The 144179-nt window shown below is 44.6% G+C and overlaps 4 protein-coding genes and 3 pseudogenes across 7 annotated transcripts; 5 read left to right on the top strand and 2 right to left on the bottom strand.

The window, feature by feature from the left end:
* The first annotated feature begins 39779 nt into the window (after positions 1–39779).
* LOC310780558 (beta-1,4-galactosyltransferase 1 pseudogene) lies at positions 39780–40730 on the top strand (annotated as a pseudogene). The gene has a single exon. The product of its transcript is annotated as a beta-1,4-galactosyltransferase 1 pseudogene (transcript).
* A 3374-nt stretch (positions 40731–44104) lies between these two features.
* Positions 44105–50959, top strand: LOC310780559 (beta-1,4-galactosyltransferase 1 pseudogene; annotated as a pseudogene). The gene is made up of 2 exons: positions 44105–44476; positions 50039–50959. The product of its transcript is annotated as a beta-1,4-galactosyltransferase 1 pseudogene (transcript).
* Positions 50960–54333: 3374 nt separating this feature from the next.
* LOC310780560 (beta-1,4-galactosyltransferase 1 pseudogene) lies at positions 54334–61261 on the top strand (annotated as a pseudogene). Its single transcript has 2 exons — positions 54334–54705; positions 60341–61261. The product of its transcript is annotated as a beta-1,4-galactosyltransferase 1 pseudogene (transcript).
* Positions 61262–70269: 9008 nt separating this feature from the next.
* LOC310780561 (dead end protein 1-like) lies at positions 70270–80757 on the bottom strand (the record flags this gene model as incomplete). Its single annotated transcript, XM_083641111.1, has 7 exons — positions 70270–70353; positions 73110–73177; positions 73717–74277; positions 74943–75075; positions 76147–76472; positions 78005–78110; positions 80731–80757. 7 exons carry the CDS (start codon positions 80755–80757, stop codon positions 70270–70272), a joined length of 1305 nt encoding a protein of 434 aa, XP_083497237.1.
* A 1494-nt stretch (positions 80758–82251) lies between these two features.
* On the top strand, positions 82252–108345 carry map1b (microtubule-associated protein 1B; the record flags this gene model as incomplete). Its single annotated transcript, XM_083642432.1, has 8 exons — positions 82252–82435; positions 84565–84666; positions 99189–99271; positions 100348–100488; positions 100923–105123; positions 105337–106332; positions 106472–106710; positions 108190–108345. 8 exons carry the CDS (start codon positions 82252–82254, stop codon positions 108343–108345), a joined length of 6102 nt encoding a protein of 2033 aa, XP_083498558.1.
* A 3309-nt stretch (positions 108346–111654) lies between these two features.
* Positions 111655–113283, bottom strand: LOC310780989 (E3 ubiquitin-protein ligase TRIM21-like; the record flags this gene model as incomplete). The annotated part of the gene is made up of 1 exon (XM_083641522.1): positions 111655–113283. The coding sequence occupies one exon, from the start codon at positions 113281–113283 to the stop codon at positions 111655–111657; it is 1629 nt and encodes a 542-aa protein (XP_083497648.1).
* An 11061-nt stretch (positions 113284–124344) lies between these two features.
* ptcd2 (pentatricopeptide repeat domain 2) lies at positions 124345–130682 on the top strand (the record flags this gene model as incomplete). The annotated part of the gene is made up of 10 exons (XM_083640972.1): positions 124345–124474; positions 125447–125536; positions 125663–125792; positions 126206–126323; positions 126434–126512; positions 126620–126711; positions 128442–128555; positions 128651–128725; positions 128837–128950; positions 129787–130682. 10 exons carry the CDS (start codon positions 124345–124347, stop codon positions 130006–130008), a joined length of 1164 nt encoding a protein of 387 aa, XP_083497098.1. The 3' UTR covers positions 130009–130682.
* Positions 130683–144179: the final 13497 nt, after the last annotated feature.

A 144179-nucleotide genomic window follows, 5' to 3' on the forward strand; every position in this document is an offset into this window, starting at 1 on the left:
CAAGTCAGTTTTGGTAGAGCACGAAGTCCTTCATCAGTTGTGTTAGTGGTAGGGAGTGGACTTGGTTCAGGTGATGTGTGCCCAGTGCTTGACGGATCCGGATCCGACACACATGGGCCAGAGGACATCTCTTGGCCTCCAGAAAGACCCTGAGAGCCTCCGTATCCGCACTCTCCTCCAGCTGTGGCTGCTCCCTCACCAGGGCCGGGTCGGCACCGTGGTCCAGGAGCAGCTGGACGAAGGCCGCCTGGCACCTGTTATGCAGCACCACATCCAGCAGGCGAGAAGCCACGTTACGGGCCAGAACGCTGGCCTGGAGCAGCAGGCGGAAGCAGTCCAGGTGGTTAAGTATAGCACTGATGTAGAGAGGAGACCTCTCAGGGGTGTGAACGCTGACGATATCAACAGGAGCACGGAACCTGATGAGTTCCTGCAGTATGTCCACTCTTCCTATCCGGGCAGCCCAGTGGACCATGGTGTATCCGTATGGGCCCCTACTGATGGGGTCGGCCCCGGTTCCCAGGAGGATGCGGACGCAGTCCAGGTGACTGTAGAACACGGCGAGCAAAATAGGCCTGTATCCTTTGTGCACAGCTGGGTCTACCTGGGCTCCCTGGGTGATCAGGTAGTCCACACAGGCAGCATGACCCTGCATGGCTGCGATCCCCAAAGGGGTGCACCTCCCACGATTGATCCTCCTTCTGAAGTGCTCCTGCTGCAGGAGGCTCCTCAGCTTGTCCAGGTCTCCTGCTCTGGCAGCATAGTGGAGCAGGTGCCTGTGGTCACGCCATGCTAGAGCAGCCATTCCTTCAGGTCTGTCACTGTAACACAGACTGTCTTTGGATTGTCTTCAGGTCTGTCACTGTAACACAGACTGTCTTTGGATTGTCTTCAGGTCTGTCACTGTAACACAGACTGTCTTTGGATTGTCTTCAGGTCTGTCACTGTAACACAGACTGTCTTTGGATTGTCTTCAGGTCTGTCACTGTAACACAGACTGTCTTTGGATTGTCTTCAGGTCTGTCACTGTAACACAGACTGTCTTTGCACTGGCTGTTTGCTGGGTTATTATTCCCTTGTGTCTCTAATGCCGCTTTATCCTCCTTTATATAAAAGGGAGTTTACATTTTTGTCCCACTGATGATGTCACAATGTCTATGACATCATCAGTATGACTATGACATCATTATTGACCAAAATCATCTCATGACATCACTCATGATGTCATAGACATCAGTGGCTGGCCAGCCTCCTCTCCCTTCCGTCCGAGGAGTCTGGCGCCGCAGGTCTCCATAGTGGGATTGCGATGGGTGGCGCTTAGCGGCAGTGCCCTTGGAAAATAGTTTCCAACAATCCAATTTGCCGTTTTCAGCGTGTAGCAACGAGCTAGCGTGTAGGTTTCTGCCGTTAGCTTGCTAGCAAGTTAGCGTTGTTGTTTTCACTGAGGCGGCAGGGCACTATATACAGCGACACACAGGGAGGAGGGAGCGGAAGCCGCTCTGATTGACATGGTCGGAGCCAATGACAGAGGTTGTAATAAGCCGGGAGCGGACATCCGGCTGCCACCGAAACAGTCACTCCAATGGGAGAGCAGAGTAGAGCAGGGGAGGGTTTATCCCAGTTATGGAGACCTGCGGCGCCAGACTCCTCGGACGGAAGGGAGAGGAGGCTGGCCAGCGAGACTATAGACATTGTGACATCATCCAGTGTCTTCTTCAGAGTCAAAAGACCTTTGAAGAAGACAAACATATCTGTCCAAAACGTCAGTCAGCCGCTAATAAACGTGCAGACGGAAAAGAGTGCTCCGGTGTATTGCTCAGGCTGTGTCACACTGTTCAAACTGCAGTAGGTATCCTTAAAGGGATAGTTCGGATTTTTTGATGTGGCGTTGTATGAGGTACTTGCCGACAGTCAGTCAGTGGACTACATGGAGTAGAATGTAGCTGGGGGGGGGTGGGGGGGGGGGGGCACACAATTTGAAAATCCCAGAACAAAGTAGGCGGGGCCAAATGAGGGGAATAATAAGGTGGGACCACACTACAGTACCCACACCTCGGCAGCATAGTGCCTCGTCAGCTACATGACATAAGATAGACGTGTGTAGGTTTTTTGTGTTTTTTTTTTTACTATGGCAGCAGCGGGCTGTTGGGGCCTGCGAGCAAAGTGATGAAACATTTGCAGAGAATAACAAAGCGCTTCCTGTTGGAGCCGAGCGGCTTGCACAGGCAGCTTCCTGCGCGGCCGGGTCGGCCAGTTCAAACTGACAGGAGTGCATCATTATATTATTCACCACGCCCACTTTTTCTCTCTTCCGCGATCGACGCAACATATTTGTTCTTCCGGTTCAGCGCTAGTTGGCGGCCATTTTCAAAATAAAACATCAGTATGAATGAAGTTTGGCAACATTCAGAATTAAGCTACACTGCGGCCAACTTCAGTTACATGTTCATAACGTTACTGCTGCGAGGAGCCGATGGCTGTACCCGGTCGGCATTTAACGTTAGTTACAAAAAGCACGTCGACAGTGTTTTCTCACTGCCTGTAGCCTAACTACAGTAGGGTTTGACAGATAGCTAGGCGTTATTCTGATAAACTGGTCACATATATGTTACGTTCTCACCCGACAAATATTAAAACTTTAAAACAGTTTGGGGTTGTTGTTTTTTTGCTTGAAAACAGCTTTTTGGCAAGTCTAAATGACTGCGGTAGGCGTACTCTCCTTCCGTGTTTAAAACCGGAAAGACGATTACGAAATGACGTCATGCAGAAGCGTCCTTGTATGGGCAAAGAATAAGGTGAACAGCGTCGTTGCAGTTATCGTCGAGGGCCGAGGTAAAGAGCGCCGGCCGGGTGGAGCAGCAGAATGACGGCCATCTTCCTCGTGGATCTGTGAAGCCTCGGTGCAAAAACAAAAGTGAGCGGACGTCTCTCAGTGGCAGCAGCCATGTGTGACTGGCGCTGTGTGTCTTCACGCTCCGCCGCAAACGTATGCCACTCTGAAAACACAGCTGTTCATCTACTATTCCCTCTCGTCTTTCTCTTTCTGTGTGTCTTTCAAACAATACAGTCAATCAATAAGCAGCTGTCTTCTTTTCAATGACCCTATTGCGCAAGTAGTCCTTAATACCGGTAATCTTTTTCGACGATATATTATGAGTAAAAAAACCCTGGAGCTTGGCTGACCTCCACAGTGTTCCAGCGTTGGCACGTCGTCCCGCCCTGTTTGCCTCCCTACCCGTAACTCAGCATGGAGGAGTGAACGTGCACAATCCCCACCTGCTCGCTCTCACGCTGGAACACTCGGCAGTGCACAACTCTTACTGATTGTGGCGGGGGTAATGCAAAAAAGGTTATGGACTTACCACATGCTGACAATGAGTGCTACTTTACAGGAAGTGCATTGTGTTATTACAGAGAATTTTAAGGCAGGTTTATAAAAAGCATGGCAGGATTTGCTTGCTGAAAAATGGCCAGTAGAAATGTTAAGGTGTATGTGCAGAAATGGGCAAACACCGTTATGGCACTTTTACCCCTCTAACGGCTTTTTCTGTAAGGTGCACTGTGATCGCCTCTCACAGCAACTCACAGGCTTTTTTTTGACATAGCTTTTGAGGCTGAAATTCCGTTTCAGATCAAAGGTTTTGGCTCATTTTAAATCATCACAGCACTTGGCGAGCAGTGTTTTCTGTTCAAGGTGATGTTATAGTCATAGTGGTAAGTAGGGTTGGGGGACAGAAACCCGGTAACACTATGGTACCGCGGTAACTTTACAACCGGTACTTACCGGACCGAATTGCAATGCATTAGATGCCTCATTTCGGTGCCACGCCCGAGCTGCTGAGTGAAATACCCGCCCTCCCATGCGTTTGGAGCACGCTGCTTAATCCAGTAAAAAAAAAAAAGAAGTAACGGTTGAGGCACCGTTTAGGCACTGGTCCAGTTTTAAAAGTATGTTACAATACCCACGTTAAGATGTGACCGGATCGGCAGTTAAATCCCTCCTTGGCATGCTTCCCATGCCCTAATCATGATCGTCTCCATCACTATAGTGAATCCTAAGGGGGGTTTCCCAGTGCCGACAAGCTGGGGTGCATTCCAGGGCTATGAGGCATATTCACATATCGTCTTGGGAATAGGGTTGAAATATATGTGGGAATAGACATTTTTGATTACGTTTGTATCATTTATACCCGCAGAAGATTGTGTGGCACCGATGCAAGTATTTAGGTCTATCAATCCAACACTCTTATCTGCTGTTTGAGTTTGATGCCAAATCACACTGAGAAGTCTGCTATTCCTGTTTTTGCAGCGATGTTTCTATTGGCTGATTCCCTCTCTAAGGAGTTTGTCGACCTCTGTGTGCTCACAATAAAAAACCTTTTCCTCATGCATTGTGTCCCAGACATCCTCTGACATCCTCTGTTGCACTTACACTGCGTCCTAAAACATATATTGTATATATATATATACAGTATATATATATATATATATATATACATACATACATATATAGGCACGGCAGACTAAAGACATAACTATCTCGTTAGGTTACACCTTCTTGAACCCATCTTGAACCTGTCCTCTTACCCTTCTTAATAGATTATATATATATATATATATATATATATATATATATATATATATATATATATATATATATATATATATATATATAAATATATATATCACATCTTACTACCTGGATGAAATTAATCTACAGACTTACACTATGCATTTAGCCCACCGCATCTCATGAATTGTCAATTAGTCAATTGCCAATTCGTTTTATTCAACTTTATGTGGCCAAACATGAAACAGACAGGTTCAGGGCAGATGAATTAAATGTCTAATCCCTGTCTGCAATGTTGTCAGAAATGGTTGACATATGAATTGTATATTTCCAATTTTTACAAGGATTCCCACCGCTGGGCAACATCCTTATCATCTGCTTAGGTCATCTGCTGCTTGGACAGGTGTATGAATCCCCAGTGAAGTTCTAAAAGACCTGCAGGACAGCTGGACTGTGACGTAGGTAAGAGAGCCCGTCGTCAGTGACGTCGCCTACATCATGAGAGAGAAAAATATTGACGCAGCTGTCTGGCATAGCTGTAGATGGAAACATCTTCATGTTCTCTGCAGTGAGCCGTGGAGCATGGGTGTGCCTTTACATTTGGCTAAAGTGTGAAAGAGAAACCGACCTATTCACCGAGGCCTACAGTATGGCCTTTAGTTTGTCTTTCGTCCCTGGCATTCATTGCCACTATTATTTCTGTTTGTGTCTTATTTGTTCCGTTTGCCTCATTAGGTGGGCTACAGCATCCTTGGGTTTCTTGAAAGGCACTTTATAAATCAAATGTATTGTTAGTATTAGATGTATTATTATAGTATATATGGGGCGGCTTTAGCTCAGGAGGTAGAGCGGGTCGGCCAATGACGCAAGGGTTGGCGGTTCGATCCCCGCTCCCCCCCAGCTGCTGTCGTTGTGTCCTTGGGCAAGACACTTAACCCTCCTTGCCTCGTGTGATTGGTGGTCGGAGGGGCCGTTGAGCGCCGATGTGTGGCTGCCACGCTTTCGAACCACCGGTACGAATGGTGTGAACGAATAATGATTCTGTGAAGCGCTTTGAGCACTTGGAAAGGCGCTATATCAATCCAATCATTTATTATTATTATTGTTATTATTATTATTTTTTGTTATCAATTATTTTTTATTTTCCCATAAGAGAAGCGCAAGAATACATTCATATAATTTACAATATCAATTCATTATTATTATTATTATGATTGTTGTTGTTTTGTTCAAATCCACACTAAGCAGTCATGTTTTTTCCTGCTAGTGTGGACTCTTTTTCTGGGCTATACGGCGTGCCGTGCAGTATCACAACATACACTATACATTCTTACATTCTTGAAATGATTTACCCCTAACTTTAAGTTGATACCATATGTATAATGTTTGGAACAAAAGGTTTACAACTGCTCTCCACTTTTCTATAACTTCCACAGACCAGATGCTATGCTTACTGTAGTAGGACAGTACAAAGCATTTGATGGTACAGTAACTGTACCATCAAATGGTTTCTTCACAATGGGGCACACTGAGCACTCGCCGATGGAGGGTTCCAGGTCAATGTAAGGAAGCAGAAGTGGGTATGTCTGTTTTTCCTTGGCACATGGCTGCGTCGGTGTCTCTGATCTCTGTGTTGTTAATACACACATATGGCCACCTACTGTTACAGCCTCCTGTCCCTTTGTGTGAATTGTTTGGAGGAATGTGCATGTTTATTAGGAAGTGTGCAATGGGAAGAACAGCTCCCCCAAAGGGCCGTAAACAGATGAATTGATAATCCTGACTTTGCAAATGCAACAAATAAGATAATTTAATAATGGATGTTTACAGTATTATATATACAGTAGTTGGTTTCTGAACCAAAAATACGTTGCAAATGACATTTCTAGATATGTGCATAACATATTAACGTCATAGAGTCTGCTATTTAGAAACTTAACAGGCAGACATTTTGTTTCAAATTTACGCTGAGATTGTACGTATCCGTGGATTGCGGAAACGTATAATGCTGTCATGTTATTCTGCCGATTGAGTTGTGTATTAGTTGGGTTGTGTATTAGTTGGGTTGTGTATTAGTTGGGTTGTGTATTAGTTGGGTTGTATATTAGTTGTGTTGTGTATTGGGTTGTGTATTAGTTGGGTTGTGTATTAGTTGGGTTGTGTATTAGTTGGGTTGTATATTAGTTGTGTTGTGTATTGGGTTGTGTATTAGTTGGGTTGTGTATTAGTTGGGTTGTGTATTAGTTGGGTTGTATATTAGTTGTGTTGTGTATTGGGTTGTGTATTAGTTGGGTTGTGTATTAGTTGGGTTGTGTATTAGTTGGGTTGTATATTAGTTGTGTTGTGTATTGGGTTGTGTATTAGTTGGGTTGTGTATTAGTTGGGTTGTGTATTAGTTGGGTTGTATATTAGTTGTGTTGTGTATTGGGTTGTGTATTAGTTGGGTTGTGTATTAGTTGGGTTGTGTATTAGTTGGGTTGTATATTAGTTGTGTTGTGTATTGGGTTGTGTATTAGTTGGGTTGTGTATTAGTTGGGTTGTGTATTAGTTGGGTTGTGTATTAGTTGGGTTGTATATTAGTTGTGTTGTGTATTGGGTTGTGTATTAGTTGGGTTGTGTATTAGTTGGGTTGTGTATTAGTTGGGTTGTATATTAGTTGTGTTGTGTATTGGGTTGTGTATTAGTTGGGTTGTGTATTAGTTGGGTTGTGTATTAGTTGGGTTGTATATTAGTTGTGTTGTGTATTGGGTTGTGTATTAGTTGGGTTGTGTATTAGTTGGGTTGTATATTAGTTGTGTTGTGTATTGGGTTGTGTATTAGTTGGGTTGTGTATTAGTTGGGTTGTATATTAGTTGTGTTGTGTATTGGGTTGTGTATTAGTTGGGTTGTGTATTAGTTGGGCTGTGTATTAGTTGGGTTGTGTATTAGTTGGGTTGTGTATTAGTTGGTAATGTCTACAAATAATTGTGATACAGATTCATGCCTTAAGCAATGCAAGCTGCCGACTTTTTAGATGAACAGCACTTCAAAGTCAGTAAGTCACCATCAAAATGTTTGTTTTTAGGATAGAATGTTCTACAATTGATTGACATTCATTCAGATTCACATTCAGGGATCTGTTTTGTTTTGATGTTTGTTTTGGTGTGTTCTAAAGTGAGATGATAACAAGATTCAAGATACATATTGTCACTCTGTCGTACAACTCCTTGTGGTCTTGCACCAAAATGGATGATCAGCAGAGTTGGTTCCTAGCGTGATATTAACCCATTGATACCTGATGCAGCATTTGCGTGTATATCCCTCATTTGTGTGCGTATCCCTTTAAGACCGCGAACCGCGGTCTTAAAGGGATACACACACAAATGCTGCATCAGGTATCAATGGGTTAAAAGCAGCCAACTCGGAGTGGGTGGATTGGAAGGTCTCGACCTTTGAATAAGCAGTGATTTACTGTAGGGTGGCAAAAGGTTTCTTGAGCTAACCGAACAACTGTTAGACTTGTGATTTTACGTAAGCCAGGTCTGGGACACAAATATCTGTTCCAACTTTGCAGGGTATTTTTAAAGCAAATTGTCAGTTGAATTTTCTTCAAAAACATAAATTTTCTACATTGCCTTTTAAGTTGTACATAGCTTAATAGTATGAAAGTATTGTTTACAGTACAGTATATCAGAATGAAAACACAATAGTAATAAAATATTACAGATAAGGTTGAGGTTATTCATTTGTCTCAGTAGTGTCTGGTGTTCCATGGGTACAGCCAACAGATATAGTCATAGGCATAGTCCAGTTTTGGGGGGGGAGTTGCTTTTCTCTCTCGTATAGAATGAGACAAAACAATGAATACCTTTTTTTCTGTCTCTGTGTGCAGTTTGAAGGACTGGCAACAGTTAGCTTAGCTCAAAGGCTGGAGGTCTATGGGATCACGTAGCAGCTCACATGTTAGTAGGAATTAGTAGGAAAAATAGCCAAATTCCCTCAAAACTGAACTATCCCTATCCCTTTAACGCTACATATTTTTGCCATCAGTCTAAAGCCTATTGGAATGATGTATGTCTACCTGTTAAGGAAACAAGTATATTCTCCTATACTATATCCACAACATGTCTCTAACTTCAGTGAGATGGTAAAACATTCGTATATCTCCAGTTACTCACAGTTTACTCGCCTGTAAATTTATCCAGTTCATGTCACTAGAAAACCACTTGCTCATACCCAGACCCATGTACATGGTGTACCCAACTGTTGACCTACTTCACTCTTTGGGGTTTCTAAAAGCTGACAACCGCTCTCTTGTGGGTTTTGAGGAGGAAACTGAAAACTCTGCCACCGCCACTTCACCCTACGCTGTTTGAACGTTGCAACTCCTGTGGCCTCGATTTTGCACGTCGAGATTGGGGTGACATTACGTGGGTTATATTTGAATGATAGTGAATTACCTTTCATAGGTTTCAGTACGAACAGTGAATGAGAACAGCCTGCAGAGGAAGACTAAAACAACCAGGTTCTACATTACATTACATTACGTCATTTGGCAGACGCTTTTATCCAAAGCGACTTACAATAACACATTTTTTGTCCGCAATAGAGCAATCAACTATGGAGCACAGTCTATGACAACTACAACTTCTGAAGGAACAGTGGTACAAGTTTAGGTTAGTGGTACAAGTTTAGGTTAGTATAATTTTTTTTTTTTTTTTTTTAATAAAGAAAGAGAGAGAACGAAGTTAGATCAAGAAGGGCCCAGATGGAGCCTGAAAAGGTGAGTCTTTAGTCTTTTCCGAAAGATCGGCAGTGATTCAGCCGTCCTGACCGAAGGTGGAAGCTCGTTCCACCATTGAGGTGCAAGGGACGAGAAGAGTCGAGATCGGGATGAGCGACTTTTGAGCCCCCGTAGCGAAGGAGGGGCGAGGCGACCTGCACTGGTGGAGGAGCGAAGGGAGCGCTGGGAGGTTTGGAACCTGACCATAGATTGCAGGTACAGGGGAGCTGACTGGTGTACTGCCCTGTAGGCCAGTACCAGTGTCTTGAATTTGATGCGGGCCGAGATGGGAAGCCAGTGGAGCTCCTGGAAGAGGGGAGTGACGTGAGAGAATTTGGGTTGGTTGAATACCAGACGGGCTGCAGCGTTCTGAATGAGCTGGAGCGGTCGGATGTCGGTGGCAGGTAGGCCGGCCAGGAGCACGTTGCAGTAGTCCAGGCGGGAGGAGACAAGAGACTGGACCAGGAGTTGAGTCGCTTCTCTTGTGAGAAAGGGACGGATTTTGCGGATGTTGTAGAGAGAGAACCTACAGGAGCGTGCTGTAGCAGCTATGTTGGCTGAGCAAGACAGCTGGTTGTCAAGGAGCACCCCAAGGTTCTTAGCTGTTTGGGAGGGAAGTACAGTGGTGTTGTCAATGGAGATGGAGAGATCTGCAAGAGGGCAGTCTTTTCCTGGGAGGAAGAGTAGCTCTGTTTTACCAAGGTTGAGCTTGAGGTGGTGGGCAGACATCCAGTCGCCAATGTCTTTGAGGCATGCAGAGATGCGAGCCTCGATTTGAGTGTCGGAGGGGGGGGAAGGAAAGGAAAAGCTGGGTGTCATCAGCATAGCAGTGATAAGAAAAGCCATGAGAAGAGATCACATAGGCAAGAGATCTGATATAGAGAAGGAAAAGTAAGGGGCCCAGGACTGAGCCCTGGGGGACACCGGTGGTAAGAGGACAGGATCTGGAGAGGGACCCTCTCCATGAGACCTGGTATGAGCGGTTTGAGAGGTAGGAAGCAAACCAGGAGAGAGCAGAACCTGAAATGCCGAGGTCAGACAGAGTGGAAAGAAGGATTTGGTGGTTGACTGTATCGAAGGCAGCAGACAGGTCAAGGAGGACAAGAACAGAGGAGAGGGATGAGGCCTTAGCAGTGTGAAGGGCCTCTGTGACAGCAAGAAGAGCTGTCTCAGTGGAGTGAGAAGCCTTGAAACCGGACTGCAGAGGGTCCAGGAGGTCATTTTGGGAGAGATAGAGAGAAAGTTGTTTGGACGCTGCTCGTTCGAGGGTTTTGGAAAGGAATGAGAGAGGTTCTCTGGGTCTGCTGTCCTTTTTTGCAATAAGAGGAAAATAAGGATTGTGAATGTCTGTGCAATGATTTTGGTGATAGAATGTGAATCCTGTAGATGGAGAGGGAGGGCTGTGTGTGTGTGTGTGTGGAGGGGGGGGGGGGGGGGCGTGCGTGTGGGTTATTGAAGTGGGATTAAGCTGGATGTAGCAGGTGTTACTTGACTCAATAGTATCGCTTTTTTCTTCTTCTTCTTCTTCTTTTGTTAGTGTCTATTTCTTGCACTTTGACCAAAAGAATTTCCCCCGCTGGGATAATGAAGTGAACCTTGACCTTGAGGTATTTCAACAGTAATTGGTGGCCAGATTTGACTCATATGGGCCTCAGTTTGGGTGAACTCGATTTAGATAAGGGGTGCATCATAGAATTGTTTCTGCTGAATTTCACAATCACTAAGGGAGGTCCATACTTGAGGCACATCACTGGGAATTGCTAAAGAGATGAAATCTTTCAGATGGTTCAGATCCTCAGGGAGCCACTGATTTGACAAGACTTCCAATTTGAACAGCTGCGACTTGTATCAACAAGTACAATGGAAACTAGATGGAGAGATAGTTGGAGTTGGGGAATGGGCAGAGAGATACCCTGGCTCAGCACGACTCAGGAAACGGTAAAACAAAGCAGATATCATAAAGTACAAACAGCAACACAGGAGAGAAACTTCAAACCACAGAGATTCAGTTAGAATCTACAAAAGTAACCCGAGAGCTGAACACATGAGGCTTTTAAAAGCTAATTCTCTGGTCTCCAGCATGAGTGGAGTCTCGCAACCACTTGTTTGAGGGGGAGGAGACAGAAGAGGGGTTGTGACGACCCGGGTTGGCGAGACGTCACCGCTTCCAGCCTGCTTTGGCCCGACTCAGGTCCATCTCAGGTGCGACTTTGCGCGTTTAAACTGGTAATGTCGGAAACAGAAATCCGCTCGGCTCGGCCAAAAGTGCCAATGGAAAAGGCCTAAGAGGGGAGGGAGATATGAAGAGCCAGCAAGGCCAAGGGAAAGAGCTAAAGTGAATCGATTAACCTCGAGCAATTTGCTACTGGATTGTCTTCAGATCACCACATCCTTCCAGTTAAGCAGAAAGCAGCACTTTTCTCAGATAGCAGCTTGGGGAAATGACGAGCGCCAGCCCAAGGCATATGCCATATAGGCCTAGTTCACCTAGGGGGCGCTGGTCGCCCTGCCAGATGCGGAATGGCGCCAAAGCGGTGCCCATGTTAATGGGTCAGGTCGTTCACAGTGGGCGTGGAGCTCTGCTCGCGATCTGGAGCGCGAGGATTTTGTTCATTATATCACCACAGAAGCACCGATATAATTGATCAACTTACAGGGTCTTCACTGTTGTTGTTGTTAATTAATCTGCATTCATGCTCATTTTAAATACAGTACGTTGTAGGATGATCTATCCGGGGTTTGAACTATCACTTGCCTTTTGAAAATTGCGTCTGTTATTGAATTAGCAAAAAAGTAAACAAGGATACCTGTTTTTATTTGTTTACTTATAGGCTAGTTAATTTATTTAGGCTAGGCCTATGTCATTATTGAGAGAGAGAGAAAGAGAGAGAGAGGGGGGGGCAGTCAAATCTCACACCAAAATGACTAGAGATGGCCCTGAATGACGCACACCAATCAATCCAAAGGTTTTTCTGAGGAACTCTAAAATGCTGAACACATTGAAACAGTTAAGCACCTTATCTTGTCTGTTCACCTGAGAAATATGACTAAGTTAAGCAGCCACTTGCTGAGTTTTAGATCTGCATAGTCCAATGTTGTTGTCAGGCAGTGTTGTTGTATGATCTCCAGCCCAAAACTGGTCATCTCTTATTAAATGGGTTATTAAATCACCTTTGTAAAAACAACCCTGAATCCCTGAATTCGTGTCAGATGATTCCTGGCGGAAATATGGAAGGGAATTTATGTCAAAGATTTATGTGAGTGATTTGATGAGATTCATGTGTTAAGAGGTGGAAGTTACGTAGATAAATAGAAAATAATTAAATCAGGGGATCCACTTCTGGGAAAGTATTTATTCAGGCTAACAGCTGCACACATGTCATGTAACTATTAGCTTGAATTAGTGCTGTCTTTTTGGCATGAGGATTGGATATCCCTCCCATATGTTTTTGCATTTTGTCTTCTTGGGAATCCTTTGTTCTTCTCCACATCCTTCATTTAAATGTCATCCGTTTGTGCAAAGTGCCGTGCATGCTGGGTTTGAGGGCACAATGTAGGTAGTTAGGAATGTGTTTGTTTGAAATGACTCACAGGTTGAATAAGCCAGGTATTATGTCATGTATTGCTAGCAGTGTTGGGGGTAACTCATTACAAAAGCAACATATTACATGTAATATTACTTTTAGCAGTAACTCGGTAATATAACTTATTACTTATAGGATTTCAGTAATATTATACCAGTTACTTTGTCAAGTAACTCAAGTTACAAATTGAGTTACTTTTTTTTAAATCAAAGCACATATTTAAATCATTTCCTGATAAAATTGTGTGTTTTCATGCAAATAACCACTATAGATGGCAATAAAAAAGGAAAAGGATAACATTTAGAATCTTGGATGGTTTAGAGTCTAAACTTTAGACTGACTTCAAGATGGTTGAAATTATTTTCCGGGATGATTCCGGGGCGGCGATGTCATTCTGCTACTGCTGTTATTTTGGTGAAAGTAATGCAAAAGTAGTGTAATAAGTAATGAGTTACTCTACACAGACAGTAATATTGTAAAGTAACGTATTATTTTCAAATGAGAGTAACTAGTAATATGTAGTATATTACATTTTGAAAGTAACTTGCCCAACACTGATTGCTAGGTTCTCTCCACTCACAAGTGTAGGCTATGTGTAAAATCAGAATTGGACAAACTATTTAAAAGGTATTTAAAGGTATTCTATGCAGCATTTTCCTAACAAAACAATGTAAAAACTCATAAAGACAATCCTTCTCAATCATCACTTATGACCCACTAGAAGTGTGTGGTGGCGTATTAATCTGCATAGAAACTGCCCTCTGCCAGTATGTTCTTTTTTGGTATTGTTTTGGTGATCTAAGACAGTGGTTCCCAACCTGTCTTATGTACCCCTTGAGCTGTTTTGCCATTAGTACTGTAGCCCCTCACTCATGCTCACTGTGGCTCTGGTGGATCCGTGGACAATAGCTACAGGTAAATCCATGCATATATATTTGTCACACACACACACACATGCATGCGTGCATACACGTACACACACACACACACATATATAAAATAAATAAATTATATACACACAGGTGAAAAGAAGTGGCTGGCAATCGCATGTATCGGTGCTAGTCTAGAGTTCTCCCCAGAACAGCAGAGGGGGTGGAGCAACGACCGACACCCTAGCAGGGAATTGTATTGGGGGAGGATATGAGAAAATAAATTTATATAAATATAAATATATATATATAGTGAGATTTGAAACCAATCTTTCTTTCATATACATATATATATACACATATAGTGAGATTTGAAACCAATCTTTTTCTTTTTTTAACCTTTATTTATACAGGGGGAGTCTCACTGAGAGCAATGCTCTTTTTCAGGAGCGCCCTGTTCACATTCACACCTGGAAGCCAGTACAACCACACTGCTCCACTGGAGCAGTCGGGATTAAGGGCCTTGCTCAAGGGCACCTCAGTAGTGATAATAAGGGAGGGGCAAGCGCTGCCTTTTCCCTTTCCCCACCCACATTTATCCTGCCGGTCCCGGGGATTTAACCGATGACCTTCCGGTCACAAGCTCGCTTCTCTAACCACTGGGCCACCAACGTATTTGGTGGCTCTTGGGATCAGTCTCTGAGCTCCAAATTGTTTTATGGCTGCAGAAGAAGCAGCAGAGGAAAACTAGGTTGCTCAGATCCCCCAATGATAGCTGTGATGATGAAAGACTATTTTAAAATTGTGTCACAATTTCCTGTGTTTGAAAAATGGAAAGATGAAAAGTATGATATGACACTGACCTCTTCCATGATGCTGCTTTAATAGAGATCACAGACATGGCTTCATGATATATTGACAGTGATAAAGAACAGTGGTAAGAGATTTTTACTGTCCTTTGTTGTGGAAGCCTAGGAAATGTGTTGCTTTGGGTGCCTGTGAGTCTAGCCATAAAATACATTAATTAAAAATTCTCATTTTAATTGATAGGCCTATACATTAGATCACATATGGATAAAGTGGCACCGATTCAAAGACAAAACAGAAGGGCAGTCTTTGTCCATCATATGATGAAAGGACGTCATTGGGAAACCATGGAGCAGCTGACTGCCTTCGCTCCAGTTCCTTGTTTCCGTGGGAAATGAGTGAGAGCCACAGAGCACTTTGAATGACCCAGGCCAGACGACGTCTTTGATGGAGACACAACCTCTGGTGTTCCCCCACCCCCACGACTGTGTCCTCCAGCCAGAACCATTTGTACCAGATCTGGACTAATCCAAGACTTCCCCTGAGAAAGCTGGGCCACTTGATTCAAGTGGTGTGTGTGTGTCAAGTGTGTCAAGTCTTTGAGCTCAAGTCCAAGTCAAGTCACAAGTCTTTAGTGACAAGTCCAAGTCAAGTCTCTTATAGATGAGCGTTCTATCATCTGCTGCATGCCATCCGGTCTGCTTAGAACACTGCAGAGCTAAAACTAAGGAATTCAAAGCATGTACTGTATTATCCTCACTCCTTATCTATTAGCATACAGTATCATCGATTGGATGACATTAGTAGACATTTCCTTATTGTTAATGCACCAAATATATAGTATATATATATATATATACACACACACACACACACACACACACATAGATATATAAAAGATTGTTCACAAGTCCCAAACCTCAAGTCCAAGTCAAGTCTCAAGTCTTTGAGGACGAGTCTCAAGTCAAGTCTCAAGTCACTGTGTGACTTAAGTGGGACTCAAAGTCCAAGTCCCCATCTCTGGTGTGTGTGTGTGTGTGTGTGTTATGGGCACACGTGTGATAATAGGGTTGAATCAGCATGTGTGCAGATGTGTGGTTTTACTGTTTAAGCACCAGCACCCTCTACTAAAATGTAGGATCTCTCAGTCGGGTGAGCACTTCCCTCTCGCTCTCTCCAGCCCTCTACCTGCCACATGTGGTAATGTCACAGGGATGACTCATCAGGAAACAGCTGCATTGTCACCAGGTCTTATACACCACCTTTGTTTTGCCTTCATCCAAATAGCGCTCCTCACAATCCCAGCATGCATTGCTGGTGTTGTGTTTCGAATGACTTGACTAATGTTGCGGCTGAATGTCTTGTTTTCCTCGAACAGCCTCAAAGAATTGTGTTTATAATTGTTAAGAAAACAGCTTGCTTAGTGCAGACGCACACGCAGTTACTTCCAGGCAATGGCATTTCCAAACATCTTGTGGAGAAGACTTCCCAGTAATCTTCTCGCTCCACATTTGCATGGCTGTTCCTCAAGCACTACATGTAGGGATGAATCATTCAACTAAAAAACTGATTTTGACATAAAAAAAATGTGGGGGGGGGGATACAAAATGCAGGGCTTAACACGTCTTTAGGCCTACTCAAGAAGATCGTCAAACAACCAAACTTTCTGCATTAAGCGTCATTGTTCTTGCAGACGTGCTGTATTTCAATGAATACTGTTATCTTTTTGTAATTCTCCCACACTGGACTTTTGCCTACTTGCTTGGCTTTCTTCTTCCTCTGTAGCCGATGTAGCGGTGAAAGTTCAATTTGGCCCTTGTGGTGTTCAATTATTTCCGCAAAACATTAGAAAATCCAACACATTCTCACTCCGAACTCGTCTCACAGAACCGCTTTGTTTGGCGACCTCTGTAACGTTCTGCGGAGCCCGGAGCGCTTTATGGAGCGCAGCACTCTGCACCTGTTAAAAGAGTACTCCGCAGCTGTGGGTTCAAGCAAAGATCAAGCATGCACTCGGGGTGGGCTCATCGTCCAGAACGAGTTGGGAAGTACGGTACTATCACCCAGGGGACGGTAGTACCATCCGGGGGGACTTAGGTTTGGACATTGGGTAGGTTGTCTTTAGGTTTAGGCATTTGGTGTGTGTGGTTAGGGGTCTTCAAGCCCCAAGCCCACAACCCAAAACCAGGGTGGTACTACCGTCCCTTGATTGGTACTACCATATTTCCCAACTCCTTCTGCATGACGAGCCCACCCCGAGGGCATGCTTGAGCTTTGCCTGAACCCACAGCTCCAGAGTACTCCTTAACGGTCCGCCCGTGCTGCGTTCCATAAAACGCTCTAGGCTCCGCAGAGCGTTACGGAGGTCGCCAAAGGCACTTGACAAAGCGGTACTGTGAGAACGGGCTGGAAAATGGCACATAGCCTACACCGTTGATTAATATATGTTTGATCGAACAAATTCTTAACAGCAATTAATCGATTGGCGATTATTCATTAACATCCCTAGGTTTTTGTCAAGAGGATACAGGAAACAAACGCAGCTTTATTGATGTGGATTTTGTGTTATTTTTTCAACATCACACAAATGTGCGAGCTCAAACAAGACATTTGCTCAGACTTCTCATATCTTTGGTCTTCATCCAAACAGAAGTCTTGTTATATAATCTACATGGGATTCTCAACGTGAGAGAGATCTCCAGTCAAATTACCCAGATAAAGCGTGATCTGCCTTAATACTCTGAATTACTGATATGAATGCTCTTTGTGGCTCTTATTCAATTTGAGTGAATAATATAATAGATGAGAACATAATAAATAAGGGTATAATAGAGAATAGATGAGAAGTGAGATTAGATGCTTCAGTCTGGGGATCAGCTTGATAAACTCTGCCCACTTGCTCCCATGCTGCCCTAATGTACGTCTTCACTTTGCCCTGACGATTTTGAAAAACATTCCCAGGGATGTGTGTGTGTGTGTGTGTGTGTCCCCTGGCCTCTTAAAAGCTGGCCTTACTTGGTTTTGTAAACAGTCTGCCCCCAAAAAATGCTGTGGGCTCGGAAGGAGGATCAGTATCAGGTTGGCAACCGGTTGGCAAAGGATGGCAACATTAACCAGGCCTGACCACAGCCACCACACGGCCCAGAACACACTCAACAGACGCTCCGCGGGAAACAAACGAGATGTTAGAGATGGCGGGTCGGGCGTAAGGGATAAAGAGAGAGAGAGAGGGACGGGGGGGGAGAGAGAGAGAGAGGGAGAGAGAGAGAGAGGGATAAAGAGAGAGGGAGAGAGAGAGAGAGGGGGGGGGAGAGAGAGAGAGGGGGAGAGAGAGGGGGGGGGAGGGAGAGAGAGACATTTGACTTTTAAACTATCCTTATTGAGTCAGTTGAGGTTCGTGTGACGCAACACAGCTTCTCTCTTAAAAATAGGGTATCGAGTATTTAAAGACACCAGTCAGCAGCACCAACATACATTTACAATATCAGCTAAAAACAAAACGGTCACTTCACACGTGAAAATGGAACACAGTGTGAAGACCCACAGAACATTATACGTCATCCACACTCCACCGTTTAAATATCTCGATATACATCTCGACAGCAGGTGGCATTTTTTTCACCTTGTGAGTCTTTGTGTGTGTGTGTGTGTGTGTGTGTGCGCGTGTGATCATGGTGAAATGTGGTCCTGAAGACACCTATTGTAGCGGGAACTACCACAGAAGCTGTTTTGAGTACTTTGCCATGTGTTGACATGTCTGTCTCAAGATTCAAGATTTTTATTGTCACTCCGTGGTACAAGTATCACGTGTGAAATTCTTGTGCTGTGGACTCCGTTTACAACATAGTACAAATATAACAGGGCATAATATGCCCTGTTATATTTGTACTATGTTGTACATACATAACGTACATGAGTGCAAAAACAACAAGAGACACAACAAGCAATAAGGCAGTAGAGTGATAAGACAAGTCAGAGACAGTGGCATATTCACTGCACATAGGTGCACATGTCATGTGCATACTTTAGACGTGCTTAAACATTTTAAATTCAACGTATTTGACGTACAGGTGCAAATAGCATATACCTAATTAAACATACAATTAAACATTAGACATACATAATGGTAGCAGCTACAGTACGGTACAGTACAGCTACTACACTATTTGTGTATGTTAAGGAGTCTCGTGGCCTGCGGGAAGAAACTGTCCCTCAAGCGATTTGTGCGTGCTTTTGGGACCCTGTATCTCCTCCCTGAGGGTAACAGGGAGAACAGGCTGTTGTGGGGATGGTTTGTGTCTTTGATGATCTTCAGGGACCTCCTGAGGCACCGCTGGTTATATAGTTCCTGCAGTTCTGGCAGCTCACATCCTGTTACGTGCTGGGCCGCGCGTCTCACTCTTCGTAGCGCCCTGCGGTCCATGGTGGTACAGTTCCCGTACCAGGTGGTGAAGCAGCCAGTCAGCAGGCTTTCAACCTCTGTAGAAGTCCCTAAGGATTTCTGGCCTTAGCCCAAATTTCTTCAGGCGCCTGAGTCCGTGTAGTCGCTGTTGGGCCTTTTTGACAACAGTGGCGGTGTAGTCTCTTAGAACAGACGAGTTGGCTTCCGCAATTTTCAAATGCTCTCGCCATACCGTCTGTACGTTAGACCCCCAGAACATGCACAAGGAAGTAGTGAAAAAAACCTTCAGACCGGAAGGAAGTTCGACGGAATCTGACCAATCACGACACGCGTGTCCACGAAAAATATGTTCCCCCCGGAAACTTAAACCGATGCAGGTTGCTAATGCTAGCAGTGCTTTAGAATTACCATGGAAGCTACGCCGACGAAACCGGTGAAATAAGACCCTGATAGACGTAAACGATGTATCCGCGGCTTGGAGGAACCTCGTGCAAGACGTGCACTTATTCCAGAGTTAAACGAAAGTGATGAGGTAAGTTGCTAACGTTACTGAGCTTATCGTTCGTCTTACTAATCAGCGTTAGCTAACGATAGCTACAGCAGTATACAGCTAGTTAGCTAATGTTAAATTCTGATTGGACGAATGAGCGGAAGTCCCGCCTTTCAACTTCCTCTTCCGTTTGGTGCATGATTCTCCCCCACGAAGTACAGACTGTATATAGCTGCATCTGCCGGATGTAGATAAGACAGTCTGTTTTAAGAGACTAGTGGCGGTGTGACCGGCCCATGTCAGGTCCTGGTGGATGTTGACTCCCAGGTACTTGAAGCTGTCCACCCTTTCCACCACTGTGCCGTTGATGGTGATTGGGGGGTGTGCGCCCCCCCCGCCTCCTGTAGTCTACAATGTCTGTCTGTCTCTGCATAGATTTTGCAAGCGCGATAGCATCAAAACCGTGCAAGAATGATGCAGTCACAAAACTTGAAACTTGACATCAAAATGAAGGCAGAGTTCGAAAATAGGTGTGATCCAAGCAATGGGGCTGCTCCTAAGCAACCCCCATCCTTTTACGCCGCTGGCCCATATTCATTTGACATGTAAGTCGCGGGCGTCGTGACTGGTGTGATACCACCGCAAGATGGTCCTGAACAAAGTCAGAAGAGCATTAACATCCCCTCCTTGCTTAACTCATTCACTGCCAACAACGTATGAACACGTTTTCAGAATCCAGCTGTTCCCTGCCAACAACGTGTTTACACGTTTTTGGCATCGATTTTTTTTTTTTGACGGTGGGTTGTGCATCTAAGCCTTTTACATCTCTTATATAATTATTGGAGCCACCGAACGTTTACAACCCATTCCACCGACCCACTAAGTGGCAACAGTGCTCTCCTTGCTAGAGGAAGGAAAGCATTTTTTTAACTTGTCAAGCCATTCTCAGCCCAGCCATTCTCCTTTTCGCGCTGATTGCTGGCGATGCGGGATTGCAAATTTACATAATAGATTCAGCCGATCTACTATGATCGGGTGATAGATTACAGGTGCAGGAACACACTTTGAAACACGCAGCATAAATATGACCAGAATCGCAAAAGCTTCTCTCAACCAAAACTCCAAACGAGCGAGTCCCTCCCGACTTCCTCAAACAGCGGCCCAGACATGCAGGCACAGCAAAGCACTGACTGGTGACAAGCTTGTCCGCCCACGGAGGGCGGAGTTGAAGCAACTCGAGAGGGAGGGAGAGAGAGAGAGAGAGAGAGAGAGAGAGAGAGAGGGAGGGAGAGCGAGAGGGAGGGAGAGAGAGAGAGAGAGCGAGAGGGGGAGGGAGAGAGAGAGAGAGAGAGCCAAAAATGAATGGTTAAAGTGACCCTTCCATCCAATTTCACAAAAAGCCGTTTATCTCTGAATATTATTTTTCACGCTAAAACCATGCTGTATTCAACTGCTAATGCTTACATAACTACTAACTCTACAAACTAACTCTTTTAGACAGAGAAAGTACACATTCTATTAGTACTTTTGAGATATTGTATGTTCACAAACTCCAAGCTGAAACGAATCCTCGGCTCTTATAAAATGAGCCATAATCCTCAAAAAACGGCTTGGCAGAAGCTAACTACAGCAAAGAAAAACGTCTGGCAGTCAATGTGTTAACCTTCATGTCTGCTGTTGATAGCGGCTTTGCTCGGCCAAGGAGGACATTTACCACAGTGCTCCTTCCCTTGTTCCCCCGAGAATAAGGAAGTGAAAACGTGCAGTGAGTAAAACAACAAAGACAGAGTTGCCTATAGCAACGTGCACAATGAGTCCAATAATGAGGGTGAAGCCATGAAAAGCAGTCGGGCGCAGGGCCAAAGGGACAGGAAGGCACAACTACTGTAGGGTGTTGAAACAGGAAACTAAAGCGTTGGTGGGGATGACAGGTCATTTTCCCACAGCGCTGGGCCAGCGGCCCCACCGGGGTCAGGAGATGGAAAAGTCAGGACACTCACTCACTGATGGATGCCTGTAGCTAGGGTAGGTAGAGTGGCTAGGGGTCTGTGGGTGGTGGGGGCATGGCGCCATAAAGCTGGATAGCCACACCACTGTGCCATGGACTTAAAGGTTTGAGCTTGTTGGATAGGGGGCTAATGATATATGGTCAGAGGTGGGAAGTGGGAAACGCCTCATCTCCGACCTAAGTGCGTTCAAAGACGATGGGATTTCAAGCAAGACGACCCAACTTCAACTCACTTCCTGTCATTTTGGGACACGCGTTTTGCCCATGGCTTTTCACGGACACGCCCACTTAGGAGGTTTTCGGCCGGTCTGAGTCTATTGGAGTCAATGGGAAAAGTCAACGTGATCTCAGATTATGACAGATTCTTTCGCCCCCATATTCATTAAAGTAAATATTCGGCCCATTCTCCGAAGCCACATATCTTCAGAATATTCTGACACTAAAATGGCATTGAAACTAAACGAATTGAAGATGACATCAAAACAAAGGTGGATGGAGAAACATTTGCCAGAATCGCCAGTAAGATTTCAGCATCTCTGGCTACCTTTCAAAAGGAGATCAAAGCATACAAGGTACAGAAGTATGAAAGAGACACTAAGGACTATTCGGAGGGAACTGTCTACAAGTGGCAAGGTACGCGCCACAGATTTGCATCTAGACCCCGCCCAACCTGGTCCAGAAAAGGCAAGGAGCCGTGGATTTCCACAGCGAGTGAACAGGATTCGTCTGACGGAAATGATGAACGACAGCGTGGCTATTTTTTAGCCAATCAAATGACTCAACGCGGCGGCCGAAGAAAACGAGGCGTGGGACGCGGGGCTGCAGGAGACCTACCCCCCGAACCCCCACCACGCCGCTCCCAAAGGAAGAAGTAGTGATTAATATCTCTGGCCAGCCACTAAGTGAGTCTGAAACATCTGTTCTGCGTAAAGGACTCTCCTTTGCCCCCACTAACTCTATTGATCCATTCAAATTAAAAGTGGACACTTTCAGATTCTTTCGTCAGTTACACCTTAAACACTTTTTTGCCTCTAATGTTTTGATGAACAGTAATACTGTCTTAAGAAATGCTGATGCTACAATAGCTGACAGCCCGAGAGAAGAAACACCTTTCAAGAAAAAATCTGTGTTTATACCCTATTCCAATCTCAGTCCATCTGTCATTACGTATACTAAATTGGTTGAGCAAGATCTGTCTAAGTTAGTTCGGAAATCTAGAAGCTACAAAAGCAATCTAACAAAAGAAGAAGGATCAGCTCTGAAATTGTTACAATCTAATCCTGATATTGTGATTAAGTCTGCAGATAAAGGGGGATCTATTGTTGTTATGAATGCTCAACAATATGACAGAGGCATTAAGAGCCAACTTGATAATAATGTTTTCTACTCACCCCTACGTTGTGACCCCACTGCTGATATTAAATCCGAGATCGATGCATTTATTGACTCTTCTGTACAGAAAGGCTGGATCACTGAGCAAGAAAAAGAGTTTTTGACCACTAAACATCCCATTTGCCCAGTGTTCTATGGCCTACCTAAAATCCACAAATCAGTGATGGATCCTCCCCTTAGGCCTATTGTGTCTGGCAATGGGAGTCTCATTGAGCCCCTATCCCAATACATAGACTTTTTTATCAAGAAATTGGTACCAGACCTGCCATCCTATTTAGGAGACACAGGGGACATTTTAAATGCTGTCAACCATCTTAAAGTGAGTCCAGACAGCATTTTAGCTACTCTAGATGTTCAGAGCCTCTATACGAACATACCACATACAAGGGGTTTAGAGGCTCTAGCCCACTACCTTGAGAAGCGTCAAGTAGGTATTCTTCCACCAAATGAATTTTTACTGTCTCTTACAGAAATGGCCCTAAAAAAGAATTATTTTCAGTATACAGGTGCTTATTATATTCAATCTCAGGGCACAGCTATGGGTGCAGCCTTTGCACCGAATTATGCTAACCTGTTTATGGGCCACTGGGAAGAAAGATTTATCAACAACCCTACTAATCCATTCTTTTCCAAAATCCACCTTTACCGTAGGTATATAGACGACATTATATTAATCTGGGATGGCTCTGAAAATGAATTTGGTGATTTCATGCAGTACGTGAACGGTACAGACAGCAGTCTCACTTTCACAGAGGAACATAGCCTCACAAATATAAATTTCTTGGATTTATCCATATCCAAAAACAGTGACAACAGTCTAGAGACCACCATCTACCGCAAGCCTTTAAGCCGCAACACACTATTACATTCCAGCAGCAATCATCCAGAACAATTAAAACAGAATATCCCAGTGGGTCAATTCCTCAGACTAAGGCGCAATTGCAGCCGCCCTGAGGACTTCATCTCAAAATCTGAGGAGATGAAAACACGCTTCCTAGAAAGAGGGTACAGGACAGCTGTGATTGAACGGGCACTCAACCGATCCAAACAGACGGACCGTGTCTCTCTCCTGTCTAAAAACAGCCGAGAGAAGACCCCTCCCCGTATCTGCTTCTCAACAGAATACAATCCCTCTGCTGGCCAGGTAAAGAACATCATGCTAAAACACTGGCATGTTCTAAAAAGTGAGCCATCACTTAAAGAAATCACCTCCAACCTTCCTCTGATATCATTTAGAAGACCGCGTAATATCAGAGATAAAGTTGTGCATAGCTATATGCCCCCGGCTGCAGCCCCTAACACTTGGCTACCGGGGCCCCCTGCTGGTTTCTATTGCTGTGGTCATTGTTCACAATGCTCTAATACACACAAAGCAAAACTGTTCTTTCATCCCCTCAATGGGACCAAATATGAAATAAAAGAATTTATAAATTGCAACTCCACTCATGTCATCTACATGTTGAAATGTCCTTGTGGTCTAATATATGTAGGCCAGACAAAACGAGCACTCAAAATCAGGATAGGTGAGCATAAAACTGCCATACGTAACAAAAATATGGATTATGCGATGGCACGCCACTACTCTGAAGCCAAACATGGTTCGGTCTCCTCCCTAAAGTTCTTAGGCATCGAGAAGGTGAAGCCACCCCCTAGGGGTGGAGATATGATCAACAAACTCCTGAGAAGGGAAGCGTTCTGGATCTTCACTCTCAATGCAGCATCCACTGGAGGAGTTAATGACCAACCTAGCCTTTCATGTTTCCTCTGATGTCTCTTTTCTCTGTTCTCCTTTTGACTCTTAGTGGAAGTCTTTATTTAGAACATGTAAATACTGTAAATAGTGATGGGTATATGTTGATTTGTGGTTTTTTCCCCCTTCGATAGGTAGCCTATCGTCCTTGGGAAAACAGTGATATATGTATTATATATATATACATTTTTTCCCCCCACATTCATATCCCCATTTGTAAATTGTTTGATGTCATATTTGTGTCATTGTTTTTCCTATTATTATTATTCAAAATGGCTGCTAATGACATCACTGTGGAGGAGGGTATATAAACCTCCCATTTTTCAGTGTTCTGCTTGACTCTGAGGAAGACAGACTTGTCTGTCGAAACGTCAGTCAGCCCCTTCTATTAAAACGTGCAGACGGAAAAGAGTGCTCCGGTGTCTTTACTTCGGGTAGTCTGTGTGAAGTGCCCAGGTAAAATATTATTTTTTACTAAAATGGCATTTGTCAAACAGACAGATCAGGAGAAAAATATACTTGTTCAAGACCTGTCTCTATCTCAGCAACACACTCTCACGAGATTTGGCAACAGGAACTCATGTTAGCAGGGAGCAATTAGCTAAAGGCAAAGCTGAAGTGCTTTGATGTACAGTAGTAGCTAAATCTGTGGCTAGAAAAATTATTTTTGTAATGGAATATCTTACCTGTAATATCATACCCAAGTTAACGCACCGTTTTATTTGATTCTTCCTAGTAGGAAGTGGGAATTTCCGAACTCCGAGTTATAATCGAATACATCATTAGCTTTTAATTAACCTGGTCTTTTACCTTTTACACTGTTTTTATTCCTGTTTTATTGTTTGAAACTTCAACCATTAATCACAGATAAACCCTTATGTAAAGCACTTTGATTAGCTTTTCTTTTAGGTTTTAATATTTTCCTTCGCTATTTGATCTTTCCGTTTTTCTTCTTTAAATCGGGTCATTTTATGAGGTGATCATTGTGAAGTGTTGGCTTTATTTATTTTATTTAATCTTTATTTAACGAGGAAGTCCCTTGAGATCGAAATCTAGACAAAGACTTTTACCATGGCTTTAAACTTCCCCAAAGGGGCTAGATTAGTCAGATGAAGTGAGCTCTGCAGATTATTACAGAACCAGGGAGAAAAATATTAAGAGGTTTTAAATATGGCTAAATGCTAATTAAGCCAATTGTTAATGTTTGTTTTTTGGCCACAGTTTAGAGCAATAATTACTGAAAGGGTGGTCGTGTGTTGTTCCTGTAAATATGAGCCACTAGGGAATAGATGTTTCTTCCTAAGAAGGCAACTAATAAATCATAGAGGCATAGGTCATTTGTATGTAGAATGCAATCTATTTTATTATTAGCCTTAGATTTTTTCTTCCCGTTTTTTTTTTAATCAATTCAGTCATTTTACTGGAGACAATTAGTGTTTTCTGTCTTTTGCTTGTATTTCTTATTTTGCTTAGAGAGAGAAAAAAAAAAGTTTTGGCTTGTAATTGTTTTAATCTTCATTTGATGTGAGCTGCATTCTCTGAATGGGGCTATTAGGGGTTGTACAGTGTCTTCTTCCTCCCATCGTTGGCTCAGGGGCTGAGATCTTTGAAAAGAGAGCTGCCGTCCACCTCTCTCCCACACCTGCAGCCTCTGGAGAGACTAAAAGTACCTGGAGGTCCCCTGCACCATCTCTCTAGTCACGTAGCTCCGTGTAGCGGTGTTGAAAAGGACTAGACTCCAGGCATTGAAAACTGTCACACAACAACGGGGGTTGGGAGGTAATTAAGAGCTGTTTGCCTCATGAGGATACGGTGCTTGTCCGGACTAAAGCTCTCTTTGTCTCATGAGGATACGGTGCTTGTCCGGACTAAAGCTCTCCATGCCTTGAAGCGCAGATCGAGTGAAGGCTTAACAAGCTAATCTAACCTTTGCATGGCTGACGGCATCCAGAAATATTTTCCTCCAGTCCCTCCCTGTTGTTATTCTGTCTGTTGTTAGCCAAATACAGTATGTTTCCTCTCCAAGGAAGACGCCAATAAGTTTGAAACCATCTGCTCCTTATCTGCAGGACTCAGGCAGAACTGGGGGCTATCGTCTCCCACCTATCTCCCTCCCAATCTCCCAGGAAAAGAGGAGTATTTCCACTCCTCTCATAGTTCATCCAGGCAAAAGGTGGCTTGCTGATTTATATCAAGAACAATGAATAAGCCTTTATTTTCAGGAATCGATATGGCGAATCAAAACCAAAAGTATCTATATTTTTTCAATAGAAAGGTACCTGGTTGCATGGCAGGTACGGTAAAGTCCAGAATGACAGGATGCAAATTCTATATCTTTTTATGTTACTCTGACTGAAAATAAACTTATTTATGTGAAAGTATGAGTATGAAACAGTATGAGTATGGAAATCAAACATTTGTGAAAGTATTGACTAAGTGTAATGACTAAGTGTTTCAAGCATACCTACCTATCATTTCTCCTATTAATTCTCCACCCTACTCAAGTTCACCAAAGTTCAGTGTTTCTCAGTACTTGGCTGACTGTGTTCCCGACTTACAATTTAAGAGCAATATTTATTTCCCTGAAACTATGGATTATTTGTGCTGTATGTGGGGGGGCGGTTTGGTGTCTCGGGAGGTTAATCTGGGCGTATGCAAACCACTCATCCATTTGTTTGTGTATACATATTTGAATATATATGTCTGATTGCATGTGTTGTAAGAGTACCGCAGGGATGACCTATTTTTGTAGTCAAAAGGCGGAAGTCCCGGACTTCCTGGATCTTACGGGGGAAAAGTCAATGGGGTTTTCACAAACGAGGAGCACTTTTATAACTTTTGAAATGTAAATTATTTTTAACACGATTTTTAGAAAACGCTTCAAAAGGCATAAAAGTGATTCACGTTTCTGAAGATTATTGTGCTGACACAAAGGCCGCCGTTTCATAAACTTTTGACAGACCTTATTTTATGCATTCAAGTGAAATCCACATTCTAAATCCCCATTGACTTTTCCCTGTAAGATCCAGGAAGTGCGGGACTTCCGCCTTCCATGCTACTTCTGGACTCATTCCTGCAGTGCTCTATTGTACCTGTCATAGTAAGCCATGTCTGTGTGGGTGTAGTGTACAGTAATGCCTTTGATCAAGTCCTCTAGGAATCATTCAAGGGCAACATTTCCTGCAATGCTAATTTCCAAAGCAGCTCTACAGAAGCCTCTTAAGCTCTGGTTTACCAGTCCCAGCAATCTTCCCATCACTCACGTTTGGCTCCGCCCACAACGCTATCAGTCAAATATCCCATCAAATGTTTCCAGGCAATAGTTGGCCCAAAGTTCACCATGAATACCAATCTAAAAAAGCAATAGACTACTTGCACAACTCCACTACTTCCTGAAATGAGTAGGGCATCTGTTTCCTGTCCTACACTATTGGATGAACTGATTAATGTCAGGTGTGCCTAAAAGCATGGCAGGAGGAACTTGGTACTGATTTATCTGACATTATATGGGAAAGGAGTTTGTCGGTTGTGCAACTCTGCTCAGTTAATAGCAGACGCCAGCTGATCCAATTTAAAGTTGCTCACCGTCTCCACTACTCCAAGCAGAAATTACACAAGATTTATCCTACTGTATCACCACTGTGTGGAAGGTGTCAAGTGTCGGAGGGCACACTATCTCATGCCTTTTGGTTCTGCCCTTCACTAACGGGATTCTGGGCCAAAATATTTGACTGGTACTGTAAGGCCTACAAAATAACCCTTCAGCCGGAGGCAGAACTCGTCATCTTTGGCTGCTCGGAGTCTACTCTGAACTTCCCTACAGCTGTGCAACAGTCTTTGACACAAGGGACAACTGTTGCCAAGAAACTAATCCTGAAGGAATGGAAGTCCCCCACCTCACCCTCTTTTAAACTGTGGCTGACGGATATGACCTCTGTTATACGGATGGAGAGACTTAGGTTCCTGAGGACTGACTCACTTAAGAAATTCTCTGCCATCTGGGACCCGTTTCTAACGTACCTCGTTGAGGTTGGGGGCGACGGGTGATTCGCCAGACTGGTTATGGGTCCCCTGTGTGGGATCCTGGGCACAATACGCAAGCATATAAGCACCTTACAAGACTGGGAGCATGATGTTACACTGAATGTTGATAATGTGTTTTTGTTTTGTTTTTTCTCTCTTTTGTTTTCCTGTGTCTGAGCCTGTTTGTCTTGTTCGTATGTTGTTCAGAATTTTTTTAAATAAAATATATATATAAAAAATAAAAAGTCAGGTGTGCCTGATCACTGTTGTTGTGACTGCAGCAGTCAGGCACACCTGACATTAATCAGTTCATCCAATAGTGTAGGACAGGAAACCAAGATGCCCTACTCATTTCAGGAAGTAGTGGAGTTGTGCAAGTAGCCTATTGAGACATCAGGTAAAGATTCAGTCCGTTGTAAAGGAATAGAATGTATTTGTGAGAGTGCGTTACTATGTGTGCACTGACTGCACGTCCGATCGCACATAATGGCAGTCTGAGTAAGAGCTTTGGATGGACATCAGTCAATCCGCTATCTACAGTCAGATTAAGAAGTGACTGAGCCTTCAACTAGAACAAGAACAAAGAGCGCAGCAGCGCACTATCAAGATGCGACTTTCCTCCGTATGAGATCGCCACATGTTTCCACAGCGCTGACCACAGGAAGCTTTGAGTTTCACTAGAAATGAACTGATATCTAACAACTATATTTAGCATGTTGAGGAAAAGACCCACAGAAGTTTTTCCTGTAAGAGCTAGAAACACAAAATGTGCTGTGGAAACTGTCGAGACATATGGCTAAAGATGAAAAGTCAAAAGTTTGGATTTCACATATTTATCATTCCTTAATTTTGTTAGACAAATTTAATTTGCTTTTAAAAACTCAAAACACACACACACACACACACACACACACACACACACACACACACGTAACATTCATTTGATTAAGAAAACTTTGCTCTGGCCTCATACTTTGACTGATTAAAAAATATATATATATTTATGCTTAGCTCAGCTATAATACTGCTGTAAAGCTGAAAATGATACAATTCCACTGTGGACATGAATGGGTTGAATGCAAATCAAAGTCTGTGACTTCCTTATGAACTGAACCTATCTAGTTGTTTTGTAGTGTAATCAGAAGACGCGTTTTCCATTTGCGTGCAGCTTTCCATTCTTCTGAATCTGGAATTACTCTATATGATTTCAGAGTCATTCTCTTTTAACTTTATTGCTAGGCTAGATTTCAATGCACAACATTTGCCATCGCTTCTAAACGATCTTTGTCATTTATGCTGATTAATGGCAAACCAGATTACTGCATCAATGATGCAATGAAATGTTATAATGGCGCCCAAATCATATATCACATTCTAGTTCCGTCTTTCAGTAAATGCTGGTTGAGGAAGGTGCACGGTAGCTCTGTGTTTTGCTGGGTGTGTCCACCAGTGTGGATCAAAGAGCAAAGAGAGCGAGATAAGTCACTCCATCAGCGCACGTGATGTCAAGAGCGTGCTGCTGTCTCTGAGGCTGTGCTGTGGGTGCCAAGCAGGGGCGGACTGGGATCCTAATTCAGGCCGGGCATTAGATACCAAGCAGGCCAGGCCGCTACGGGCCGACGCGCGTGCCGGCGTCCGAACGAAAAAATTTGGGGCGTTTGAAGCTCAATTTGGGCCGTTTGAAGCCCAATTTGGGCCGTTTGAAGCCAGATTTGGGTCGTTTAAAGCCAGATTTGGGCTGTTTGAAGCCCGATTTGGGCCGTTTGAAGCCCAATTTGGGCCGTTTGAAGCACAATTTGGGCCAAGTCCAATTTTACAATGAGATGCACCCACTTTAAACCTGAATAAAGTAATAAAACCACTAGTAAACCAGTAGGCGGCGCCTGGCCTGCTGTTCAGTGAGTGGCCTGGCCTGCAGGCCACTCACTTTTTTTTTTTGGCAGGCCAGGCCACCGGGCATTTGCCCGACGTGCCCGATTATGCAGTCCGCCACTGGTGCCAAGTATTTCCAGAGGCCCTTGACATAGTGTTGGAGGATGTTCATTGTTTTCTTTATTCCCTTGTTGAAATGGAAACAGGCTGGCAGGCACACAGAGTAGACCTGAGGAGCAGGCACGTGCAGAGGAGGCATCCCTGGGTGCTTGGGCACCTGTCTCTTTTCCCTTAACCCATTGATACCTGATGCAGCATTTGCATGTATATCCCTCATTTGTGTGTGTATCCCTTTAAGACCGCGAACCGCATCACGTGGTTCGCGGTCTTAAAGGGATACATACACAAATGCTGCATCAGCTATCAATGGGTTAATATGTCTCTGCTAATTCCTGGAACCAGCATGTCTGTCTGTGTGTCCTTCACATTTCTCGAGAACCGTTGGTCCGATCAACTTCACACACTGGGTGTCCTGCTGGAGACCCGAGGAAGTGCAGCGTCGGAATTGGTGCAATTTGGACATGTGACACGTTCAATATGAATAAGCTTTGACTAAGCACACACAGAAACGGTGATCAGGCGAGCCTAGAGGGGGCGACGGGTGAAGAGAGGTATGATGTGTGAATGGTGGGAGGGGTTGCAATACCTCTGCAGGGAGAGCAAGGGCTTCTCAGTGTCCAGCTACACTGGGGACAAAAAGGGGCGGGGCGAACGTGCACGGCACTAGTTGAACAAGATGTCCCTTGCAATAGAAATGCACTATTTTATTTTAGCCGTTTTCCAAACAGTGAATAAATTGTGGCGATAATATTAAGCAAAACTATTTGAGCAACTCCAAAACACAAATGACATCATCTGCAGTGTCTCTGCACAGCCCTGGCGCGCGCACACACACACACACACACACACACACACACACACACACACACACACACACACACACACACACACACAGTATCTTCCCTTCTATGGCGTCATTGTTGTCATGGCGCCACAGCTCCACTCTCTGGATGAGAAAAATGTCCCGCGAGGTAAAATGTCCCGTGAGGTAATAATAAGCGGTTTGTGTCTTTTACAAGATGCCCTCAAGTTGTATCCCTGACAGTGAGTGAACTCTATTGTGTACAACTGAGGGGGCAAAAGGCTGACGTGGGCTGAGAAGAGAAGTGCAAAAACAAGACCACACAGAAAACCACACACTTAACAAGCAAATTGCACTTCTCCCTCCGTCCCTTCTGTCATTTTATGGAGCGCCAAAAAGCCATTGGCAAAATGCTCTGCCCTGTGTTTGCATTGCCGGTAATGACAGGTTTGGGTGGCCTGAGTGAGAATCAGAGACGATGCGCAATTTGTAATGATCGATGTTTGATCGGGGACAACCCAGTGATGTCATGCGCGCTGTGACTCAGACAGGTAGTGAGCTGAAGCTGCTTGTGGGCGGCGGCCATGAAATGTTATCTTCTGCGTCTGCCAAGAACAGCAGGAATGGAAGGCCCGAGCCCGTTTACCTGGGAAGCAGATGAGACTGTGAGCCAACAACGTTTATCTAACTGCTCCCAACTGCCCGCCCACAGGAACCTGTCAAGTCCTCAGGGTTTGGACTGAAAGATGAAACAAAGTGGCAGATTTGGGAGAGGGTGTCGTGACTCGTGCGAACATGTTCAGTGGTGGTATCATCAGTGGTATGAGATCTCATGCGTCACAGTGTGTTTTGACACTTTTTAACACTGAGAAATAAATATGGAATGAATATGAGATGAAATATAAGCAGGCCCTTGACCAGAACCTGGTTTGAGCAGCCATCATGCACATTTGTATTAGAGCCCGACCAATACTGTATATCGGTGCACCGCTATTATCGGCCAATAACCGATATATCGGTATCGGACGATATTTTGTTGTTGTATTTTTTAAGTTATAGACAGCATGTTGTGTTTGTTTTAGTTTTTTTACTCGTTATTTTATATTTGTTCTATTTGTGTTTTTCTATTTCTAGTTATTTATAATTATTAAATTCCCAGTGAAGTTTACGGTTTCATTGCATTGATGTAATTTTGGACAATAAAGCTGTAAAATATCCTCTCTACATTACATATCTCAAGTCATGTCAAGTCATATCTTTGTCAAGTGTTTGATATTTGAGTGATCATTGCAAAGAAATTGTGTAATATAATGTGTACCGTAAATTCCGGACTATAAGGCGCACCGGTCTATAAGCCGCACCTTCAAAGGTGACTATTTTTTTCTTATATAAGCCGCACCGGTCTATAAGCCGCGGGTGTTTTGATGTTTAATTACCATATGTAAGGCTTCGTGCACAGAGGGGATTGTCGGGAAAGAGATGGCTGTTTGGGGAAGCTCCCATTTATTAACATTTCAACAAAACAAAAGTCAGGTCACTAATCCCCAGACAAAATCACACATTGTGGTATTTTTTGTTTTTTTTACAGTGCACACAGTGTCCGCGGTGTGGTGAAAAGAGGGCAAGAGAGGAAATTAAAACAGAAGTGGATTTATAGTTAGAAAGAGTGCTAAAGAAGAGAGAATTCCGTTTTTTATTTTTTTATTTTAGTTACTCACAGTACTATTGACCAGTCCAACTCAAAAGATATTCGGCAGTTTCACTTTGAGCTCTTGTTCCGCCGCTGTCCATCAATGGTTATGACGAGTCTCGCTGGGTACAGTACGCCAAAGCGATATCCATTGACTTTAACCTTTTCGATGATGCTGTTGTATGTTGCGCGTTTCTGTTGCACCAACGCGGAGAGGTCCTGCCGGACGAAAAAGCGCGTACCCTCCCAGGTGAGGGGCTTCTTCCCCGCAGCCTGGAGGATGAGTTGACGGTCGGGCCAGCGGAGTAGGCAGATGAAGATGGCCCTCGGTGGCAGGCCGGGGTCTGGACGTGGCCGAGGCGCCCGGTGTGCCCTGTCCACCTCTGGTGGTTTCTCGCCTTCCTTCAGGTCCAGGATGTAACACAGGATTTTGCCACGAAAGCGTCCATGTCACCAATCTCAGCTCCCTCTTTTACATTGATCAGGCGAATGTTATTTCTTTTACTCCTGCTGATTAAGTCATCAACCTGCGTGTGCAGGGGTTCGATTTGTTTTTGCATTTTATCCACTTTCGGACTCACTGTGTTGTTTTTGTCCTCCAGTGCGCTGATGCGCTTTTCCGCATTAGAAACTCTGTTCGCTTATTTTCTTTAGTGAGTGAGTGGATGGACTTCTGCACGTTTTCAAACTTGTTTTCAAGCTGCTCAAACCTCTGAGCGATGTCGGACTTAATCGATAGTGTTTCACGGAGTAAAAGTTTAGCCCAAGCCGTGTATCTCCAGCCTCCAGCAGGTGAGTCATTTCCTCATTCATGGCGGTGATTTGCTTCGTCTTTTTCTTTCTGCTTACCTGTGTTGTGTTATGTTATGTTATGTTATGTTGTTAAAAGAGGGCAAGAGAGGAAATTAAAACAGAAGTGGATTTATAGTTAGAAAGAGTGCTAAAAAAGAGAGATTTTTTTTTTTTTTTGGAAAAAATCCATAGATAAGCCGCACCGTTATATAAGCCGCAGGGGGCAAAAAAGGCCAAAAAACGGGGAAAAAGCCGCGGCTTATAGTCCGGAATTTACGGTATATATAATATAAGAATATCGGCCGATATATATATCGATATCAGATTTTTTTTACTCCCTAATATTGGTATCGGCCTCAAAAATCCAGTATCGGTCGGGCTCTAATTTGTATGCATCTCATCATGGCAAATATACTGAACAAAAATATAAACGCAACACTTTTGTTTTTAATCCCATTTTTCAAGGGTTGAAATAAAAGATAGATAACTTTTTCTATGCGCACAACAGCCTTACTATTGCCAAATTTGGTTCACAAATGTGTGTAAATCCATGATAGTGAGTACTTCTCCTTTCCACCTGACAGGTGTAGCATATTAAGATGCTGATTAAACAGCATGATTATTGCACAGGTGTGCCTTGGGCTTTTCACATTAAAAGGCCACTCTAAAAATGTGCAGTTTGATCTTGAAGAAAGACATTTGTTGGGCACTGGACTGTTTTCAGGTGCCGGTGTTATAATGGGAAACATTAGAAGAGAATAGTACAAACGTCAAGCTACAACAACCTTTACCATACTTTTGCATTCTTGAGAAAATAAAATACCATTCAGAATGCATTCAGAATTGAGTAATCTGCTCCCATTATGTTGATCTCTACCACTGAAAGTTTGACAAGTTCTCAATAGAAGGGTGGATACAAAATATTCAACATTAAATGCAGCATTGTCAGTTACGCATGGTGTGTGGGATATGCCAGTGGCAGATCTTTAATGTCCTGATATTTATTTCTTAACAACTGTGGCAAATTCTAAGAAATGTTTATCAAAGCTCATAATAATAACAGGATTCATGATCCTTGTCGCAATATCGCCACAGGAGGGCGGTAGCAGTCAGATAATGGCAAAGCTCTCTCATGCCACCCTCATCTAGTACAAGATACTGAACAGCTGCCCACTAAACTCCACTTGCTGCTATGAATTAAAAACAGATGCCACCCTGAAACATGACTCTGTAAATATGACCCAGGTTTTACATCCTGTATCGTCTTGATATTTCACACCACTTTTGTACCCCTGATCTTGGATTGTTCCCAAAAAGCCATTTGCCTCGCTCCAGCCAATCATACCTTTTCTATCTGGCTTTGTATGTCATTTGTATGTCACTTAGGACTAAGTAGTAACATACTAATTAGAGGGTTATGTAGAGGCTAAAAGGCCATTTAAAAATAAAAAATAAATCTCTCTTCCGTCCCCTGTGAATGTCAGCTGAAAAAATATTAAAAGCATTATCCTGACTTTGCCCATGAGATATATCGGCGGTTTTACCTCACTCGCGCGCCAGCCGTTTAACATTTTGTGGGCGTTCCCAGACATGCCGACTGTCTCTATAGCATTAAATTAAGCATTGTGATGCTACAGAGAGATGCCAGCAGCCTACAAAATCATATTATCCAGATGTAAGGGAACATGCACGTTTGGTACAGACCCCAGTAAAAATTTAATCACATCTTTATATATTTTTCCTATTGAAAATAAAATACAAAAATTGCCATTCCCACTAAAATCATATCGCAATATTTGTCAGTATAATCACAATATAATTTTTAGAGCCCGACCGATACTGGATTTTTGAGGACGATGCCGATACCGATATTAGGGAGTAAAAAAATTCCGATACCGATAATATCGGCCGATATTCTTTTTTTTTTTATCAAATTTTTATCCCCCATTAGTGCTAATTTTTTATTTATTTATCCTGGTTGCTGCTCCACCCTCTGCTGATCTGGGGAGAGCCGAAAACTGGCTCCATGCTTCCACATGGGCAGTTAGCCAGCCGCTTCTTTTCACCTGACAGGGGAAGCTTCACCGGTAGGACATAGCACGTGGGATCACGCTATTCCAACGAGTTCCCCTCCCTCCGAACAGGCGCCCTTAACGACCAGAGGAGGCACCACATCAACAACCCTCAAATATCAAACACTTGACAAAGATATGAGTTGACATGAATTGAAATATGTAATGTAGGCAGGATATTTTACAGCTTATTAATAAACTCAATGCAATGAAACAGTAAACTTAACTGGGAATTTAATAATTATAAATAACTAGAAATACAAAAACACAATAGAACAAATAGTTAAGAAAAAATATCAAATATACACAACATGCTGTCTATAACTTAAAAAAAAAAAAAAAAAAAAAAAAACGGCAATATCGGCGCACCGATATATCGGTCGGGCTCTAATAATTTTTTTGTTGCATATCGTGCAGCCCTAAATCCAAGTACGACCTTCATCTACCAGGCTTAGCCTACTGTAATGTTAACACTCATAATAACTAATGCTAAAACTCATAATAGCAGTTATATATAAATTGCCCAAATTGTCATTGAAATGGAAGTCATAAACTAGTGACCCGGTAACACATTTCGTTATCAGTGTCGTCAATACCTTCTAATCCACACCAATGTAGTAATGGCATTGACAGACTATATACCCTGACATTAATTCACTTACATTCACCATTTCTTTCAAGGACCAGTGAACTCTACAGGATAGAGTTGCTCCGATCGATCGGCACTTGATCGGAATCGGCCGATTTGGCCTTTTTCGGCTTTGATCGGAGTTATCAAAAGTGCCGATCAAACAAGGCCGATCAGAATGACACAAAATCTGCAAGAACTACTACCAGAGACGTTTCAATATAGAGATAGTGCACTCCCAGGCTGCCAAGTAGTATTCTTCCGGTCTCCTAAAGGGCAGCTTGTGATTGGCTGTCTCTCCGTGTCATGAAGCTTCATTGGCTCCCAAGTTTCCTTAGGGGGCGTGGTGGTAGTGGCGAAAAAGTGTTTGGAAGTTGCACTCTCTCTATAGCGAAAGCAGCTTGGGCGAGAACAAACAGCACAGCAGCTAACATGGCGTCGCCTGTCTGGCAATTTTACAACTTGTTGGAGAAGGACAACAAATTTGCCGTTTGCATTGTGTGCTCAAAGGAGATACCGCGTGGAGGAACGCAGCAGAAGAGTTTCAACACTACGAACCTCATAAGACATTTGAAGGTTTCCCACGTCAAGGAATTTGAGGAGTTTACAAAGTTGGCGAGCGCTAAGGCAGCGAAAGAGCGTGCAGCAACCCAAACGCCACTAACTCGGCTAACTGTAACAGAGACATTGAAACGACAGCAAGAAACGAAAAGAAATAAATGCAAAGCTAATGGAATTCATATGTCTTGATCAGCAGCCGCTGTCTGTTGTGGAGGACCTCGGGTTCAAACGCCTCATGTCCTGCTTGGATCCACGTTACACGCTGCCAGGACGTAAATATTTAACTGACGTTTGCCTGCCGGAATTATACCAAATTGTGTACAAGCACATCGAGAGCCTTATGAAAGACAACACCACGTCAATCAGCTTCACGACTGACATTTGGAGTTCGAGTGTCTGTCCTATGTCCATGCTGAGCCTAACTGCGCAGTTTATTGATGAAAAGTTCGACCTGAACAAAGTTGTACTTCACTCACAAGAGTTTTCTGGGTCACACACCGCAGAGGCTATCGCTGCAGCTTTCACAGGCTCTTTCATACACAGATCGCGCAAAAGTTGCCGTTTAGGAGTCCCGTAAAGCGAGCCGCCTCGCCACAGAAATTGCTTTCACACGAGCCAAGCAGCACGGCCACATTACCGTGCTGCTCTGTACTTTCAGGTGAAATCCCCCGCTCCCGCATTGAAAGGCGAGCGGAGGGATTTCCTGCTCCTCCTAGCCCAAATGAATATTTTCATAGGTTAGTGTAGCCTATAGGCTACTGTATGATGAACAAATTCATTCAACAACAAGACTTCCCTCCTTCTCCTAGTCCGCTGAGCAGGGAGGATAGGTGCACTCGCATGGTGGGCGGGCAGATCGATATGGTGTCCTACTAAAATTGGAACGATACACGACCGCCCGCATATCAAACAGCTGCAGTCTGCATAACGTTCGTCGGGGAAATAGTATAGGCTATAAATGCACATGACTACTTAACGTTAACTAATGTCAACATCGTTTGAGCATAAAGCCTGACATGTTCCAAGCTGTGTTGGTGCACATGTTGTGTACATAGTATTATATTTTTTGTTTTATAAGACTATTTATTTTTCCACAGGAAAGCTACAGTATACAGTCTACTCTGTAAGCTCCAAGTTGTCTCTAAGAGAGTGTCGGTTTAAACTAATAAAACGGTTGTCAATTCATGATACTTTCTCATCTCCTAATTTTAATACTTAATATACAATGTCGATGTTGTTAAGAATAATTAAATATATGAATAATGCGACACAATAAATAGAAGGCTTGAATTGATGGACACGGTGATCGGTGATCGGCCATATCGGGATCGGCAGATACTGCTTCCAGTGATCGGTGATCGGTGATCGGCCTCAAAAAAGCTGATCGGAGCATCTCTACTACAGGACAATAATGACATCGCCATAGCACAACACAACACAGTGGGAGTCAGTGGTGTCTATCCTGTCCATCACTGGAAACCCACAATCACTGCTGACATGCAGCCAGAGAGCAGGCTATTTACCCACAAGCATGTGGTGTCCTGAGCTCTGCAGTGCGCACAGAGGTGTGGTGTCCTGAGCTATCTGTCAACCCAGCAGACCACCTGGTCGGCATTAGCCTGGGTAAACCCAGCCTCCACGTGACCTCTATGTGCTGAGTCACGAAACTTACGATACAGGCATAGCCTGTGACGTCACGTTGAAGGCTGGGTTTACCCAGGCTAGGTCGGCATGAGCATGTAAGTGAAGTTGACCACACTCGCTGCAGTGTAGCTGCTGAATGTTGCCAAACTCCATTCATAGTTTCCAGTTTATCGATGTTTACAATGCAACCGGCACGCATACTCTCTGCAGCGAAGGAGTTATGACATTACTGATGATGTCACTATGTCATGACATCACTGTCTGCCATAAATCACTGATGATATGACACTGATGTCACAGAGCACTCGATGTAATCAGTGATGTCACTCGAGCAGTGTCATCAGTGAGTGATGTCACTTGAGCAATTACACTCTTACTCTATTGTAGGGCGGCTTAAATTAGTTCAAGAAAGGCTGGTTGTAGAAAAGGAAACCATGCACATGGGAACACCCACGGGCCGGATTCAAACCAGCGACCTAACGATGGTGTCACTGCAGCATGACATCACAGCAGGTGCACCTGTGATTCATCGGTGATGTCATAGTTGCTGTGGTGATGTCATCTCATCGGTGATGTCAGTTGCTGCTGTGATGTCAGCGGTGATGTCATACATGCCAGGATATAAATAAGCGATGTTTCAGTATCTCTCTCTCGAGGCGGTAATGCAACATCTTGGATGCCAACTGCCGTAAAACAAAAGAGAAGAAGAAGATATCTCTCTCTCTGATTCTCTGTTCAACTGCCACATACTCGATCTGCTGCAAAGCTTGAAAGACATCGCCGTGGTTCTTATCGGTCATCTGTCGCGAGTTCCGATCTAAATAATCCAGCACAAATTAAGAGGAAGCTACAACTTCCCTACACTGGTCAAGATGCCGAATTTCAAAAGAACATGTAAGCTTCTGGTTTTACTTCTCATCTCGCTCATTTTAATCTTCTACATGTATGACCTCATGTTCGCCCTTGTACAGAACCAGCAGCAGTCCAACACGCAGCAAGAAGAAGCCAAAGATCAAGTGCAGGAAGTGAAAGTTGCGGAAAGTACCAAAAAGCTGGAGAAATGTCCCGAAACATCTCCTCTGCTGGTGGGTCCTCTGGGGGTGGAGTTCAGCTCTCCGGTCAACCTGGAGCAAGTCAGGAAGGAAAACCCAAATGTGCAGGCGGGCGGCCGCTTCCAGCCTGCGGACTGCAAGGCGCAGCAGAAAGTGGCCGTCATCATCCCCTTCCGCAAACGAGACGAACACCTCAAGTACTGGCTCTACTACCTGCACCCCATCCTGCAGCGGCAGCAGCTCGACTACGGAGTCTACGTCATCAACCAGGACGGGGACGAGATTTTCAACAAAGCCAAGCTTCTCAATGCGGGCTACACCGAAGCGCTAAAGGAGTACGACTACGACTGCTTTGTCTTCAACGATGTGGACCTCATCCCCATGGACGACCGCAACACGTACAAGTGTTTCAGTCAACCTCGCCATCTCTCCGTCTTAATAGACAAGTTTGACTTTAAGTTGGTTAATTTTCAATCATATGGAGGTGTTTACTCCTTGAGTAAGCAACAGTTCCAGAAGGTCAATGGCTTCTCCAACAACTACTGGGGCTGGGGAGGCGAGGACGACGATATGTACAACAGAATCATTTCCAAAGGCATGTCCATCTCGCGGCCCGAAGGAACACTGGGGAAATGTAGGATGATCCGACACAACAGAGACAAGCTGAACCCGGTAAACCCACACGGTCTTGAGCTCATCAGACACACCAGAGAGACCATGCATAAAGATGGCATCAACTCCTTCTCATACAAAGTAGTCAAAATCGAGGAAGAAGCGCTATACACCAACATCACAGTGGATGTGGGGAAACCAACAGATACAGATACATTACATCACTGACTTTCCAGTCTGGCTGTGGATAGATACTCCTTGGATGGGAGACTGGGGCTGGAACTGGTGTTGGAGGACCAGTGGTAGGAGGTGCTCTTCTCTGTCTGGTCTCTGGCCGCACTATTCTGCCCTACAAAGCCTAACCGCAGTTGTAGTAATAGCTCCTCCTCAGCCGGTTAGAGAGTTATGCTATGCACATGTATGACGGGGCGCTGCGCACGCGGCGACTCGGCAGAACGGAGCAGATGGTCTATTTGGAATCTGTACATATTGCAACAAATGAATATGTATTATAATATTGAAGCGTGCCTTTATTACTTTTCAAACTAGTAATAATGTTATTATAATTATTATTAGGGATGAAAATAAGTAGAAGTAAGACAGAGTATATGTGTGTGAACGGGAGGGAAGATGGAGGGGGGGTGAAGATGCAGGGAGTAGAGGTACCAAAAGTGGAGGAGTTTAGATACTTGGGGTCAACCGTGCAGAGTAGTGGGGACTGTGGCAAGGAGGTAAAGAAGAGGGTGCAGGCGGGGTGGTGCGGGTGGAGAAGGATGACTGGGGTGATCTGTGACAGAAGGGTACCAGCGAGAGTGAAGGGAAAGGTCTACAGCAGGGTAGTGAGACCAGCCATGCTGTACGGTCTAGAGACGGTGGCACTGACAAACAGACAGGTGGCAGAGCTGGAGGTGGCAGAGATGAAGATGTTACGCTTCTCTCTGGGAGTGACAAGGCTGGACAAGATAAAGAACGATTACATCCGAGGAACCGCCCATGTTGAGCAGTTTGGACAGAAAGTGAGAGAGGCAAGACTGAGATGGTATGGACATGTGCGGAGGAGGGAGGTGGGGTACATTGGGAGGAGGATGCTGGAGATGGAGCTGCCAGGAAAGAGGAGGAGGGGAAGGCCCAAGAGGAGGTTCATGGACGCAGTGAAAGAGGACATGCAGGCAGTGGGCGTGACGGAGGACGATGCAGAGGACAGAAACCGATGGAAACAGATGATCCGCTGTGGCGACCCCTGACGGGAATAGCCGAAAGAAGAAGAAGAAGAAGAAGAATAATGTTATTATAATTCTGGAGTGTGCCTTTATTACTACTCTCAAACTAGTAATGATGTTGTAATAACCACTACTGCCTGATGTTAACCAAAGTGCCCTTCTGGGACATGTATTAAACTGATTAAACTGATTGATTGATTGATTGATTGATTGATTGATTAATTGATGTTGTATATTAAGTGCTCCCATAGGGGGCACTGCAGTAGTTCTGGAGCTGTGTGATGCAGGAGTTTTGGGCGAGGAAGAATAAAGCTTGTCTCAGTCTAGACTGGGTCTTCAACCTGACCAGACGTGTCATGAGTCTGTCTAACTCAACATGGTGTCAGAAGTGGCTCACAATAGTAGTCAAGCGGATCCACGTAAAACAGGGAATGAAGTAAGCGTGCGAATGGCAGCACTGAATGTTTGTCACGTAATCGGCGGCCGAGTAGCCTAGCAGGCAAGACGTTCAGTGACGTTAGCATAGGCTAACGTTGGAGCTAGCGTAAAAGCTGCAGTAGTTCAACATAAACAGTGATCGCGTTAGGCGAGTTTACAAGTATTTAAGACAAAGGAGCAACACCCGAGCTTCACCATGTCGGAGCCACCACCACAAGCGTTCTTCCAGAGCTCCCCACCGTCGGAGTTTGACTTCACTCGCCCAGAGGAATGGCCGCTTTGGCTGAGCCGTTTCGAACGTTTTCGGCAGGCATCAGGCTTGGATAAACAATCACAGGAGAAGCAAGTCAACACTCTGCTGTACACGATGGGGCCAGAGGCAGAGTCTATTATCAGATGCAGGGATGTTACGGCCGATCAGCTGAAGGATTATGGCATCATCAAGACGCAGCTTTCCAACCACTTCATCCCCCGGCGCAACTTGATATTTGAGCGTGCCAGATTCCACAAGTGAGTTCAAGAGAGGGGTGAGTCCATGGATAGCTTCATCAAAGCATTATATGAGCTGATTGAACATTGCGAGTATGGGAGAATACGTGACGAGCTCATTAGAGACAGATTGGTCGTTGGTCTCAGAGATGCTAAGCTATCTGAAAAGCTGCAAATGGATCCAGGTCTTGCATTAGAGAAGGCAAAAACACTGTCTCCAAAATGAGGCTGTCAAGAAACAACAAAGCCTCTTTCAGATCGAAGGCCAAATCGAGCAGACAGTGGATGCTGTAGCAGCAAAGGGAAATCCATTTAAAAACACCAGCACCCTGAGATCACACCAGACGGATCACGACAACAGGGAGCCAGAAATTCCAACCTCACACTTCAAGGCAATACAAGATACAAGATACTTTTATTGCCACACAACCAGGTTGGTGGTATTTAGTTTCAGTACAGTTTACTGTGAAGCTCTGCAAGAGACAGGACATACATGAATACATTTAACATTTAACATTTAACCCCTCTTCCCAACAATACATAAATACAGCACACAAACAAGTCAAACAGTCCAACAGGTGTTTAGAGGGTGTGAGGCCTAAGGGGGGAGAGGAAGTGGGGGACCGATAGAGTTCAGGGTTCGTATGGCTGTTGGGAAAAAGCTGTCCTTGAAGCGGGTGGTTTTGGGGTGGATGGACCTGAAGCGTCTGCCTGAGGGTAGAGGCTGGAACAGATGGTGTGCTGGGTGGGAGGGGTCCTTGGCAATTTTGCCTGCACGGGTGACGGTACGGGAGGTGAAGATGGAGTCCAGGGAGGGGAGGTCACAACCAATGATTTTGGAGGCCTTTTTGATGATGCGTTGAAGTTTGTTTATAAGGGATTTGTCGGCTGTGCCGAACCAGACACCACCCACAATGTGGGTGGTGTCTGGTTCACCACCCACAATGTGGGTGGTGTGGCAGGAGCTCTCACAATACACAATCATGCCCCGCAAAAGAGGCAACTTGCAGGAAGTGCCAGAAGAAGGGTCACTTTGCAGCAGTCTGTAGGTCCCGCCCAGTGCTGTCGGAGGTGTCACAAGACCCAGTGCTGTCGGAGGTGTCACAAGACCCAGTGCTGTCGGAGGTGTCACAAGACCCAGTGCTGTCGGAGGTGTCACAAGACCCAGAGGAAGAAGATGCCTTTCTTGGCGCCCTTGAGGTTGACGCTGGGGAGCCGTGGGTTACAGTCATTAGCCTGGGGGGGGGTCATAATGTGTTGAGTACACACTCCGGCAGCTGAAGGACGCCAAAATCTTTCACGAAGCTCGATGCTAAATCTGGCTTCTGGCAGATTCCTCGCTCTCCTGAGTCAATGCTCCTAACCACCTTTATCCTCCCTGGGGAGACCCCCGAGGGCCCGTGGCAGAAAGTCGGGGCAGATCTCTTCCATCTGGACAATTCCATGTATCTCGTCATGTTTGACTATTTCACCAGGCTCATTGAGGTTGCCAAACTGCAGTCAACGACCTCACAAGCGGTTGTGGAGTGCATCAAGTCCTGGTTTGCCCGCCAGGGGGTCCCTCTGCACGTAATAACAGACAATGGACCACAGTTCTCCTCCGACACCTTCCGGCTGTTTGCACAGGCCTGGGGCTTCACACATGTGACCTCCAGCCCCCTGTACCCCCAGAGCAACCGTGCAGCAGAACGCGCTGTGCGCACAGCAAAGCAACTCCTCAGGAAATCACCTGACCCCTACCTGGCCCTACTGACCTACCGCTCCAGGCCCCTTGCCAGTGGCTACAGCCCATCAGAGCTTCTCCAAGGGAGGCGACTCCGCACAACGGTGCCAACTCATCCCAGAGAGTTCCCCAAACGTTTGAGTAGCCAGTCAGATTGAAAAAGTAGCCGGATCATGTTCGAGGCGTTTGTTCCAGTGGTCCATTTGCCAATTAATAAACAAACCTCAAATATGTATCCATGAGTGTGACAATTGAAATAATACAAATGAACATTCTTATAAAGGCCCAATGCTCAATTTAATTATAAATAAAACAATATCCATATTGCAAAACACAAACAGGCAATGTATATTTTTAAGAACAAAGAAAATACTAATAACTATGTTTCCCCACAGGATTTGGAGAGATTGTGGTGGGTGGACCTTGCTTGGACCCTCTTGGGGGGTCCGGGGGGCCATGCCCCCTGTAAGAAAAATGTGTACATTTTAAACTAAAATGCATGAATCTGGTTCACTTTGAGAACCAATTTAACAGGCTAGATCAGGGGTGGGCAATTATTTTTCATGGGGGGCCACATGAGAAACCCAGATTGTTGCTGGGGGCCGAACAAATATTGTCATGCCGTAACCCAGGAACTTTGATGATAGAGAGGGCCACAAAACAATGTCCTCGCTACCAGAGGGCCAGATTTTGCTGAGGGTTGGGGGCCAAACGGCGCCGACGCAGACAAATCTGGGGCATTTGAAGTCAGGTTTAGAGGAATAACTCATTTTAAATTAACAGTTGTGATGTCATTATTCAGTCTTAAACACCAATATTTGATCCTTTTCTCACTATGTCACCACTTGCTCTCCCTGCAGGGCTTGAAATTAACTTTTTTGACTACCTGCCAATATGGCTGGTAGAAGTTACCAGCCAATTAGAATTTCCACTAGCCAAAATGTTTTCTAGAAATAAACCAGAATATGAGTGGGTTAATTTAAGCATAAGTATCAGTAAGTGGCCTTACTAAAAGGCTTTTAGCCTTTTAGTCATAACGATTATTGAAAGAGATTCCATATTCCAGACTGAAATGTTATAACAGAAGTGGAGTATTGGCCAGAATGACATGAACATTTGGACACTTATTCAGCGGGTATCTTGTACGTTCAGGTGCACTGTAAAAAAAAAAAAAAAAAAAATTGCAGTGTATAAAGTAACCGGTAGGCCAGAGGCCAGTAGGCGGAGAAATCGCCGGCTACCGGGGCTTGGGGAACTCCCTGCAAGCGCCCTCTCTTTCTCTGCTCGCCGCCTCTGACATGCAGCCAGAGAGCAGACTATTTACCCACAAGCCCCCTCTCTTTCTCTGCTCGCCGCCTCTGACATGCAGCCAGAGAGCAGACTATTTACCCACAAGCCCCCTCTCTTTCTCTGCTCGCCGTCTCAGCAGCATCTTCTTAATTGAGGCCCCGTGCTGAGTCAGCGCAGATGGCTTTCTCTGTGCCGACAAATCAGGGAAATCAATACACACACACACACACACACACACGTTTGAAAGAATAGGATGTAGTGTAGCATCCATGTTTACTCATTTGTTGGTTATATTCACCTTATGTTCGCTGCAATGGGCCAAATTCTTCCGGGTCGTGTTAACACTACCGGCGGTCACGGCGTGAAGTATAAAAGAACGTCGAGGAAGAGAGTAGTTTTTGTAGCAGACAGTGCAGGGGGTAAAACAAAGAACGTACTGTAGCCTACTACTTTGAGCTCGGTACACAGCAAGCAAGCGGAGTATCGACTGTTAGCCAGGTCAGATAACGTTATCGTCGACAATGACGAACACTTTCATGTAAAACATACCTGGACTCCAACAAAGAAAGCTTCAGAAGGTTTTCTCTCCTCCGAGCGCAGCTCGAGCCACTTACGTCTATAAGACCCGCAGACGTTAACGTAATTCCCTGGAATGCGAGAATTAACGAGCCAGTTACATGGCGTTGCATTCTTAGACATTGCCGTTTGCTTTTATTTGGTATGTTACATACAATTGGCTAAATTATTAGTTAATTCAGAGTTAGATGATATTGGAGCAGCCAGCCATTTTCTTTTTCTTTTTTTTTGCCAGAAGTCGTCACACGACCACACAACCGGGTCAAATGGGCGTGGCTACATAAGGTGAATATACTGAAAAAAAAAAAAAAAAATTGTTCCCATTTTGAATTACCGTACTTTCCGTACTATAAGGCGCACCTGAATATAAGCCGCAGCAGCTAAATTGAATGATTGTTACATACTGTATATAAGCCGCACTGGACTATAAGCCGCAGGTGTTTTAATGTTTAATTACCAACCAGGAGGAGGCGTAGCGCCTGCCTGTAACAGAGATCTCCGTGTCTTATCAGCGGAGACCGTTTTGAGTCCTTACCCTCATCGTCGTAACACAGCCATCTCCATCTTTTGAAGCATGATGTTAGATTACAACGAGCTAGTTGTGTGGCTTAGCCTTCCAAAATGTTGCCGTTAATTTTTTAGAATGTAATACATAGAATTGGGAACGTTACATTCAATTTCATTCAGACTGTCTTTCTGGCTCAATCGCCGCCATTTTTCCCCCGGAGCGAGGGAGGGTGGGAGGAGGGAGGGTGTTTTACAGTAGTGGCTGAGAGAGCGTAGTGGCTCAGTGCTCCAAGCAGGTCGCGAGGCACATTTTTTGCAACATCATCCAATCAGGGTCTGTCTAGATAGTGCACTCCCAGGCTGCCAAGTAGTATTCTTCCGGTCTCCTAAAGGGCAGCTTGTGATTGGCTGTCTCTCCGTGTCATGAAGCTTCATTGGCTCCCAAGTTTCCTTAGGGGGCGTGGTGGTAGTGGCGAAAAAGTGTTTGGAAGTCGCACTCTCTCTATAGCGAAAGCAGCTTGGGCGAGAACAAACAGCACAGCAGCTAACATGGCGTCGCCTGTCTGGCAATTTTACAACTTGTTGGAGAAGGACAACAAATTTGCCGTTTGCATTGTGTGCTCAAAGGAGATACCGCGTGGAGGAACGCAGCAGAAGAGTTTCAACACTACGAACCTCATAAGACATTTGAAGGTTTCCCACGTCAAGGAATTTGAGGAGTTTACAAAGTTGGCGAGCGCTAAGGCAGCGAAAGAGCGTGCAGCAACCCAAACGCCACTAACTCGGCTAACTGTAACAGAGACATTGAAACGACAGCAAGAAACGAAAAGAAATAAATGCAAAGCTAATGGAATTCATATGTCTTGATCAGCAGCCGCTGTCTGTTGTGGAGGACCTCGGGTTCAAACGCCTCATGTCCTGCTTGGATCCACGTTACACGCTGCCAGGACGTAAATATTTAACTGACGTTTGCCTGCCGGAATTATACCAAATTGTGTACAAGCACATCGAGAGCCTTATGAAAGACAACACCACGTCAATCAGCTTCACGACTGACATTTGGAGTTCGAGTGTCTGTCCTATGTCCATGCTGAGCCTAACTGCGCAGTTTATTGATGAAAAGTTCGACCTGAACAAAGTTGTACTTCACTCACAAGAGTTTTCTGGGTCACACACCGCAGAGGCTATCGCTGCAGCTTTCACAGGCTCTTTCATACACAGATCGCGCAAAAGTTGCCGTTTAGGAGTCCCGTAAAGCGAGCCGCCTCGCCACAGAAATTGCTTTCACACGAGCCAAGCAGCACGGCCACATTACCGTGCTGCTCTGTACTTTCAGGTGAAATCCCCCGCTCCCGCATTGAAAGGCGAGCGGAGGGATTTCCTGCTCCTCCTAGCCCAAATGAATATTTTCATAGGTTAGTGTAGCCTATAGGCTACTGTATGATGAACAAATTCATTCAACAACAAGACTTCCCTCCTTCTCCTAGTCCGCTGAGCAGGGAGGATAGGTGCACTCGCATGGTGGGCGGGCAGATCGATATGGTGTCCTACTAAAATTGGAACGATACACGACCGCCCGCATATCAAACAGCTGCAGTCTGCATAACGTTCGTCGGGGAAATAGTATAGGCTATAAATGCACATGACTACTTAACGTTAACTAATGTCAACATCGTTTGAGCATAAAGCCTGACATGTTCCAAGCTGTGTTGGTGCACATGTTGTGTACATAGTATTATATTTTTTGTTTTATAAGACTATTTATTTTTCCACAGGAAAGCTACAGTATACAGTCTACTCTGTAAGCTCCAAGTTGTCTCTAAGAGAGTGTCGGTTTAAACTAATAAAACGGTTGTCAATTCATGATACTTTCTCATCTCCTAATTTTAATACTTAATATACAATGTCGATGTTGTTAAGAATAATTAAATATATGAATAATGCGACACAATAAATAGAAGGCTTGAATTGATGGACACGGTGATCGGTGATCGGCCATATCGGGATCGGCAGATACTGCTTCCAGTGATCGGTGATCGGTGATCGGCCTCAAAAAAGCTGATCGGAGCATCTCTACTACAGGACAATAATGACATCGCCATAGCACAACACAACACAGTGGGAGTCAGTGGTGTCTATCCTGTCCATCACTGGAAACCCACAATCACTGCTGACATGCAGCCAGAGAGCAGGCTATTTACCCACAAGCATGTGGTGTCCTGAGCTCTGCAGTGCGCACAGAGGTGTGGTGTCCTGAGCTATCTGTCAACCCAGCAGACCACCTGGTCGGCATTAGCCTGGGTAAACCCAGCCTCCACGTGACCTCTATGTGCTGAGTCACGAAACTTACGATACAGGCATAGCCTGTGACGTCACGTTGAAGGCTGGGTTTACCCAGGCTAGGTCGGCATGAGCATGTAAGTGAAGTTGACCACACTCGCTGCAGTGTAGCTGCTGAATGTTGCCAAACTCCATTCATAGTTTCCAGTTTATCGATGTTTACAATGCAACCGGCACGCATACTCTCTGCAGCGAAGGAGTTATGACATTACTGATGATGTCACTATGTCATGACATCACTGTCTGCCATAAATCACTGATGATATGACACTGATGTCACAGAGCACTCGATGTAATCAGTGATGTCACTCGAGCAGTGTCATCAGTGAGTGATGTCACTTGAGCAATTACACTCTTACTCTATTGTAGGGCGGCTTAAATTAGTTCAAGAAAGGCTGGTTGTAGAAAAGGAAACCATGCACATGGGAACACCCACGGGCCGGATTCAAACCAGCGACCTAACGATGGTGTCACTGCAGCATGACATCACAGCAGGTGCACCTGTGATTCATCGGTGATGTCATAGTTGCTGTGGTGATGTCATCTCATCGGTGATGTCAGTTGCTGCTGTGATGTCAGCGGTGATGTCATACATGCCAGGATATAAATAAGCGATGTTTCAGTATCTCTCTCTCGAGGCGGTAATGCAACATCTTGGATGCCAACTGCCGTAAAACAAAAGAGAAGAAGAAGATATCTCTCTCTCTGATTCTCTGTTCAACTGCCACATACTCGATCTGCTGCAAAGCTTGAAAGACATCGCCGTGGTTCTTATCGGTCATCTGTCGCGAGTTCCGATCTAAATAATCCAGCACAAATTAAGAGGAAGCTACAACTTCCCTACACTGGTCAAGATGCCGAATTTCAAAAGAACATGTAAGCTTCTGGTTTTACTTCTCATCTCGCTCATTTTAATCTTCTACATGTATGACCTCATGTTCGCCCTTGTACAGAACCAGCAGCAGTCCAACACGCAGCAAGAAGAAGCCAAAGATCAAGTGCAGGAAGTGAAAGTTGCGGAAAGTACCAAAAAGCTGGAGAAATGTCCCGAAACATCTCCTCTGCTGGTGGGTCCTCTGGGGGTGGAGTTCAGCTCTCCGGTCAACCTGGAGCAAGTCAGGAAGGAAAACCCAAATGTGCAGGCGGGCGGCCGCTTCCAGCCTGCGGACTGCAAGGCGCAGCAGAAAGTGGCCGTCATCATCCCCTTCCGCAAACGAGACGAACACCTCAAGTACTGGCTCTACTACCTGCACCCCATCCTGCAGCGGCAGCAGCTCGACTACGGAGTCTACGTCATCAACCAGGACGGGGACGAGATTTTCAACAAAGCCAAGCTTCTCAATGCGGGCTACACCGAAGCGCTAAAGGAGTACGACTACGACTGCTTTGTCTTCAACGATGTGGACCTCATCCCCATGGACGACCGCAACACGTACAAGTGTTTCAGTCAACCTCGCCATCTCTCCGTCTTAATAGACAAGTTTGACTTTAAGTTGGTTAATTTTCAATCATATGGAGGTGTTTACTCCTTGAGTAAGCAACAGTTCCAGAAGGTCAATGGCTTCTCCAACAACTACTGGGGCTGGGGAGGCGAGGACGACGATATGTACAACAGAATCATTTCCAAAGGCATGTCCATCTCGCGGCCCGAAGGAACACTGGGGAAATGTAGGATGATCCGACACAACAGAGACAAGCTGAACCCGGTAAACCCACACGGTCTTGAGCTCATCAGACACACCAGAGAGACCATGCATAAAGATGGCATCAACTCCTTCTCATACAAAGTAGTCAAAATCGAGGAAGAAGCGCTATACACCAACATCACAGTGGATGTGGGGAAACCAACAGATACAGATACATTACATCACTGACTTTCCAGTCTGGCTGTGGATAGATACTCCTTGGATGGGAGACTGGGGCTGGAACTGGTGTTGGAGGACCAGTGGTAGGAGGTGCTCTTCTCTGTCTGGTCTCTGGCCGCACTATTCTGCCCTACAAAGCCTAACCGCAGTTGTAGTAATAGCTCCTCCTCAGCCGGTTAGAGAGTTATGCTATGCACATGTATGACGGGGCGCTGCGCACGCGGCGACTCGGCAGAACGGAGCAGATGGTCTATTTGGAATCTGTACATATTGCAACAAATGAATATGTATTATAATATTGAAGCGTGCCTTTATTACTTTTCAAACTAGTAATAATGTTATTATAATTATTATTAGGGATGAAAATAAGTAGAAGTAAGACAGAGTATATGTGTGTGAACGGGAGGGAAGATGGAGGGGGGGTGAAGATGCAGGGAGTAGAGGTACCAAAAGTGGAGGAGTTTAGATACTTGGGGTCAACCGTGCAGAGTAGTGGGGACTGTGGCAAGGAGGTAAAGAAGAGGGTGCAGGCGGGGTGGTGCGGGTGGAGAAGGATGACTGGGGTGATCTGTGACAGAAGGGTACCAGCGAGAGTGAAGGGAAAGGTCTACAGCAGGGTAGTGAGACCAGCCATGCTGTACGGTCTAGAGACGGTGGCACTGACAAACAGACAGGTGGCAGAGCTGGAGGTGGCAGAGATGAAGATGTTACGCTTCTCTCTGGGAGTGACAAGGCTGGACAAGATAAAGAACGATTACATCCGAGGAACCGCCCATGTTGAGCAGTTTGGACAGAAAGTGAGAGAGGCAAGACTGAGATGGTATGGACATGTGCGGAGGAGGGAGGTGGGGTACATTGGGAGGAGGATGCTGGAGATGGAGCTGCCAGGAAAGAGGAGGAGGGGAAGGCCCAAGAGGAGGTTCATGGACGCAGTGAAAGAGGACATGCAGGCAGTGGGCGTGACGGAGGACGATGCAGAGGACAGAAACCGATGGAAACAGATGATCCGCTGTGGCGACCCCTGACGGGAATAGCCGAAAGAAGAAGAAGAAGAAGAAGAATAATGTTATTATAATTCTGGAGTGTGCCTTTATTACTACTCTCAAACTAGTAATGATGTTGTAATAACCACTACTGCCTGATGTTAACCAAAGTGCCCTTCTGGGACATGTATTAAACTGATTAAACTGATTGATTGATTGATTGATTGATTGATTGATTAATTGATGTTGTATATTAAGTGCTCCCATAGGGGGCACTGCAGTAGTTCTGGAGCTGTGTGATGCAGGAGTTTTGGGCGAGGAAGAATAAAGCTTGTCTCAGTCTAGACTGGGTCTTCAACCTGACCAGACGTGTCATGAGTCTGTCTAACTCAACATGGTGTCAGAAGTGGCTCACAATAGTAGTCAAGCGGATCCACGTAAAACAGGGAATGAAGTAAGCGTGCGAATGGCAGCACTGAATGTTTGTCACGTAATCGGCGGCCGAGTAGCCTAGCAGGCAAGACGTTCAGTGACGTTAGCATAGGCTAACGTTGGAGCTAGCGTAAAAGCTGCAGTAGTTCAACATAAACAGTGATCGCGTTAGGCGAGTTTACAAGTATTTAAGACAAAGGAGCAACACCCGAGCTTCACCATGTCGGAGCCACCACCACAAGCGTTCTTCCAGAGCTCCCCACCGTCGGAGTTTGACTTCACTCGCCCAGAGGAATGGCCGCTTTGGCTGAGCCGTTTCGAACGTTTTCGGCAGGCATCAGGCTTGGATAAACAATCACAGGAGAAGCAAGTCAACACTCTGCTGTACACGATGGGGCCAGAGGCAGAGTCTATTATCAGATGCAGGGATGTTACGGCCGATCAGCTGAAGGATTATGGCATCATCAAGACGCAGCTTTCCAACCACTTCATCCCCCGGCGCAACTTGATATTTGAGCGTGCCAGATTCCACAAGCGAGTTCAAGAGAGGGGTGAGTCCATGGATAGCTTCATCAAAGCATTATATGAGCTGATTGAACATTGCGAGTATGGGAGAATACGTGACGAGCTCATTAGAGACAGATTGGTCGTTGGTCTCAGAGATGCTAAGCTATCTGAAAAGCTGCAAATGGATCCAGGTCTTGCATTAGAGAAGGCAAAAACACTGTCTCCAAAATGAGGCTGTCAAGAAACAACAAAGCCTCTTTCAGATCGAAGGCCAAATCGAGCAGACAGTGGATGCTGTAGCAGCAAAGGGAAATCCATTTAAAAACACCAGCACCCTGAGATCACACCAGACGGATCACGACAACAGGGAGCCAGAAATTCCAACCTCACACTTCAAGGCAATACAAGATACAAGATACTTTTATTGCCACACAACCAGGTTGGTGGTATTTAGTTTCAGTACAGTTTACTGTGAAGCTCTGCAAGAGACAGGACATACATGAATACATTTAACATTTAACATTTAACCCCTCTTCCCAACAATACATAAATACAGCACACAAACAAGTCAAACAGTCCAACAGGTGTTTAGAGGGTGTGAGGCCTAAGGGGGGAGAGGAAGTGGGGGACCGATAGAGTTCAGGGTTCGTATGGCTGTTGGGAAAAAGCTGTCCTTGAAGCGGGTGGTTTTGGGGTGGATGGACCTGAAGCGTCTGCCTGAGGGTAGAGGCTGGAACAGATGGTGTGCTGGGTGGGAGGGGTCCTTGGCAATTTTGCCTGCACGGGTGACGGTACGGGAGGTGAAGATGGAGTCCAGGGAGGGGAGGTCACAACCAATGATTTTGGAGGCCTTTTTGATGATGCGTTGAAGTTTGTTTATAAGGGATTTGTCGGCTGTGCCGAACCAGACACCACCCACAATGTGGGTGGTGTCTGGTTCACCACCCACAATGTGGGTGGTGTGGCAGGAGCTCTCACAATACACAATCATGCCCCGCAAAAGAGGCAACTTGCAGGAAGTGCCAGAAGAAGGGTCACTTTGCAGCAGTCTGTAGGTCCCGCCCAGTGCTGTCGGAGGTGTCACAAGACCCAGTGCTGTCGGAGGTGTCACAAGACCCAGTGCTGTCGGAGGTGTCACAAGACCCAGTGCTGTCGGAGGTGTCACAAGACCCAGAGGAAGAAGATGCCTTTCTTGGCGCCCTTGAGGTTGACGCTGGGGAGCCGTGGGTTACAGTCATTAGCCTGGGGGGGGGTCATAATGTGTTGAGTACACACTCCGGCAGCTGAAGGACGCCAAAATCTTTCACGAAGCTCGATGCTAAATCTGGCTTCTGGCAGATTCCTCGCTCTCCTGAGTCAATGCTCCTAACCACCTTTATCCTCCCTGGGGAGACCCCCGAGGGCCCGTGGCAGAAAGTCGGGGCAGATCTCTTCCATCTGGACAATTCCATGTATCTCGTCATGTTTGACTATTTCACCAGGCTCATTGAGGTTGCCAAACTGCAGTCAACGACCTCACAAGCGGTTGTGGAGTGCATCAAGTCCTGGTTTGCCCGCCAGGGGGTCCCTCTGCACGTAATAACAGACAATGGACCACAGTTCTCCTCCGACACCTTCCGGCTGTTTGCACAGGCCTGGGGCTTCACACATGTGACCTCCAGCCCCCTGTACCCCCAGAGCAACCGTGCAGCAGAACGCGCTGTGCGCACAGCAAAGCAACTCCTCAGGAAATCACCTGACCCCTACCTGGCCCTACTGACCTACCGCTCCAGGCCCCTTGCCAGTGGCTACAGCCCATCAGAGCTTCTCCAAGGGAGGCGACTCCGCACAACGGTGCCAACTCATCCCAGAGAGTTCCCCAAACGTTTGAGTAGCCAGTCAGATTGAAAAAGTAGCCGGATCATGTTCGAGGCGTTTGTTCCAGTGGTCCATTTGCCAATTAATAAACAAACCTCAAATATGTATCCATGAGTGTGACAATTGAAATAATACAAATGAACATTCTTATAAAGGCCCAATGCTCAATTTAATTATAAATAAAACAATATCCATATTGCAAAACACAAACAGGCAATGTATATTTTTAAGAACAAAGAAAATACTAATAACTATGTTTCCCCACAGGATTTGGAGAGATTGTGGTGGGTGGACCTTGCTTGGACCCTCTTGGGGGGTCCGGGGGGCCATGCCCCCTGTAAGAAAAATGTGTACATTTTAAACTAAAATGCATGAATCTGGTTCACTTTGAGAACCAATTTAACAGGCTAGATCAGGGGTGGGCAATTATTTTTCATGGGGGGCCACATGAGAAACCCAGATTGTTGCTGGGGGCCGAACAAATATTGTCATGCCGTAACCCAGGAACTTTGATGATAGAGAGGGCCACAAAACAATGTCCTCGCTACCAGAGGGCCAGATTTTGCTGAGGGTTGGGGGCCAAACGGCGCCGACGCAGACAAATCTGGGGCATTTGAAGTCAGGTTTAGAGGAATAACTCATTTTAAATTAACAGTTGTGATGTCATTATTCAGTCTTAAACACCAATATTTGATCCTTTTCTCACTATGTCACCACTTGCTCTCCCTGCAGGGCTTGAAATTAACTTTTTTGACTACCTGCCAATATGGCTGGTAGAAGTTACCAGCCAATTAGAATTTCCACTAGCCAAAATGTTTTCTAGAAATAAACCAGAATATGAGTGGGTTAATTTAAGCATAAGTATCAGTAAGTGGCCTTACTAAAAGGCTTTTAGCCTTTTAGTCATAACGATTATTGAAAGAGATTCCATATTCCAGACTGAAATGTTATAACAGAAGTGGAGTATTGGCCAGAATGACATGAACATTTGGACACTTATTCAGCGGGTATCTTGTACGTTCAGGTGCACTGTAAAAAAAAAAAAAAAAAAAATTGCAGTGTATAAAGTAACCGGTAGGCCAGAGGCCAGTAGGCGGAGAAATCGCCGGCTACCGGGGCTTGGGGAACTCCCTGCAAGCGCCCTCTCTTTCTCTGCTCGCCGCCTCTGACATGCAGCCAGAGAGCAGACTATTTACCCACAAGCCCCCTCTCTTTCTCTGCTCGCCGCCTCTGACATGCAGCCAGAGAGCAGACTATTTACCCACAAGCCCCCTCTCTTTCTCTGCTCGCCGCCTCTGACATGCAGCCAGAGAGCAGACTATTTACCCACAAGCCCCCTCTCTTTCTCTGCTCGCCGTCTCAGCAGCATCTTCTTAATTGAGGCCCCGTGCTGAGTCAGCGCAGATGGCTTTCTCTGTGCCGACAAATCAGGGAAATCAATACACACACACACACACACACACACACACACACGTTTGAAAGAATAGGATGTAGTGTAGCATCCATGTTTACTCATTTGTTGGTTATATTCACCTTATGTTCGCTGCAATGGGCCAAATTCTTCCGGGTCGTGTTAACACTACCGGCGGTCACGGCGTGAAGTATAAAAGAACGTCGAGGAAGAGAGTAGTTTTTGTAGCAGACAGTGCAGGGGGTAAAACAAAGAACGTACTGTAGCCTACTACTTTGAGCTCGGTACACAGCAAGCAAGCGGAGTATCGACTGTTAGCCAGGTCAGATAACGTTATCGTCGACAATGACGAACACTTTCATGTAAAACATACCTGGACTCCAACAAAGAAAGCTTCAGAAGGTTTTCTCTCCTCCGAGCGCAGCTCGAGCCACTTACGTCTATAAGACCCGCAGACGTTAACGTAATTCCCTGGAATGCGAGAATTAACGAGCCAGTTACATGGCGTTGCATTCTTAGACATTGCCGTTTGCTTTTATTTGGTATGTTACATACAATTGGCTAAATTATTAGTTAATTCAGAGTTAGATGATATTGGAGCAGCCAGCCATTTTCTTTTTCTTTTTTTTTGCCAGAAGTCGTCACACGACCACACAACCGGGTCAAATGGGCGTGGCTACATAAGGTGAATATACTGAAAAAAAAAAAAAAAAATTGTTCCCATTTTGAATTACCGTACTTTCCGTACTATAAGGCGCACCTGAATATAAGCCGCAGCAGCTAAATTGAATGATTGTTACATACTGTATATAAGCCGCACTGGACTATAAGCCGCAGGTGTTTTAATGTTTAATTACCAACCAGGAGGAGGCGTAGCGCCTGCCTGTAACAGAGATCTCCGTGTCTTATCAGCGGAGACCGTTTTGAGTCCTTACCCTCATCGTCGTAACACAGCCATCTCCATCTTTTGAAGCATGATGTTAGATTACAACGAGCTAGTTGTGTGGCTTAGCCTTCCAAAATGTTGCCGTTAATTTTTTAGAATGTAATACATAGAATTGGGAACGTTACATTCAATTTCATTCAGACTGTCTTTCTGGCTCAATCGCCGCCATTTTTCCCCCGGAGCGAGGGAGGGTGGGAGGAGGGAGGGTGTTTTACAGTAGTGGCTGAGAGAGCGTAGTGGCTCAGTGCTCCAAGCAGGTCGCGAGGCACATTTTTTGCAACATCATCCAATCAGGGTCTGTCTAGATAGTGCACTCCCAGGCTGCCAAGTAGTATTCTTCCGGTCTCCTAAAGGGCAGCTTGTGATTGGCTGTCTCTCCGTGTCATGAAGCTTCATTGGCTCCCAAGTTTCCTTAGGGGGCGTGGTGGTAGTGGCGAAAAAGTGTTTGGAAGTCGCACTCTCTCTATAGCGAAAGCAGCTTGGGCGAGAACAAACAGCACAGCAGCTAACATGGCGTCGCCTGTCTGGCAATTTTACAACTTGTTGGAGAAGGACAACAAATTTGCCGTTTGCATTGTGTGCTCAAAGGAGATACCGCGTGGAGGAACGCAGCAGAAGAGTTTCAACACTACGAACCTCATAAGACATTTGAAGGTTTCCCACGTCAAGGAATTTGAGGAGTTTACAAAGTTGACGAGCGCTAAGGCAGCGAAAGAGCGTGCAGCAACCCAAACGCCACTAACTCGGCTAACTGTAACAGAGACATTGAAACGACAGCAAGAAACGAAAAGAAATAAATGCAAAGCTAATGGAATTCATATGTCTTGATCAGCAGCCGCTGTCTGTTGTGGAGGACCTCGGGTTCAAACGCCTCATGTCCTGCTTGGATCCACGTTACACGCTGCCAGGACGTAAATATTTAACTGACGTTTGCCTGCCGGAATTATACCAAATTGTGTACAAGCACATCGAGAGCCTTATGAAAGACAACACCACGTCAATCAGCTTCACGACTGACATTTGGAGTTCGAGTGTCTGTCCTATGTCCATGCTGAGCCTAACTGCGCAGTTTATTGATGAAAAGTTCGACCTGAACAAAGTTGTACTTCACTCACAAGAGTTTTCTGGGTCACACACCGCAGAGGCTATCGCTGCAGCTTTCACAGGCTCTTTCATACACAGATCGCGCAAAAGTTGCCGTTTAGGAGTCCCGTAAAGCGAGCCGCCTCGCCACAGAAATTGCTTTCACACGAGCCAAGCAGCACGGCCACATTACCGTGCTGCTCTGTACTTTCAGGTGAAATCCCCCGCTCCCGCATTGAAAGGCGAGCGGAGGGATTTCCTGCTCCTCCTAGCCCAAATGAATATTTTCATAGGTTAGTGTAGCCTATAGGCTACTGTATGATGAACAAATTCATTCAACAACAAGACTTCCCTCCTTCTCCTAGTCCGCTGAGCAGGGAGGATAGGTGCACTCGCATGGTGGGCGGGCAGATCGATATGGTGTCCTACTAAAATTGGAACGATACACGACCGCCCGCATATCAAACAGCTGCAGTCTGCATAACGTTCGTCGGGGAAATAGTATAGGCTATAAATGCACATGACTACTTAACGTTAACTAATGTCAACATCGTTTGAGCATAAAGCCTGACATGTTCCAAGCTGTGTTGGTGCACATGTTGTGTACATAGTATTATATTTTTTGTTTTATAAGACTATTTATTTTTCCACAGGAAAGCTACAGTATACAGTCTACTCTGTAAGCTCCAAGTTGTCTCTAAGAGAGTGTCGGTTTAAACTAATAAAACGGTTGTCAATTCATGATACTTTCTCATCTCCTAATTTTAATACTTAATATACAATGTCGATGTTGTTAAGAATAATTAAATATATGAATAATGCGACACAATAAATAGAAGGCTTGAATTGATGGACACGGTGATCGGTGATCGGCCATATCGGGATCGGCAGATACTGCTTCCAGTGATCGGTGATCGGTGATCGGCCTCAAAAAAGCTGATCGGAGCATCTCTACTACAGGACAATAATGACATCGCCATAGCACAACACAACACAGTGGGAGTCAGTGGTGTCTATCCTGTCCATCACTGGAAACCCACAATCACTGCTGACATGCAGCCAGAGAGCAGGCTATTTACCCACAAGCATGTGGTGTCCTGAGCTCTGCAGTGCGCACAGAGGTGTGGTGTCCTGAGCTATCTGTCAACCCAGCAGACCACCTGCTCGGCATTAGCCTGGGTAAACCCAGCCTCCACGTGACCTCTATGTGCTGAGTCACGAAACTTACGATACAGGCATAGCCTGTGACGTCACGTTGAAGGCTGGGTTTACCCAGGCTAGGTCGGCATGAGCATGTAAGTGAAGTTGACCACACTCGCTGCAGTGTAGCTGCTGAATGTTGCCAAACTCCATTCATAGTTTCCAGTTTATCGATGTTTACAATGCAACCGGCACGCATACTCTCTGCAGCGAAGGAGTTATGACATCACTGATGATGTCACTATGTCATGACATCACTGTCTGCCATAAATCACTGATGATATGACACTGATGTCACAGAGCACTCGATGTAATCAGTGATGTCACTCGAGCAGTGTCATCAGTGAGTGATGTCACTTGAGCAATTACACTCTTACTCTATTGTAGGGCGGCTTAAATTAGTTCAAGAAAGGCTGGTTGTAGAAAAGGAAACCATGCACATGGGAACACCCACGGGCCGGATTCAAACCAGCGACCTAACGATGGTGTCACTGCAGCATGACATCACAGCAGGTGCACCTGTGATTCATCGGTGATGTCATAGTTGCTGTGGTGATGTCATCTCATCGGTGATGTCAGTTGCTGCTGTGATGTCAGTGGTGATGTCATACATGCCAGGATATAAATAAGCGATGTTTCAGTATCTCTCTCTCGAGGCGGTAATGCAACATCTTGGATGCCAACTGCCGTAAAACAAAAGAGAAGAAGAAGATATCTCTCTCTCCGATTCTCTGTTCAACTGCCACATACTCGATCTGCTGCAAAGCTTGAAAGACATCGCCGTGGTTCTTATCGGTCATCTGTCGCGAGTTCCGATCTAAATAATCCAGCACAAATTAAGAGGAAGCTACAACTTCCCTACACTGGTCAAGATGCCGAATTTCAAAAGAACATGTAAGCTTCTGGTTTTACTTCTCATCTCGCTCATTTTAATCTTCTACATGTATGACCTCATGTTCGCCCTTGTACAGAACCAGCAGCAGTCCAACACGCAGCAAGAAGAAGCCAAAGATCAAGTGCAGGAAGTGAAAGTTGCGGAAAGTACCAAAAAGCTGGAGAAATGTCCCGAAACATCTCCTCTGCTGGTGGGTCCTCTGGGGGTGGAGTTCAGCTCTCCGGTCAACCTGGAGCAAGTCAGGAAGGAAAACCCAAATGTGCAGGCGGGCGGCCGCTTCCAGCCTGCGGACTGCAAGGCGCAGCAGAAAGTGGCCGTCATCATCCCCTTCCGCAAACGAGACGAACACCTCAAGTACTGGCTCTACTACCTGCACCCCATCCTGCAGCGGCAGCAGCTCGACTACGGAGTCTACGTCATCAACCAGGACGGGGACGAGATTTTCAACCGAGCCAAGCTTCTCAATGTGGGCTACGCCGAAGCGCTAAAGGAGTACGACTACGACTGCTTTGTCTTCAGCGATGTGGACCTCATCCCCATGGACGACCGCAACACGTACAAGTGTTTCAGTCAACCTCGCCATCTCTCCGTCTTAATAGACAAGTTTGACTTTAAGTTGGCATATTTTGAAATATATGGAGGTGTTTCCTCCTTGAGTAAGCAACAGTTCCAGAAGGTCAATGGCTTCTCCAACAACTACTGGGGCTGGGGAGGCGAGGATGACGATATGTACAACAGAATCATTTCCAAAGGCATGTCCATCTCGCGGCCCGAAGGAAGACTGGGGAAATGGAGGATGATCCAACACAACAGAGACAAGCTGAACCCGGTAAACCCACACGGTCCTGAGCTCATCAGACACACCAGAGAGACCATGCATAAAGATGGCATCAACTCCTTCTCATACAAAGTAGTCAAAATCGAGGAAGAAGCGCTATACACCAACATCACAGTGGATGTGGGGAAACCAACAGATACAGATACATTACATCACTGACTTTCCAGTCTGGCTGTGGATAGATACTCCTTGGATGGGAGACTGGGGCTGGAACTGGTGTTGGAGGACCAGTGGTAGGAGGTGCTCTTCTCTGTCTGGTCTCTGGCCGCACTATTCTGCCCTACAAAGCCTAACCGCAGTTGTAGTAATAGCTCCTCCTCAGCCGGTTAGAGAGTTATGCTATGCACATGTATGACGGGGCGCTGCGCACGCGGCGACTCGGCAGAACGGAGCAGATGGTCTATTTGGAATCTGTACATATTGCAACAAATGGATATGTATTATAATATTGAAGCGTGCCTTTATTACTTTTCAAACTAGTAATAATGTTATTATAATTCTGGAGTGTGCCTTTATTACTACTCTCAAACTAGTAATGATGTTGTAATAACCACTACTGCCTGATGTTAACCAAAGTGCCCTTCTGGGACATGTATTAAACTGATTAAACTGATTGATTGATTGATTGATTGATTAATTGATGTTGTATATTAAGTGCTCCCATAGGGGGCACTGCAGTAGTTCTGGAGCTGTGTGATGCAGGAGTTTTGGGCGAGGAAGAATAAAGCTTGTCTCAGTCTAGACTGGGTCTTCAACCTGACCAGACGTGTCATGAGTCTGTCTAACTCAACATGGTGTCAGAAGTGGCTCACAATAGTAGTCAAGCGGATCCACGTAAAACAGGGAATGAAGTAAGCGTGCGAATGGCAGCACTGAATGTTTGTCACGTAATCGGCGGCCGAGTAGCCTAGCAGGCAAGACGTTCAGTGACGTTAGCATAGGCTAACGTTGGAGCTAGCGTAAAAGCTGCAGTAGTTCAACATAAACAGTGATCGCGTTAGGCGAGTTTACAAGTATTTAAGACAAAGGAGCAACACCCGAGCTTCACCATGTCGGAGCCACCACCACAAGCGTTCTTCCAGAGCTCCCCACCGTCGGAGTTTGACTTCACTCGCCCAGAGGAATGGCCGCTTTGGCTGAGCCGTTTCGAACGTTTTCGGCAGGCATCAGGCTTGGATAAACAATCACAGGAGAAGCAAGTCAACACTCTGCTGTACACGATGGGGCCGGAGGCAGAGTCTATTATCAGATGCAGGGATGTTACGGCCGATCAGCTGAAGGATTATGGCATCATCAAGACGCAGCTTTCCAACCACTTCATCCCCCGGCGCAACTTGATATTTGAGCGTGCCAGATTCCACAAGCGAGTTCAAGAGAGGGGTGAGTCCATGGATAGCTTCATCAAAGCATTATATGAGCTGATTGAACATTGCGAGTATGGGAGAATACGTGACGAGCTCATTAGAGACAGATTGGTCGTTGGTCTCAGAGATGCTAAGCTATCTGAAAAGCTGCAAATGGATCCAGGTCTTAGATTAGAGAAGGCAAAAACACTGTGTCTCCAAAATGAGGCTGTCAAGAAACAACAAAGCCTCTTTCAGATCGAAGGCCAAATCGAGCAGACAGTGGATGCTGTAGCAGCAAAGGGAAATCCATTTAAAAACACCAGCACCCTGAGATCACACCAGACGGATCACGACAACAGGGAGCCAGAAATTCCAACCTCACACTTCAAGGCAATACAAGATACAAGATACTTTTATTGCCACACAACCAGGTTGGTGGTATTTAGTTTCAGTACAGTTTACTGTGAAGCTCTGCAAGAGACAGGACATACATGAATACATTTAACATTTAACATTTAACCCCTCTTCCCAACAATACATAAATACAGCACACAAACAAGTCAAACAGTCCAACAGGTGTTTAGAGGGTGTGAGGCCTAAGGGGGGAGAGGAAGTGGGGGACCGATAGAGTTCAGGGTTCGTATGGCTGTTGGGAAAAAGCTGTCCTTGAAGCGGGTGGTTTTGGGGTGGATGGACCTGAAGCGTCTGCCTGAGGGTAGAGGCTGGAACAGATGGTGTGCTGGGTGGGAGGGGTCCTTGGCAATTTTGCCTGCACGGGTGACGGTACGGGAGGTGAAGATGGAGTCCAGGGAGGGGAGGTCACAACCAATGATTTTGGAGGCCTTTTTGATGATGCGTTGAAGTTTGTTTATAAGGGATTTGTCGGCTGTGCCGAACCAGACACCACCCACAATGTGGGTGGTGTCTGGTTCACCACCCACAATGTGGGTGGTGTGGCAGGAGCTCTCACAATACACAATCATGCCCCGCAAAAGAGGCAACTTGCAGGAAGTGCCAGAAGAAGGGTCACTTTGCAGCAGTCTGTAGGTCCCGCCCAGTGCTGTCGGAGGTGTCACAAGACCCAGTGCTGTCGGAGGTGTCACAAGACCCAGTGCTGTCGGAGGTGTCACAAGACCCAGTGCTGTCGGAGGTGTCACAAGACCCAGAGGAAGAAGATGCCTTTCTTGGCGCCCTTGAGGTTGACGCTGGGGAGCCGTGGGTTACAGTCATTAGCCTGGGGGGGGGTCATAATGTGTCGAGTACACACTCCGGCAGCTGAAGGACGCCAAAATCTTTCACGAAGCTCGATGCTAAATCTGGCTTCTGGCAGATTCCTCGCTCTCCTGAGTCAATGCTCCTAACCACCTTTATCCTCCCTGGGGAGACCCCCGAGGGCCCGTGGCAGAAAGTCGGGGCAGATCTCTTCCATCTGGACAATTCCATGTATCTCATCATGTTTGACTATTTCACCAGGCTCATTGAGGTTGCCAAACTGCAGTCAACGACCTCACAAGCGGTTGTGGAGTGCATCAAGTCCTGGTTTGCCCGCCAGGGGGTCCCTCTGCACGTAATAACAGACAATGGACCACAGTTCTCCTCCGACACCTTCCGGCTGTTTGCACAGGCCTGGGGCTTCACACATGTGACCTCCAGCCCCCTGTACCCCCAGAGCAACCGTGCAGCAGAACGCGCTGTGCGCACAGCAAAGCAACTCCTCAGGAAATCACCTGACCCCTACCTGGCCCTACTGACCTACCACTCCAGGCCCCTTGCCAGTGGCTACAGCCCATCAGAGCTTCTCCAAGGGAGGCGACTCCGCACAACGGTGCCAACTCATCCCAGAGAGTTCCCCAAACGTTTGAGTAGCCAGTCAGATTGAAAAAGTAGCCGGATCATGTTCGAGGCGTTTGTTCCAGTGGTCCATTTGCCAATTAATAAACAAACCTCAAATATGTATCCATGAGTGTGACAATTGAAATAATACAAATGAACATTCTTATAAAGGCCCAATGCTCAATTTAATTATAAATAAAACAATATCCATATTGCAAAACACAAACAGGCAATGTATATTTTTAAGAACAAAGAAAATACTAATAACTATGTTTCCCCACAGGATTTGGAGAGATTGTGGTGGGTGGACCTTGCTTGGACCCTCTTGGGGGGTCCGGGGGGCCATGCCCCCTGTAAGAAAAATGTGTACATTTTAAACTAAAATGCATGAATCTGGTTCACTTTGAGAACCAATTTAACAGGCTAGATCAGGGGTGGGCAATTATTTTTCATGGGGGGCCACATGAGAAACCCAGATTGTTGCTGGGGGCCGAACAAATATTGTCATGCCGTAACCCAGGAACTTTGATGATAGAGAGGGCCACAAAACAATGTCCTCGCTACCAGAGGGCCAGATTTTGCTGAGGGTTGGGGGCCAAACGGCGCCGACGCAGACAAATCTGGGGCATTTGAAGTCAGGTTTAGAGGAATAACTCATTTTAAATTAACAGTTGTGATGTCATTATTCAGTCTTAAACACCAATATTTGATCCTTTTCTCACTATGTCACCACTTGCTCTCCCTGCAGGGCTTGAAATTAACTTTTTTGACTACCTGCCAATATGGCTGGTAGAAGTTACCAGCCAATTAGAATTTCCACTAGCCAAAATGTTTTCTAGAAATAAACCAGAATATGAGTGGGTTAATTTAAGCATAAGTATCAGTAAGTGGCCTTACTAAAAGGCTTTTAGCCTTTTAGTCACAACGATTATTGAAAGAGATTCCATATTCCAGACTGAAATGTTATAACAGAAGTGGAGTATTGGCCAGAATGACATGAACATTTGGACACTTATTCAGCGGGTATCTTGTACGTTCAGGTGCACTGTAAAAAAAAAAAAAAAAAAAATTGCAGTGTATAAAGTAATCGGTAGGCCAGAGGCCAGTAGGCGGAGAAATCGCCGGCTACCGGGCTTGGGGAACTCCCTGCAAGCGCCCTCTCTTTCTCTGCTCGCCGCCTCTGACATGCAGCCAGAGAGCAGACTATTTACCCACAAGCCCCCTCTCTTTCTCTGCTCGCCGCCTCTGACATGCAGCCAGAGAGCAGACTATTTACCCACAAGCCCCCTCTCTTTCTCTGCTCGCCGCCTCTGACATGCAGCCAGAGAGCAGACTATTTACCCACAAGCCCCCTCTCTTTCTCTGCTCGCCGTCTCAGCAGCATCTTCTTAATTGAGGCCCCGTGCTGAGTCAGCGCAGATGGCTTTCTCTGTGCCGACAAATCAGGGAAATCAATACACACACACACACACACACACGTTTGAAAGAATAGGATGTAGTGTAGCATCCATGTTTACTCATTTGTTGGTTATATTCACCTTATGTTCGCTGCAATGGGCCAAATTCTTCCGGGTCGTGTTAACACTACCGGCGGTCACGGCGTGAAGTATAAAAGAACGTCGAGGAAGAGAGTAGTTTTTGTAGCAGACAGTGCAGGGGGTAAAACAAAGAACGTACTGTAGCCTACTACTTTGAGCTCGGTACACAGCAAGCAAGCGGAGTATCGACTGTTAGCCAGGTCAGATAACGTTATCGTCGACAATGACGAACACTTTCATGTAAAACATACCTGGACTCCAACAAAGAAAGCTTCAGAAGGTTTTCTCTCCTCCGAGCGCAGCTCGAGCCACTTACGTCTATAAGACCCGCAGACGTTAACGTAATTCCCTGGAATGCGAGAATTAACGAGCCAGTTACATGGCGTTGCATTCTTAGACATTGCCGTTTGCTTTTATTTGGTATGTTACATACAATTGGCTAAATTATTAGTTAATTCAGAGTTAGATGATATTGGAGCAGCCAGCCATTTTCTTTTTCTTTTTTTTTGCCAGAAGTCGTCACACGACCACACAACCGGGTCAAATGGGCGTGGCTACATAAGGTGAATATACTGAAAAAAAAAAAAAAAAATTGCTCCCATTTTGAATTACCGTACTTTCCGTACTATAAGGCGCACCTGAATATAAGCCGCAGCAGCTAAATTGAATGATTGTTACATACTGTATATAAGCCGCACTGGACTATAAGCCGCAGGTGTTTTAATGTTTAATTACCAACCAGGAGGAGGCGTAGCGCCTGCCTGTAACAGAGATCTCCGTGTCTTATCAGCGGAGACCGTTTTGAGTCCTTACCCTCATCGTCGTAACACAGCCATCTCCATCTTTTGAAGCATGATGTTAGATTACAACGAGCTAGTTGTGTGGCTTAGCCTTCCAAAATGTTGCCGTTAATTTTTTAGAATGTAATACATAGAATTGGGAACGTTACATTCAATTTCATTCAGACTGTCTTTCTGGCTCAATCGCCGCCATTTTTCCCCCGGAGCGAGGGAGGGTGGGAGGAGGGAGGGTGTTTTACAGTAGTGGCTGAGAGAGCGTAGTGGCTCAGTGCTCCAAGCAGGTCGCGAGGCACATTTTTTGCAACATCATCCAATCAGGGTCTGTCTGTCTTGCTCTCGTTCTGTCTCTCGTACCAAAATCCATAGATTTAGGAGGTCCCCTAGTGGCCGTTAGCTGTAAAAATCCATAGATTAGCCGCACCGTTATATAAGCCGCAGGGCCGAAAAATGGGGGAAAAGCCGCGGCTTATAGTCCGAAAAGTACGGTAACCTGACGCTGCCAGATGGACGGTTAGCTTCACATTACGTTTCACTAAACCAGTCCATCTGGGAATGCAGTAATCCAACCCGCTGACGGAGGCGGGCACTTTTTCCAAGCTACTTGGCAGGTGATTGGATGACCCATCTGTCTATCACCGCTGGTGCGTGTTAACTTCAACCAATCAGATCGCCATGCCTCTGACGTCACGTTTGCGACCGGAGGAAGGTGCCTGTGCCTGATCTCCGTGGTAGTCTATCATTGATTGAGTCCTCACCGTCCTCATCGTCGTAAAGTCGCCTTCAAAGCATGACGTTCGATTATAACGAACTAGTTGTGTGGCTTATCCTTCCCAAATGTTGAGGGTCGTTTTTATTTATTTAATACATAGAATTGGGAACGTTACATTCAATTTCATTCAGACCGCCTGTCACTTCCGCGGCGGCAGCCATGTTGACGAGTGAAAAGAACTACAAAGACCATGTACCCACTACTTGCCCAGATGAGCCTAAGCCCGCCTAAGGCTGCCGCTGATTCGACGAGCCGGCCATGGTTCGGGTTTCTAAGCCAATCATCTTAACTGCCTGTGCATGGCAAGATGGATTACGTCGAGAGAATTCTCTTTTGATCTCGCAAGGTTATCCATCTTGCAAGCAAGGTTAATTTTTAATGAGTTGACATAAAAGATGACGTGGTCTGCGCTTGTGAGGCCAGTTGGATGCACTGCCAAATTCTTGGAAACAACATTAGAGATGGCTTATGGTAGTGAAATGAACATTCAATTCACGGGACGGGCACCAGCTCTGGTGGAGATTCCTGCAGTCAGCATGCCAATCGCTCGCACACTCCCTCACAACTATGCCATACATATCTGTGGCATTGTGTTGTTGTCTCTTTTAGAGTGGTGGAGCTATAATGCCACACCTGCCAGGTCCATGGATTTACTTGGCAAGCGAGAAGTGTTCATACTAATGTGTCAACAAAATGGGAGAGAAGTATTTTGTGTGGATAGACAAGGTCTTTAAGTTTGAGTTAAATTCATGAAAAATTTGAGCAAAAAGAAAGTGTTTTTTGTTCAGTATATTTGTCCAGAAAAGAGTCTCTCTCTCTCAATGATCTAGAGTCCACTGAGGCAAAAGAGCCAGAGTCGAACCAAGAGGTGATCACACATTCTGATGGGAAGGCGAGGAGGAAAGCAAAAACAGTGAAGTTAATTTTTATTATTTCCGTGGGGAAATTCATCCTCTGCATTTGACCCATCCTCTACTAGGAACCTTCCTAGAACTAGAAGCAGTGGGCAGCCACAGTGGGCAGCCTCAGTGCAGCGCCCGGGGACCAACTCCATTTTTATTGCCACTGACAGGAGTATTAACCCCAACACTAACATGCATGTCTTTGATGGTGGAAGGAAACCGGTGCACCCAGAGGAAACGCACACAAACACAGGGAGAACATGCAAACTCCACACAGAAAGGACCTGGGGACGGACTGGGGTTCGAACCCGGGACCTTCTTGCTGTGAGGCTACAGTGCTAACCGCTGAGTCACGCAAAGTATTTTATGATCAATCCTAAAGGTTTGGTGGGAAACATCAGGTAGAATTTATCATTAGAACATTCTGAGATTTCTGTGTTTAAATCTGCCCAACAGGAGAAACTCTTTGGATCCTGTGCTATAACGGATTTGTTTTCACCAGCAGCCTGTTGATTGTAAGTAAGGATGTCAAGTTGATACTAAATGTTATGTTGAAACCAGTTGCAACATAGTATCAAGGTACAACTTAACTAGCAGATCGTGAAGGGGAAACTGACTAAATATTGTCTCAGACAGAAATGTTTTCAAACTCTGTGGCCAAAGGTTATAAGGTATATAAACGGTATCAGGTTGTATCTGGAGTGTGTGCGTGCGTGTGTGTGTGTGTGTGTGTGTGTGTGTGTGTGTGTGTGTGCGGCACGCACGTGCATGGGTGCGTTTGTTGTGTTGTGTTGTGTTTAATACACATTTATTTTCTTAGCTGACGGACTGTATATTTTTGTAAAATTAATTTGATCTCTTTATTGATTTAGAGAATGAAATGAAACATGACAAATGTATTTATTCTATCTTTGAGTTGTTCATGAGGTGAAGCCCATTTGATTAGGGATGAGCTAACTTAGGAAAGAAGAACTGATTCAGTGGTAATAATAGGGCTGTCACTTTTCATTCGAAATTCGAATGCAACTTCGAATGTGGGGGAGGGGTTCGTGTTCGATATGTAAATTGACTGTTCGAATTTTTTTTTTTTTTTTTTTATGAACCAAAATTAACCAACTGCTGCTTGCTGGTAATGTTAATCCCATATCAGAAAAAGTCTCCAGATTTGTCACGTTAGTCTCTTCTGAGAAAGATTGTCTCCAGGGTCTGAAAAGTTGTCTCGAGTTGGATGCAGCCAAGTTTGTGGGGCAGTGTTGTGACTGTGAGCGTCCAAGCTAACACGTCGGGCTGATGCCCGGTGGCCTGGACTAAAAAAAAAAAAAAAAAAAAAAAAAAATTTTAATTAACCAAAAAACTTCGAATATATTCGAACGAATTTCGGGCAATTAAAGTTCGTTTGAACTTTATTTTGGGAAAAAGTGACAGCCCTAGGTAATAATGAAAAAGGTGCGAGAAATCAATGATGTTGAATGAATGAAAATGTTGCACGAACAGTGGAGGGCTTTAATCTGCATCCTTCATACAAAGACAAACTGCTATGAGATTTATAAAACGAGTAGAAACTAAAATGTATAAAACGAGTAGAAACTAAAATGTATAAAACGAGTAGAAACTAACATTTATAAAACGAGTAGAAACTAACATTTATAACATTTATAAAACGAGTAGAAACTAAAGTGCTCAGTGTTAACGAGCCTCGATCACAGCAACAGCCAAACCAAACATGGCTTTGAATAGTCCCCCCCCCCCCCCCCCAAAAAAAAAGAAAAGACTGCACATTTTCTGCAGTGTCACAAACTGAAAGCAGCAGTGAGGCGGCACGACATGATGTGAAGTCAACAAAATCTGATCTCAAGAGTCAAATTTCAAAAGAGAGTGTAGCCGTAGCCTCTATTAGGGACAACTGAACTTAAAGTGACTGCTGTATAGTTTTGTACATTAAAACATACATCTTTAAAATAACGTAGAACACTTGCAGGTCAGATGAGGTTGAGGGCGGCCAGGCCGCTGCTCGCCAGAGGATGATGGAGCAGCTCTCTCTCGTACAGCTCTGGCTGCCTGGACTGCAGGGACAGGAACAATCGAGAGCCAAAGTCACTGCCTACTTCCTACTTCAGCTACACACCAGCCTCGAAAAAAATATGAACTGGCCTTTTTCACAGCAGCCATTTTGTGTCTAAAAGGCAGGAAGGCGCACCAAAACCTTAATTAGGGTTTCCAACTTCCAGTCCATTTAGGTGTTCCAGTGCTGGGGCCCTAATTAATGAGTTGGTTGCACCTGTGTTCAGCATAACTTTTAGACAGAAAATTGCTGTGAGAGACTGTGTAGACTGTGAAAAAGGCCCATGTTTGTGAACGGCGAGAGACAACACTTTTTTTTTTTCATCTATGTTTTTTTATTTATGTGATTTTTCCCCCTCAATTTAAAGGATAACTTATGGCCTGTGTCCACCTAGCGTCTTTTCATCAGCTCCGGCATCTATTTTCAATTGTTTCCAATGGGGGGAGAGCGTATGCGGGCACACACGGACGTCTAGAGAAAGTGCGCAGCGCCCAGCGTCTATTTTCACAGCGCTCCGGTGTTTTTGTGCGCCCGACTCCCAGCGCTTCCAGCTGAAAATATTTTAACTTTTCAGAAAGACGTTGGTGTCGGTTGCTCCTTTTCTGGCAACTAATCATATGGAGAAACTATCGCAACAGAGACAGAAAGGCTCAATTGTGGGAGCAGATTTGCTAGACACTTAATATTTCCGGTGAGTGTTGAGCTAAATCACTGTATGTGTGTTGTTTGCTAATGTTCGCTATCAAGCTACTACCGCACTGAACTAACGTTAGTTTCAGATGTGAATTGCTTCTCAGCGTACTTCCAGCGTTTAACGGTCGGAAAAAGACGCTAGGTGGACACAGGCCCTAACTTTGCATTTCAAGAAACCCGCCGTTTGTCATAAAACTGAAACGTAACGTTTAGTTTTGTATGAAACCGCTCAATCAACTACATCTCTCATCTCCCACAGTATACTGTACGTCACACCAACACCAACATGGCCTGGCGGGAGAGATGTCACGTATGCGACTGGTTGTGTGTAGTCTTCTGATTTATAACTTCGAGTGCAACAGTTTCATGACAAACTGCGACTTTCTTGACTTGCAAAGTTATCTTTTAAAATGACCAACATCATGGGCCCTATTCTCCCACAGGCCTTCGGCGCTAAAACGGGCCTTAAACGCAAAAAAACGTGCCTTGCGCCTGTTTTGGGACGATATCAATATGGCTTAACGCTGCCAAATGTGCTTTAGGCCGAATGGGCGTGGCGCAGTCCCAGAATGGGCCAAAGTGGGCGTGTCGGCGCTAACTACCGGCCTACTGATATCTTCGCACCTGGCCTACATTTAGCGCTTTGCGCCTTTGAAAAGCAGGCCTATTCAGTGCGCCAGTGTCAAGGAGTGCTCTTCTGCCTCTCCCCTGTCACCCTTCTCTGTCTCTCTCTGAAACCAGGCCTATTCAGTGCGCCAGTGCTCTTCTGCCTCTTCTCTGTCACCCTTCTCTCTCTCTCTCTGACTCCCTCGCTCAGACAGACACAACACATAGCAGCACCCAGCTTCCCATAGGAAATAGCAGTTGTAAGTTTACTGCCTATGAATGTCCCAGCATGCAATTGGGTCCTCCATTTCGCTACTAAATAGCAACCAAATGAGCCGAAATAGATATAAAAGGTAGATCTAAAATAATGCGTAATGGTAAGACAACCTGCAATTGTAGAACATTTCAATATTGGACCAAATAAAACATCGAAATGAAACACCACCCTATGTGAAACATATATGTCCTCTTGAGCCTATATATACCCCTTGTGGGTTTAACGTGATTTAGATAAGTGACAGCGGAACACGCTGCGGAACGCGCTTCTGTGATGTGCTATACTGTGATGTCCGCTCCAATAACTTGGCCCTACTTCACATTTAGTTTTACAATAAAAACACATTTATGCAATGACTTTACATAATGTAGGCTATATTTATGTGCATCATCCTTCCTGCAGCAGGCGAGAGAAAATGATATCTTTCTGGACAAACTTTCACCAATCTAATAGGCTATATTTTTCTAGCTGATGCGTTTAGAACATTATTTTCACTTTGATCTTGCTATAGTGTAGCGTATTTACATGCTTGCAGTATTGAAACTGCAGTTAGATTGGTTTGAGAAGCATAATAATATAGAATAATAGCCTATAATGCAGACAGACAGACTGGTTGAAGGGAGGGGGGGGGGCAGAGCGTTTGGCTTTCGTCTGGTTTTGCGGGATCACTGGAATTGGAGCTAAAAAGGCAAGCGTGCGATTCGTTTATTGCAGTTATCCAATGAGCATGACGGTGCATAATTTTACGCTTAAAAGGCGTGGTTGTAATGGTTGAGGCTGCGTCTAGCGCCAGCACGACGATATCAAGTGCGCTGGTCCACGCCCACTGATTTGAGCTGCGCCAGGCGCTCGGCCTAGAAACAGCGCCGATGCAACGATAGGGACCCATATGTGTACCTCATGGCACAATTCAAACGGGAAAAAAAGAAAATGTCTCGCCGTTCACAACCATGGGCCCACTAGTGGGCGACAGAAGCCACAACACGTGTAAATGACACAGCAAAGGCACTGCACTACGGAGTCCTACGGTGGATAAATTCGAATAGCTAAGCTAACCGGACCTACGGAGAAGTGTCAACGGTTACCAGTCTCACTTTGACAGATCTTTCCCAGGTCACTTCTCCCACACGGACAAGGGGAGAGGCGGGTAGCAACTTTACGAGTTGAACAAGTCTACTCACCCGCTTCATCAAGTCAGCCCCTGACTGAGGAGTCATCAAGAGGGGGATCAGCCTCTCTGGATCCCAGTCTAAAGAGGGGGGGAGGATGGGGGCTAGGAGGGGAGAGAGAGAGAGAGAGAGAGAGAAAGAGAGAGAGAGAGAGAGAGAGAGAGATTACTGACAGCACTCACAGACATCAACTCTGCTGTTGATGGGTTAGGGTTAGGGTCTCAATTTGCAAATTCTCCCGACAACTACGTCTGCACACTTCATGGAGGAGAAATTTTGTGAAAAAGGAGCTCCCGCCTTCAAGGGATAGTTCAGTTTGTTTGAAGTGGGGTCCTATCAGCTAGTTCCATACACTAACTGAAATAGGTACAGTGTTCTGGACGCTGAGCGCACCGTTTATCAAGACCCGGCACTCTGAAGCAACAGCCTCCAGACCTCTGTCTCTCTAGTACACGGGGCCAAGAACTAAAACGTAATTTAGCCACCTAAACAAATCAATATCAGTGTATTTTGACAATTTTTGGAGGCTGTTGTAGTAGTAAGTCTTACTTTCATAAACATGAATAATTACAATATCAACCAACATTAATCATTTAAAACAAATCAACAAACGACATACTGTACATGGCCCAGAGGACCTGCAGGGCCGCGGCCCGGTGAGCCTCTTCCAGCACGGAGGCGGGGGTGGGTCCCGGCCGGGTGGTGACCAGGCCGATGAAGGGCGACCTCACCCTCACCCCGGGCAGATACACCCTGTAGAAGAAGTAGAGAACTCCGTCGGAGCCGGCGTGGCTGAACTGCAGCTCGTAGAGCGGCCGGCCTCCGCCCAACACCTCGGACACCTTATGGAGCAGGAGCACCGAGCACGCCGGCTTGGCGACGAGGGGCCCCTGTGGGGGGGACGTCATGGAGGAGCAGGGAGGAGGGCGAGGAGGAGGCTGGGGCACGGCGGGCCCTCCTACCGCTCTGCAGAAGCCCGGCGGGGCGGACGGAGGCAGGACCAGGCGAGGGGGCAGGGCCGAGGAGGACTGAGGGGCTTTCGGGGGGCGGCGGGGGGGCTTGACGGGTGACGGCAGGGGGCCCTTTGGGGGTCGCTGCGGAGATGCCAGATCCTCCTTGCTGGGCTTGACCGATAACTCCCACTTGATAGAGACAGCCAAGGCAAAATCCTTCTTGAAAGCTGGAGACAAAGAGGAGAGTGTGCAAATGCAGAAGCGATTAAAGGCACACTTGTTAAAAAAGTAATTCAAGTGACAGATAGAGACTGTTGAGGATCAGTCTAGGGATGCCATGCACCCATCGATCAGCCCACAATCTAAATCGGCCCATATTCACTCACAATATGAGATTGGATCATTTTGAAGGACGATAAAGAGATTGATGATACCAATCATCAACAAAATAAAAAAAATAAAACATTATTGGTAGATACAGCTGGCAGAATATCAGCAAGTGGCATCTGTTAAGATTGCTGCAGGAGGGGGGGGGGGGCATGTTTAAAAGTCTACTACTAGTAGGCTACTACATATCAATACACACTTGGAATCTGATCAAAGGGCTTCCCATAGACAATCAGTGTAGTACTGATCAATTCTACAGTCACTCAAACTGCACCCTATCCATCACCACATCAGAGGAGGCCCACACCGACTGGACCAAATCTCCTTTTCACCGACTCCCCTACCTTCCACCAGCATCTAACCCTACCTTCCACCAGCATCTAACCCTACCTTCCACCAGCATCTAACCCTACCTTCCACCAGCATCTAACCCTACCTTCCACCAGCATCTAACCCTACCTTCCACCAGCATCTAACCCTACCTTCCACCAGCATCTAACCCTACCTTGCACCAGCATCTTCTTGGCCATGGAAGCAGCATAGTGGGTTGAGAAGGCGACCACAGCCGACATCCCCTCTATACCAGGGCCGGTCTTCAGAGACACTCCTTCCACCCCCTCCGTCAGACCACGCAGCACCTTGGAAACATAACAACACTTCATTATTCACTTTCATCATTCATTTTTACTTCTATGAACGAACAAAATAAATCTATGTGCTTGTTTGCAAACATTTGACCAGCAAGGAGGTTGCTAGTTCTAGCTAGTCGCTAGCTCCTATTTCCTGTTGAAAAAAGATGTGGATTTGATCTTGGAACTTTAGTAGTACATAGGAGTACCACAGGGATGACGTATTTTTGTAAGCTTAACCAGAAATCGCCGCCATTTTGGTTCGTCAGGGAAAAAGTCTATGGGGTTTTAGATTGGGGATTTCACTTAAATGCATAATCTGTAACCAAATCTGTGGTTAACAAAAGTTTATGGGAATGCAAATTTGGGTTCAGCAGGATAATCTTCACCAAGGTTAATCACTTTGATGCCTTTTCTATTTATTTATTTTTTTCCCACCTGCGGAAAAATATGTTTGGTCAATGAAATCCTTTGTTTACAGCTGATGTCATAACTCCAGTACTGTAGCTAGCTTCCTGGGTAGCTTGCTGCTAAAATGGGGGAACGGCTCATCAATTTGGTTTCTCAACATCCAATTTTGTACGACAAACACCGCGACGACTACCTCAACAACAAAATCAAGGACAACATATGGCTTCAGATTGCCCAGCAGCTGGGATTCGCTGAAGATGGTAATGTAGCCGTTATGTAACGTAATTTACTTGCTGTAAACTGATGGAGCTAACGTTAGCCACTTGTATCCAAGTGCTAACTAACTAGCAATTTAGCATCAAATTTGGGGTCCGCTGCTACTGCTTGACTCCATTTTCTCTTCTCACTGTTTTTCCATTGACAGAAATTTTACGTGGAAATGTGAATAATTCGCACCGGACCTGTGTGCATAGGCTGCAATATGGAAAATCTGCACGCAATTTCGCACCGTATCTGTGTGAAACGGCCTTAAACCTACGACATTCCTATTACAGGACAGCATCTCTAAACCATTAAGTCACACTGCTACCACTTTCTCCTATTTCAGACAGGAACAATCTCTCACACCGGCCCCAACAGTGATCCTGCAGTATCGGAGGGGGAACACACCTGCATTAGCTCCTCTCTCCTGGTGCTAGGCGGCAACTCTCCCAGGCAGAGGTGGCGTTTCTCGGTGCTGCGGCGGACGCAGAGGCGAGTGCCGGGCTGCAGCACGTGGCCGTGCAGCAGGCGGATGGCGAGGTCGGCAAGCTCCGGCGAGCCGTACTTGGCGTAGGCGAAGCCTCGGTTCTGCCCGCTGAAGTTCATCATGAGGCGGAAGTCCCAGAGCGGCCCGACGGTGCTGAACGGGGGGATCAGCAGGTCCTCGTAGATGTCCCGCGGAATCTGGCTGATGAAGACCTCACAGTGGGCTCCTGGGGCAGGGCCCTTCCACACTACCAGAACCAGAGGGGCGGACAGGGGATGAGAACGGTGCATTTTCAAGTAAATAATTCAATTTATTTATTGTTTGATAAGATCCACAAACAAATTAATTTAAGCAAAACAAAATTCATATTTTTTGGCAATCGCTCAAATAACTCATGATAAATGATGTAGAAATCGAAAGTGTCTGAAATTAAATAAATGTCTTGTAGTTATAATAGATAATAATAAATTATGTTGGAAGTCACATTAAACTGCATTAAGGCTAAACTATCCAAATCAATTGCAATACTATATAAAGCAAAAGATCTTCCAAAAATCAAGCTTCACTATACACCCTGTACTGTTCCTTCATACTCCCATATATTACCTACTGTGTGGAAGTGTGGAGAAACACATACAGATCCAATTTTCATCGTTCAAAAAAGAGCCATCAGAATTGTAAATAAAGCCACTTACAGAGAACCAACAAACCCCCTCTTCATTCAACTAAAATCACTAAAACTCAAAGATTTGGTCGATTTCAAAACTGTTCAAATTATGTATAGAGTTAAAAAAAATAAACAATTACCAAACAGTATCCAGGAGTCGTTCCAGATGAGACAGTAAACCTGATTTGAGATTAATATGTATCTTCAAAGAATAAAAGCTAAGGAAGGAGTAATCCTAAATATTGTGTCACAGTCAAAAGGAGTAAACTTATGGAAAAACTGCAGTGAAGAAATGAAAACATGTGAAACACTAAACACATTTATAGACGGTTTTAACTTGACAACAAAAACATTCTAAATTGAACCCCCGCTCACTTCCTGTTGCAGTGTTTGTTATGGACATAAAAGAAAAAAAAACATTCAAGTGCAGGACTGACCATTCCGTGAAAACCGTCTATACAGCTGAGCAGCGAAAACAAAAGTAACTCTGTCAAGTGAATATTTCTGCAGTTTGCCGAATGCTGAGAAAAAGGAAGTGCTGTGGGGTTGCGCTCTGGTGAAAACCATCTGTACAGAACAGCTATGGGATGGATGGCCTTGTGATGTTTTTTTGTCTCTACCTGACTGCATAATATCTTGGTTTTGTTGAAATTATACTGTAGGTTTGAACTGATCGCTTAGTTCTTGTTTAGTTTGAATGTGTGTTACACTATTTTAAGCATGTTCGAAATAAAAGTTCAGGCTTTATTGGCTGGGCTATGAGCAAGAGTCGTCCAATTTATAACCTCAGCAGGGAAAGGATTGATGACATCATCACTGATTATCACGTCACAATATCTATAACATCATCAGCGATCCTTTTCAGTGAAGATGTCACTGTCACTGTTTAATCACTGATGATGTCGCAATGTCAACGCATATGTGAGAGTGACATCACTGATGAAAGATGGGGTGGGGGAAAGCTCCAGAGTGCAGTTGTCTCCCACTGGGCGCTTGTGTACCTTCATTCATCTTGCGTATGACCTCATCATCACCTATGACAGACAGACACAGACTTGCTCCTTTCTATCTGGGGCTGGACAGCCAGGCTCCCGGAGCGGGGCCTCTCTCACCTTCAGGTGGTCCACCATACTTCCTCTGGCCGTTGACTTGGTTCAGCTTGACATTGTTTATTTTCAGCCAGAGCTCCAGTGCCTTCACACGCTGAAGATTCACAACCTTAAGGTGGGACAAAGTTGGGAAACGAACCATCAGAAATAGCAGCTCAGTGTGTGGGGGGGGGACTGTGGCCAAATTATATTATTTGCACTTCAAAGTAGTTTCCTCAACACTGCTGTTATGGCATTGTTACAACTGACAATTAATTTGTAACAAATGCTGGCATATAGCCTAGTGACACACTTATTATGGAAAATATGAAATAGTAGGCCTACAGAAGTTTCTGAATTTGTTGTTAGATAAGACAGAATCTATGTAGAAAAAAACTGGCGATTTTGTGTTGACTCCGTGGCGGCGAGAGAGGGCATCTGCTCGGACTAGAATAGAGAATCCCCCCCTGTAGGGGATTCTTCAGGAATCAAGACATTGGTGGTGGACTGGGGAGGTGGGTGGGGCGAAACACAGCTTTCAGAGAACGGGATGCGATCAGCTCAGGTAGCCTACAGCGACCAGAAGATCAGGGAAAGAGAACGATGACCCGCTGAGCATGGCTATAAATACTGCCACGTCATAGCCTCGGCACTGACGACATTATCGGCGTCATATAGGCAGGTGCATCACACGGACAATTACACTTGTCACGCTAGGATTACATATGATGAGGTCACTAGATTACATGTGATGCGAGGCAGCGTGTCTGGTCTTCATCTTGAAACTAGGTCGAGACCACCATTTCAATCATGAGAGACCAGAGGGTAGAGTTAACACGCAAGCTTTATTCAAGTATGGCATGGCGATAAGATCTATGGCATGAAACGGTATGGCAACTAATTCTGATGGCATGGCAGCATGGCAACTAGTTCTTTGGCGTAATGACTCCGTGGTAAGAGGCCTCTCTTCTTGCGGCGAGAGAGGGCATCTGCTCGGACTAGAATAGAGAATCCCCCAAAAGTGTAGCCTAAAGGTCCTTGCACATAGAGTCCGTTTTTTCGTCCGAAATTGACGCACGAAAAAAATAAAAATACGACCTCATTTGTGTCAATCATCATTGACACACCGAGTCCGACAATTACGTCCGTCATTTAAGTTTTCGGACGAGGTTCGATTTTCTGCGTTTTTCCGCATCCATGAAATCGTTTTGACAGGTGTTTGACCACCCAGAGCTGCCGTAGTGTTGCTATTCACAATGAAAAATGGCGTCTGAGAAGTTAATTCAGTTCGTCTCCCAGCACAAAGCATTTTATGGCAAAGCAGGAATACAGAGATTCGGAATTAAAAGACAGAATGTGCCAGGTGATTGCAGACCAGCTTGGAATGCGGGACGCGGTGTGTGTGTGTGTGTATGGGGAAGGGGGGGGGGGGGGGGGAGACAGAGAGCCACACAGACACACTGCCAGTAGACCCTTCTCACGGGGGCCATTTTGTGTCGAGAAGCCAGGGTAAACACAGGTGCAAGCAAAACACTAATGAGGGTTTCCAACTTCCATGATTGGAATTTGGAAACCCTCATTAGTGTTTTACTTGCACCTGTGTTTACCCTGGCTTCTCGACACAAAATGGCCCCCGTGAGAAGGGTCTATTGTGGATCAATAGGATCGCGGTAGTTTTCTTTTCGTTGCGATTGGATAATTAACGCATCGGCCTCAGTGGGCAAGGTATCTGTGCGTGACGTTTTTTTCCCGGATGACGGATTAAAAAAACGCAGCGAACAATTCGGACTCTGTGTGCAAGGACCTTGGCCTTGGCCACACTGATCCGTGGTGTCTGTCCGTGTGCGTTCATTTCTCTGTTCACTTCCATTCATTTTCAATGACAACTGTCCGACTGTCCGTGGAGCACTCAGAAGCGTAGTATCCAGAAAATTTGCATACGTTTTGATGGACAGAAAGTTGAAGAGAGATGAACTTTTTCTGGATGGACGTATGGGATGGTCGGATAGTCACTGTCCGTTTAGCCAATCAGAGTCGAGGTCTCGAGAGGAGGCGTTCCGAGATTTGTTTCAACTTTTCAAAGAAGATGACCAAGGCGGTGAACGAGGCTATCAGGGATTCCCCAGCAAAATGAGTAAAATTGTGTGATTTCACTAGGATTTCAGTGACTAGAAGTTAGTCCAAGGGGAGAATGTAGTGCATACTTCTCTCCAGTTATCTGCACATGATCTACATTATATTATACTCGCGCTGTTCATGTCATTTGCATCGAGTCACATTTCCAAGGAGCTGCACGCAGGCTGCGCAGGCAGGCTCGCCGGCCGCGGAGCAGCCCCGGCGCTTTCGGCGAGGGGTTTGACGTAGACTCAGTTCTCATCGGACAGACATCTGTCCGTTCAATAATTCTGTCCATTTTCTGACGGATCAGTGTGGCCAAGGCCTAATGCAAAAAGCAAATTCTCCGTCGTCCCCTATGAGGATTTGAGCAACACCTGATAGCTCTAACTGCCTTCAACACAAGACAATGCGCACACATCAAACTAATTTTACTAGTCTCGCTTGCCATATACTCTCTCCATTACAAACTCGCACAACAGCGTGTTAAAGTAAACTGCGCCAGAACGGTAGGGCTATGCTACTCAAACGACCCAGTTAACGTTAGTTTGAAAACACGTGGAAATCGATTCTGTCACTTATAACTTAATTAGCATCAAACCAAAACACGGAAAACTTCAATGCATTAACGTTACCTGAGTCCCGTTGCTTTCCATCTCCATGTTGTTTTTGTAGGGCAGGCTATTAGTTAGGCTAATTAGTCTTGCCCTCGCTGTCGCTCGGTGTGCGCGGTGTGTAGGCCTACTGCAGTTTGGGGGATGGGCAGCCTGGCCGCATATTTTCGAGATGCAGATAGATGACCCGCCCTACTCTGCCTCTGATTGGTTGGGTTTAGTCATGAGGAGAGATAATTGGTGATTGGTAATTGGTAGGGTTTAGGCATGAGGCGTGATCATAGTGGCTTTGTGCAGGGAAAATACGTAGCCAAACAAATCTACCAGTATGTTGAATTAATTGGTTCCAGTTCCACCACAAAGCCAACATGAACATGGAAAATTCAAGGCTGTTTAGAACAATCAAGGTAAAATGTACCATACCCCCCGCCTCCAGTTATAGGGCTGTAAAAATCTTACTGAATGATGTATTGATGCATTTACAGCAAATATCGACATAATAAAGGGTCTCAAATGTGCAGTGTCACATGTTTAGTGTAAATTGTCACCAGAGCTGTTTACTTCCTGGTTGCACCACGGCAAGAGGATGGCTGCATAGCTCCCAAACAAACGGTTAGTAAAGTATGTCAACATAAAGATAGTACTTTTTGTATACAGGCTAGTACACATCAGAGTACTCTCCAGCACGGAGGCTCCGCCCTCTAGTGGAGGCTCCACCCTCTAGCACCCCCCCCCCCCCACACACACACACACACATCCATGTCTGTTGTTGTTGGCAGCCTGTTGTATTTTTAATGCCTTCATTATTTCCCCGCTGTGTGTGATGAATGTTTGATAATGCTGTATCTGTCATGGCCTGAGGAAAACATGACCGAAGCCAGACCAGCCGACCACCAAGGCCCTGAAATATTCACATCTAGCTGCTGAGTGGACTCCTCTATTCCCACTGGAATAGTCTTTTTAAGTCCATAACGCACCTGGCCTGACCCCATCCATGAGATAGAATCACCTCAATGAGGCTAGCCAGAGGGACACCCAGCTTGAAAGTGTGTGTGTGTGTGTGTGTGTGTGTGTGTGTGTGTGTGTGTGTTGTGTGTGTGTGTGTGTGTGTGTGTGTGTGTGTGTGTGTGTGTGTGTGTGTGTGTGTGTGTGTGTGTGTGTGTGTGTGTGTGTGTGTGTGTGTGTGTGTGTGTGTGTGTGTGTGTGTGTGTGTGTGTGAGCCCTGCACTGATGATGATAATAATGCTGCGCATTTGAAAATGTTTCAATAGCCTATTTCATATTTCAATAACTTCCGGAGGGGTGTGATTCGATGCGGATGACATCAGCTGTGAGTGTGCGGAAAAAAAACAAGCGCCCCTCTTCTCCCCGGTTACCGAATATGACACAATGTCTGCCGGTATAAAAAGCTAGGGCCACTCCTATATCAAGGCTGCGGAAGGACAAGGCTGTGCGTGTGCTCCTGCTGTGCGTCAGCCAGGCAGAGAGACAGACAGACAGACACACAGAGAGAGAGAGAGAGAGAGAGAGAGAGAGGCGAGGATGGCTACTCTAGTTCAATCTGCAGATATGGAGACTTTAGGCAGCGCCAGCAACACCGCGATGTCTCCAACATCCTCCAGCCCCTCGCAACACTTCGTCGACAACAAATTTTATCTGCTGGTTGTTATCGGCGAGATCATAACAGAGGACCACTTAAAGTGTGCCATTGCGGACATCGAGAAAGGTAAGGGGACGGGAGAGATGATGGGGATGGTGAGACAGTCTTCAGATGGATCGGATCCGCCACTTTCTTTGTCCACCATAACTGCCTGAACTTGACGTCTGTCATAACTTGATCAGAAATAGGCAAATTACTGCTTACAAGTTCAATTTTATTTATGCAAACTAGGCTATAGATACCACCACCACCTGTTTGTAACACTGGATCTAACTTCAGACATATCGTTGCGCGCCTCACGCAAAAATCTACACGCTACTGCTCTGCTGCTGCATCTTTTCCACCTAGCTGCCTCCCACTCGCATGCATTGTGTGTAAGAGCAACTTTGTCCAGATGTTTTTTTCTCAAACATTAATGTCATGCCAGCACAGGCCTAGTAGTGTTGTCATCCACACACGTGGGCCAGGTCCTCTAATAAAGCTGACATGGAGTGATTCAGCATTATATCATTCTGGACTCTGCGTCAATAACGCAGCCTTCTTCTATCGCCTTCTTTGGCAGCAGTGCGAGTGCGTCGCGTAGCTAATAGCACAGTGCGTGTTCAGGTGCTTCAAGGCTTTTGTTTCAGGAATCCCAGGAGGATATCCCACGCAGCGTGATCCCCCACCCCCCAGTCAGTCAGGAGGATGAGGAAGACGCCGTTTAGCACCTTTTCGCTGACAGTCTACCCTCCATTTTAGGCCCACATTGTTGTTACAGAAAACTCAATTGTCTCCACTAAGAAGTAGCCTAGCCTACATGTTTTGCAATGAGCGTGATTATGTTCCTATGTTGATCAAATGTGAATAAATCACCTATCTATGTGGTTTCTCCCATCGCCCCGCATCCAGCTCTCTCATCCCACACCGGCTGGTGGGCGTGGCTCGGTCCGCACTGCGGTCCCTACGGAAAGCCGTAAGGAACGATTTTAAAACAGAGCAGGGCGTTTCATAATACAGCCCTGGTACAGCTGCATAGTGTTTATATTACCACCACCAGGCAGTGCCTCATTGTGAGATAAGGAAGGGGAGGATATGGCGCAAAACCGCTGTGTGTGAAATGACTACACAAAAACAGCAGAAAAGACCATCAGGTGGCTGTTGCCTGTTGGGTGGCATCATGTAGCCTATAGGAGGAGATTTAGCCTACATAGTTACCAGTCTGTTACATTGAAACAAATGAGCACAAAAAGCACAAAACAGTGTCAGAAGTTGGAAAAAAAAGTGTTTTTCTTAGAAGGGCAGATAAAATACCTCATTATGGCATCAATAAGTTATAGCCTAAATTGTTATGACTTGCATTGGAACATGTTTGTGCCATGGCATATTGGCATATCAATCTCAGGATTGTGTGACTAAGTTGAATGTATTTTGCATTAACAGGTGATGCTATATCAGCCTTGTGCTTCAAAAGCTTATGAATCAGTCAAACAGAAACTAGGCTACATTTTCTCCATCACATTTCTGGATTGTTTGTTGATGTAGCTATTCATCATGGCCGCATCATATTGCCACACCCTTTTGTATTAAGCTTGGCTTACTTTTATGAGACCTCTGTATCTCCTCCTGGGTATCTCCTCCTGGGGAGGAGGACAACGCATTGCTTATTGTGAGTTTAATAAACATTTTTTGTAGCGTGTCATATAATCTGAAATAAGTGCAGCCTCTCAAACGTCATTGTTTTACGCAGACCCCCGAGACAAAAACACACTGCTTCTGTGTTTTAATGCAGCCTGGTGTTTTTGCCCCCATTCCCAGTTCATTTCAGTACGTGACTTTACACCATGGCCTACATTAGGCCTTTAGCCTGCATAGAGAGGATGATACCAGCAGTTACCATGACTCAGCTCACTGGAGGCTAGCTAGCAGTGTGACTGGCCCATGGCAAAACAGAAACAGCTCTACACATTTCCTATTATCGTTTTTTTTCTTCTCTTGTGCCAAACCAGTGTCTTTGATTGGCATGAAAGCAAATGATCTGTGATTAATACAGATTTGTGGATGAGACTTTGAGCATTTGATAGAGACTGGCAACTTACTGATGTAAAGTCTGTCAAGTGTATTCATTTATTTCCAGGCAGCAAAGCATGTATACGTGTTTGATTGCTAAAATACCTTTTTCTGCACTTCTTCTTCTTGTTGGTCTTGATTCGCAGGAATCCGGTCATGGGACACCAACCTTATTGACTGTAACCTGGACCAGGAACTCAAGCTCTTTGTCTCCAGACACTCAGCTCGTTTTTCTGCAGATGTTAGAGGTAAGCCGGGACAACAAAACACCACTGGCTAGCATTTATATTGACACTTTCACAGCGACTGGCACAAGCAGCCTGCTACATTTCTAATTCCTCCATATGTGTTTCAATAATAAGAGACTAGTAGTCTCTTATTAATAATATACTTATTATTAGTAGTCTAATGATACAACAAATTATGTATTACGTATGATTACGTATGACTCCATGATATGATGAGAGGGCGTCGTCAGTAAGTGAAGAATAGGATAGGAAATCCCCCATAGGGAATACTTCAGGAGTCATGACGATGGTGGTGGTCAGGGGAGAAGGTGGGGCGAAAACAACTGCTTCAGCGATGATGATCAGCAACTGAGAATGACACATGGCACATACGCAGCACATAGCAAACAGAGTAAAACATCATGGACTCTGATATACTACGGTGATTAGGTGATTGGGATCAGCTGGAAAGGAATAGCTTGGGCTGATTGGTTATTGCCACATGTGTGGTAAACTGTGAATGGATGAGGAGACAGCATCAGAGAAAGGGGGCGAGCCTAACAATGAATGGGTTATACAACCTCAAAGAAAGGGGGCGTGCACTGTGATATGACCTGAACTGGGCGTTAGCTGCTAAGTAGTTTTCATTATTGAAAATAGCCCAAGACATTCTTTAACAGCTTCCCTTTTATGATGCCCACCTTTCAATGACAATACGATGTCAGATCAGGGTCAGCTGTAGCAACTTCCCCTACAGAGCGCACTAAGCACGGGGCTTTATCCCTGGATGAGCCCCATCAGCATCTTTCCATAGTGCCCCCATAGCAGTAATGTTAGCATGGTAAGAGAGCGGCCCTATATAAGATGGAGTCAGTGGATCAGGACATGTGGTGAGTCAGTGGGCAGCATGGCCTTGACCGCCAGCAGCCTCTGCTTGGCTCGGCTCCATATTGCCTCTGACCGGCAGGCCTTCATGCTTGGTTGATGGTTAGCTTCACAATAGATTGATTCAGTCGACAAATGCAGGTACACAATAATCAGGCGATTTTATATCGTAGCGTTCGTTTTTTCTGTCTGTTGTAAAGATATAATAATCCCCAGAATTTGGCTTATTATGGTGAAATAGAATAGGTCGAGGAGGACGTAACACACAGGAGATGGGGATATCTCTCTCTGATAGCATTATTATATGACATGCAGACAGGCTATCAATCACTGCTGCTGGCAGGTTTACATTGTCTGACCTCCCATGCTTATATCACTCGATTATCTCAAGGATTCTGTGCTGCTGAGTCTGAGGTGATCTATACGAGGACACACAGCCATTCGAGGGAGATTGGTACTGGTTGGACTACATCTGCTTGAGTTTTGTTTTAGGGATGCACCGATGTGAACATTTTGGCCGATACGATAACCGATATTAACATTGCTGTTATGGCCGATAACCGATATTTACCGATGTCGATATGATCTGTATAAAAACACATTTCTGTGATAATAACATTTTGTATATACTGAAAAACCCATGTAAACACTGTGAATTTGAAAAATTAATGTCTTTCTTTATTTCCAAAACATTTGGAAAAGCCCAGAAATCATAGATTTACCACAATGTTTCCTCTCAATGAAAAATCTTTGGCTGATACCGATAATAACCGATATTAACACTGCAACATCGGACCGATGCCGATATGTAAAAAAATGACTAACATCTGCCGATACGATATGATTGCTGATATATCGTGCATCCCTAGTTTGTTTATTTGACACATTTGTGAAGGTATGGTGTGTGTGTGTGTGTGTGTGTGTGTGTGTGTGTGTGTGTGTGTGTGTGTGTGTGTGCATGTGTGTGTGTGCGTGTGCGCGTGTGTGTGTGTGATGTGTGTGTGTTTGCTGAGCGATGCAAAACATAACCCTCAATAAAGCTGCGTTGTTGAAGGACTCTCTGTGGAAGAATCCAGTATAGAAATACGCTACGTCATGAATCTGGAGAAACAAACCGTTTATAATGTGTGGACTTCTTGGTTCTCGGGTTTCATCGGTTTCACATTTGGGGTTTCTAAAGGAAAAGTATACTCTAATGCTGCATCATGTAAGAGACACAACACAGCAGCAGCACAACAGGAGACGATTCATATCCATTTTGGCTGTAACTTCGTAAAGACCTCATCAAGCCTGGTGAAATAGGCTCAGACAGACACACCCTGAATTTCTGCCATTTTCCCCTCCGCCCTTCTTCCCTCTCCTCCTTCTTCCTGTGTGTGGTTGGTTGTTGCCTTGCAACCCAGTTTAGATGCGGTGCTGAGACAGAGGTAATTAGCAGTGCAGAATCCCCAGTGGGTTACGTCTTTGTCCGTGAACATACAGGAGGGAGGGAAACACAGAGAGAGAGAGAGAGAGAGAGAGAGAGAGGAGCGGAGGAGAAGAGAGGGTGAGGGGAAGACCTGGAGAAGAAAGATGATGTGAGAGAGGAGAGGAGCGGAGGAGAAGAGAGGGTGAGGGGAAGACCTGGAGAAGAAAGATGATGTGAGAGAGGAGAGGAGCGGAGGAGAAGAGAGGGTGAGGGGAAGACCTGGAGAAGAAAGATGGTGTGAGAGAGGAGAGGAGCGGAGGAGAAGAGAGGGTGAGGGGAAGACCTGGAGAAGAAAGATGATGTGAGAGAGGAGAGGAGCGGAGGAGAAGAGAGGGTGAGGGGAAGACCTGGAGAAGAAAGATGATGTGAGAGAGGAGAGGAGCGGAGGAGAAGAGAGGGTGAGGGGAAGACCTGGAGAAGAAAGATGATGTGAGAGAGGAGAGGAGCGGAGGAGAAGAGAGGGTGAGGGGAAGACCTGGAGAAGAAAGATGATGTGAGAAAGGGAAACAAGGGAGAGAGGATGGGGCAGGAGACGGGCCATGAGGAGAGGATGGGGGGAAGAGAGAGGAGAAATAAGCAGTGAAGGAGAGATACAAGTGTGGTTCTGATTGGTGAAGTAGAGATAAAAGGATGGAAGGTGTACATTATGTCTGCATCTGCCAGTGGGCCGTCATGCTAAGAGTAAGCATAATAATGTGTTAATTCCACTACAGGAGAGGCTTGATGATGTTCTCCGAAATTAGGTGGAATCAGCCAAAAGAGTTGGAAAATATTGGCATATCGGAAAAAAAACATCCAATTAATATGGTGCATCCCTAGTGAAACCAGCATAAGAAAATGAAGGTGAGACTTGAGAGTCAGTGCTGCGTAAGCAGTAACGCTGGTATAATGTTGTTCTCTTATATTTCAATACCTCAGGCTTTCTGCCTACTCTCCCTTTCTCAAGGAGAAGATTTACACTCTCTCCCCTTAACTTCACATTAATTCATCAGGCGCTCCATAGAAAACCACAGTATATTCGCTCTCTGATGTTGACAGGGTTTTTATGTTCATCAAGGAGAGTGCCACAACAAAGGTTAAAGCACAGAAGTGTGCTTTAACCTTGTGGCTTCAATCACCACTTTCAGTGAAAGTCTAAAGAAAAAGGCTGTAAATCTGCACGGGGGCCATTTTGTGTCAGAAAGGCAGGGTCAACACAGGTGCAAGCAAAACACTAATGAGGGTTTCCAACTTTCATATATGTTGGAAACCCTCATTAGTGTTTTGCTTGCACCTGTGTTTACCCTGCCTTTTCTACACAAAATGGCCCCCGTGAAAAGGTTCTATTAACTCATTGAGTGCCAGCCACTTTTGGAGAACGGACGCTCCCAGTGCCAGAGTTTCAGAGCGTTTTCAGTGATTTCTCGAGGCCCACAGAATATTGTGTGATATTACTATGTAAACACCGAACACGCAAAAAGAACGATGAGACTCTCTTCTATCATCAGCAAAAACAGGTTTATTGATATCATTTTCCGTTCTTTAGTTATCAGCCGGAGAAGATAGCTTGATTTAACCAAAAACAGTCGTTTTTTTCTAGAAGCTGAGATAATGAGCCTTTTGTGAAATTAAACATTTCATGCACATCACTGACTGAAGCTAATATTTTCTGATGTAGTCACACCTCAAAAATAATTTCCTTCAATAGAACAGCGAAAACCAAGGAATTTTGTTTGGCAAAACAATATTTTTTAGCTGCAACCAGCAGCGCTGGCCCCTGCGTGCGCTGCTGGTTGCAGCTTCGTGCTGGTCTTGATTTACTGCTGGTGGTGGGCATGAGATATTCTAGCTTACGTTTGCCAATCCTGTCCTGCTGTCTGGGTCTGTCTGGTCAGTGTTGTATGCTGCTCTGCGTGCCCCCCCCCCCCCCCCCCTCAACTGCACACTCCTCCTCCGTGTGGGAGTGTCTCTGGGGCTTTCTGCTGCGTTTGCTCTGCACTGAAAAGTCCGCTACATCCAGCTTTTTTACAGCGTTCCGCGTGTATTTGTCACCGGCTCCCATGCTTCCAGTTGAGAATAATAACAACTAATAACAAAATCATGCGGATGGGCTATCGCAGCGGACACGGAGGTGCTCGATTGTGGCAGCAGATTGGCTGCTGCAGGCACAGCTAACGTTATGCTTCATGCATATCGATGCATACGGATGCGATGCGATTTCCGTTTCCCCAACGACTTCTTCTCTGTTTTTTCCTCGCCTTTCTGTAATCTGGAGAGCACTGTCGCCACCTAATGGGTCCCTAAAATAGCTTTTACACATTCAACAGCCACCATACTTTCACAGGAGATGGATCTGGCTTTGATGCACGTCCCACCGTCAAAAAACGCAATTGACGAACATACTCGTCCTTGGCACTCTACGTTACTAAACCAATTGACGAACATACTCGTCCATGGCACTCAATGAGTTAAAGCTAACGTCACATTTGCTAACTAGCATTAGCTTGTATGCTGCTAATACACCAATACAACATAGGCTACCAGGATTCGTCTGAGTGAGATGTAAACGAAGAGAGTGAGGCCATTTACACCTGGCGCTAACATGCGTTTTCTGTGATCAGATTGCAATCAGATTGTGTTTTATCACTTGAAATGCCAGGTGTAAACACCCCCAAAATGCATTGAAGAAGGATTGCAATCTGATCGGCCAAACCACCTCCCGTAGGTGGTCAGGGATGCATTGTGTACACATTGAACACAAGTGTAAATGCAATGTGTCCTCTCAATCTGGATACAGCAACTTTATGCGGATTGAGAGGACAACCATTTCTGCAATCAGATTGCAATCAGATGGCAGAAAACGCATGTTAACGCCAGGTGTAAATGGGCTCAGATAGAGAGATGTTTGGAGGCTGTACCTCGCCATTTAACAGACTGCTAGCTGACTTTTGTCACAGGTGATGTTAAACTCACTGACTTCTTTCTGCGGATTGATATGACTGGACGTGGCCTCTGTGCATCGCAATGGTCTGATATACCTAGCGGGGTCTTTTATTAAAAAAAATAACAGACCATTGAATGCCGTGATCGACCAATCAGAATTTATTACACGGCATTGTTGAATAAATACTCGATTCTGATATACCTAGCAGGTATAATCGAGTATTTATTCAACAAGGCCGCGTGATCAATTGAGTTCATGTTATGTGTGTTTTATATTGAACTGTAGTTGGTAGTGTTTGTTTTCATTTGTTTAACCCATTGACACCTGATGCAGCATTTGCGTGTATATCCCTCATTTGTGTGTGTATCCCTTTAAGAAGGTCTTAAAGGGATACACACACAAATGCTGCATTAGGTATCAATGGGTTAACAGAGGCAGGTAGGGCTTGGTGCTTGTGTGGAGAGAAAATCTACAAGACGGCAGGTGGGATCGGGAGAGAGGGAGAATGCAATTACCCGTCTGCTTGCTTGATAGATGATTATGCCATCCATCACGCTGTGTTAGGGCACTTGTGCGGGCGCAGGAGGTCCATCACGCTGTGTTAGGGCACTTGTGCGGGCGCAGGAGGCGCAGAGCGCAGAGCCCACAGAGGAAGACTGGGAAAGGGAGGGATGTGAGGACGGAGAGGAAAGAGGGGGCGAGGCAGGAGAGCCCTGGTGTCTGGCAGATGGACATATGATCCTCCAGGCTACGTATGGATTTCCCTGCACTCTGCCGTCACTGCAGGTGGCACTGCTGCCTGGAAAACAAACATCCTTTCCTCTAAAAACAACTCACCCACCCATCCAGGCCCCTCCCTTATGGCGTGGTTGAAGACATTGCATCGTATGGTCAATAGTAATTAAGAATCAGGGATTTGTATTTAATGAATAAATATCTGTGAGATAAAGACCTAGTGACACAATTAACATATTTACCAAAGCCTCTTTTCTTTTGATGACTATTACCCCCCCCCCCCTTTTTTTCCCCCCTCAGGTTTTCTTCCATTTTTCTCCCCAATAGACCATTTTCACGGTGGGAATTTTGTGTCTACAGGGCAGGATAAACACAGGTGTTCCAAAACATTAATTAGGGTTTCCAACTTCCAGTCCAGTCGGCTTCCAGTCCAGTTCCAGTCGGCTGCGTTCCGATCGGCTAGTTCCCCTTCGAAGTGGACTGCACAGGGTATTCAGCCATGTTAAGTAATATGGCTCAATACCCTGTGCAGTCCACTTCACAGGGAACTACTAGCCGATCGGAACGCAGGGAGCGTTTTTTTCGTGCGATTAATTCGCACGTCAATAATATTTTCTGACCCTATATCAGTCAATGTAACCGTGCATACCAACGGCGAAGTTTCGCTGAGCGTTATTGCAGCGTTTATTTTTTCGAACCACGGTCGATTTTTTCTGAAATTCGCTTTCGACTTGTACATCTGTGCCTGTGATTGACAGGTGGGTCAAAACTCGTATTGCAATTTCTTTGCCGTATATTCGCATCGCTCTTGATGTGTAAGGACCTTTACTGTAGGTGTTCCAGTGCTGGAGCCCTAATTAGTGAGTTGGTTGCACCTGTGTTTATCCTGCCTTTTACACATAAAATGGCAGCTGTGAAAAGGGTCTATAGTACTTGGCCAATCCCCCCCTGCTGTCCCGGTCGTTGCTCCACCCCTTCTGCCGATCTGGAGAGAGCCACTTCTTTTCTCCTGACAGCGAAAAACAACAGGGACATGGGTTGTTTTCCTATGGGGAGAGCTGTCCTGTTGTTTTCCTATGGGGAGAGCTGTCCTGTTGTTTTCCTATGGGGGAGAACTGTCCTGTTGTTTTCCTATGGGGGAGAGCTGTCCTGTTGTTTTCCTATGGGGGAGAACTGTCCTGTTGTTTTCCTATGGGGGAGAACTGTCCTGTTGTTTTCCTATGGGGGAGAACTGTCCTGTTGTTTTCCTATGGGGGAGAACTGTCCTGTTGTTTTCCTATGGGGGAGAGCTGTCCTGTTGTTTTCCTATGGGGGAGAACTGTCCTGTTGTTTTCCTATGGGGGAGAACTGTCCTGTTGTTTTCCTATGGGGGAGAGCTGTCCTGTTGTTTTCCTATGGGGAGAACTGTCCTGTTGTTTTCCTATGGGGGAGAACTGTCCTGTTGTTTTCCTATGGGGGAGAACTGTCCTGTTGTTTTCCTATGGGGGAGAACTGTCCTGTTGTTTTCCTATGGGGGAGAGCTGTCCTGTTGTTTTCCTATGGGGGAGAACTGTCCTGTTGTTTTCCTATGGGGGAGAACTGTCCTGTTGTTTTCCTATGGGGGAGAACTGTCCTGTTGTTTTCCTATGGGGGAGAGCTGTCCTGTTGTTTTCCTATGGGGGAGAACTGTCCTGTTGTTTTCCTATGGGGGAGAACTGTCCTGTTGTTTTCCTATGGGGAGAGCTGTCCTGTTGTTTTCCTATGGGGGAGAGCTGTGCTGTTGTTTTCCTATTGGGGAGAACTGTCCTGTTGTTTTCCTATGGGGGAGAACTGTCCTGTTGTTTTCCTATGGGGAGAGCTGTCCTGTTGTTTTCCTATGGGGAGAACTGTCCTGTTGTTTTCCTATGGGGGAGAGCTGTCCTGTTGTTTTCCTATGGGGGAGAGCTGTCCTGTTGTTTTCCTATGGGGGAGAGCTGTGCTGTTGTTTTCCTATGGGGGAGAGCTGTCCTGTTGTTTTCCTATGGGGGAGAGCTGTCCTGTTGTTTTCCTATGGGGGAGAGCTGTGCTGTTGTTTTCCTATGGGGGAGAGCTGTCCTGTTGTTTTCCTATGGGGGAGAGCTGTCCTGTTGTTTTCCTATGGGGAGAACTGTCCTGTTGTTTTCCTATGGGGAGAACTGTCCTGTTGTTTTCCTATGGGGGAGAGCTGTGCTGTTGTTTTCCTATGGGGGAGAGCTGTCCTGTTGTTTTCCTATGGGGGAGAGCTGTCCTGTTGTTTTCCTATGGGGGAGAGCTGTGCTGTTGTTTTCCTATGGGGGAGAGCTGTCCTGTTGTTTTCCTATGGGGGAGAGCTGTCCTGTTGTTTTCCTATGGGGAGAACTGTCCTGTTGTTTTCCTATGGGGAGAACTGTCCTGTTGTTTTCCTATGGGGGAGAGCTGTGCTGTTGTTTTCCTATGGGGGAGAGCTGTCCTGTTGTTTTCCTATGGGGGAGAGCTGTCCTGTTGTTTTCCTATGGGGGAGAGCTGTGCTGTTGTTTTCCTATGGGGGAGAGCTGTCCTGTTGTTTTCCTATGGGGAGAACTGTCCTGTTGTTTTCCTATGGGGAGAACTGTCCTGTTGTTTTCCTATGGGGGAGAGCTGTCCTGTTGTTTTCCTACGGCGAGAGCCGCGCTGCTCAACTAGGCGACAGCACTACCCATGGCGACGCGCACACAGCTTGATTTTTTCCCTTTGCTCTGCGCTCAAAATTCAAAATATCTCAACGCTGACCTGCTTACCTCTGACCTTTCATGAGCGCAGCCAATCAGAGGAGAAGAATCGGAGAGACGCCGCTGCTCGCCTCTTGTCCTGCAGATTTGCGCGCCCGCTCACCAGATCGCACTACGTACCTCGCAGGTGAGAAAAGTGCAGACCTCTTATCATGTGACGGCGCCTCAGGTCACGTGACAGCGGCGGCGGTCTTGGCGTGTTAAGCATGTGAGTTCAGTTTGTGCTCCAGGGCACACGGTGACACTGTGAGCTTCAGAAGCGTGACACGCGGGAACAAAGTGACATTGAACACTGTGCTCGGCTTTGCTGATGGATGTCACGATGGGGTCCAGCTTCCTGCTGAGAGAAGGAATCTAAGAGGCCATTTACACCTGGCGTTAACATGCGTTTTCTGCCATCAGATTGCAATCAGATTGCAGAAATGGTTGTCCTATCAATCCGCATAAAGTTGCTGTATCCAGATTGAGAGGGACACATTGCATTTACACTTGTGTTCACTGTGTACACAATGCATCCCTGACCACCTCCGGAGGTGGTTTGGCCGATCAGATTGCAATCCTTCTTCAATGCGTTTTGGGGGTGTTTACACCTGGCATTTCAAGTGATAAAACACAATCTGATTGCAATCTGATCACAGAAAACACATGTTTACGCCAGGTGTAAATGGCCTCAAAGTGTTGAATATATATACAGTATAGGAGAGCCAACTGAAGAGCAACTTAATTATCATTCTCTCATTCACCTGATCCTTTCCTTCCAATAGAAAAATAGGCAGTGAATTGCCGTTGTGTCACTCTATTTTGGTGCGACCATACAAGTAGTCTGGTGGTTGGGTCTGTGGCAGGGTCTACCAGTCCTTCTGCTCAGCCAGAAGGAGAATGCTCAGCGGTGCATGTCACATGACCTTGCCTCCCACAGAGAGAGAGAGAGAGAGAGAGAGAGATGGGCTGGGGGGGGTTAAGGATTTTTAAATTGATCAAGGTAATTGTCAGGGTCAAGCAAGCAGCAGTGGCCACCACTCTCACATCCCCCAATTCCCTCTCCTCATCTCGTATTCTGTCATGTTTGTTGAGGGGTTAGATCTCAGAGAGATGCACAGTGATTTGCCATGGTGGTGATGGTGGTTCATCATCTATCTGCAGGGTGTGTCTTTGTACCTCCCATTTCACCAGCCAGGCCAGTAATCAAAGAGTGTAATCTGCAGAGAGAGACAAACAAGATGCAGCTTTTCCATCATATCAGTAATAAAAACATGGCGTGAGCAGCATGAGCAGGACAGACAATAGAGACACTGCATGAAATAGGCCACGCCCATCACGGGGGAAATCGCTCCATTCACTCCCATAGACCAGCGTCATTTTCCTTGAATTAAACATAGCTAAAAGCTGTTGTGTGGTGGGCTGCGAACACAACAAAATGTAAAAAATCGCCAGTTCAAGTTTTTTTGTACTCCTGAGCAGCCATTGAGAATTGGCGAGAAGAAAAATGTGGATCTAGCTGTCAAGGAAGTAAGTTGGAGTGTTCATCTTCCGTATATACGATCTTTTGGTGCAACACGCAATCATTCACGCGACATACTGTAGGAGAACGCCAGGATTGGATGGGGGGGTTTCAGTTTTCCCCTGTTTTGGGCGTGGTTTCTGAATGATGACACGCTCCGCAGTGTCTCTATGTACTGGTCTGATTTTACAGACCTTTGAAAGCGATTTCCTCAGTCACTTACTGGAGCAGTGGGTCATCAGTCCACAGAAAAAAAAATCTCTGGTTCTCCCAGGGTCAATTGCATGATTTTGTTGATGCTGATATTACACAGACCTGTAGTCTGAACTGCTGATACAGCTGTAGTTTTCGAGAGTGATTAATTTAGAATGTGCTATATGGCTGGGCGATAATTCAATATTAGCGTTATCATCTTTCAGTGGAATTGTATTGTGATGATATGATGATTTTGAGATACAGTATCCTGACACACAATTCTGCTCTTTAAATTGATTATCACAAGCAAATTGTACTCACTTTACTTACTTTACTTGACAAAATGAAATATTAAAACATTTTGTAAGGAATATAATTTGAATATTTCTATTTTGTTTGACATCACACCTAACAATACAATTCGGTTCCACTGGATTTGGATTTAACAAGATTTTGCGTGAGCAATATCGTGATATAAATTATATAGATACAATTTTTTTGGGTGATCATCGTGATATTGATTTCAACCATATTGCCCAGCCCTAATGTGCTATATTTCCAAAACATCCATTGCTCTTTAAAAAATGGCCTTCATGCCAACAGAAAGCCCCCCATTAGAAAAAGATGGATGACTGAAGCTCAAAATTAAAGTAAGATCACCATACTGGAAATCTTTTTTCTTCTTCTTCTTCTTCTTCCTTTGACAAATGACTATACCTCCTCATAAACGAGGCACCTCATTGGAAGTGCTAAAGGTTTGACAAATAATCAAATATGAAATATAACTGTATCGAGACCCAGTATTCCTACCTTCAGCGTACTCCCCCGATTATTAGAGGCCACTAGTAATGGTGGTGGAGCCAATTCAGTCTCCGCGACACTTCTTCCATGCTGAGTGACAGCCCTCTGGGAGGAGGCAGCAGGGTTCCATGCTGAGTGACAGCCCTCTGGGAGGAGGCAGCAGGGTTAATGGCTATAGCTACATGATGAGAAACTGTAATATGAAGTATGTATGGAAGAAACAGCCCAGGAGCTATCACGTCCCGCGAGACAAGACCCAGTCTCTCTTTGATATCTCCTGACTCCAAAGCCATATCCCTGATTTTTTATCCCCCATTAGGGCTCATTTTAATTTATTTATCCTGGTTGCTGCTCCACCCTCTGCCGATCTGGGGAGAGCTGAAACTGGCTCCATGCTTCCTCCGATACATGGGCAGTTAGCCAGCCGCTTCTTTTCACCTGACAGGGGGAAGCTTCACCGGTAGGACATAGCACGTGGGAGAATCACGCTATTCCAACGAGTTCCCCTCCCTCCGAACAGGCGCCCCTAACGACCAGAGGAGGCACCACATCAGCAACCAGGATATTGCATGTTTTTTGGTGTGGGGTTCCTATATGAGGGAAACCCCCAGGGGGCACGGGGGGGGGGGGCATGCAAACTCCACACAAGAGGGGCCCTTTTGACGACCCCACCCGGGCGGTGGGCACTCGAGGACATGCGGACGGGCACGCACTCCTTCAGTGCTCACAGCGTCCCAGGTGGGAATCGAACCCAGGACCTTCTAGCTGTGAGGCGACAGCACTTACCACTGCGCCACGGTGCCCCCCCCTCCCCCTCCATTAAAATAGACAATAAAAAATACTGTTTTTGGGTTTTTGGGACAGGTTGCCTGAATAGCAGGTGGCTCTGTGGGAAACCCCTGGTTTTGCATGAGCTGCACGAAGGTCAAGATGGCAGTACCCAAAATGCCAAACAGGAGGCGTCAAACAGTCCAAAAACAAATGGGTGACATCACGGTGGCTACGTCCATATTTGTATATCGTCTCTATGGTCTCATCACCTGTCCTGGACCAGAGGACATTTTCTACCACACCACCCCTCCCCCCACCACACACACACATGTACACACACACACATGTGTGTGTACACAGACACAGACAAAATTACTCAAACAAAATCACATAATGGTGGGATCAAAGTAATTATCATAATCAATCAAGTAGGGATGGGCATCGAATTTCGAATTTTCGAATAATCGTTGTTATTATCAAGGTCGACTTTTATTATTGAAATTCGAAATTCGGAAAAAAAAAAAAAAAAAAAAAATTAGTGAAATGTTGCATTGTCTCCCCTGATTCTAAGTATAGTCAAATCGCTTGGTTTGAGCAAGTAAAACAATTTATAAGCATTTTAAGCAAGGTTTATGGAAAAATGAATGGCGGATGAAATCCCATGAAGAGGGAGAGGGGGTGACTTTGGCACCCCTTTGGCACTCAGACCTGAGCCTACTATATATTTAATGAACCACTCATGATTGTCAAAACTGTTTTTTATTTTCGAAAATGTCAATGTCATGTAACATGTTCTTTACTTCAGTGGTGCAATGCTTGTTTGAGCTAAAAATCCACAGCAGAAGCTTTTTATATTAATTAATAAAGCCGTAGACTTAGAATCAGGGGAGACAATGCAACATTTCACTCACAAAAAAAAATAAAAAAAAATACATTTTTATTTTTATTTTCGAATTTCGAATTAAATTCGAATTTGGCCAGCGAATTTCGAATAGTGTTTTTGCTAGAAATGCCCATCCCTACAATCAAGTTGTTTGTTGTGTCATCGTCGAGGTTTATCCTATGGTGCTGTCTCTCTGAAGAACAGTTACATTTCTAACACCTGATTTTCTTTTTATGTTGAGTCCTCAGAAATTGTAATGTGGGTTTGATTTATTGCATTTATATTAAATATTAATATATAATATTAATATTATATATTATATTGCATGCAGAAACACTGAAGAGCTCTAAATATATAAGTTATTCAATTATGTTTATAGTATCACTACTACCAACAGGAACGGCTGAATAATGAGATAATTTATTATCAGCCACAAATGGAGATCTTATGTGCACTGGAATTAATTAAGAGGAAAATGAAACGTGAATTGTGCAAAGTAATTATGCAAATTATTAAGCTGGATAAAATCTTTGTACATTGTCAACACCCCCAGTAAAGAGTCACTCACCCAGTCCAGCTCTGATGTGTCAGAGGAAAGGGTGATGGAGGAGCAATTTAGTCTTGAAGTTCAGGGGATTCTGGGTAGCTGGGGGCTGTTATACTTCCATCTGTAGACAGATGGCAGACATTGTAGACATTATTCATCTTAGACAGTGATCAAGTCCTCTGGTGTGCAGAGAACATTAACATTTACACGGCCATATTAGGACTGCCAGATGATTGGTGGTTGATGAATTGGCTGGATCCTGCCTCTTGTACGAGTCAGAGGAGTAGAGACGTCTCAGGAACCTCCGATCAGTGTTTTAGTTCACATATCTCAGGCTTTATATTTTTAGTGTGTTCTGAGGGTGTCTCTGATGTGTTTTCTTCTGGCATGGCATGGCGAGGCCTAAATCTAATCAAATTCTTATACTGTGCATATTGTAAATAAGGAGAAGCATGAAACACATGATGATTCTTGATAGTCCCTGTGCCTCTGGTGGCTGGACTCTGTGAAACGGCAAAAGGGACAGTACTGTAAGTGACGACTGAGCTGACAGGAGTGTAACACAACAATAACGTCTCTATACTGTAGAAGTCAGGGGGGCGGGGCCATGTGGCTGTGCCTGCAAGTTAGCCCTTTTCACTTCCCAGCCAACAATTCACCCATTTCCACAGGAAGTAACACAGGTGCAAGGCAGCAAAACATTAACGAGGGCCCCGGCACTGGGTCACCAAATGGACTGAAAGTTGGAAACCCTCATTAATGTTTTGCTTGCGCCTGGGTTACTTCCTGCTTTTTAGACACAAAATGGGTGGGAAGTGGAAAAAGGCGAAGTGTTGACTTCCTATCCCCACTAGCAACAAGTGACTGATTGTCTATGCATAATACATGACTTTTGATTTATTGACTGATACTTGATTAACAGGTAATAGAGGGGAATTCTTAGTGTTACCAGCAGCATAACAATGATGCAAAAATACATAGAACAAATACTAATAAATCATTTGAGTTCTTGTGTTGATGAAATGATGAACTGTAAAATGGGTATTCATTTTCTCCCATCAGTAATATTTCGCCTCTGTGTTGTTCTCAGGGCAGAGGATTCTTCACCATAAAAGCAACGTTCTGGAGACGGTGGTGCTGATCAACCCCTCAGATGAAGCCGTCAGTACTGAGGTAAAAGAAAGACAGCTATCTCAAAATCATTTTGGACCTATATTTAGTATAACCACTCTGTTACTAGTAACTTTCCTCCTATCAGAGAGTGGACAAACACATGTAGCTGCACATGAACAGATCCACACACAAGCACGTTACAAACTGATTGCAGCCTGAAAAGGACAACTGTTCAGCACACCATGATGGGCCAATTATAGGCTATAGTGTTACCAGCAGCATACTGGTTGTCCTTGTTGGGTGTAGCCAACTATAAAGCCTTAGCAATTAGAGGCTCAGGGGACCAGACTAATGCCCTGGTGACAGCTGGAATAACAAGTACCCTTTATTATTGCTGTGAAGCTTTTGATATAATTTGACAGGGATATTTTAACTTCAAGAAAGAGATGATGGGGGTGGGTTTATATGTGTGTTTGTGGGGGGGGGGGGGGGGGTCTGTGATTACACCAGAATATTTTTTGTGTTACTGCTCCTTTTCAATGTTGCCTGCGCCCCCCAGCTGTGTCTGCAGTCAAACTGTGCATTAACCCATTGATACCTGATGCAGCATTTGTGTGTGTATCCCTTTAAGACCGCGAACCGCGTGACGCGGTCTTAAAGGGATACACACACAAATGAGGGATATGCTGCATCAGGTATCAATGGGTTAATAATATCTCATAGCACTGCAGGCTTGACCTGGCTGCCAGCCCGGAACGGTTGATGTTGCTGAAGTGGAAGAAAAGACAGTTTGACCACTAGAAAGGGAGGGGCTGAGAGATAGAGAGATGAAAAGAAAGAGAGGAGAGTGGACAGAGATAGAGAGAACAACTCAGCTAATCAGCTAATGGACTTGTCTGAAGTGAAACTGGTGATATTTCAAATTCACTGAAACATTAAACTGATTGCTGAAGCAGCAACGCCTGCGTCTCATACTGCGATCAATGATATAGCATTATATTCCTGGCAATAAATTAACATTTCAAATGACAAATGCTTTTCTCTGATTTCTCTTGTTTGACCATTTGTCCACCTGCTGTCCAGTGTCATGCTGAAATACAAAAAAAAACATTTTTCTATTTTCTTTTCATTTCTAGGTTCGTTTGATGATCTCAGACACTGCCAGACACAAGCTTCTGGTCCTCTCAGGGCAATGCTTTGAAAACACCGGGGAACTTATTCTTCAGTCCGGATCTTTCTCTTTCTTCAAATTCATTGACATATTCACAGACCAGGAGGTGAGTCAACTTGGCTACTTTTTTATGAAGACCTAAAATATTATTACACTTCATAACACTGTACTGTATCTTCCATAATGACATCCTCAACCTCAACTTCATGCATTCACACACTGCTGTCATGTGAAAACTTTGCAACTGTTTTTGTTTTTAAATACGTTCACTATTCTATTGAAGGATTACATGGTCTTCTGCGGACTGGTAAATTTCTACCGTTCTATCGTTGGGTTTCTAAAAGTTCTTCTTGGGGTCCTGAAAAGTTGACATTTTTAAGATTTCAGTTTTTCACCAGACAGCAATGAAATGCTTCTATATGCACTTGACAATTACTGCCAGTATACATTTAAAGAAGTTGTAATCGCATGGCATTATTGATTTTGCTACTGATTGCAATATTTTACAAAATTAAGGCCCTTAATTGTTCTCATGCCTAGATTGGTGAATTGCTCAGCACCATTCACCCAGCAAACAAAGCCAACCTGACCCTCTCCTGCCCTGAACAAGGTGACTGGAAAAACTCCAACTTGGACAAACACAACCTGCAGGACTTCATTAACATGAAGCTGAACTCCTCTCTCATCCTCCCGGAGATGGAGGGCCTCTCAGAGTTCATTGAGTATTTATCTGAATCGGTCGAGATCCCATCTCCCTTTGACATGCTAGAACCACCGACCTCAGGAGGATTCCTGAAGCTCTCCAAGCCATGCTGCTACATTTTCCCTGGTGGCCGTGGAGACTCCGCTCTCTTCGCTGTCAACGGGTTCAACATGCTCATTAATGGTGGCTCGGACAGGAAGTCATGCTTCTGGAAGCTGGTCAGACACCTGGACCGGGTGGACTCCATCCTCCTCACCCACATCGGAGATGACAACTTGCCAGGCATCAATAGCATGCTGCAGAGGAAGATTGCAGAACTCGAGGAGGAGCAGTCACAGGGCTCCACAGCCAACAGTGATTGGGTGAAGAACATGATTTCCCCAGACATCGGTGTTGTGTTTGTGAACCTACCTGAAACCCTGGGGAACCCTGAACCCAATTACAGGGTTCGAAAGAACATTGAGGAGGCAGCATTCCTTCAGCAGTTCCTCACCAAGTTAAATTTGCGGACAGAGTTTTTACAAAGGCCTGTTGGGAACACGATCGAACCGATCATACTTTTTCAGAAAATGGGTGTGGGAAAGCTGGAGATGTATGTGCTTAACCCATCAAAGAACAGCAAAGAGCTGCAGCACTTTATGAAACAGTGGACAGGTAGTGAGAAAGACAACGCCTCCATTCTGCTGCCAAATGGAAAAGAATCAGAGTTCCCTGTCTCTTTCTTGACTTCCATCTCCTCGCTCATTGTGTGGCACCCTGCAAACCCCTCAGAGAAGGTAGTGCGCGTTCTCTTTCCTGGAAATGCGACTCAGCATGACATCCTCGAGGGGTTAGAAAAGTTGAAGCACTTGGACTTCTTGAAGCAGGCAGTTGTCACTCAAAAAGCATTGTCTGCTAGTGCAGCGCCAACAATAAAGCAGGCTAAGATGAAACACAGGACCGACAGCAAAGAGAGCCTCAAGTCTACCCCGAAGCCATCGCCAAGCAAGAGTCTCAGGTTGAAATCGACAGAGAAGCCCCCAGAGATGGCAAAGGCAGATACAGAATCATCTCAAGAAAAAACACAAAAGGCAGAGGAAAAAGAAAAGGTCCCAGTGAGAAAGGAAAAGGCAAAGGCACCTGAGAAAGAATCGGCCAAAGCAAAAGTAGAGCAACCCGCCCAAAATGAGACTCCAGAAAAAAAGAAGGCGGAAATTAAACCCAAGATTCAAAAGGAAAAGATGATGAAGAAGGAGCCGAAAAAGCCTGCGGAAAAGGAGGTTAAAAAAGAACTCGCAAAGAAAGATGAGAATCTTACACCCAAAAAGGAAAGTAAAAAAGAAGAGAAGGTAAAGAAGGAGGGGGTGAAGAAAGACATCAAAAGAGATTTCAGGAGAGACTCCCCCATGAAGGAGAAGAAGGAAGAGAACAAAGAGCAAAAGAAAGATGATTTGAAGAGAGACTTGAAAAGGCCCTCTAACATCAAAAAGACTGTGGGCGAGGAAAAGAAGCTCGTACCAAAACCAAAGCCTTTGAAAAAGGATGATGCCTCAAAAAAAGATGTGGGAAGCCCATCAAAGTTAAAAGAGAAGGGAAAGCCAAGGGTGACAAAAAAGGAGATGAAGGTGGATGGTGCTAAACTTGAAGCCATTGCAGCGGCTGTTGTCGAGAATCCAGAGGTAGAGAGATCTCTGATGTCCTCACCAGAAGACCTCACTAAAGACTTTGAGGAGCTCAGAACTGAGGCGTTAGTGGAGGATGATGCGACTGTACAGCAAACGAAGGAGGAAGAGGCCGTGATGATCCGCCATGAAGAGATAATACAGACCAAAGAGTCACCCGAGGCAGTAGTGTCTGTGGATGAGGGTATAACCACCACAGAGGCTGAGGGAGACAGTGGAGAGACTCCAGATGAACCAGATCATAAGGGGAAACTTAATGGCATTGGAAGCGAGAAGTTTGAAGATGAGGGTACTGGACTGGAGGAGACATCTGAGGGAGGGGATTATGAAGAGAAAGGAGAGACAGAAGAAGTGTATGAGCCACAGAAAGTGGAATCAGACAAACCTAAACTTGTTGTCAGTGAAGATGAAGCACTACAGAAGGGTCATGAGGTCAAATCAGGAGAAAGTGTTGAGGAAAGGGACGATGAGGCTAATAAAAATGTTAAACATCAGCATGTCGATGAAAGGGCGATTGAGAAACAGTGTCTGTTTGTATCAGCCTCGCCCAAATTATCTTCACCTGTATCTCCAGCTGCATCTATCCATGATGAAATGCTGCCAGTTGGCTTTGAGAGTGAAACTACATCAGATGACGAGAACAGAGATGATCCCCCCGAGGATTACACTGTCACCTCTGGCCACACTCAGTCCACCATAGAGATCTCGAGTGTGCCTACTCCAATCTCTGAGATGTTGACTCCAAGGGACTTCACGAGTGGTGAAACTACCAATGACGAGTCTGACTCTCCTTCTCAGGACCTTGGCAAGTTTGGAACATCTGCATCCGGGGAGTTTGATAGGAAGAGGCTCTCTCCGCTTCAGGTTGTCCCAGAGTCGGACCACTCTAGGAGTTGTGCCACAGAAGGCCAGGACTACCAGCCCTCTGCTTCCACAATATCTCCCCCTTCATCGCTAGAAGAGGATAAATTGTGCAAGGAGTTTCCTGCTGAAGAGGCAGTGGAAGGCTTTGGCTCAGTTCAACATTCATGTGAGAGAGATGACAATGACCCGGCGAGACTCCGTGCCACTTCCACGACCTCACCTCTTGTACGGTCTCCCTCAGTGGACCACAAGAAGAGTTTTGATTCTCCATCACTGTTTGCTGCACCAATAGAACTGTGCACCACCCTGGCAGGAGGCCCCAAGGTAGCAGCCGAGACCTCCACAAGCCCAGATGATAAGACATTGGAGGGAGCTAACTCACCTCGGTCCTCTGGTCACACACCTTACTATCAGTCTCCAGTAGATGAAAAAGCTGGAGCTATACCATCTGTGACAGAGGAAAAAGCCCAGGGTCCCATAATTGTTGAGGTCACAAGTGACAAAGAGGACTCCTCCAACTGGGTTAGCCCAGAGCCTGATGCGCCTGAGAGAGACCATTTGTCCCCTGTGGAGAAGATGATGTCCCTTCCAAAAAGCCCAACTCCAACTGGAGCTGACTCCCCAACAATGAAGGAAATATCACTCTTTGATGTAGAGCAGAAGAAAAATGGAGAAGACAGTCATTCAGTGTTGTTCTCAGCACAATTAACAAAGCATGAATCTGACACCAATCCTTTCACAGCTAAAGAAGAGAGTAAAATGTCAATATCAGAGGGCACCACATCAGACAAGTCAGGCACACCTCTGGAAGAAGCGGTAGCAGAGGACACATTTTCACACTTAGCTTCAGCATCCACTGCATCCCTGGCCACCAGCTCCTTCCCAGGGCCCGCCACTGACTCCCGTTCGCTTCATGCTGAGGTAGGTTCTCCTCACTCAACAGAGGTGGACGACTCCCTGTCTGTGTCTGTGGTTCAGACCCCAACCACCTTCCATGAGGCGGAGGGCTCTCCAACCAAAGAGGATAGCCCCAGGCCAATGTCCATCTCCCCAGACATCTCACCAAAGACCAGAAGCAGACCACAGATGCAGGACACAAAATCCCCAGAGCACTCTACCATGTCAATAGAGTTTGGCCAGGAGTCCCCTGACCACTCATTAGCCATGGACTTTAGTAAGCAATCTCCGGAGCACCCATCTGCAGCAGGCAGCTTGCGTGCTACAGAGAATGGCCCAACTGAGGTTGACTACAGTCCCTCAGATGGAACTGATTTAAGACCAGCTGACCAGCAGAGTTCTACAGTGGAGAAACCTACACTTTTTAGAGAGAGTGATTCAGTCCGTGCTGCCTCTGCATCCCCATCAGATGCATCTCAGTCCACTCCATCTGTTACTACACCCTGCCAAATGACAGAGATGTCACCTGGTGCTGCTCAGCAGTCTCCCATCACCTCAAAAGTAGCCTCTCCCACACACTCTCCTCTTTCCAATGATTCACCTCCAGTGCTAGGAGGTACCACAGCTAAAGACAGTGGCAGCCCAACTTCACTGTCTGTGGAGGGCACATTGAATAAATCTGACACACAGCAGAAATATGACAAGTCACCCTCACCTCCCAAAGTTACTTCTCCACCATCTTATTCTTCGGTTCCCAAGAGAGAGGCACTTTCCCCAGCATGGGAGACTAATCCTTTTTTTTCCAATGATTCGCTGCCAGTGCTAGAAGGTGCCCCAGCTAAAGACAGCGGCAGCCCAACTTCACTGTCTGTGGAAGGCACATTCAATACATCTGACACACAGCAGAAATATGACAAGTCACCTTCACCTCCCAAAGCTATTTCTCCACCATCTTATTTTTCTGTTCCCAAGAGAGAGGCACTTTCCCCAGCAAGGGAGACTAATCCTTTTAAAAGTGAAGATACTACACTTCAAGCAAAATCCCCTGTCAGTCCAAAACCTCCCTCCCCATCATATCTACCTCTCTCCTTTGAGCCATCTACTTACAAGGCATCATCCTCTGGCTCCAGGGACCCAGAATCCACCAAGAAGAGCCCATCTCCTCAGTCCAAGACAGATGTGGACCTCTGCCTAGTCACTTCATGTGAGTACCGTCACCCCAAGACGGAACTGTCGCCGTCTTTCATCAACCCAAGCCCTCTAGAGTACTTCATGAATGCAGAGAACCCCGTGGATGAGGAGAAGCCTCTGGCTAAGTCAGGAGGCGGAGCCCCACCCCCGGGAGGTAAGCTCCACGCCAAGCAGTGTGAGGAGACCCCGCCCACCTCCATCAGTGAATCTGCGCCCTCCCAGACTGATTCCGATGTTCCCCCGGGGACCGAGGAGTGCCCCTCCATCACAGCAGATGCTAACATTGACTCCGAAGACGACTCTGAGACTCTGCCCACTGACAGGACCCTGACCTACAGGCATGTGGACCCTCCTCCTGCAGCAGTCAGGGACTCTGCTCCCTCTGCAGCCCAGCCTGATGTCTGCATGGTGGATCCAGAGGCCCTCAAGGCAGAGGAAAACAACCAAGATGGCGGAGAGAAAACCAAGAAGAAAAAACTCACGAAAAAAACCTCTTCGCCTGCCAGAAAGAGTGCTCTATCTAAAGCGAGGGATTCAAAGACTGCCTCTCCAAAGAAGACTGTAGGAGAAGGGAAAGATGCCAAAAATGCAACCAATACCTCTGCATCCAGAGGTGTAAAAAGTGCCACATCAGGTGAGGATTTTATTCAATTCATTTTAATGATTTGAATATTTTATTATATTGTTAAATCAAACAATTTGCCACAGCACATGATCTGTTCACATCATTGGACAGTTATTCCAAAACAAACGTGAAGTTTTTCCTGTCTCAGGTTCCGGCAGTGGCAAGGCATCGGGTGGAGCGCCAGTGCCCAATTGTCCTCCCATGTACATGGATTTGGTTTACATCCCCAATCACTGCAATGCCAAGAATGTGGATGCTGAGTTTTTTAAGCGGGTGCGGTCCTCCTACTATGTGGTCAGTGGCAATGACCAGACAGCTCAGGAGCCCAGCAAGGCCGTCCTAGATGCTCTGCTCGAAGGAAAGGCCCAGTGGGGGACCAATACACAGGTAAGATTCAACGCTCATATTCTACTTCTTTGTTTTATTTTTATATTTTTATATTAAAATTAATATTAATTAATATTTTATATATATATATTTTTTTGTGTGTGCATATCTTACTGACATTCAACATTACCTGATTACCAGCCGCATAAGGTGCTTGTAAGAGATATTGTTCCTGGGATCTCACACAAGGGGTCCATGAGAAACCAGCCAGGCGAGTCACCCGTCACCGCTAACTTCATCAAGATAGGCTAGAAACGGGTCCCAAATGATTGAGAAGGTTTTAATTGAATTAGTCCTCAGATCATTTGACTTCTTGATATACTGTAGATACAGTCGGTCTGTGTGGGAATGCCCACAAAATGTTACTACGGCTGGCGCGCGAGACTAGATGGTGGGGTAAAACCCCCCATATATCTCAATGGGCTGACTCACCAAAGGGCAGTGCTGTGGCTCTACACTACAGGATTGGGGATTCAAAAGCAGGTACATAGACATCTGTTCAGATGTTACGTTCACTGCGGGGGTTGAATCCCTGATCCTGTCTGCCTGGGCTGGGCTAGCAGCTAAATGCTAACTCTGATTTACCCCACGCTGATCCATTGAACACGTGTCTATGACGAGACACTGACTGTATCTATGATAACATAATATGCGTATGAATAATGTGACGTAATAATACACTGAGCTGTTTTGTTTTGTTTTGTTTTGTCTTCAATCTGAAACCATTTCAAATCTTAGTTATGTTACTGCTGCTGTACTACAAATTGCCCCAGGGATAATAAAGATAACCTTGAACTCTTGAAATGACAAAGAGAATGAAGCTAAGCTTGTCAGCTTCAATATGAATTGAGCAACAACCGTTTTAGTGAATACCTTCTCATTTCAGGGTGCCAACAATATTTGGATGGATAAAGATGATATTCAGTGAAGCCATTAGTGCAGTCAAAACTTCACACTCTGCAATGATTTATACTGTCAATGTCTGGAACACATGAGCATCTGCAGACTCCGTGGGCCCCTATCTTACACGTGGCGCTGGGCGGTCGCAAACGCAAGTGTATTGCTAGTGCTACCTTACAACCTGCGCACTTGCCAATTTTTGGTTTTGGTTGCACCTGTGTTACTTTCTGCATTTTAGTCACAAAATGGCTGATGTGAGAAAGGCAAATAGGGTGGTCAGGCTGCCTCATAGAGAGCAGACAGCTATAGGAGAGCAATGCGAGTACATAATGGTAGCCTGGGGAGCCATGCCTATGTGTTTTATAGACTATATAGAAAAATATTTTACTGTTTACTGTTGGTGTTTTATAGACTGTGTTTATATCTGACGTTACAGCTCTAGCGTGATATCTAATGGGCAAAAAAATCACATATAGCTCCTTTAAATCCCTGTTTCTGCCTCTCTTAGTACTACTGTATTTTTGAATGAATGCTGTGTGTAGCTATCCAAATCCAAAACTGTTCCTTCATTTATGTCAGGTGACCCTGATTCCAACCCATGACTCCGATGTGATGAGGGAGTGGTACCAGGAGACCCATGACAAGCAGCAGGAGCTGAACATCATGGTGCTGGCCAGCAGCAGCACTGTCGTCATGCAGGATGAGTCCTTCCCAGCTTGTAAGATAGAGCTGTAGGCATGTCCCATAGGAGATCAATACACCCAGTGATGGGGGATAATGAGTGGGGCCATTATTTCTGGAGAAAACAAAATCAATATTGCATAAAACCTGAGCATACGTATGAATTATATGCTGTAAAATGATGCTCTTTATGACCTAAACTATATACTGTAAAATAATATCTGCAATGAAGACTGCAAACACTACTGCATATTAGCTTTGAGGGGCTCCATGCAAGGGATAACATTATTGAAATGTTCTTTAGAGTAGTTTATGAATGAAATATATAATGTGATGCCAAGAAGGAAAAAAAGACAACCTCCCAGAATGCCATCTGATTTTTCTGATATAAATGGATTGCAATGGGAATAAATCAAATCCTAGCCGTGATTGTCCAATTATGCGAACTCTGGTACAGTTAAAGTAAATATTGTTGTTAATGTATTGAGTTTCTTCTTCATCTCTGCTCAGGTAGATTGGAGACTTATCCCCAGATTAAACAGAGAAGTGTGACTGCCATCTATACACAACTAAATATGTTTGAATAATTACTCCACACCAAAGGATCAAAAGCAACATAATTTATGTTATTGCCTTAGAGAGTCAAAATGAATGTATAAGAATTGATGCACTTAAACTAGCAGAGGGCAAATAGGCAGGTAACCCAACATAAATTAGAAATTGTTGACCTAAATATTATGAAATGGGTCAGCCCCCCCCAAAAAAGGACAACTAAATGGCTGATGATGAACACTTAAATGAAGGGATACTCGCATTGATCAGCATACATCTTTTTAAGTCTGCTAGTTGACAATTTTGTGTGTATGCTGTGCATTAATATGGCACTTTTATTTTTGTCTGGTTTAAGTCATTGCTAGTGTTTATTTATTTATTTATTTATTTATTTATTTATTTATTTATTTATGTTGGTTTAAGTTATTATGCTTCATTACCTTGGATAGCATTTGGAGCTGTGTGGCAGAAATTTTCATCAGAAAGTTTTCCCATACCTTGTAACATCTGTAAAATCTCAGCGTTTTTTCAGAGGTTAAGCTTGATTGAAAACCCTGTTTAGGGGATGTTTTTTTGTTTTGTTTAGCTTGCGTCTGTTTAATGTATGGATTTAGAGTTGTTTGGAACTGGGCAAGTCAGGCCTAATCTCTTACCACTTTTTGTTTGTTTGCTTGTTTTTTGTAATCCTTGAGCGACGGGACAACTAGCCTTTTCCCATTTTAAAGCTAGTGGAGCAGGATATTTTCATAAACCTTAAAATGTCTTGTTTTTTCTAAAGCACTGTACTATAATTATAAATAGCTTTGTTGCAGTTTGAATGGTTGAACGACATGTGCATGAGTAACGTGATACATTAGGATTGTGTTCTCTTTTAATATAATGGGAAATTAGCACGGCATTAAGGACAACAGTGCTACTATGACTATATGAAGACATTTACAAAGCAGTTTATGGTTGTTGCAAACTGCCATGACAGCGTGTAATGGACCCTTTTCACGGGGGCCATTTTGTGTCGAAAAGGCAGAATAAACACAGGTGCAAGCAAAACACTAATGAGGGTTTCCAACTTCCAATCATGGAAGTTGGAAACCCTCATTAGTGTTTTGCTTGCACCTGTGTTTACCCTGCCTTTTCGACACAAAATGGCCCCCGTGAGAAGGGTCTATTACTCCAACTGTATCAACATCAAAGTGAATTGTGGGTGCAGTGAGGTGTTAGATCTTCAGGTTGGGGGGAGCAATTTTCCTGTGAAATCGGTTTTGGGCTTTAGATGAAAGCGTGAAAACAAAAAACAGACACTTTAAATGCAAACATGACACATAACGGACTAACAACTATACAGAAACCACAGATCAACTTTGATAGGCAAGCTTCTGGAGAAACCGTCAGCAAATCACAGCTGGAGACACACAGGCTCTAATCCTAAACTACTTACAGGCTTTGCTACTTTGGGTTATTCAACCTACTCATCTAACTCACCAGATATTTAGTTAATGATGTCATCTGTCCATGATAACACTATACACCAGTTTTCCTGCTGGAGAACTCTTTCTCTCTCTCTCCTTATCTTTCTCTTGGGCGATTGTCAATGTTTGTCTGCAGCTGTGTGGTATATTTGTCTTGTGATCCTTGCATCCTCTCTTCCCTTTCCCAAACTCATATCTAACCTATAGCAATTAGTTTCAAGTGAAAGTATTACTTAGTGCTTTCTGATGTTTGTGTGCAATATTTCCTCGACCCATATGGGAATTCTGATGTAAAGGGAACCACTACTAAAAAAGCAAACAAACCTTCAAAAAGAACCACAATAAAGTATGTTGCGGAAACTAAGCATTTGTCTGTGCGTCTGTTTACATGTCATGCTGTCATGTGTTGTAAAGACAGGCTTGTATCTCTTATAATATAGAGGCAAAGTGGAACGTCACTTCCTGCTTCAGCACTGTACCAGAGATTTTCATCCGCCATTTATTTTCCCATAGACATTTTGTAAAATGCTTATAAAATAGTTGTACTTCGTTGAACCAAACGGTTCAGCTAATGCCATAATCGAGAGAGACCATACAACATTTCACTCGGACCAAAACATCGAAAAAATATTTTCCTTAAACCCACATTTTTTTAACGTTTTGGTGAAATGTTATGCGATCTCTCCTGTTTCTAAATATATCTGAACCATTTGGTTTGAACCAGTAAAACTACTAAAATATGCATTTTACAAAATGTGTATGGGAAAATAAATGGCGGATGAAAATCTTTGGTACAGTGCTGAAGCAGGAAGTAGGCGGTCACTTTGCATTTAAAATGTGCTTTGTAGCTACTAGCTAGCATATTCTGCCAATGCTGTCTGCACAGTTTAACTATTTGGAGAGAAAAAAAGCTCTTTCCATTGACTTATTTATCTTAGTAAATAACTTTAATTTGGGAAACAGATTGCAAAATTATTTATTTTTGTGGTTTTCACACGTCTGCAATAGTGATTAGATTCAATTAACTTTTTATGTTTCCTTGCTACATCAAGTATTTACTGTACCATTACATACATAAAATAACAGGATATAACGAAAAATCCTGAATATATTTACGAGAATCTGGAGTTTAACATTTCTTTCCCTTTAACATTGTTTCTTTTTTCATGGTAAAATGAAATCATTTAGGCAAGAAGAAGTAGTTACTGGCCTTTTTTCACAGACAGGGAGTTTGTCTAATTCTTCTCTCAGTGGAGAGCTCAGCTGAAAAAAACACAAATTAATCTTCAAATGTTAAAAAACAACATATGTGTAAATTGGTGAATCCTGAGAAAAACAAATGAGCCTAATCTCTGTGATTGACAGGAGAGATGATCAGAGGTGCAGAGATTTCACCACCAAGACCCGGGCTGAAGTATGGGTAGAGTTTCTCAGTGAAGGTGCAGGCAGTATAGGAGTAGATAAGAGCTACAACATCTACGTCATAAAAGGAAACCAGACCCTCCTCATAATCCACAAACACCCCCACCTTCTGAAGCTTCGTTTTCAGACAGAGGAGGACATCGGGGTCAGCAGAAGCTCTGTACTCATTTCCATTCCTCAGATATACAGTCCAGTAGCCATTTTCAGGGCTCAGAGTGACATCTCCCTTCCTGTTGATCGACCCTCTGGCCACTCCTAAATCCCAGTCAGTCTTCCCTTTGACCTGAACCTCGTAGTAAAACCTGCCTGAAGAGAAACTCTGCTTTCCTAAGACACAGGTACAATAAGAGAATCTCTCTGGATTGTCTGGAAGATTCTTCTTTACATCACCATCTTTTACTTGTTTCTTATCATCAGACAGGATGAGAAAGGGATTGGCTGTATCAGGATCCAGAGTGACATCCACTGCATACTGCGGGAGCCTCTTCAGCTCAACATCAGCACGCGGCTTGCCCAGCTCTTTCCTGAGAGTCTCCTCTAGCTGGGCCACAGCTTTCCTCACAGTCCCCTCATATGATGAGTGATGGACACTGACCTCTGTCCAGTCCTTAGTGTGTGGAGGAGTTGGGAAGCTTTGGAGAAGGTGGAGGTGGTCTTCAGTGTGTGCGAGCTGCTCCACCTCAGCGGTTCTCTTCATCAGCTCAGAGATTTCCTGTTCCAGCTCTTTGATGAAGCCTTCAGCCTGTTTCTCTCTTGTTTTCTGCTTCTCTTCAATCGTCTCAATGAGCTCAGCCGGGCCTCTCTCCACAGACTGCATCAGAGCAGTGAAGACCTGCACACTGTCTGCTATCTCTCTGTCTGCATCTTCCTTGCTGAGCTCTACTGACTGTTTGATCTCCAGAATCTTCAGTCGTCTCTCCTGGATCTTCTGCTGAATTTCAGCCTCTGTCTTCAACAGCTTGGCCTTCTTTCCTTCATATTCTTCTTTCAGAGGAACAATGTAATGTAGCTTGTGGTCTAAAACAGTGCAGAGCGCACACACACACATCTGGTCAGTCTTGCAGAACAGCTCCAGTGGTTTATCATGCTCTTCACACATCCTGCCTTCCAGGTTCTCCACAGGATCCATCAGCTTGTGTTTTTTCAGGCTTTTGATTCTCTGATGAGGCTCCAGGTGAGTCTCACAGTAGGAGGTCAGACACACCAGGCAAGACTTTAGGGCCTTCAGTTTGGTCCCAGTGCAGTCGTCACAGGGAACTTCTCCTGGTTTGGCACATTGTTGGTCTGGGCAGCTGCTGGCTTCCATCTGAGCTGACTTTCTCAACTGAGCAGCCATCTCCGATATAAAAATATTGATATGCAGCTCAGGTCTTTTGTCAAAAAGCTTCTGACACATGGGACACTGGCACTGGACACTGACATCCCAGTGTTGTGTGATACAGTTCTTGCAGAAGTTGTGTCCACATGGTATGGCAACGGGATCAGTGAACACATCCAGACAGATGGAGCACAGAAATTGCTCTTCAGATAGGAGACCGTGGGCAGCAGACATATCTACACAGAGAAAAAAGTAAAGGTGTGAAATAACAATACTGTAATACATAATTATTGAATATTCATCTAAAAAATATCAACGTTATATTATTGGAATAACAATACAAGTGTCAGTGTCAAATGAAAACAGGTAAATATCCCATCTGGATGGAAACAGCTCGATTATATGTCACTGCTCTATGTTTAAACAGTAAATATTATCTGACTGCTGTACTCACCTGTATAGACCTATGTCTAGACTGTTGTGTTGTTGAGAAAGGCCTATGAAATTACCGGTAGGTTTATTTTTCTTTCAGGACAAAGACAGACTTCTCGCCTGCAGCAGTTCTGTCACTCTGAGTTACTTTTAGTTTCACTTCAGAGGAAGTAGGTCAGTCATAAGGAAGTTGCTGCGGATTTTTTCCAATCGATTAAAAGTGATTGTATGTCGTATTTGTTTCATGAATGGAGATTGTGGGGTGGCCGTGGCTGAAATATGACACCACAACAACCCTTGAATAAAGCATAATTTGCACCTCTGCACAAAGTAAACTATATCAATGTTATTGTTGTCAGGGTTGGGAGGGTTACTTTAAAAATGTAATCCGATACATCTACTAATTTACCTCTGAACATTTTTTATCAGTAACGTAATCCAAGTATCACAATATGAAAGTAATGTAACTGATTACTTTCCGTTACTTTTGAACACATTTCCTCCATTTGACAACTGGAGTCCGGGGGCACGCTCCTCAGGAGATTTTCTCTCTCTCCAAAAAACACTTCTGTAATCCTCATTTCAGACCTTATTATGTGTTGGTTACAGGAGGCGTTCAGACAGCCAATCTATCTAGTATCACCAAATTCTCATGAATTAATGAATTAATTAAAAATGCACCAAAAGCGTACATTTGGGGAAATCAGAGTGATTGGCTAACCTGTTGAGGAGAAACATCAGCTCAGTGGCCTTGTGGTCTGAGTGTCCGCCCTGAGACTGGGAGGTTGTGAGTTCGATCCCCGGCCGAGTCATACCAAAGACTATAAAAATGGGACCCATTTGCCTCCCTGCTTGGCACTCAGCATCAAAGGGTTGGAATTGGGGGGTTAAATCACCATGTGATTCCCGAGCGCGGCGCACGCTGCCGCTCACCGCTCCCCCAGGGGATGGGTCAAATGCGGAGAACAAATTTCACACATTGTGTGACAATCAGTGGGACTTTACCTTTACCTTTTTAACATGATGCAGACAGACAGATGGCTTTACTCATGTCGGCTTTCCTGTCTGAGTGGGCTCAGCGAGTTGAGTTCAACCTAAACCAGTACACCACTGTGGACCAGGGAATATAACGCACATAGCATATCTAATCAGAGGCAGACGTGCCAAGCTGCATACAACTCTCTGTCTCTATCATATAGTGATAGAGAACATGGTGGCAGTCAAGTCAATGTCACGTCCATGGGGTTGATTGGCTATAAAAGACAAAATGTGGGTTCTGGGAGAAATGGTTTTGCTTCCTCAGTGACAAGTGTCCCTGACAGCCAGACAGGCCAGATGCATGGATGGGTGATTTACGGTCCCAGGAGGAGGGGGGGAGAGAGAGAGAACAGAGGTTGGAAACACAGACAATTATTCTTGTTTCAGTTTATTACCAAAGCGGTGTAAGACAAGGCTGTGCCAGCTGTTCTAATACACAGTTTCTTTGTTTTGGATAGAAATAATATATAGGTCTAATAAAGGCAACACAGACACACACACACACACACACACACACACACACACACACACACACACACACACACACACACACACACACACACACACACACACACACACAGCTTTTTACAGCACCTTTTGGTCCTATAAGAGTGACCTGGGCTGTGTACTTTGCACTTTGAATTTGTGCCGATACCTCATAAGAGAAGATACATTTTTACTTTATATGCAATTTGACTAAACTGGGACATTAGCAGATGACATCATACCATAAGCAAAGAAATTAGAATGTAGCAGCAAAGAAATCTACGTTTTAAGAAATGTACGAAAGAAAAATAATATGCCAAATAAAACTTACAGGACAGCAGTATCAGAGTGCAAAAGTAACACTGAATGAAAAAAGTACAATTGAAAAACACCAAAGACATGATGCAGCAGTGCAGTGTGCAGACATGTCTGCCTAGGTGTGCAGACATGTCTGCCTAGGTGTGCAGACATGTCTGCCTAGGTGTGCATGTGTTGTAAATGAATTTAAAGAGATAGTATGTGACAGAAAGAATAATCAGATCAACTAATGCTGATGGAAAAGCCTCCAGTTATCTGTGCTCAGGCCGATGTACAGGTTTGAGTCCACCAGCAGGCCTGTGCAACATTTGTGCATAGGTGTGTGTGTGTGTGTGTGTGTGTGCATGTGTGTGTGCATGCATGCATGCATGCGTGCATGCCTAAACTAAGCCACATGTATCAGTACAGTATGTCTCACGGGTGAAACTAGTTTCAGTGAGTTATTTAAGTTACTACAAAACCTGTCAACACGATCTATGAGCGGCTTCCCTCTTATTTCCAGTCCCTTCTCCAGTCTGTAGAGAGCAGCAGCGGGTCAGTCTCAGACATCCCGGGACACAAGGGAACAGAGGGAAGAGGAGAAGAAGACGTGCCTCCATGCTGCAATTATTCAATCTCCTTTTGTTGTATAGCAGGGGACCAATAGTGGACATGCTTGATGTTTGGTGAATACTGATATTGTGAGGACATCTCTGAAGACACCAATGGGTAGAAAGCTGATTTGTATTTATTTATTAATTTATTGCTTCCACTATTCAGGGAGCATCCCTCCTTTTATCCAACCCCAGCTCACAGTCACAGACATTTATAATTTAGTATAGATGAGGGGAAAAACACTTAGTGAATAGACATACTGTTAATACACAGTATATCAATGTCAAGTCATATATTAATATAGTATTGTCTTTTATGGACAGTTATGACTTTGTACTGTAAGCGTGCCACACAGTCACAGTGGACACAGTGCGGTAATCAGTACCAGATTTACACACAGTTGTTTTTTCTGTGCCAAAACTATTTCTGTTGGGACATTTATTAATGATGATGGGACACCCCAGGCACGTTCCAAAACCATGGGGAAGTGCACACGCAGCACGGATAAATCAACGAGTGCCAGGCTGCGGGCAGAACATGGCTAGAGCCTAATTTGTCAAGGGAAACCAGAGTTTTGTGCGCGGCAATTGACCCATTTTCTGTTATACAAATTTTACAGGTCAATATTTGTTCACTGAATAGCCCACATTTTTTTTCTGTGTTCAAGAACAGCAGGCACAGGATGTAAAGTGAGTCTTTTCCCGAGGATGACACGCGATCCAGCAGAACCAGATGTAGAAGTTCTTGGCAGCAGCAATCAAGGTTGGTGTGAAGGTGAACAGGCCCATAAAGGGCCATAAAGGCTACTACTGTAGCAGTGAAAAGGGCGTGGCTCTAGCTGAAAACAGTTAGATCCACAGAAACCAAATCTTTCTCATGACATGAACCGATACCGGAGTTATATTATATGATGGGATGCCAGGTAGCCTGGTAGGTAAACTGCGGGGGGGGGGGGGGGGGGGGGGGGGGGGGGGGGGGGGGTGTCTCATATGGTTCAGCACCAGATGTGCTGAACAATAAAGGATTAAAGGATATCCTTTGTGTTTTTGAACATCGGTCATTCTCCATATAATTGAGATATTTGAATTTGGAGCTGCAGTACGTCCATATGTGTCATGTTAAAAGCCTGATTATTGTTGCTTTCAAAAGAATTTTCGATCTAATCAATTATTTTCGCATTGATTAGCTCACTGTCAATTCAATTAAATTTGGCACAAATAATCTGATCTGCTTTCTTTACTGTGAGCAAACCATGGACAAGCTGGTTTGACCCAATTCATTACATCACTCAGAAATATGAGTGACAAGCATTTTTGCTTAATTTACAGTATTTTGCTTGTCGTCTTCTTTTCACAGAATGAACTGATTTTAAATTACACTATACAGCTTGGTGCTACAGTATATTTAATTTCCCAGGTACCTGACATCACTGGTCAGAGGAGGATGGAGAAAGTGTGTGTGGGAAAATGCTGGTTCCCATGCAGTTTTAAATCTGTCCTCTTGGTGTCACCATATTATGATTGCTTTACTTTGTCACTGGCCTCAAGGGACATAATTCTGCTATTATTAATTCACAATCATTTATTGCCTGCTTTCATTCTTGCCCTTGAATGCTGCATTATACAGTACTGAATGGTATCCTGTGTGAACACACAGCTACAGCTCAAGACATGAAAGTCACTTGATTTCAGCTACTGACTCCCTAAGCACTGATAGGTTGAGGCGATGTCTCGTCATAGACACTGGGTTAGCTGGCTCAGCCTGGCTGGGGGCGTGGTCAGGGTGGGGTAAATCCCCCATTCTATCCATTCAGCAAAGTTAGAATTTAGCTGCTAGCCCAGCCCAGGCAGACACGATCGGGGATTTAACCACCGCAGTAAACGCACATCTGAACAGACATCTTGTGTTCTGCTCTAGAACCCCCAAACCTGTAGTTTAGAGCCGCAGCACCGTCCTTTGGTGAGTCATCCCATTGAGATATATCGACAGTTTCAACCCACTCGCGCGCCAGCCGTATAACATTTTGTGGGCGTTCCCACACATGCCGACTGTCTCTATTGGCCCATTTCCACCGCTGGTATCAACGCGGCCCCGCCCAGCTCGTCTCGCTTTTTTGTCTCATTCCACCGATCAAAAACGTGGACAGCCCGGGTTGAGTCGTGCTAGTTTTGGTCCCTGCTTTGTTGAGGTTCCAGCGCTGTGAACCGGGTACCATACTGTGACGTGAAAACACTGCAGATGACTGATTGGTCAGGCAGAATCGTGTCTACTGTATCTAGTCAATGCTGGATACCAGTTTAGTGGGGCTTACCCTCTCTTCTGTTATTTCCATCAGTCTTTTGTGTTGCTGCCTTCGGCTCTGGTGAAATAAAATCGATCTCCTTGCTCAGCTTTAACATGACGGTGGTTTTCAATTGTTTTGAGAGAGAAAAAGTCTGCTCCTCGGGAAGCCCTTTGAGTTGTGTGTAACGTCAGCTCCGCTAGGCCGGAGGTGGGGGTTTAGTGAAGCCACGGTCTTTCCTGGTGAGTTGCCACCGGGGAAGTGGCTTCACTTCTCCCCGTAGCGTGACTCCCGTCCCCCGCGCAGTGCATGCATGTGCGTTTGAGTAACAACAAAGTGATATCCATTCAAATGGCCGATTGTCACATTTGCCCATGTACACTGGTGGTAATTTAGAGGCACCAGTATTCCAGTTGAAAAGTTCCGTGTATGGATTTAATTTTAACGTTATACGTTATAGCCTACTTGGGCTATGGGCGGAGGGCAGATATGCGGTCGCTATGACGACCAGGTGTGGGCGGAGGTGAGTAAACTTGCTATGGAAACAGAGTCTATATCAAGTAGAGACGAGTAAGACCAGGTCGAGTAGAGCTGTACTGTGCTGTTATATGTGGTGGAAATGAGCCATGTGACCTCCATATGCAATCTGTCTCTCTGTGTGGGGACATATTGTGACTGACGGTGAGTCGGTCTGAGAGTCAGACCTAGCTGAGTCATGACCACGCGCTGCTTTAACTATCTCAATTTCTATGAGAGGAATAAGATGGTCTGTAGAAATAGATTAGGAAAAGACGTGTCTATACACTCAATCAATAACACACATGCACAGAGAGACAGAAAATCACAGAGCTCAGGAGACCACGCGATTGCGCATCTGCATCCCAGAATATTGGTTGTAGCCTAATGCCTCTTTTGTTTACATCGGTAACTCATTCACTCGGCTGCTACAAGAGAATGCTGCCAGCTGGCATCTTGCTTTATGGTTGTACTGTATATTGTGAGACTTATTATTGCTGCTTTTCACACAACACGGCTGCTGTCCCATATCACCAATAAAATTAAGCGAACGCAAAGAAAATACTCAGGGCTAACAGTGCAAACACTGCTCGACGGCAACCAAGATGGCGACAGTGGGCGGGGCCAAGGTCCTCTGTCTGATTGGCCAGGAAGCAATCTCAGCTGGCCGGGGCGAGATGTTGTTGCTAAGGCGACGGCGGGGAAGCTCTACCTCCGGAGGCACCTCCATCATTAGGGTGATAAATTTGACAACTTGCGATGACTTCACAGATGTGCCTCTGCTAATGTTTCTCCACCGCGCTGGAGACCACCATCCATAACACCGTGTGATGCTGAGCTCTGGCTCTTTCCATCTCTCACAGCCTCCTACTAAATCATGTTTGTCAAAGAAGCACATGAGGAAGATATTAGATTTTACAATTAACTTTGTGTGTGTGTGTGTGTGTGTGTGTGTGTGTGTGTGTGTGTGTGTGTGTGTGTGTGTGTGTGTGTGTGTGTGTGTGTGTGTGTGTGAAGAATGAAGAATCCACACAATGCACAAACACACCTAGATATACGTCAGCGTGTCACACATATTGTACCTATACGGTTGTCACTCACGATATCAGATTTGCACTACACGATTATCGTGACCAAAAGAATGAATGGCGATATCACAACACCCCTAACCCAGTCCAGTGGAGTCAGTGGTTCTCCACATTTTTTCTACATCAAGGACCCCTAAACTGACACAAATTACACCATGGACTTAGCCTGGTATCCAGCCCCATATGAACTGCAGTTGTCAGCACTCTTCATAGGATTCATTGGGACTGGTTACCAGGGTATCCATTAGATAAGATTTTGTCCCAGGGACAGACAGCAATAAGCTCTTTTCAAAATGACAGACAAGTTTGTAGAAGTGACAGGTGACCCTAAAACATTGGGAGAGCTATAGACCTTCACCCTGCGGTGACCACAAATTGACTACTAGCAAACTCTGATGAGCTGATGTGGAAATGGAAATAAAAATGAGCAGGAACGTTCATTTATGCACAAATTGGCTCTAATCACAAATGATAGAAAAAGCTGCTTATTGTGAATTGGGTCATAATGGTTTGTCATTTTTAAAAAGTGGGTCACCAGAAAAACAGTTTGGGAAACACTGAGGCTCTGATCCCATTGCTGCAGATACATGTAAGTCCCATGGCTCTCCTGAAAACAGGTAAGTGACAAAGTTAGCCAATGTTACAAAATTCCAGCTAGAAACCGTCACACATATCTTACCATGAAACATGTATTTGCATCTTACATATCAGATCACAATCAACACAAATAACTCACTTCACATAATTGACCTCCCCCATACTTGGTCTCACCCAATAATCTCACTGATGATGTCAGCCTATAAATACAGGAAGTGGTTGGGTGCCTCCTCCTTTGACCCTGGACGACATGGTGAATGGTGAGTTTGGTCAGAAACAAAGAAGAAAATGTTTAACTTATGTAATGCACAACTGAACCAATAAGCCACAATTAAACTAAATAATACTTATGTCAGTGTTTTACTTTAAGCAGATGGTGTTGGTGATGGTAGGCTATGTAAACTGTAACCAAACATACAAAACACAAACAAACTCGGGATAATGTGTGTGCAAGTTAAACATTAATCTTGGAATTATGTCTACTACAAACAAGAATCGTTATTAGCAGTAGCCTATGCTGATGGTAAAATGGGGACAAATTGTGTGTTCTTTGTCAACAATCGCACATATTAATCATAATAAATTAGACCAGATCAATCAACAGGTACAGTTTCAAGATGAACAGCATGAAAAAATCTGAGGAACATTAATTATATCTGTTTTTAATTTTCAAATAACTGCTTTGATCGTACAATCACTGATTGCTACTACATTATTGTTATTATTATTATTATTATTGGCAGACCTGGAACGAGCCGGCCAAAAAAAGTCTCAGGGATTTACTGACTGACTCTGTTGTTGAAACACGCATGTGTGACGAGCCTAGTTACGTCGGACCCGGTTTGCTGCTGCTGCTGCTCAACACTCACACATGTGTGTTTCAACAATGGGGAGTCAGTGAGTCAGTGAGACGGTTCCTGGACGGTGCATTCCAGGTGCTGCAGCAGTCCAGGTCTTTTTGTTGATCTTTCTGTTTTTGTGGGTGTTCCCTGTCTTACAGACTGTCTCTGTTTGATGTCAGAGCTGATTGGCGGGAAGAGAGACTTTCGGCAGAGGAGGAGAGGAACGTTGTCGAGATGAATTCTTTAGAAGAGGTGAGAAAAAATATCACTGTTGTATATCACTGATTTTGCCGCACATGCACACCCACACTGTCCTGATTCTTTCTTTATATCTTTCTCTATGGAAACAGGGAGACACCAGTGGATCCAGAGGTCACCACTGTCAGCAGTGTGACAAAACATTCACAACAGGTCAAAGCTTAAAGAGGCATCAAAGAGTTCATTCAGGGGAGAAGCCATACTCCTGCCAGGACTGTGGGCACTCTTTCAGTTACTCACATGACCTAACAAGACACCGACGCATCCACACTGAAGAGAAACCCTACAGCTGTGACCAATGTGGGAGCAGCTTCCGTCAGTTAGGTCACCTAACAAGTCACCAACGCATTCACACTGGAGATAAACCCTACAGCTGTGACCAATGTGGGAGCAGGTTCAGTGTGTCAAGCAAGCTAAAAAATCACCAACGCATTCACACTGGAGATAAACCCTACAGCTGTGACCAATGTGGGAGCAGGTTCAGTGAGTTCGGTAACCTAACAAGACACAAACGCATTCACACTGGAGAAAAACCCTACAGCTGTGACCAATGTGGGAGCAGGTTCCGTGAGTTAGCTACCCTGACACGACACCAACGGATCCACACTGGAGAAAAACCCTACAGCTGTGACCAATGTGGGAGCAGGTTCACTCAGTTAGGTCACCTAAAAACACACCAACACATTCACACTGGAGCTAAACCCTACAGGTGTGACCAATGTGGGAGCAGGTTCAGTCAGTTAAGTACCCTGAAAACACACCAACACATCCACACTGGAACTAAACCCTACAGCTGTGACCGCTGTAAGAAAATGTTCACTCGGCCATCTACTCTGAAGAAACACCGCTGCCTCTAACCTGCTGAAGAGAGCCTCCACTGTCTGCTGCTCAGGCAGCTTTCCATTTTAATTGTTTTTTCTTTAAATTGTTTTATATATTCTATTTTGTGATTGTGATTTTTTTTTTTTTTGTTTGCGATGAATTCTCCAGCTCTAATTAAAAGTTCAGTGAGAGCAAAGTCTTGGGTAACAGAATTGTTTATTGCTCAGCCATAAATCTTGGCATTGGAGTGCTAGAATGTAAACAATGTAAAGATGTCATTACAAAGCAAATGTTTAGATGAGAGCTTGTGAAACTGATGGTCATTTGTGACAGCAGAATAACATGGAACAAATAGGCTACCTGCATACATTTTTCTGACCATCATATGGATTGTCATATTTATTAGAGATTGTCCCTTGTCCATTGTGCTAGGTTTACAAGTTATTAATGCATTATCAAGGGGAAGTTCCTGTCTCCCTAAATTTCACATTAAAAGTGTCAAACATAAAGTCAAGTTTAAGGAGGTTTTGATGAGATCTGATAACTCCCTAAACTTAAGTTTATGTGGATTTAGCATGAATTAAGGGGCAAATTATTGTAAATGTAAGGGTGTTTTGATTACTGGTTGGTAGGCAAGTTTTATACAGGCATGTTTCTACCGCAGATGATGCATGTTCCTTACTGTAGCTGAGTCTTCTGCCAGGCAGGTTTCTACCTCGGAGCCAAAGGAAAAGCAAAACTGAGAAAATGGCTGTAGATTCTCCATAACGCTAATCACAACCAGAATGCATGAATGAGACTGATGGTTTAATATCTCCCCCTGAAAATGAGACATTTTGTATCCTGGGTAGGCTACACTACACACATTCACATTGGAGCAGTTGGGGTTGAATTCCTTGCTCGGGACCCCACTCTTGAGAACTACTGACCTCGTCAAATAAAAATAAAAACAGACTGTAGGCTATAGTCGACAATTCGCTGTGCACCGCCCCACACACAAACACCCCCCACACAAATCAGTTTACAGATAACATCTGCTGATAAGGTGCTGGATTATTCACAATTTTGAATGGAAAATGGGAGGTTGGTAGGCCCTGTTTAATGTAGGGTAATTTAGGATATACTTTCTATAAAGATAATCTACAGGGAAGTTATTGTTTTGTTTTGCATTTTGGGTTGGTTCAAACTAAGGAGCGCAGAATCCATTTGATGATGCCAAACATAAGCGATAGCCTATAGATCTTCTGCGGGATAAAATATCAAATTGCCAACAACTGTAAGTAAGTGTTTTTAAAACGTTACTGAAGCTGTCACTGGTTAAATCCATCATAAGCAATTGAATATCAATATACCCTTTTTACAGAAGCTATTTTGAGTGTCAAAGCAGGGTAAACACAGATGTTACCAATTGATGAGGGCCCTGGCACTGGAACACCTAAATGGAATGGGACCATCATTAATGTTATATAAACACGTTTATGTTTTTCTTGATTAAATGAAATGTTTTAAGGCTGCGACTCCGAGCAACAAAATCCAAATTCAAAAAGGTTGATAGGCCTAAATCCTGTACCATAGCACCACCTGTAGGTTAAAAGACGAATAGCTTCGTGGCTGCTTAGGCCAATGATGACGGTTTGATCCATTTTGTGAAGATGAAAACGTGCTGTACACATGTTTTAATACAGTCGTTCGGGGTGCTCGCGCAAATGAAAGACGAAATTAATTACGATAGTCATACATACATCATTATTAAAAGTTAGTCCGTGTAAATAATAGTGCGCCACTTGCAGTATTTACCATGGATCTGTGAGAGAGCGCTGACATATTGGAATATACCAACTGTTAGCTTACTGACGCGTATCACTAAATTACAGTCTAGCAAATAGACACAGTTCGTCCTGTTGTTCTGGTTAACACGTTTACAGGCTGTCCGTGTAAATATGTTATATTTGTGATGTGTGGATGGAATTCGATGTTTTAAAGGTGTATTATGTTCAACAGCATCCCCGTTGTTTTCCCTGTCATGGTACAGTCAGTGGGCACTATGGCGCTGGGAAGGTTTGCTAGATGTGCTCGATCAGTACTACATGAGCCCCCTAAAGGACTCTTTTGTAGCATTAAACACTCGTGCTGGACTGAACGCTGCATAGGAGGTAAGACAAACACGTGTACTACCTGGTCGGTCCAGAGCTGGACCTGTCTGGCTGCTTCACAGACAATCACAGCCCAGAGAGGGGATCTTGGACTTGAGTAGCACTTACAGTACTGTATGTCGTACACACTTGAGACTTCATTGACTTGAGACTCGTCCTCAAAGACTTGAGACTTGAGGTTTGGGACTTGTTGTGAACTATCTTTATTTATTTATTTATTTATTTTGTATGGATTACATTAAGGAAATATCTGCTAATGTCGTCTATGCTGATACATACTGTATGCTAACTAATAGATGGAGTGAGAATAATACATTAGGGCTACAGTAAATGCCTTAGATTTAGTTATGCAGTGTAGACCAGATGGCATGCAGCAGATGATAGACCGCTCATCCATAAGAGACTTTAGACTTGACTTGACTCATAACTCGTAACAAAGACTTGAGACTTGGCTTGAACTTGAGTTCAAGGACTTGAGACTTGACTTGGACTTGCAACAAATGACTTCTGAGCATCACGATGAGCGCCTAGTAAATAACGTGTAAATAATAATGTGCAAATATATTACTGTGTAGCCTATACCTGTGCTAACCAGGCTGCAACTCTGTAACTCTAATTTACTAAACTGATGTAGGAGATAGGAGTAGATGTAATGAGGGATGTAGCAACTAGCCTCACTTTGCCCGCATTCTTTTTTAATGTGCAGAATAGTTTATCCGCCTTATTCTGACATATGTAATTGTTATGAGATAAATTCCAGTATGGGTCATCATTAGTATCCAACTGGTGTAAGGTATTCTATAGGGTCTTTTTAAGGGAGGAAGGCTTAAATGGGTGTTGATTTTTGTTTGTTTTGGTGGTTGTTCACCGACTGGAGGTTACGCGATCCACCTTTTTATTTGACCACTACATCACTGCCTGTGAAACAGTCGTAATCATACTGTTAATCCTGAACAACTGTTTTCTCCTCAGCTAAAAGACATCTCTTGTCAGAGGAGGTTGTCAAACTACAAGACTTCCAACAAAGGAAGCTGGCTGTGGCTCATCTCACTGGGTCAAAAGGTACAGACAGTGGTTCTGATCGTCACTGATTATGACACTGGAGCAAGTTGAAGTGGCCTACAACCTATTTTGTTTTATTTGCAGTAAACTGATGTGATAACAAGCAGCGGGAAATTCATTTTGCAGGCAATTACATCAAGCTGTTCAGCCAGAAACTACAGAAGAATGAGCGGATACTGACAGATGAACTGAAGCTTCTCCTCCACTTGTGCCAGTCTGCAGATGACATGGTGACAGCCAGAGATGCCATCTACAGGTACGTCCTGCACTGACACATGGAGATAGACCCACACTCTCCTGAGGGCTGTGAAAGCAACCTGTTCTCACCCACAACTTTTTCCACCTGACCAAACCTGAGTATTTGATGAGCTAGGAGTGCGGGGAATGTGTTGGTGAAAGACGGATTCACATCCAAACAATGAGCGGAGAAAAATGCATGTCACTTTGTGAACAAAATGTGAAGAGATTTGGGGGAATGGGTCACCTTTTGCCTTTGACAAACAGCGAAAGGTGGGAAATGTGATTTTAACTATTTGACAGTTTGCAACAACATGGAGACATATATGGCAATATATGTCTCCAATTGATTATTTGACAGTATATCCACGAGTCAATCGTCCTGTCCTGCGCTGGATGCCTGTTTGTGATCCTGTGATTTGAATCCACCAGGTATCATGCAGAGAACCGGAGCTGGCCATATGGAGAGTTTAAGTTTGGTCCTCTCTTCATGAGGCTGTGCTATGAGCTGGGGCTCGAGGACATGGCTGCTGCTACACTCACTGATAAGGTAAAAACATTGCATATTGACTATTGAAAAGCACCATAAACATCTAAAGGGTGCCATGCACTGTGATGTTTTTTGGACTAACAACATTTTCTCTCGCTTTTCTGAAACAGAGCATGAAAGGATTTTTCAACGACGCAACCTCCTATAACATCGCCATCGACATGTTATTCACAAAAGGCTCTTATGAAAGTAAGTGACAGATGAGTCTAATTAGAACCTGGGAATAGACATTTCTAGTGTTGTTTTTGGAGTTCATGATCATCTGTTTATAATGATTCAAACGTTGGGCTTTGCAGATGCGCTGGAGGTATTAAGAGACATGAAGAACCAAGGTGTGCCATTCAATAAGGACACATTCACACTGGCATCCGGCACCTGCTATAAGCTGGTAAGAAATCAATAGATTGTTTATGGATTCCTGATTCTCTCAAATTGAAAGGAGGGTTACATTGGGGAGTTTTAAAACCTATGTGTATATTTTTTTTATACATCTGGGCTTTTTGTTTGTCGATCATTTTGGTGTGTTAATAATGCATATGTCATCAAATTTGCCATGGGTGTGTAGTTTTGGGTGAATTTGGGAATTTTAAGATTTTTTTGCAGTTTTTATGGAATTTATGTGTTTTTTTTATCTGACACTGCACAAAAAAAATGTAAATAATAAAAATGTATTAACTCATTGAATGCCATGGACGGACATGTTCGTCATTTCAATTAGTAACGTAGAGTGCCAAGGACGGACATGTTCGTCAATTGCGTTTTTTGACGGTGGGGCGTCGATCAAAGCCTTCTGCCTCTCCTGTACAAATATTATAGCTATTGGAGGTCTATAACCTATTTTACAGAACCCTTAGGTGGCGACAGTGCTCTCCAGGTTAACAGAAAGGCAGAGAAAAACAGAGAATAAGTCATTGAGGAAACGGAAATCACATCGCATCCGTATGCATCGATATGCATGAAGCGTTTTAACGTTAGATGTGCCTGCAACAGGCAGCAGCCAATCTGCTCCCACAATTGAGGTCCTCCACTGCTGCGACAGCCCATTCGCATGATCATCGTTATTATTCTCAACTGGAAGCATACAGTAGTAGCCGGTGACAAACACACGCGGAAAAAGCTGGATGTCGCCGCGCACCCTTCACAGTGCAGTCAGAGCAAACTCAGCAGAGAGCCACCTCCCATACAGGGAGGAGTGTGCAGTTGAGGCGAGGCGAGGCGGGGCGGGGGGGGGGGGGGGGGGGGAGAGCAGCACACAGCCACACAACACCCAGACAGACCCAGGCAGCAGGACAGGGTTGGCAAACGCAAGCCAGAATATCCGATGCCCACCAGCAGCAAGAAGCTGCAACCAGCACGCACGCAGGGGCCAGCTAAAATAACCATATATATATGGTTGCAGCTAAAAATATTATTCTGCCAAACAAAATTCCCTGGCCTAAACTGTTTTATTGAAGGAAATTATTTTTGAGGTGTGACTACATTAGAAAAGATTAGCTTCAGAGTCAGTGATGTGCTTGAAATGTTTAATTTCACAAAAGGCCAATTATCTCAGCTTCTAGGAAAAAATTACTGTTTTTGGATGAATCAAGCTATCTTCTCCGGCTCATAACTAAAGAACGGAAAATGGGATCAATAAACTTTTTTTTGCAGATGATAGAATAGAGTCTCATCGTTCTTTGTGTGTGTTCAGTGTTTACAGAGTAATATCACACAATATTCTGTGGGCCTCGAGAAATCACTGAAAACGCTCTGAAACTCTGGCACTGGGAGCGTCCGTTCTCCAAAAGTGGCTGGCACTCAATGAGTTAATGTTGGTGCGAATCAATGACATATTCCAGACTGTGATGATAATAATGAAAAGAAATCCACTTTGCATTCAGTACATTGAAAGTGATTACGGTCTCATCACAAAAACTGGCCTTTAAAGGGTTACAATTCTGAAATGACTGAATATTTGGTATTGAACTACACATTAATAATAATTTTTATTGCAGCCTTATTGATGTATATTTGTATACGCTAAGGTCATTATTAGTTGAGTTAAAGATGAAAGCATGCAGAGGTGTTAAGATGACATGAGCGCAGTCTTGAGTGGACGCCCTGTTTCATGTTGCACAGAACACACCCGGCTCCTACAGGATCTGCAGCACTCTGCTAGAGGAGGAATACAGCAAAGGACTCAACATTCCCAGACATGCTTACTGCTTTGCTGTGGCGCTGGCACTTAGACAGGTCAGTTACATCGTCATTTATACTCTTCATATAAGCGCGTGTAGAATATTCACGTAACCTGATCTGTTGTTTTGTTTTTACCCCCTCCATCCCAGAATGACATTGAAAAGGCACGGTCGTTATATTCACAAATTGTGACCACAGACGGCAGAATATGCCAAAATTTGAAAGTAAGTTTGCATCATATCATCTTAATTGCATTTGTTTACTTGTCTTTATTGCTTTGGTAATGTTGATGATGTTTAGTTTGTTTTTACATTGTATTGACATTGTTATTTTAGGTGGTAATCCTGGCAATGTCTGGAGCAGTGCAAGACGCGGTTTCCATCCTGTCTGCAGCCATATTGGCTAAAAGTCCTCCTTTTGTGAAGAAGCTTGAGTTTTCTCAGGAGGTGGTAAGTCAAACACCTGATATTGTGTTTGCTCATTTCAAGCAGTTTTGCCACAGCAAATGGCTGAGAAAAATGTCACACTAAAAGAAAGCGTTTTTTTTTTTTTAAGATTATGAAAAGAGAAAGCTAAATTGAGAATTGACACCAAATGACATCAAAAACTTGGCAAAGATGTGAATGGTACAAATGGTATATAAAACAATAAAAATGTCATATGCATTACGACAGGATTACAGAAGAACAGAATAGGTGAATACAATGATGGGTGAAAAGTCAACAAATTAGTTAGGGTTAGTCTGTAAATCAGTGTTTTAAGAAGACAGTGTGAAATCGCAATAGCAATAGCCCACCCTACTCTGCCACCCTGCATTTCGAACCCCCTCCCCCCTTTTAGCCAATTGGCATGAACACAACACAGAACACACACACACACACACACACCTTCACACACTTGACCTCCATGCCAAATTTCAGCCCTCTGCCCTTGCCATCCTACATTTTGAAATTTTACCCATCCTCCCCCTCCCCCCCACTGCCCCCTTTTAGCCAATTGGCATGAACACACACACACACACACACACACACACACACACACACACACACACACACCGCTTAAGGGCGGTGAACTTTTTGTGGACCAACCAACAGACCAACACAGAGTGACTGCTTTATTAGCAGCTGGTCGCTTCTAATAAAAATTAAAAGGTGATTTTTCTAGCCTAAGCTCTTCTAATCAGGCACCTCACAGCAGAAGCCGATTACCTTTGGTCTGGCTTTTTTGTAAAGGTGCACATCAGGTCTTCAGACTGTGGACTTTACCTCTGTGACCTCTTCTCCAGGTGGATCTGCTGCGTTTGCAGAGTGAGGATGGACAGCACACGGCAAGAGTGCAGCAGATCGTTTCTCAGCTTGAACAGGCTGGTCAGGTGACCCAGCAGACCCTGGATGCCATGCTGTGCCACACACCCACAGGGAAGAGGAAACCAATAACCATAATGGACAAGAGGAGGATCAACCGAAGGACTCTGAGGCCCTTACAATCCACTCTACTGTCAGAGTGAGGGGGCTGCGTGCCGTCCTACTGGAACTAGAACCAGAGTCTCCTACAAGACTCGAAGGATGGGGTCATTTAGACATATGAGGTGTATGTACATATGGCTTTGAGGTGTAGCCTCTGACTGCAGTTGACTTCGTCATCACTACCTCTCTTTCCAGATAGACACAATCATCCCTCTGCATACTGGCTTCATGGTGTGTGCCATTCCAAAATCTGGGTCTAATGGGGCATTCCTTTTGTACTGGGAACTAGGAATCTCACAGTTCCAAGGTCAGGAACTTGTGACGTCTCCTGCCCTGGGATTTCCTACGCCGATCTCAGAGGAGCCTCACCAGCCCCGACCTCAAAATCCAAGATGGCAGGTTCGTGCTTCAACAGAAGTGAAAGTTGTAGTAAATAATATTGTTTATTATCACTCCTGTCTTATTTGTGCCTCCTTAAATCAGTCATACACACATTGTCTAAATTATATCTGTGGACATGTTGCTACAGTGTTTGTATGTGCAAAATGCTACTGTTATTGCTAACAATTGCTAACCTAGCTAGAGCTAACCCTGGCTGGTTTCCTGACTGGGTGTGACAGGGTAGTTTCCAATACAAAAGGAATGCTCCATGAACTCATGTTTGCAGATACTTCTGACACCATCTAAAATTTAAATGGTGGGAGTAATTTTCTCTCTGTGCAACAGTAAAGCAAAAGGGTCATGTTTTTGTTTTTTGTTTTTATTATCTTTAAGAAAGAACATGAGGTATTTACATGACATACAGTACATGGACTACCATACCCCATTTCAATCAGGAGAGACTAGAGACCAAAGGATGAATAAAGTGATATTTATTACAATAAAGTGAATAATTTACTACAGAAAGAATGTTGAGAATAAAGTATTGTTATTAGTCTTTGGCAGTTAGACTGATCTGGGCTGGTGCAGCTCTCTCAACATCTCCCTGCGGTGTCTAACTGCCAAAGACTAATAACAATACTTTATTCTCAACATTCTTTCTGTAGTAAATTATTCACTTTATTGTAATAAATATCACTTTATTCATCCTTTGGTCTCTAGTCTCTCCTGATTGAAATGTAGTTCTCAACGTAAGTTCAAGCAGGAAGACTATAATATCTTTTACACTTCTTTAATGCACTTTATATCTCCACTCTTCAATCTACTCACAAGATCATAGTAAGCTGTCAATTTCCGGGTTTCAATGAACAATCAGCTGGTTGCCGCCCAGTCTCTGTTAACCAATTGCATAGTGTCACATCACTGCTCTGATCACCTCTCACCCTACGCACCTCCAGTGTAAGCCTATCACGTTGCTCCACAACCCAGTCGTAAGCCAATTGCTTGGAGGCGGGTTCCTTAAATATGCTTGTTTCTGTCTCATTCAGCCTCTCAATCATCGCTGCTGTCAGGATCGCAGTCAAACGACCACTCTGCTGTCATTACTGCTTTTTGCTCTTGCTGCTTCAGAAACTGTCCTTGATCAGGTTGTATGGCGTTCTACATTGGTGTGATTTTGTTGCTGTTTTTTGTCGGGTTCACGAGTCAAAGCACCATGTCCGATTCGGATGAACTGTTTGATGGTGAAACTGACACTGCGGGTTCTGGTTCCCCGCGGCGTAGCGCCCGCCTTGCTGCTCGGCAGGGATATTCAGCGGCCGAGGTTGTGGATTTACTAAATCAGCACGGCGTTATACCAGCTCCGGGGTTACACCTCAGTCAGCTTCAGGATCTAGCTGCGGAAGTATTTGAGTCTCCTGCTCGCACCGAGCCTCCTGGCTTTTCTCCCCCCGCTCCGCCTCCGCCTCCTCCAACCCAGCCTTCAGTTCAGTCTCTGCCTCACCGCAAACGCTCGCAAAAAACAAATCATACTCAGCAAGCTAAAAAGAAGTCTGTCTTTGTGCCTCCTGTCTTTGTGCCTACTGTCCAGTCAGATAATGCCGCTTTCATAGCCGCGATGCAGTCCATGTCTAATACTATGAAGTCAGTGGACGCTCGACTCCAGCAGCTGGAAAATGCGCAGGCATCAACCTCCTCTGTTCCTGTCGCTCAATTTTTGCCGTCCCAGGTTCCAGTGATTCTTTTCAACCCAGCATGTATGCCTATGGCAAGCGCCCCTGCAGGGCCGTTCACTCTGGCCTCAGCTGTCGCAGCCCCGTCATCAATAGGTAGGCCATATGTACCCTCTGGTGCTAATATTTCTCCTCGCCTTCGGGCAAAAATCTTGCAGGGGAAAAAATATTAATCTAATCAGCCTGATACTGCCATCCCCTGAGTGACCGTAGAGTCGCATCAACTGACGACTTTACTGCCATATTTAAAACTACCGATCCCAGACTGGCCAGGGACATATCTATCGGAGAATTTGTTGTGGCATTTGGCTTGTTCCGAGATATTATCTGTTCAGTTTATCCTGAGCGCAGGCAAGAGATGGATACTTATTTGGCTCTGATCGCAGATCTTAATTTAAGGTATGGAAAAAACATTTTCTACCAGTACCATAAAGCGTTTGCAAATAAAGCGGCACTCTACATCTCTCAAACCAACGCTCGTTTGAACTGGTCTATCTTGGATACAGAACTTCTGATCATGCTGGTGGGGGGCTCTCAAGCACTCTCTTGTTACACCTGTGGCAACATGGGCCATTCAGCTGCTTTGTGCTCCACTGTGCCTTTCCGCCCCAGAGAGTATGTGGCTTCACCTCCTCACAAATTCAACCCTGAATCTGACCAAGACAAATCTGACGGACGCGGGCGCAAGGTGCAAAATTATAAAAAACAACCAATCTGCAATAATTTCAATGAAAATACTTGCACTTACCCCAATTGCATTTTCCTCCATATTTGCAGCTATTGCAAAGACGCTCACCCGAAGTCTGCATGTCCACGTCGGTTCCGCCCCCTGCCGAATCGTCGTGGTTTCAAGAGATACTGAAAAAACATCCTTCAACGCCAATAAACATTCCAGCATTAGCATCCGAACTGTCGTTCCATCCTGATTGTGTTTTTGTTGATAACTTGCTCACTGGTCTGTCACAAGGGTTTCGGGTAGGAGTTATCTCATCACTGGCCTCCTCATTCGTTTGTAAAAATCTTCAGTCGGCGCTGAAAGAGCCAGAATTAGTTTCTCAGCTTCTTCAAAAAGAGCTCGATAAAGGCTATTTAATCGGGCCTTTCAAGGCCTCTCCATTTAAAGTCTTTCGCTCCAGTCCCATCGGTATAGCCACTAGAAAATATTCCGGCAAGAAAAGGCTGGTGTATGATCTCTCCGCTCCTCACTCCGGGCCCATTCCAAGTGTGAATAGCTTAATTCCTCCTCAACCTTTTTCTCTGTATTACTCCACTGTTGACAATGCCATCCACCTAATTAAGCTAGCTGGCCAAGGCGCATGGCTGTCCAAAGCCGATATTACAGACGCCTTCAAGATTATGCCAATTCATCCCTCACAGTGGCATTATTTCGGAGTAAAATGGGAATCCAATATGTATTTTGCCACGCGCCTCACATTCGGCTGTAGAAGTAGTCCATTTATATTCAATCAGATCTCCGAAGCTCTTTGCTGGATCCTTCTAAACAGGGTCCGTGTTCCCTCCCTGCTCCACTTGCTTGACGATTTTTTGTTAATAGACCCTCCGTACGACAACACTGGCTCTTCATTAGACAAGTTGAAACACCTGTTCAACTATCTAGGCGTTCCTCTCTCTGCCGAAAAGACCATTGGTCCAGCCACTCGCCTCGAGTTTCTGGGCATTACTCTGGATTCAGTGGAAATGAAAGCCTCCCTTCCAGAGGAGAAACTTGTGCGTATTCGTGAAATTATTCAATCGTTTACAGCTGCGCAGTCCATAACCAAGCAGCAAATGCTCTCGCTTCTAGGCCATTTAAATTATGCTATTCGTGTTATTCCCCAGGGGCGCTCGTTTATTTCTAGATTGCTGGCCTTGGCTTCGTCTGTGCATAATCTGCATGATGATATTGTTTTGGATGAAGGTTGTCGCTCCGACCTGCGCTTTTGGTCTCGCCTGTTGGAGCATTGGAATGGCGTGACGTTTTTCTATGACGACTTGATTTATTCCTCTGACTCTCTAATGTTCTTTACAGACGCTGCGCCCTCTGTGGGTTTTGGAGGGTATTTTCAAGAGCAGTGGTTTTCCTGCAAATGGCCTGTTGATTTCCCCCAAGTCACCCAATCTTCTGCTCTGTTCGAGATTTACCCTGTAGCTGCAGCGTGTCACGTGTGGGGGAAGTTGTGGTGTCGCAAACGCATTTCTCTTCAGTGCGACAATGAAGCGGTCGTAAGCATAATTAATAAAGGCCGCTCATCATGTCCCCAAATTATGCCATTCATGCGCTGCATCACGTGGTTGTCTGTCAAACACAATTTTATAATTACTGCTCGGCATGTGCCTGGTCATGAAAATTCTATTGCTGATTCTCTATCCCGGTTTAAATTCCAGGTGTTCAGGACTCTCTGCCCAGAAGCCAGCCCAATGCCTGTAGCAGTACCCCCTCTAGAGGAATTAGCCCTGTACTGAGACCACATTCTTTGGAGGCTTATCTGGAATCAGCCAGGTTTTACATGAGGAAAGGGCTAGCAGCCTCTACCCTGAAATCATATGATTTTGCTTGGAGAACTTTTGCCCTGTTTTGTTCATCCTTAAATCTGTCTCTAAAACCAGTTACTATCACTGCAGTTTGTGCTTTCATTTCTTACTGCATCGATGTGCGTCATTTTAAGCCGCAGTATATTCGAGGTCTGGTCGCTGGCATCCAGTTTAATGCTAAATGTATTGATCCATCTTTTCCTAGCCTATTTACCAATCCCACCATTAAATAAATTTTTAAGGGTATTGCAAAAAGTTCCCCCGCCAATAATGATAATAGGCTTCCTATTACTCTATCCATTTTGCATAAAATGTTACAGGTTGTGAGAGATGGTTATATCTCTCCCTATGTCGACGCTCTTTTGGAGTGTTCCTTCCTTTTAGCTTTTTATGGGTTTTTAAGGGCCGGTGAATTCACCACCTCTTCAAACAAATTTGATCTGACCAAAGATGTTGCTATGTCGGACATAACTTTTCACCCAGGCTTCTTCAGTCTCACTCTGAAGCATTCCAAAACGGGTGGCGCTTGTGCCATAATTATTGGTCGCATAGACTCCCGATTTTGTCCTTTTAAATCCATGTGCAAATTTCTGAAGTTTAGGCCTTTTTCTGACCCTCATGCCCCTCTGTTTTTAACCCCAGATAACAATCCCATGTCCAAATACTGGTTTAGCCATCATTTACAGCAGATTCTCTTTAGATGTAACATACCCCCAAAGCAATACTCAGGGCATTCGTTTCGGATCGGTGCAGCCACGTCTGCGGCCTTACAGGGCATTTCAACAGCATCCCTTCAACAGATGGGCCGTTGGTCATCTTCTGCATATGCCTCCTACGTGCGTCCTGATGCAATGGCTATCATCAATGCTCAAAGATCTCTAAAGCCTTAAAAGCTTAGGTAAGCTTGCATATGACTGGTGGTGGTGGTCTATTATAACTAGTTAAGTGTTCAGCTTCTTCCGCTATGTCATTATTTATTAATAATAAATATAGATTCTGATAATGGAGAGGAGAAAAAAAAAAAAAAAAAACGCACAACAATTTAACATTTTTGGGGATTTTATTGGGCTGTGATAATTGTCGTGCTAACTCTGCAGGTCTTGCTGTCCTTTCATCCTAAATTCCTAGCCACATAGCTGTAATGCTATCAGTGCACGTCAATGCTGACTCTCATCCACAGCTGATTAAGCTCAGTGCTGCCCCATGTCAAGGCTGACATAATCATGCTGGTCATTGCTGACCTTAAACTCTATAATGCCGGTCAGTGCTGACCCCATGTCAAGGCTGACATGTCAAGGCTGGTCATTGCTGACCTTAAATTCTATCATGCTGGTCATTGCTGACCATTTGTCAAGGCTGACATAATCATGCTGGTCATTGCTGACCTGAAACTATCATGCTGGTCAGTGGTCATTGCTGACCTTAAACTCTATCATGCTGGTCATTGCTGACCCTATGTCAAGGCTGACATAGTCATGCTGGTCATTGCTGACCTGAAACTATCATGCTGGTCAGTGGTCATTGCTGACCTTAAACTCTATCATGCTGGTCATTGCTGACCCCATGTCAAGGCTGACATGTTCATGCATGTATAAGCTACCGGTTGACGAGGTCAAGCCCGGGATAAGTCTTATTCAGGTGAATGTATAAGCTACCGGTTGACGAGGTCAAGCCCGGGATAAGTCTTATTCAGGTGAATGTATAAGCTACCGGTTGACGAGGTCAAGCCCGGGATAAGTCTTATTCAGGTGAATGTATAAGCTACTGGCTATGAGCATCAAGCAAGTCGTTACTGTCTTGGGTCATTGCTGACTTTAATCATGCAGGTAACAGACTCACATTGCTGGTTATGCTCCTAATGCTAATTTCAGGATGCTCTTGTTTTCATTCATTAAATTCTGCTGCTTCTAATCAATGATATATGTTCTGCCATGCTTAATTATGTTTAATCCCTCAGTGATCACGCTTTCCTGGTAAGATATTACTGCCTGTTCGTCTCTTACTGGTAAGTTCATTTCCATTTGGGAAATTCATAGTGCTGTGTTTTCTGGGCTTTCGCCTATCTTTTGGGGATATATCTAGATGCTGATCTGGGCTGATGCTGCTCTCTCAAGATCTCCCTGCGGTGTCTAACCGCCAAAGACTAATAACAATACTTTATTCTCAACATTCTTCTGTAGTCAATTATTCACTTTATTGTAATAAATATCACTTTATTCATACTTTGGTCTCTAGTCTCTCCTGATTGAAATGTAGTTCTCAACGTAAGTTCAAGCAGGAAGACTATAATATCTTTTACACTTCCTTAATTCACTTTATATCTCCACTCTTCAATCTACTCACAAGATCATAATAAGCTGTCAATTTCCGGGTTTCAATGAACAATCAGCTGGTTGCCGCCCAGTCTCTGTTAACCAATTGCATAGTGTCACATCACTGCTCTCATCACCTCTCACCCTACGCACCTCCAGCATAAGCCTATCACGTTGCTCCACAACCCAGTCGTAAGCCAATTGCTTGGAGGCGGGTTCCTTAAATATGCTTGTTTCTGTCTCATACAGCCTCTCAAACACCGCTGCTGTCAGGATCGCACCCTCCTCCTCCCCTTCTCCTCCCGGTCATCGCAGACCTATCCGATTCCAGTCGGAAGAGTCTCATGATGAGTCTCAGAAGGAAGATCACCAGCACCACCAGTATCTAGACACTGCAGGGGGATATATCTGGATGCTGATCTGGGCTGATGCTGCTCTCTCAAGATCTCCCTGCGGTGTCTACACAGAAAGTAAAGTAACTTATTACTTTCAAATGAAAGTAACTAGTAATATGTAATATATTACATTTTGAAAGTAACTTGCCCAACACTGGTCAAGAAATGTGATCAAAACACGGCTCAGTATAGCCTACTTACTTAATTTAATTTCTCTCCCTCTCTCCTGCAAAGTGCAGCGCGCCCCGGGAAAATGCTAAACTCAAGGCTTCAAAACAGGAGACCACAAGCAATGGCTGACGTCATCGTGGCTACGTCCATGTTTTGTTTACAGTCTATGGGACAGACAAGGACAGCTCACCTGGTAGCTGGGACATAAAAAAGAAAGCTGTTTGTGTGAAGTGTCCTTGATCTAATGCTCAATGCAATTCTTACTAGCAGCCTAAAACAAACAAATAAATGATCAATACATTTTGCAAATCCAATATGTGTCAATTTGACACCATTGCTGGTATGTGCACTGTAACACAGTGGTTCTCAAATGGGGGTCCGGGGACCCCCAGGGGTCCGTGGCACTTTGGCAGGGGGTCCGCGAAAAGTTTTCAGGAAAATAAAAATTAAAACTTTTTTGTGTGTGCAAAAGCTTCATAGTTCAATGAAAATATGTTATGCTTTAAATCTAAAATGGGTTCATAGATTACATTCTAATCTAACAAACCTATCAATTTAAAAGTCAAGCATGTTACCGTGGAAACAATTAAGCTTAGCCCAAAATCACAAATCAGAATGAAGGGGTCCCCGGTATATTTACTGTCTTGTAAGGGGTCCTTGGCTGAAAAACATTTGAGAACCTCTGCTGTAACAGACAGACAGCCCTTTATTCATCTGAGCCATTGGTCATGATGAGCCTCTGCACAGCTGTGTGTGTACGTGTGTGTGCGTGCGTGTGTGTGTGTGTGTGTGTGTGTGTGTGCGTGTGTGTGCGCGTGTGTGTGTGTGTGTGTGTAACAGGTTAATATGGTCCCGCTGCATTTCACCAAAACACCCCCATTTCCTTTGTGAATCTCCTACTTGTGTGCTCTAGAGTTTAGTTTTTTTTTTTTTTTTTTTTTTTTTTTTTTTTTTTTGCTGTTTTTTTTTTTTTTTTTTTTTTTTTTTTTTATTTATTTATTAACAATATAGATGTACAAAATATGTCAGACAGACAATCACACATCAACATACTTAAGAGCTATAAACAAACAAATGAGTAAGACATAGAACAATACAATACAATAATGTTTACAAAGACAACTTGAAATGTTAGAATAAAATAAAATAAGGACAGACAAAATGACATTAGCAAAAATCAATTTACAGGGGTTACATCAAATATGTTTCGGTAATATTCTAAGAACCTGTTGCTTTTTTTATTGTTTACAAGAGCAAGCGAATTAAGCAATGAGTTGAATTCAATCAAAAAGATGGGGAAAGCCGGACGAGTACCTAAAAACTTCTGTTTATGAATAAAGAATTTTCCAAATAAAATAAAAAAATTAACAACATAGCTTAGAGATTTGTTACTTGTATTGTCATAATAACAAATAACATCTTTAAGAGTAAAGCAGTGGGTGACATTAGTGAGATTCAAAACATGAGAATTTAAATCGGACCAGAATCGCATTGTAATGTTACATTGGAAAAAAAGATGGATCCAAGTTTCATCAGCTTGTCCACAAAAGGAGCAAGAGCTATCAACATCCACATATCTGCAGATTATAGAATTTACTGGATAGATTTTATGTAAAATTTTGAAATGAACTTCTTTGACTTTGTTAGAAATACAAAACTTGTGAGGTAGAAGCCATGCTTTTTCCCAGTGTATATCTTCGATGTGTGAGTTCCAAAAAAACTTTCCTCTTGGGGTTATTTTGTTTTTACTTTGGAAAATGTTACGAATATGTTTATGGCGACAGCTAATCTTCCTGGGGTCCACAAAAAAAACGACAAGACATACAAAGTACATGCAATACATTACATAACATAGAACATACATTAAAATGATACTGTGCAATCAAATACTTAGGTGCACAGTATCAGTGCAAACAATACAATAGAAGTTAGAACAGAATAGGAAAAGTATCAACTACATTTGGTTCAGTCACATGGTCAGCTGCATTAGGTGTGTCTTGAGTTGATTTTTAAAAGAGGATTTATTTTGTGTCTGAGTTATATGAGGAGGTAGTGAGTTCCAGGATGTTATTGAACGGCAGATAACTGTGCGTTTGAGAAGGTTTGTTCTTGGGGTTGGGGGTATTAAGTGTCCTGAGCTGGCATTCCTAGTGTAATGGTTGTGTCTGCTGCTTATGTTGACTATCTGATGGAAGAAATATTCAGGTGTCTGATTAAATAATACAGCAATTTTCCAACTCTTTTGGATGATTGCAGATATATGCGGAAAAAAATTCCCACCTAATTTCAGAGAACATCAATTCTCTCCTGTAGTGGAATTAACACATTATTATGCCTACTCTTATCATGATGGCCCCCTGGCAGATGCAGACATAAATACAATGCTTTTCAAAATGTACACATTCACTGGGCAAAATAAGAAAACTACATTTCAACTTAAGTTACGTAAAACATGCCATGTTTCCATTTACCAGTATGTAACATTTTCTTTCAAACAAAACTGTAAGATTAATCTTACTTTAACAATCAAGCATCGAACATTTGAATAATAATTCATAGTTAAAGCATCATTTTAATTTTAAAGCCTTTTTCGGCCGATACCAACATGGTGCTGATATCACCGTGCATCCCTAATTCAGACCATCTCATCTATTGCTTCCTAACATCTATGGATGCACCGATCCACATTTTTCACTTCCGATCCGATTCCGATACCTGAATTTGGATATCTGCCGATACCGATAATATACATACCAATATTTTTCTTGAATATACAGTATAGGCAAAGATTTGGCCAATTAAAGTTTAAAAAAAAATATACCTTGCAAAAAGCAGACAAAATTAAGAAAATATACAAGGCAAAGAAGGGTACTATTATACATGGGCAAATTACGGCCAGCGCCCCCATGTGCGGCCCGCGCTGGAATTGCAGGAAGAAAAAAAAATCCCCCGATTCCGATCCGATCCGTGAATTAGTGCCAATATCGGCACCCGATACCGATATTGGATCGGATCGGCCCCCATCCCTACTAACATCATCTGTCTCGCTCTGTCTATTCCCTTTCCCACTTGCCCCAGACATTGCCCTCAAAGAGGAAGGAGTGGCCCGTCACATCACTGGCTTCCAGAAGATGGCCGCTTCGCCGATGGACCCGCACGCCCTAACCACCGTTTACCCCCACCCGTGGGCCCCCATCATCACTCCCGGTACCAATGGAGCCGCCCTCCTCCTGACACCCAGTGGAGGAGGCCCCAGCACCCACAGGACACCCGGCACAGACACCCTGCACCAGAGCCTGAGTGGAGCTCAGCCTCCTACCGAGAGCAGGACAGAAGGAGAGGCGCTTACCCCCCCGCGCCTGTCCAGCCCAGCTACTCTCTCAATGCACGTTGGAAGCGAGATGAGCATTCGCCACGTGATGAATGGGCAGGTCCCAAGATGAAGCCTCACCACAGATATACACACAACAGAATGCATACATATAGAGATCATTACTAATCTAATGTTTTATTGCAATCGCGTCGATCCAAACTGGAAGATTTGTTGTGTAACTCAGAAAAACACGTCAAATCTGATCCAGGTGCTGCACAGAAACAAATCAGTCAGCACAAAGAAATAAGAAGACCAAGGTTTATGAATGGATAAACACACGCGTTTTAATAGTGTCACACAAGAGCAGTGAGATGGAGATGTGTTAAAGCAGCTACGAGCAAGATTTTCGATTGTTATTAAACAGTCTAAATGTAATGTAATGTAATTGATGCATCACATCTTACCTATAATAGTAGCTGAGACCAAAGACGTGTGAATCGGAGATTGCTCTCTTGATGATTATAGAGTCTGTGTCTGTCTTCCAGCGGGCCGGATAGACCAGGAAGTGAAACGAAACGGTTTACGGCAGCTGCCTGCCTTCAACCGTTTCGCTCTGCCTAGCAACAGACCATAAACGAACGGCATGCTTGCTACATCCAGGGGCTTGCTACTCTCGTGAACATCTCTCATTATATTCTAACAGTTTGTTTGGAAGTAATTTTGTTATTTTGTGGTTATGGCCGAAGTGGCTGCCGCAAACCATTTCATTTCACTTCCTGATCTGCCCCAGCTGCAGACAGACTAATCATCAAGACAACACTGGCCGATTCACTCGGCGTTCAAGCGAGACTACTCTGCGTTGGTCTCGTCTACTATTAGAGGTAAGATGTGATGCATCGGAAGCAAATTCTCATTGACTTCCATTAAAACGTACTTTTCTGGGTCCTCCAGCCATTTTTCACAAAAGGCATTTTACTTTTTTATGCTCTCATCCTGGACTAAAGACCTTGGAATCTGACCTTGAAATGAAAATTTGGGGTTGGTTGAAAATTTGTGAGAATTACATGGCCTCAAAGTCAATTGCATCGTTTTCCCATTGGGTTTAATGTTAATTTTGCACAAAAACCCACTTTTTGGGGGACCTCCAGTCATAAAAAAAATAAAAAATAATGAATTGAATGATTTAAATTGAATGAATTCCCAGATGTAAGGCATCCATCCTCGAGTCAAGGTTTCAAATTTGTAGTTTCTTCTGTGTTTAACTATTTTCCCCATTTCAACCTGTTATGGCACAGCAATCAATTTCATGCAGTTTACTTGAAATGTTTGGGTAATGGATTCCTATGCTAGACATGGGGAAATGGTGGAAAACTGAATTTTACAGTGCAAACTACTAATTTGAAGCATTTACTCCAGGATGGATGCCTAACATCATGTAATTAATGTTTTGTTTTTGGCTTTTTGGCTCAAATCGTGCAAAAACACGTGCAGATTTGGACTCCCGGTCATTTCCTCCCCAAAACATTAATTCCCTGGTCTTAGGTCATTCATTCTGGAGTAAAGGTTTCAAATTAGTAGTTTTCACTGGGATGGACTCTTCCAAGTTTTGGCTTGGGGGGTCATCTGGTGGTGTGATATGGCAACTGCATGCAAACTGCAAAATCTGCACTTTTCAACAGAGAATTCTCCTTCAATCTAACCATGGCTGCAAAAAAAAACTTCCAGCCAATCTTAGACATATCCCAAGCTATGATAATCGCCCAAGAAAAATCCACTTTGAATTCATTCATTCAAGGAAAAAATTAACTTTTTTTATACTGTACTGTACTGTACTGTACACTGGCATTTGAGGGGTTAAAATTCTGAGTAAGAATGAAATGTTGGTACCCATAATGAGGGATGAAGTTACCAATGAATAAGAAACGATACAAATATTAATTAATTAATTAATATTGCCTTCCATGCCATGGATCTTAACAGACAATTGAGGTTTTCAAAATAACAGGGTACAACGGTTTTAAGCACCCCTCCCAGGCTACACGCAGACTCCCGAGTCCCGCCCCGCCAGGACCGCTTTCTGTCAGGATGACTGTAAGTGCCTGTGTTTGACTCTGGTCAGGGGGAATGACCCGCCACAGTTTTGTATATTTTAAAATTGGGTGTCAGATGGAAGCCAATAAACAAAATAAAAGCTATAGGATGATGTTGCTTATTTGTTCAGCCTCCCATACAGTTATCACTAACTTAAAGGAACACTGCCCATTTTCAACCAGCTTTGTATCATTAGAACATCAGTAGTATATCAGAAAACTGTAAACGGTTTTGAAGTCTGTCATTTAATTTGACAGTTATTGAGTGTTAAAGTGTGGACCAGTGACATCACTGGTCCACACTAACTCAAATTAATAACTCATTAACTCAAATCAACTCTCAATAACTGTCAAACTAGATGAACGATGAATAGTTTGACAGTTATTGAGAGTTGATTTGAATTAATGAGTTATTAATTTGAGTTAGTGTGGACCAGTGATGTCACTGGTCCACACTTTAACACTGTCAAATTAAATGACAGACTTCAAAACCGTTTACAGTTTTCTGATATACTACTGATGTTCTAATGATACAAAGCTGGTTGAAAATGGGGGGAGTGTTCCTTTAACTGTATTATTTGTCTGAATTGACAGTTAATCCAGTGATTCCCAACCAGGGGTACGTGTACCCCTAGGGGTACTTGGAATGATTGGGGAATACAATTTACTAACAAAATGATAAATAAATATACAGTATTCCAAGTCATTTCATGTGTGTGCCGCAACTAGTTCTGCTGGCAAGTGTCAACTGCTACACTGTTCTGCTACTGATAATGGCAAAAAACAACAACTAAAAAGCCCAAACACCGGCAGTTCAGTGAAACATATATTTTGTATAGATTTACTTGTATGTAATCATCAACACGCATGAGTGAGGGGTACTATTGTCATGGAAAAACAGCTCAAGGGGTACATAAGACAGAAAAGGTTGGGAACCACTGACTTAATCTATGGCTATTTTTTTTTACTACCATCGCCATATTTTACCATCTATTTTGCGGAAATGTACTGTAGATGTTGGTTTAAACTATCGCCCGCTCATTTCTAGCGTGCCTCATGGATGTGCCCGCTTTATATCCATTGGGAACTAATTGGACTAATGAGCGGATGTCCTGCTTAACGGCCCATTAGTCCAATCAGAGTCCATTATTTTCACCGGAGTTTCTCTTTCTGTTTTGACCACGTTCCCCCTGCAGGAAGGACAGATGGGTAGGTGGGAGCATTTGCAAATTGCGGGAGCCAATGTGTCTGTTTTAAGAGACTAGCGCAATTGTGCTGCTCGTCACAA

The sequence above is a fragment of the Poromitra crassiceps genome (assembly GCF_964638095.1).
Source record: "Poromitra crassiceps genome assembly, chromosome: 8".
In the NCBI taxonomy this organism is placed as follows: Eukaryota; Metazoa; Chordata; class Actinopteri; order Beryciformes; family Melamphaidae; genus Poromitra; species Poromitra crassiceps.